Raw genomic sequence first — 144,179 nt, forward strand, 5'->3', positions numbered from 1 at the left:
AAAAGAGAAGTTAATAATCTCCACTATCACCACCATCATTTTAATCACCCCTGAGATAACCAATATTAGCAATATGGTGTACATTCTTCCTCACCAGACTGTCTTGTATAATGTAGGGGTTTGGGCATTGTTATAAAAATGAGATTATGCCATAACCATCTGTAACTTTTCTCATTGTCATCCCTTCAGGACAAGAGTTACAGACCTGGCTGAACTGTAGAATAAATAGTTCATGATGTGAATATACAATAAAGTGTTCAGTTGTTTCCCTATTGATATATATATATATATATATATATATATATATATGTATATATATATTCATATGGTTTCCAAATTTTAGCCTCCTTAAAAGTAGCACAATAAACATCATTGTACACAGATCCTTTATTTCTGTAAGATCGATTCCCCAAAATGGGATTGCTGGGTTAAAGTATGTTGCTAGGGCTTCCCTGGTGGCGCAGTGGTTGAGAGTCCGCCTGCCGATGCAGGGGACACGGGTTCGTGCCCCTATCCCGGAAGATCCCACATGCCGCGCAGCGGCTGGGCCCGCGAGCCATGGCCGCGGAGCCTGTGTGTCCGGAGCCTGTGCTCCGCAACGGGAGAGGCCACAGCAGTGAGAGGCCCGCGTACAGCAAAAAAAAAAAAAAAAAAAAAAAAAAAATAAAGTATGTTGCTATTAGCAGCATCATTATTATTGGTAATATATATTGCCAGATTACCCTCCCAGAACACAATAGCAATTCATACTAACACCACTAGTAAAATGCAGGTACCCATTTTCCCTTGTCTTGGTTAGCACTGGATAGCATTAATATTTGCCAGCTGATGTGTGGAAAATAATGTCTCTTTTTCTTTAACTTGCATTTCTTCTAACTACTGGGTGACTGAGCACTTTTCATGCTTATTGGCCATTTGGATTTCTACTGTGAATTTCCTGTGTATATTCATTGCTTATTTTTCTATTTTATCAGTTTTTTTGTTTTTATTAATGCATTTACTTGGACCATTTCTTAGGGGCATTAACCCTTTATCATACCGTACAGTTTTCTCCAGGTGTTTTTTTTGGTCCTTTGACTTTAAGAATCTTGATATATGAAAGTTGTTATGTAGTAAAAATGTCGTTTTAAAAAATTTCTGGGTTTCATGTCTTGCCATTAAGGGCTTTCTAATCCCCAAAGTTATATACATATTCTCCTAATTTTTTGAACATATTTTTTTGGACCTTTCACATTTACATTTCTAAACCATATGGAATGTATTTTTATATACAATGCAAAATAAGAATCTTGCTTTACTTTTTGCTGCAGAAGTAGCCAATTATGTCAGTGTTGTTCATTAAAAAAGCCACCCTTTTTATACTTTTGTTGTATATTGATTTCTGTACGTACCTGGGTTTATTTCTGGACTGTCCCTTCTCTGACACCTCTATTTTTGTGCCAATATTGTTCTGTTTTCTTTATGCCTGATTAGTGTAGTAAGTGTTAATATCTAGAAAAGTTAAGTCACTACTCAGTGCTTTGTGTGCTTTTCTTGCCCATTCTCAGACATGTATTTTTTTCTTCCATGTGATCTTTGGGTTGCTTTTGTTCCAAGATAAATCCCACTGGAAATCTGATAGAATTTACATTAAATATATATACATTAATTATGAAAAGATAGACATTTCTGTGATAGTAAATCTTCCTATCAGGGAAGCTAATGTGTATCTCTTTTTGGGTCTTTTAGGGTCTATTCCTTTCCTATTAACTTTCTAGTTATTTTATAAGGCTTATTTTTCTCTTGTGACTGAGGGGTATTTTCCTCATTTTTATTTTTATCTGGTTATTGCTAGGACTGAGAAAAGTTTTTGATAGATTTTTTTCCCTATAGATGATATATTTATCTAGCTCGCTGTCAAATTTTCTTGTTTTAGTAGTTTTTCTTAAACTTATATGTTTGTTTTCTTCCCTGCCATCAATGTGGATGCTCTATAATTGGTTATATTGATATATAAGTTTGAGTTTGTGCTTATTTTATTTGATGCATATCTCCTATCACAGAAGTATATCAGAGATAGATGTGCCCAAAAGTAGGAAAAGGAAAAAAAGATCTCAGGAGTTGGCAGAAATCTACACACTCAACAGGTTATGGCTGATCACTTATAAGATCAGAAGCCCAGGTGCTAACCCCTCATGGACTCTATTATTAGGGGAGTGAGACATTCACTCAGCATTACTGTGTGGTATTAGCATTACTGTAGAGTATTGTAGAGCATTGCTGTGGTTTATGAGGGTTCAGAGAAAGGGCTGCTCACCACGGGCACCAGAGTTATCACTCAGTGAGCATAATTAAATTCCAGCTCTTGCCCAGAATCTCACTAGAGTTGTTTATTTATTAGAAAGACTTTTTAAAAAAATTAATAAGCAGAAAGTACAGAGTTCTTATATACCCACTCCTCCCCCCAATTTCCACTAATATTAACATCTTACATTAGTGTGGTAGTGATGAGCCAATATTGATACATTATTTTTTTAAATATTTATTTATTTGGTTGCACTGGGTCTAAGTTGCGTCAGGCAGGCTCCTTAGTTGCAGCGCCTTAGTGGGCTCCTTAGTTGTGGCATGTGAACTCTTAGTTGCGGCATGCATGTGGGATCTGGTTCCCTGATACATTATTATTAACTAAAGTTTACATTAGGGTTCATTCACTCTTTGTGTTGTATATTCTGTGGGTTTTGACCAATGTACAATGACGTGTGTCTGTCTTTACTGTATCATACAGAATAGTTTTGCTAAAAAATCCCATGTGCTAAATCCCATGTCCTAAAAATCCCGTGTGCTCCACCTATTCATCCCCCTTCCCCCAAACCACTGTCCTTTTTTTTTTAACAACAGAAATTTATTCTTGCACAATTCTAGAGGCTAGACATCTGAAATTAAGGTGTCACCTGGACCTTTGTTATGGATAATAAAGCTACAACATAAGGAATGCTTAAGACAGAAGGTGACATGATAGAGTTGCCCTGGAGCTAGTGTCCTGGTGTCTGAATCCTAGCTCTGCCACTTACTAGCCCTGGGACCCTAGGCAAGTCACTACCTCTCTGTGCCTCAGCCTCCCCATCTCTAAAATGGGGATGATGATATAGTACCCACCTTGTAGAGTCAAACCACTGGGTTTTTACCATTCCCATAGTTTTGCCTTTTCCAGAATGTCATATAGTTGGAATTCAATTATAGTTATTAATTGACTGGGTTTGGCTTTTTTAACATTTATTTTTGTCTGTGTGAGCAGTCATACAAGGTTTGGTAATTTGTGGTTTTTAACGGATTAAGAGTTACTAAAATCTTTCTTCGGATTTCTGTGGAAAACTATCAGAGAACAGGAATCCAAACTATTCTTAATAACCAAAACATAGGTAATAGTTAAAACTCACAAGAACCTGTTTTTGGTGATTTTGAGCAGCGCTGTGTAATAATCCCTAAGGGATATTCTCGTTCCAGGGTGGAAGATGTCTATGGATGTGACATTTCTGGGGACAGGCGCAGCATACCCATCCCCAACCCGGGGTGCCTCTGCTCTGGTCCTTCGGTGTGAAGGCGAGTGCTGGCTCTTTGACTGTGGGGAGGGAACCCAGACGCAGCTTATGAAAAGCCAACTTAAAGCAGGTTAGTGTGCATTCAGCTCTCTCGTTAAGGCTGTCTCTTGTCCTGCTTCATTTTCTTGGCTCTCCTTGGGCCTTTTGCTTAGAAACAGCCCTGACAGTTGCACTCCATTTCAGTGCTGGAGCCCTGGCAATACTTGGAAGGTGCTGGGGTGTCTGGCCATACCCACTGAACTATCTTCCTTCCTTCCTTCCTTCCTTCCTTCCTTCCTTCCTTCCTTCCTTCCTTCTTCCTCCCTTCCTTGCCTCCTTCCCTCCTTCCCTCCTCCCTCCCTCCCTCCCTCCCTTCCTTCCTTATTTATGTATTTACTTTTGATTCTTCCTGTAAATGTTGAGAGCAAGGATTTCTATAGGCTTAGGGCATGGAGGATGGAGTGGGTTACGTCAGACATATTGAATAGACACTGCCCAAGCACAGGAACATACTTATTTCCAGCAGGAGATAGGTAGAAGTATCATGAGAGAATACAAAGGGTGGTAGGTGTTCTGGGGAGTGAAATGTTCTTTTCCACTTGGGGTCATCCTCAGAGAAGGCGACCTGTGAGTTGTTAGAGGAGGGGGAAGGGTGCCCTGGGCTGGGAGAAGAGGGGCGTCCCAGCCATAGGGAACAGAGTGGGCTTAGCACCAGGCAGACTGAAGAGGACAGTGTTCACCAGAGCCTTGGCCCAGAGTCAGGCAGACCAGGGTTCCGGTCCCAGCTGGGTCTCGGCTTATTACCTTAGCAGATCAGCCAGCTTAAGCTTTACTTTCCTCACCTTTAAAATGGGGTTAAAAACTCGGCTTAGAAGGGGTGTTGTGAGAATTGTATATAATAATCGCTTCTCTGTGTGGTTGTCTCCTTCTCATCAGTTCAATCTTAGCTCAAATGCTGTCTTCTCAAAGGCTGGACCTCTGGGGTTAAGTAATTTCTCCTCACCCCAGGCATTCTACTATTTTGTGCTACTTTTATTGACTTCTTAGCATCATCGATATCTAAAATTATGTTATTTAAATAGTTGTTTCTGTGGTCACTGTTTATTTCCCTGTACAATAAACTCAGTGATCACTTACATACCTAGTAGATGCCTAGTAATATCTGTTCAGTTAATGCATGAATAAGATGTTCAGCACTCAGTACAGTGCCTCTCACTTGTTAGGTCCTGATAAATGGTAGTTATTGAAATTCCTACCACTCATCACAGTACCTAGCATTTGATGACTAAAGGAAGTATAGTTCTATCATCCAAGGATTCTTGGTCTAGTGGTGAAAACTGACATGCAGACAGTCATGGTGTAATTTGATAAGTAAGGATAATGGAGGTGTTTTCTAACTACTTTTGAAGCACTAAGGAGGGGGACACTAACTGTACCTGTGTGTTCAGGGAAAGCAACCTAGAGATGGTAACAGTTGAGCTAGGATGTAAGAGATGAATAGAAGTTTCTCTGGGGAGAGAAGTAGGGATGGACCTTCAAGGAACAGACAACAAAGTGAGCAAGAGTGTCTAGGAGAGAAATGACATGTTTGGGGAATATTAAGCTATCCAGAACTTTGAGTACTTGGCTGGATAGATGAGAGATAAGAATGCTTAAGGAAGTAAGTAAGGGCAGACTATGAGGACTCCTGTGGTATTCTAAGGTATCTGGACCTTATTCTATTGGCAACAAGGAATCATTAAAAAATTTTAAGCCGAAAAAAAGAAAAATGTAAGCCGAGCAATGACATGGTCTGATTTGTGTTTTAGGACAGTTTTCCAGTGGCAAATATATTGGGAGAGAGAGATTGGCATCAGGAGACCAGTTCCAAGGCAGTGACATTCACCTGAGAGAGAGAGAAGATGAAGATGTTGAAGCAGGAAGTAGGGATAAGGATGAAGATGAGAGACTCAAAGAGATACTTATAGAGCCAACAGGAGGTGGTGACTGAGTAAATGTCTTGTCTGTGAAGAAGTGAAGAATTATTACAAGTTACAGGTGATGATGTCCCAGACCAAGATTGGGAGTTAGGAAAAGAGCTGTTGGAAGAAGGAACTAATGCACTTGGGACACGTGGCCTTGAGGTGTACACAGTTCAACCCTAATTATATACTGTCTTATGTTGAAACCCTGAGGTCAGAGCAGGTATTATGCTTTACTTCCCTTGGATCACACAGGGGTTCCTTTCATGAGAACATGCCTCCACATGCCAGAGTGGAGGCTGTAATATTTAACAGTTTAGAGAGTAGGGGTTAAGGTGGCAGGGTGATTAAAATAGAAACAAGTAACTGTTGTGTTAAGAGGTTTGGGTGTAGGGTAAGTCTTCACTGTTTATTTAGTACCTGTATCAGTTATCTAATGCTGCATAGCAGATTATAAATTTAGTGGGTTATTTGCATTTATTATCTCATAGTTTCTGTGGGTCAGGGAGTTCGGGCCTGGTTTAGCTGGATTCTCTGCTTCAGGGTCTCACTAGGCTGCAATCCAGGCCTTGGCCAGGTCTGCAGTCTCATCAGAGTCTCCACTAGGGGAAGAATCTGTTTTCAGTGCTCACTCAGGTTGTCGGCAGAATCCTTGTAGTTGTACGACTGAGGCTGCCTGTAGCAACTAGAGGCCTCCTATAGTTCCTCGTCATGGGGGTTTCTGCTTCAGGGTAGCTTGCTCGATTACTGCCAGCAAGGGAGAGAGACTCCAGAGCAAGTCTGCCAGCAAGATGGAGTCTTGTAAATGACATAATCGTATTGCATCCTTGTGCCATATTTTACTGGTTAGGAGTAAGTGCCCAGTCCCACCCACACTCAAGGAGAAGGAATTATAGAAGGATATGAACAGCAGGAGGCAGGGGCCATGGTGGTACCCATGCACCACCTTAACTCTATCTGCCACAATACCTTTCTCTAGTGTTTTATATTTTACAGCTTTTTAATATATTTTTTAAACAATTCACAAAGCTCGAGCTTTTTAAAATAAAAGTTGGGCAAAAAATAATAATAAAATAAAATCTAAGGGAACCTTTAGTTTACAAAATTTTTGTTGACTTAAGAAGAAATTTTCTGGCTTCAGAGAGGAGGGTGATATGGTAATCCCAGAACATTAGCTGAGACACTCTAGCGCTTCAGAAGCCCCTGTCTCAACCTGGAATGCAGCACCCTCAAAACATCTTGGTTTCTCTCAATAACCCAATATGGACCTATCACTGTTGGAGTCATTGAAGCCCTTTTAGCTTATACTACCTCCTGGGGTAATAATGTTTCATGGGTTTCATAAGGAAGTATTTTCTGTTTCTCTAGATACACTTCTTGCAAGTTTCCTTGGTCCTAATATGCAAGCATCTGATGAAAAAGTGTAGGTTTGCCATATCTATTTTTTTCATAATTTTAAAGAGTGAGCTTAGGCCTTTTTTCCCTCAAAAATGATTACAAAAAGTATTATAAAAGTATAATTTTAAAAATGATTATAATAATTATACATGCTCATTGTAAAAGTTCAAACAAAGCAGAAAAATATAAATAAGAAAAGCCTAAATCCCCCTCTCTTTGGTGAATTTTCTATACATGTAGATATGGTAATGGTGTACGTGTATGTGTGTGTGTGTTTGTGTATAATTTTGCATAAATGGAATCGAACTATACTTGGTGTGACCTGCTTTTTTTCAACTGAATATTACGTATGAATGATGTATTGCAGACATTTTCCTACGGCAGTAAATACCACTGCATTATCCCTTAGAGGATGCTTAGTATTCTACTCCTATATGGATGACATTTTCCCTGGTAACTTTCGTGATCTTAAGTGAAAGGGAACTCATGCATTTTTCTTTTTTCATTTGATAGCTTCCTCTTACCTTTGATAATTGTGGTTGCCATTCCTTCTCCCTCTGAAATCAACTTTCTTGAAAAATGAAATGTTTGTCTTCCCTGAAACTGTGATATCTGTGGGAAGTACCTTTTCTTACTTAATTTATCTCACTTGCTTTGAGTTCACAGATTGTTTTGGTGTTCAGTCTTGGCTGTGTTTTGCAGTAGATAGGGAGAGGCCCAGAAAGTCTGATTTGGCAGTTTTGAGGTCAGCATGAGACTCAACAACTGTTGTAGTTCTTTTGTCTCTTGAGTCCTCAGGTCACACTTGGGGGTGTGTTGGCAGCCCAGACAGCAGGAAGGGGGAAAGGAAAGGGTTCCAGAAGTCAAAAAACTGCAAAAGCGAGGACTAAAAAGAGAAAACAAAAAGGAGCATGTTGAGGAAACTTCTAGCGTGCCTCCTGGCGATTTTCAAGGTTCAAGATCAGCCTCTGCCCAGTCTATTCTCTGCCACAGGGCCCTGGCTTGGTGTAGTAACACTGGGAACACTCGCTTGGAGAACACTGTTACCTAGATGTCACAGGACAAATCCCATCACCATAAACTATTCCTGTTCTTTTATGGCATCGATAAACTGTTCCTGTTCTTTTATGGCATCGATAAACTGTTCCTGTTCTTTTATGGTATCAAATGTTTGAAATGGGTGGGCCATGAGCTAGGACTGGAAGCCACTGTTATACTAAAAATGTGTTAATTGTGATTGTTGCTTTTAAAAGGCCTTGTGGTGCATCTGAGAAAAATGTTGATGTGGCATCCTGCCACATACCAGGAGTAAATTCAGTTTACCAATGGCTAAATCAAGTTACAACCTAAGTCACTATGCACTGGAAAAGCCGTTGTATTAGTTCAGATTGAGAGAAAGGGAGGGGCCCACATGCCTTTCCATAGCACCATGGGGGATCTACCCTCTGAACTGCACTCTGCATCTATTGCCCACTTCCTCCCCCTCGGTTCTTCACCCCACTCCCTTTCCACCTCCCTCCTTCTCCCTCCTTCCTTTCCTCTCCCTCCCTCACCCCCCTTCCTTTTTCTCCTTCTTCAGCCTCACCCAGACAAGCAGGCTCTGGCTTGGTTAGTTAATCTCTGTCCAGTGTGGAGTCCTTAAAAGGCAATTTTGAATTCAGGCACTGGTCCAGTCCGTTGGAGCCAGGGGAACATTTTTATGCTGGAAGTACTGTTCATATTTGCTGTTCTCAGAGGGAGCAGTAGGGGGCAGTGTAACTGCCAAATGTTTTTAACACTTGTGGCCTATCTGGTAACTTATGTGAATCATTTTGGTATGCTTTTCCTTTTTTTTTTTTTTTTTTCCAGTAAGAGGATGTGTAGGAAAATACTCTTAAAACTGTAACAATGTGTAATTTGAGGATGTTTTATGAAAAAAAGTTGTATCTTATTAAAACCATCTAGTAAAATAATACCTATCTTTCTTGCTTCTAGAATCATGTAGAAGAATATAAAGAAATAAGTTTATGGTGATAAGTAGAACTTCTAAATTCATTTTATTGCTTTCTATGTAAGTTGTTATGCATGTTTCAAGTAGCTTTGTATGGGTTTTATTTCTGAAAAATTCCCAAATTTACTTCTCTGCCTCAATCAAAAGGGAGAATTACTAAGATCTTCATCACGCATCTTCATGGAGATCATTTCTTTGGCCTTCCTGGCCTCCTCTGCACAATCAGCCTGCAGAGTGGCTCCATGGTCACGAAACAGCCGATTGAAATCTATGGCCCTGCTGGGCTTCGGGACTTTATCTGGCAAACCATGGAACTTTCTCACACGGAGTTGGTCTTCCCTTATGTGGTCCATGAGCTGGTGCCTACAGCGGATCAGTGTCCTACAGAAGAACTGAAAGAATTTGTACACGTGAATAAAGCAGACCACCCTCCCAAAGACGGACAGGGAAGAACTATCCTGTTAGACTCAGAAGAAAACTCATACCTCCTGGTTGATGATGAACAGTTTGTTGTGAAAGCATTTCGCCTCTTTCATCGAATACCCTCCTTTGGATTTTCAGTTGTGGAGAAGAAACGCCCAGGTAAACTCAATGCACAGAAACTGAAAGATCTTGGTAAGTGTTTTTTTTCCTTTCTCGTCAGTCGAGTTGTTGTTAACCAGAGCAGTTAGAAGTGTCATAGAAACCTTCTTTTCTTGTCTCCCAGGCCAAAAACTGACATTTTCTCTACTTACTTCCTTTGCCCAAAGTTTGTTTATTAAGGGAAATTCTTGGGGCCAAAATATGCTATACAGAGCAAAAACCAAGTATCTATTTGAATTCTCTCTTCAGCTCCCTAGATGCACATTCTTGATCTGTCTTATCTTCAGCTTTTACTATCTTGGTTGGTGGAGTGGACCTGTTGTCTCAGGTCTAGGCTTTTATTTTTTCATGTCATCTTTTTTTTTTTTTTTTTTATGCAGTACGCGGGCCTCTCACTGTTGTGGCCTCTCCCACTGTGAGCACAGGCTCCAGACGCGCAGGCTCAGTGGCCATGGCTCACGGGCCCAGCCGCTCCGCGGCATGTGGGATCTTCCCGGACCGGGGCACGAACCCGCGTCCTCTGCATTGGCAGGTGGACTCTCAACCACTGTGCCACCAGGGAAGCCCTCATGTCATCTTTTTGAAATATGTTTTCAATGACATCTTTGGCCAGAGACTTTTTGCCATAGTTCTTAACCTTGCAACTCCGACCAACTGCTTTCTGGGTTTTCCTTCTTTATTGACTTTGCCTAGTCAATCAACCTTGATTAAGTTAATTTGGTGTTTAGAACACTGCCTTAACCAGTTTTATATACCTGGGTTCATCACGCTTGGAAGCAAGCATCCAGAGATTGGCTTGGGGCCCATCAAAGGCTTCATACGTCCTCCGTGCTAGGCCATCATGTGTGAGAGTTCTTCAGCGCCTCTCCCAAAGCAGTGTCCAGGTACATCATTCCTCCAGCATACCACCTTCCTTGGCATGGCTACAACAGAGCCTGTGAAAACATGGTGATGGTGCTGTTTTTTTGTGTGTCTTTTCTTTACTTATGCAATGTCTTTCTGTCCCAACTAAAACAAAATGCTAAGTAATGAGGAAAAGTGCCTTAGGCCAAAGGTATTTTTATTATCTAAAAACCTGTGAAAATACTGTTGTATTGGGAAACTTTAAACATGATCTGTGTTGGAATTAGTGAACACATTCTGTTTGTTTGTATGTGTTGCCCAGAGTGATGATCAGGTGTTATTCTCGATTAATATGAGATTTAAGCCTAGTTTGGTAAACATGGAACTGCCCCTATCTACAAAGAAGATTGATTATTTATAACTGCCTGAAATTCTGCTTGATCTTGTGATCCAGACAATCCCCTCTAACAGTTTTTTTTTATTATGTTAGTTTGTTGGTACCTTGTCATTTAAATGGGCTCTTTAATTTTACCCAAAGATGAGCTTATTAAATACGGCACTCTCAAATAATGTTATTCCCATGCACAGCAGAGAATCAAGGCTGTTATCTTGACTGTAATAAGGTTTTAGTGGGACTTAAGAGCTTAAAACTCATCTGACACGTGTGCTTGGAAATGTTTTAAGTACTCGGGCATTGCTAATATCAATAGCCAACAGTGAACTTTTAAAAATGTATAAATATTCCAGTTTTCCACAAGTAATAAAATATTTATAACAATCATGAAAAGAATTGGATGCCTTTTCCATTTGCTATTTGCTGTGCTGTTGAAACAGACTCCCTTAACAAGTCATAAATGCCATTCCCATGACATGATGTTATCTGCCTCTGTCGTTAGGTGTTCCGCCAGGTCCTGCCTATGGGAAGCTGAAAAATGGAATTTCTGTTGTTTTGGAAAACGGAGTTACAATTTCTCCCCAAGATGTCTTAAAGAAGCCTATTGTTGGAAGAAAAATCTGCATTTTGGGTGACTGTTCTGGGGTTGTGGATGATGGAGGAGTGAAGCTGTGCTTTGAAGCAGACCTGTTGATCCATGAAGCAACCCTGGATGACACCCAGATGGACAAAGCAAAAGAACACGGCCACAGCACGCCACACACGGCAGCAGCATTTGCAAAGCTGTGCCAAGCCAAGAGGCTCGTTCTGACTCACTTCAGTCAGAGGTACAAACCAGTTGCCTTGGCCAGAGAAGGAGAAACAGATGGGATCGTAGAGCTTAAAAAGCAAGCTGAATCAGTGTTAGATCTCCAAGAAGTGACTCTAGCAGAAGATTTTATGGTGATTGGCATTCCAATCAAGAAATGAAGCCAGCGTTCCTGAATGCGTTCCGGTGTGTCTGTGAATATGTTACTGAACCAACAGTCAAATTTGTTGTTGTTGTTTTTGTCGTCGTTTTGGTCTAAAATTATCTGGGTCCTAACAATCCTAACAAGGATGGAGCTGCGTTGCTGAACTAACTCAGCACTGAGAAGGGAGCAAGCTTTGTGATAATAGATCACTTTAAAAAGAGTAAAGCCAGAATCCTTCTTCAAGTCCACGCTTGACAAAACGATCGACTATTCAGGTGCACATGTTTCGTGGCTGCCGCCTCGGAGGGTGGCCGGTACGCCACGCAATCCTGGGCGTAGCTTCTGCCCGGCTTTATTGCTGTGGTTGGCAAAGCAGTAGCAGGGCTTGGCCCTCCTGGCTAAAAATGGTATTTTGGCAGTTTGTGTTGAATCTGTTCGTGTTATTAACAGAATAGAGAGAAATGTAATGAGACATTGGATATGAAGGATTGAAGCTGGCACGTTAAGTCTTGAATTCTTTGCTTGAATACTGAGTGCAGAGTCAGGCTAGGTGTTTATCCTCCAATTAATATTTTATTGAACTTTCCAGTTTGCTTTAAACCTGTGGTTCTCAGTTGGAGGTGATACTCTCCCTTAGATGGAGTTTTGAAATTGTGGGGATGTCTCTTGTCAAAACTAGCGGGGGTTACTACTGGTATTTAGTCAGTAGGGGCCAGGATGCTAGATCCTACCAAGTTTGGTCAGTCCTAAACAGTGAAGAATTATCTCATCCCAAGATGCATATTGCAGGCCTGTTGAGATACACAGCAAGTTAAAACTTAAACTCCCACTGTGAATATACTTTATAAAAATTAGTGACATACTGAGTTGAACTACGAGGTAAGTCAAATCCTACAACAAATCCTAAAAAGTTAGCTAAGTGAATATGTTGGAATTGGAACATCTTATCAAATATTATTTGTCATAAATGAGCTATGAGCTGGAGCTTATGAATCTGGAGGTTAAAAAATGATACCTGTCCAACTTGCGTTTACGCTTTCCAATAAATAATTCTTTGAGCACAATTTTAGTAAATGTTCTTTCTAGAATAGCTTTTCTTCCTGAGTTGCCTTCCACCTCCCTTCTGTCTTTCATGGGGTATCTCTGACTCATTTTCCCACAGTATTTCTCAAAATGTGTTAATGGAAAGGTAGTCTCAAGTACTGATTCAGTCAAAAGGATTCCCTAATCAAATCAGTTTGGGAAACCCTGTATGCTATGTGTCCCTCTGGCAGAGTTCTAGTTCCCATCGGTACATTAAAAACAGCACTGCTTCAGGGATCACCAGCCAGTCTTTGGTGCCAGAAGGACCTGATTTCAGAGTCCCATTCTTTACCTCATGATGGTGTGCTCTGGAGCAGATTACTTACTCTCTGAGCTTTAGCTTGCTCATCTCTAAAAATGGGAAAAATAGGAATAAGACAGTGAAAAATTATCACTGAAAAATAAGAGGGAAAAAATTAAATAAGACAGTGTATAAAAGGAGCATAGCACATTGCTTCAAGGCATAAAGTCCTGAAGTACAGAGGCCTGTCAACTCTATTGAACCCCTTTCTGAGTCATATTTCTCCGTATACTATCTACTAACATCTCAAGAACCTAAGAGTTTATTGTACACTTACTCAGAAATCCTGTCATGGTGAATACTGTTAAATTCCTTTCGGTCCTGGGGCTTTTCTAGTAAAAATTGACTCCTGGATGGGTCTGGAATCCCTAGAGTAGTGATAATCAAGATGGGTCTAGTTACTCAGTATCTCAGTCATTCTGAAGCAGTCTCCAGAATGGTCTGATTCAGCCCTACTCTAGGCTCCCGGCCTGCCAAAGTACCAAAGTTGACCAGACTTAAAGTGTATCTTGATTTCTGAACTCAATTCAAACAAGCATTTATTAGATACCAACAGTGTGCCAAAACCTGTACAAGAGGGAATGGCTACTACTAGTACCTCTAATGCCTGGAGCTCTTGTGGGTAAAGATTATATCTTAGTCACCTCTGCATTCTTGGAAATACCCACCCGTAGTATGCACTCAGAAATATTTACTGAATGAAATGAGGCCTTGATGTCATGAATGCACAGAATTTATGACCTAAAGTTTAGAACCTGTGCCTAGCCCATTTTATTACTGTATTTGTCCAAAAATTTTAGCTGCCTGATTGGTGGTACCCCATTCACTGTGTTGGGAGTACATAAATGAATATAAGACAGAATTTCAGGCTCACTGTCTAAGTGCTAAAGACTGATAGGTAGACCAAAGTAAATATGCAGTTCCTTCAAGTGTTTCTGATTTTATAGCGTACCACTCAATTTTGCTGTTCCTGAGCATTCCTTGAGAGCTGACTTGAGCTCTAGCCCTTAGAATCAGGCTCTATTGATAAGTGTGGGCTAAGCCCTCAGAGAACATGGGAATGTGGACGAATTGATACGTTGCATTAAGTGTAGGGTATCAGTTCATGGTGAGAGTTCTTTCTTGGACTCTCTTCCGGCCTAGAATTTGTTCTTAATGGTAGAACACATTCTAAGAATTTGTGGAGCTAGAATTAAGAGTGAATCTTAAATTGGATTTCCTAGAGCTTGTAATTTGTTCATGGTTAATGTGACTCCAGATGGGATTAGAATATGTGGTGTTCCCCAAATTTGTTTGATCACTGAATCCTCTTTTGCCAAGGAGCATCTTGAAACACTGAGAAATGCTGTTTCTTAATACTCTGAAAAGTATTATATTTATAATTTTTACCTGGACAATTGATTGAAGTAATAAGTTCCATATCTACACCGAGTATAGTATTTTCTTTGTCTTAAACTGACTTTCCAATTGTCAGGAATTCATAGGTTCTTGCTTATTTTAAATAAATATGCACTTTGTTTCTCTAAAGGTACTTAGACTTGCCCAAATACACCCCAAATCATCTCTGTTTTCAAATACCCATGCCTCATTAATATACTTTTAATAAACTTTTAAACATAAAAGCAGCATATGCTCAGTAGTTAACTTTTTTTAAAGATTCAAGAAAAGAAGATGATTACTCATAATTCCACCATCCAGAGAGCTACCGCTTTGGTCCAGTGATCCTCAAACTGATATGTAAGTCAGTATAACTCAAGGGAGTACATAGGTGGACAAGGGTGCATAGGTAGCCAGAGATCCTTGGGCTCTGATTCCAAAGACTCTGATTCAGTAGGTCTGGGGTGGAACCCAAGAATCTGCATTTTTAAAAAACCACCCCCAGGTGATTCTGAAGTATATGAGTGGTAGAACACATGAGGAGAAAAAGCTGTCTTTATTTATGCACTTTGAAAAATTGAGGTGTGTATAAATATTTTATGTATATTTAAACATGCTTATAGATCTATGTATATTACACACATGCATATTTGTACATGTAGGTTGACCTCAACTGTTTTTTCTCACTTAACATGAACATTTCCTCACAGTATTAACTGTTCTTTGAAAGCATGAATTTAATGATTTTATATTATTCCATTCTATAGAGGTAATATAATTTATCTGTTTTCCTACTTTTGGGGCATTGAGATTGTTTTCCATTATTATAAATAATACTATCATGAATATTCTTGGGCATAAATCTTTGTATCTCTGAGTATTTCCTTAGGATTGATTTCTCTGAAGGTCAAAACATCTGACTTACTGTTTTGGACTCTGGGTAAGAATCTCCCACTTGTTTTCTAGCTCAAACCGCAGCAGCATGAAGAGAGGCCTGTTTCACTACTCCATTGACAGATGATATTGAATGTCATCAATTAATGACTTTTTTAACACTTCTCTTGCAAGACATTTGTCTTATAAAGATTATTTTTGCCTTCTAGTGAAAATAACTTTATTATGTCTTTCAACCACCACATATAATTCAACTGTGATTTCCTTGAATATTCTTATGCCACCTTAAAATCTGACCGTTCTTTCTTAAAGGGGTAAAAATCCTTCCTGCTTCACATATGTTCATGACAGATGTAAGAGTGAAGGTAACTTTTGTCTTCACAAAGATGTAAATTTATGGTGAAATGTATTGATTCTGTCCTTACTGACCGATGGATTTTTTAGGTACTGAATGAGTCAAGAGTATTTTTTTTTTTTTATATGGGGAGAATAAAAAGGAAACGCTGGTGATGTTCACTCTTTGGCAGGATAAGAATAGAGTTTAAGGGGGGGTGCGGTGGGACATGGGGTAAGATTGAGAAATTCTTTTCTTCCATAGTACGAAGTAAAAACTAAAGAGTACTCTAACCGTATTATGTTTTTTTAAAAGGGGCAGGTGGCAGTAAGTACCGGGTGAATAAGAGTGGAGGATCCTTAGCGGAAGGTGCAAGGGATGTGGGGAGGGACAGGCAGAGGCCTGTTTTATATAAGCCTAAGAGCCCTAGTACTATTTGGTATTTGGAACTACTTATGTGTGTAAGTGTGTGTCATTTAGTTTAAAAATTACATTAAAACACATAAACATAGATAAGACCCTGCTCCAAATAATTATTTCCGTTGGTGTCTCCAGATGGGTGCCCCAGGCAGCTAACAGTTCCTTTCAAGACATTTTAACATTCCAATCCACTCTCCATACCACAGAGAGATTTTTTTTCAAAATGCAGATCTGAGCCTAGCGCGCAGATTTTAACGTTCTTGCCTTGCCCTCCCCTCCAAGCTAAGCTTACTGCACGGCGCCACTCGTTTGTGCAGCCCTAGCCACGTGGGCCTTTAGTCCTTTGTCAGAGGCTCCTGTTGTTGCACAGTCTTGGCATGGACGGCTCCCTGGGCCTGGACCCTGCTCCCTCAGCCTGGAGCGCTCTTCCTCCTCTCCCCAAGTTAACCCTTGCTGGGCCTTCTGCTCACGGCTCTGCAGTCGCATGCTCCTGGAAGCCTTCCCAGACTTCCCCACTAGGTCGCGTGTGACTCTCAACAGTACCGGCACCCCACATTCCTGTTGCCTGTCACTTCATATTTTCATTTTGTTCCTGTGAATATCCAGTTGATGTTTCTCTTTCGCACTAGCACTGTGAGCTTCACAAGAGCAGAACTGTGTCTGATTTTGTTTCCCTTTGTGCCCCAGAGCCTAGCTCAGCCCCTGGAACAAATTAGGCATTCAGTAAGTAGTGGTGACTGGTTCAATTTTCCTTGCCATCCTGTTACTCTATAAGATGCAATACCTTGTTCTCCTAGGGATTTTTCCTGATTAATATTAAAAGCAAAAATCCCTACCCTTAATCTCTGAACTAAAAATAGAGAGGAAGGGCTTCCCTGGTGGCTCAGTGGTTGAGAGTCTGCCTGCCGATGCAGGGGACACAAGTTCGTGCCCCGGTCCGGGAAGATGCCGCAGAGCGGCTGGGCCCGTGAGCCATGGCCGCTAAGCCTGTGCATCCAAGAGCCTGTGCTCTGCAACGGGAGAGGCCACAGCAGTGAGAGGCCCGCGTACCGCAAAAATAATAAATAAATAAATAAATAAATAAAAATAGGAAGAGAATGGTTGCCTATGACCTTAAAATGAGGCAAATCTTTATAAATACTAATTCTAAAGCTTTAGCTTGGTGTCCTAAGATACGCAGACAGATAACCTAGAGTCAGGGAAAGGGCTGGAAAAAGGAGTTTCCCTGCCCGAGAAAGTGGGATGTTGGCCTTCGCTCTGCATAGGAAACTCAGATCAAAGGTATAAAGAATGAGGGGAGAAGGCCAGCCCCATGCGGGAGTCTGGAGCCCCATGCAGGGTAGGGAAAGGGTGGAAGAACCTTAAGAACACAGGTCTGATGTTCAATTTTATGGTGGCTGCGTTACTTGAAAGTAAGTCCCTCCATTTCCTGCAGACTTTCTTTGAAGTCTGCTGGACACGTAGGATTTGGGGATCTCTCCTCAACACTTCACACCACCAAACTAGAACACGTTCTGAATTCCATGACTGGGTTGACCTGGGTGGGAAAAGGACAGCAGGAGTGAAAGAATGAGACAATCCCAAACTAACACGGTTCAGAAGCAGCAGAGTCAGAGGTGTGACCGCCAGAACCTTCTCCCAGGAATTTTCAGAAGATGGTAAGGAGGGCACTGACCTTTACATAACCCATGGAATGGGGAGGTAATAGAGGGTTGAGCCAATTTCACGTATACCTTAAAGGACAGGGTAACTCTAGCTGACACCTGGACGCAGATATTTAGGTGCCCTTGACAGACATTTTTTTTTTGCGGTACACGGGCCTCTCACTGTCGTGGCCTCTCCCGTTGCGGAGCACAGGCTCCGGACGCGCAGGCTCAGCGGCCATGGCTCACGGGCCCAGCTGCTCTGCGGCATGTGGGATCTTCCCGGACCGGGGCACGAACCCGTGTCCCCTGCATTGGCAGGAGGACTCTCAACCACTGCGCCACCAGGGAAGCCCGACAGACATATTTTTAAGGATTAAAAAGCTGTCATATCGAGGATAAGGAAGTTGAAGGGGGTGCCTAAGTTTATCCAAAGTAAAGAATATTTCTGCTCCTAAATAAAGCTAGCTGAGAAACACTGTTGCTCTGATGTCAGCATGCTAATCATATTCAGCAGACACAGCAGGTACAAAGATTAAATTCGCCCACAAAAAAGTAAAAGGGGAAAGGTGAAGGATCAAGTTGCCCAGCTATATAAATCCCCCTGTAACTGCCAGAAACTATTCAGGCATACTCAGGTAGAGCTAAGCAACACTGAGTTCAGTGTCACGAAATGTAACCAAGGCTATTTTGTCTAGGTTGTTCTCATTGTTGTGGCTTCCAGATCATAGGCTTGTCTGAATGACACCATATCTCCATCAAACATCCTGGACTGGAGTTGACCTTGTAGACATATCCATGTCTGGGGCATCTGGGGCAGCAATCCAAGTGTTGCTCTTAACTGGCTTACAAAGGGTCTTGCGTGGAACACATCTTCACACAGCTAGTAGCTACTGGAATGTGATCGATTTTCTCCCCCATACACCTACACTGAAAGGTAGTATAGCCTACTGCAAGTGGTCTTCAAACTAGGGTATCTGTACCCCTGGAGATATGCAAAAACTTTTCTAAGGGTATACAGGCATGCTTTCATATGAAATATTTCCTAAAATCAATCTTTCTGAGAACTAGCATAGGCAAAGTGTCTTACTGGGTCAATTGTACAATGTTCCAAGATACCAAAGAAGGAGATAATTGAATTATTGGTATTGGGGTGAAAACATGAATGACTGGGTAACAAATTCTTTTCAAGTTGGGTAGTTTCCAGTGTGTTGCTTTGAATAAAACTGAAGGAGATCTAACCAAGTTCAGATCAAGGAGTAGCTCATCTGTCCAATGATAGATTTTAATTGCTTTATTGAGATATAATTCACATACCATACAATTCAGTGGGTTTTCATATATTCATGGGGTCATGCAACTATCACCACTATCAATTTTAGAACCTTTCAGTTATCCCCAAAAGAAACTCTGTACCCTTTGGTAGTCACTCTCACTTTCTTCCCAAACCCCATGGCCCTAGGCTACTTTGTACCACTAATCTACTTTTACCTACTAATCTACTTTCTGTCTCAATAGATTTGTCTATTCTGGACATTTCATACAAGTTGAATCGTATAATATGTGGTCCTTTGTGACTGGCTTTTTTCACTTAGCTTAATGTTCTCAAGACGTAATCCATGTTGTAGCTTATATCACTACTTCATCCTTTTTATGGCCAAATAATATTTTATTGTGTAGACATACCACATTTTATTTATCCATTCATCAGTTGATCCAATGATAGATTATTAAAAGTATTTTTTACAATATACTTATATCAGGAATGCAAAATGAGACATGGCTACAGATCTTTTAATAAGTTAAAAGAAGATGATATAAATAACTTTAATTTTAAAGTAAATTACTAAAACAGCTTCCTTAAAAAACACCATTTGCTAGAACTGACACAAGAAAAAATATAGGACTATTCACTTTTCCATTTATTAAGGAAACTGAATTTGTGATTAAACCCTTCTTATAAAAAAACAAAACTCCAGGCCCAGATGGTTTCGCTAGTGAATCATTCTAAACACTTAAGGAAGAAACATACCTTTCTTCCACAGACACTTGCAGGAAACAGAAAAAGAGGGAACGTTTCCTAACTCATTTTCTAAGGTCAGGATAACCTTGATGCCACAACCTAAGGACATCAAAAGACAGGAAAATTACAGGCTAATTTCTCTCACAAAAACTCTTAAGAAAATAATTAGCTAATTGAATCCAGGGACATGTAAAAAGAATAAGACATTTGACAAAGGGAGTTTATTTAAGAATGGCAGTTTTGTTTAACATTTGAAAATCAACATTATTCACCACATTAACAAAAACTACTGGGCATATACCCATAATTCAAAAAGACACATGCACCCCAATGTTCACTGCAGCACTGTTTACAATAGCCAGAACGTGGAAGCAACCTAAATGTCCATTGACAGGCATGGATAAAGAAGATGTGGTGCATATATACAATGGAATATTACTCAGACATAAAAAGGAACGAAACTGGGTCATTTGTAGAGGTGTAGATGGACCTAGACACTCTCATACAGAGTGAAGTAAGTCAGAAAGAGAAAAACAAATATTGTATATTAACGCATATATGTGGAATCTAGAAAAATGGTACAGATGAACCTATTTGCAGGGCAGGAATAGAGACGCAGACGTAGAGGACAGACATGTGGACACGTGGGGTGGGAGGAAGGGGAGGTGGGATGAATTGGGAGATTAGGTTTGACATAAATACGCTACCATGTGTAAAATAGATAGCTACTGGGAACCTGCTGTGTAGCACAAGGAGCTCAGCTCAGTGCTCTCTGGTGACCCAGATGGGTAGGATGGGGTGGGGGAGAGGGAGGTCCAAGAGGGAGGGGATATAGATATACATATAGCTGATTCACTTCATTGTACAGAGAAACTAACACAACATTGTAAAGCAACTATACTCCCAATTTTAAAAAATGGGGGAAAGTGGTAAAATAATCTACATAGGTACAAAATTTTCTTTGGTAAAATTTAATACTCATGTATAATAAGAACTCTTAGCATTATTAAGAACAGGAGGGATTGTCTTAATCTGATAAATATTATCTGCAAAAAATACAGTAAATATTACATACGTTTAGTAATAAAATACTGAAAGCTTTTTCCATGGGATGGAAAACAGACTAGGAGGCTCCCTTAATACCACCTCTATACAATATTGTTTTGAAGGTCTTACCCAATGTATTAGGGCAAGAAAAAGGAATGAAGGGTCTAACAATTGGAAAGGAAGAAATAAAACTCTCATTGTTAGCATATGATATGATTATGTACATAGAAACTCCAAAAGGATGAGCAGATAACTTGTTAGAATTAGCAAGTGAATTTGCAAGGTTGCTGGATACTCAGTCAGTATAAAGAAAATCAGTTTTATTTCTATATTCCAACAATAAACAGATTGAAAATTTTTTTAATGACACCATTTATAGGAACATCAGAACCATCAAGAAGCTGGGAATAAATCTAATGAAAGGTATGCAAAACCCCTCCATTGAAAACTACAAAACATTGATATTTATTAAAGAAGACTAAAAAATGTAGAATGGTATATCATGTTAATAAATTTGGAAGATTCAGTACTGGAAAGATGTCATTTATCCCTAAATTTATCTGTAGCAATCCCAATCAAAAGCTCTGCAGCATTTTATGTGGATATACATATGATGAAATTGATAAGCTATTTCTGAAGTTTATATGCACATGCAAAGGATCAAAAATAGCCAGGAAAATCTTGAAAGAAGAAAAAAATTGGAAGACAACACTAGCAGATATTTTACTTAGTGTAAAATTGCAGTGATTAAGACAATGTGTTATTATTTTAAGAAGGACAAATCGACCAGTGGAGTAGGATAATGTCCAGAAAAAAACTTCGGTGGTGGTGCAGTGGTTGAGAGTCCGCCTGCCGATGCAGGGGACACGGGTTCTTGCCCCGGTCCGGGAGGATCCCACATGCCGCGGAGCGGCTGGGCCGGTGAGCCATGGCCGCTGAACCTGTGCGTCCGGAGCCTGTGCTCCGCAACGGGAGAGGCCACAACAGTGAGAGCCCCGCGTACCGCAAAAACAAAAAACAAAAAACTCTCATATATGGTCACTTTATTTATACAAATATGGAATTCCTATGCAATAGGGAAAGGATTGCCTTCTCAATATATGGTCAGTCAGATATCTATAATGAAAAATAGTTACCTTGATGCCTGCATTAAACGATGGTACACAAAAATCAGTTCCAAATGGATTTTATATGTAAATGTGAAGATAACATAGAATAGCTCCTTGACCTAGGAAAAGCAAAGATTTCTTGAAGAGAGTACAACCACTAACAAATAAAGGAAATGATTGTTAAATTGGATATTAAAATTAGGAACTTCTATTCACTAAAGATATTATCAAAAGAGTGAAAAGGCAAGCCACAGAGTTGTAGAACATACTTGATGATACCTATAGCTGATAAAGAATTTGGATCTAGGATTTAATAGTAGTTATGTGTTACTGCATAACAAATTACCCCAAAACATTGTTATTTATTATCTCACAGTTTGGTAGGTCAGGAATCAGTACAGCTTAGCAAGGTGCTTCTGATTCTAGATCTGTCATTAGGTTGTAGTCAAGCTGCCAGTTAGAGCTGTGGGTTCATCTAAAGACAACTGAGGGGGTCCACAGCTCCTACATAAGGAAGCTTATGTAGTTGTTGGCAGACCTTGGTCCCTTGCCTCATGGGCCTCTCCATGCGGCTGCCTCATAACATGGCAACTGGTTTCCTACGGGGCAAGAAACCCAAGGGAAAGTGAGCACTCAAGCCAGAAGCCACAGTCTTTTTACAACTTAACCTTGAAAGTGACATCCTATTACTTCTTCCATATTCTATTCATTAGAAGTAAATCAGTAAGTCCAGCTCACACTCAAGGGAAAGGCATTACACAAGGGCATAAATACCAGGAGGCAGGGGTCATCGTGGGAGACCATCTGAGAGGCTGCCTACCACAATAATACATTAAAAAAAACCTCTTAGGGCTTCCCTGGTGGCGCAGTGGTTGAGAGTCCGCCTGCCGATGCAGGGGACACGGGTTCGTGCCCCGGTCCGGGAGGATCCCACATGCCGTGGAGCGGCTGGGCCCGTGAGCCATGGCCGTTGAGCCTGCGCGTCCGGAGCCTGTGCTCCGCAACAGGAGAGGCCACAATAGTGAGAGGCCCGCGTACCGCAAAAAAAAAAAAAAAAAAAAACTCTTAAAAATCTTGACTTAGACGGCGGTTATATGGGTATATTCCTGGTGTGAAAATAATCGAGCTATTCAGCTGTGATTTGGGCATTTTTCTGTACGTAGGTTATACATCAATGAAAAGTTGACTTAAGAACATTTTTGAGTTATATGTCAACTATATCCAATAAAGCTGGTAAAAAAAGAACATTTTTGATGAAAAATTCAGGCAGAATTCTGAAGATTCTTATCTTCTGGCTATTCAGTTAAGCACTGTAAATGGATTTTGCAAATATAATTAAAGTCCCAAGTCAGTTGACTGCAAGATATGGAAATTATCTTCGTTGACCTGACCCAATCAGGGGTACTGTTTGAGAGCAGTACTGTTCTAGCCTGTTTCTCAGGCTAGAAGGAGAAGGATTCAGTTAGAGAGGTTTGAAGCATAAGGATTTGATAGTTTATTGCAGGCTGGAGGGGGGCACATTCAAGGACCTGAGAATGGCCTCTAGGAGCTGAGAGTGGTGCCCAGCCAACAGCCAGTGAGAAAACAGGACTTCAGTCCTACAGCTGCAAGGAGCTTAATTCTCCCAACAGCAAGAATGAAACATGCTTCCCCAGAGCCTCCAGATAAGAGCCAGCCCCTGTTAACACCTTAATTTTGGGATTGTGAGACCCTAAGCAGAAAACTCAGTCAACAACTACAAACCCCCTCCCTCACAACGGACTTCTCATCTACAGAATTGTGAGATAATAAATATATGGTATTTTAAGCTGCTAATTTTGTTGGTATTTTGTTATGCAACAATAGAAAACAAATATAGTCACTATGTAATTTTCAAACACGTTTTTTTTTTTTTTTTGCGGTACGCGGACCTCTCACTGTTGTGGCCTCTCCCGTTGCGGAGCACAGGCTCCGGACGCGCAGGCTCAGCAGCCATGGCTCACCGGCCTAACTGCTCCGCGGCATGTGATCCTCCCAGATCGGGGCACGAACCCGTGTCCCCTGCATCGGCAGGTGGACTCTCAACCACTGCGTCACCAGGGAAGCCCTCAAACACAATTTTATTGAGATATAATTTACATACCTCACAATTTATTCATTTCAAGTGTACAATTCAATGACTTTCAGTATATTCACAGAGTTGTACAACCATCACCATCATTAATTTTAGAACATTTTCATCACCCAGAAAAGAAACCCCTTACTCTTTAACTATCACCCCTCAGCTTCCCATCCCCCTAGCCCTAGGCAAGCACCAATTTACTTTCTGTCTCTGTGCATTTGCCTATTCTGGACATTTCATATAAATGGAATCATACAATACGTGATCTTCTGTGCCTGGTTTCTTTCACTTAGCATAATGTTTCAAGGTTCATCCAAGTTTATGTCCATGTATCAGAACTTCATTCCTTTTTATGGATGAATTATAAATAGTCTGTTGTGTGGATATACCATATTTTGTTTAGCTATTCATCAGTTGATGGATCAGGCTTGACTCTTTTTTTCTGTAATTGTGGTTAAAAAAAACCACAAGGAACCTGCATAATATAAATTTACCCTAACAATTTTCAAGTGTATATTACACTATTGTTAACTATATACATATTGTTGTACAATGGATCTCAAGTACTTTTTCATCTTGCATGACTGAAACTTTATACCCATTGAACAACAACCCCCTGCTTCCCCATCCCCCCAGCCTCTGGCAATCACCAATTGCTATGTAATTTTTGGTACACAATTTGGACATGGTTCGAAAACTTAAGTAACATTATTATTACAAAGTTATTTTCATCCCCATTTACTCACTTATAAAACAAGATTCTCAGGGCTCACATCTATAAAAATAAACACTAGAGATAGTATGGGTACTGAACCCGGTCATGCTTTAGTGTTAAGTAATATTTATCAATGGTCTTGGGCTGCACTCCACAGGCCTACAAGGCCTGTGCTTGCCCAGCTTCAAGACCAATAAAAGAGCCCAGAATCAGCAACAGAGACATCAATGGTTTAATGGATGGAGCTTACACGTCTGAAGCAAGGTCCTGGAGTGACACCCCATCGTGTGTGGCGGCCAGCAGTCAGGACACGGTGGCAGTCTTCGTCTCTGGGGGAAGGGGAGGTTACCAGTTATAGGGGAATTAATGTCAGGTGGACTCATTAGTTACCAGGGAAACCAGTACAGGGGCACACCCCTCACTGTCCCTTTGATAAGAACAATCACCAGCTGGGGCCTGGACCAAATACATAGGAAGGTCAGTCATGTGCATAGGGTTTTGGTAAAGCAGGCACTGATCTAGCAGGGGATGTACAACAGCCATCTTAAGTGGCCTGAACATAAAAATGGACACAGAACTGATTGTTAAAAAAGGAAAAAAAAAGACTCATTGATCTCACTTAAGAAATGTATTTCCGGGGCTTCCCTGGTGGTGCAGTGGTTAGGAATCCGCCTGCTAATGCAGGGGACACAGGTTTGAGCCCTGGTTCAGGAAGATCCCACATGCTGCAGAGCAGCTAGGCCCGTGTGCCACAACTACTGAGCCTGTGCTCTAGAGCCTGTGCACCCAGAGCCAAGACGAGAGAGGCCACTGCAATGAGAGGCCCGTGCACGGCAATGAAGAGTAGCCCCTGCTCACCACAACTAAAAAGAAAGCCCACACGCAGCAACGAAGACCCAACGCAGCCAAAAATAAATTAAAAAAAAAAAAAGAAATGTATTTCCAATAAAACTTAACTTTTCATATTAGTAACTTGTAATTAGGTTATTTTGATCAATTATAACTACTTATAATTTTAATGATAAGTCAATCCATAAGAAATTTTTTGGTCACAAGAAATATAAAAAAATTGTTTTCAATATATTCAGATTTTTGTTACAGAAAAATATGATAGAGTGATCAATAAAAATATGCAAAAAAGCATAAGAGGGCTTCCCTGGTGGCACAGTGGTTGAGAGTCTGCCTGCCGATGCAGGGGACACGGGTTCGTGCCCCAGTCCGGGAAGATCCCACATGCCGCGGAGCAGCTGGGCCCGTGAACCATGGCCACTGAGCCCGCGCGTCTGGAGCCTGTGCTTCGCAGCGGGAGAGGCCACAACAGTGAGAGGCCCACGTACCACAGAAAAAAACAAAAAGCATAAGAATACTATTAATAAAGGTAAGTAGAATGGAAAACAATCAAAAGGAGAACAGGAATGATGAAATATTTTACCAGGAGGACCACTGGTGTAGTAGATGGGAGCACAGACTCTGAAGTAAAACTGCAGTGTGGTCTTGAATAAATTATTTCATCTCTCTTTTGCCTTAGTTTCTTCATCTGTGAATCTGGAATGGTAATAGGACTGCCATGAATAAATTGTTATGAAGATTAAATGATTTAACATAGATAAACAATTAAAACTGAAACTACTATATACAAATTAGACATTACCATTGTCAAACCTCAGATCTGAGCCCGGGGTGTTCCCTCATCATTCACTTCAGCTTTAACTCCCATGGAGTTTGGAAACTGCCCTCAGAGTACTCCACCAGCCCAGAGGGTGGGTAGGGAGTACCTACAACCCTCCAGTTTAGGAAGGTTGGGTCCAGGACACATTGCTTTGAATCTGTTTAGGCCACTAGCCACATGTGCTACTGAGCACCTGAAATGTGACTAGTCCAAACCAAGATGTACTATAAGTGGAAAATATTCCCTGGATTTCAGACAATATGAGAAAAAGAATATAAAATATTTCAATCATTTTTTACATTGATTATGTGTTGAAATGATATTTTGGACATATTAGGTTAAATAAAATATATTATTAAAATTAATTTCACCTGTCACTTGACTTTTTTAGTGTGCCTACTAAACAATTTAAAATGACATATGTGGTTCTCCTTGTATTTCAACTGTACAGTTCTTTACACAGTCCGCCTCAAGGTCAGCAGTCAGAGTGATCCTTTAGAAAGATAATTAAGGTCACATCACTACTCTGCTCAAAATTCCCCAATAATATTGCATCTCACTCAAGAGTAAAGGTCAAAATCCCAACCAAGTTCTACCAGGTCCTAAGTGATCAGCCCTATCCACTGCCACCTCCAATCTCCCTGGTCTAGGGTGGGACCCAGATTTTGCCAAACCTGAGGCTTACACCATAGGTGAATAGGAGGGAAAGGAAAGAGGGATGTGGGTCCTTGCTAAGGAAAAGAATGCAAACTACAAATATAAAATTAGGTACAGAATTGATGTTAATTTAGAATTAGAAAATAAATCTTAACAATTTAATTCAGATCCCTTTCTTCTGATATCTCTTTAGGCAATTTATCAGATGTGCTTACACAGAAATTCTTCCAGATTGTAGCCTGGCTCCACCACCCCATCTAGAACTCTCCACAACTCCCCAAATTCCCCTTAGGAACAGAGGTCCGGGCAAGTGTCATTGGCTTCGTGGTAAATCTCACTCTGCTCCAAGCTCATCTCCTATCATCCTCTGCTCTTTCTGTCACCTTGCTGTTCCTCACACCAAGCGTGTGCCCACCTTAGGGCTTTTCTACTTACTGTTTCCTGAGCTTGAAACATTCCATCCCCAGCTACATTCATAGCTCGCCCGCTCATTTCCTTCAGGTCTCTGCTCAAATGTCATCTCATCAGAGCAGCCTGACCTAGATAGACACTCAAAAAAATCTGTTGAATGAACGAATGTATATAAACTGAATGACAGGGAGGCCCTATCATTTTTCAATATGAAATCATTTCTTCAGGGAAATAATTCACTCTGCACCCCCAGCCCATATCCTCATAGTAAATATGAAGTGAAGTCACAGGACATTCTATTCCTTTCTATCTGTGTCTTTCTAGAAGAGCAGTTTAGCATGGTGGCTAAGAGTGCGATGTTTGAAATCCTAGGTCTGTCAGTAGCACGTGACCTTGGGCAAAGTCACTTAGTTTCTGTGAGATTCAGTGTCTTCCTCTGTAAACTGGATAATATAACAGTATCTATCTCACAGGGGTATTGGGAGGATTAAACGGGTTAATATGAGTAAAATACTAAGAATAGTGCCTGGCATATAGTAAGTTCTCAAAAAATGTTGGTAAACAATAGCATATGTAAATTATATAGACTATAAACTCCTCAAAAGCAGGAGCCCTGCATTCTTTGTAGCTCAGCTAACATGTGGAGCCCACTCAAGACTTTTCTACTGGTTTGGCTCAGCGGTATTAATTTATTAGCACGTGCAGGCATTGTCTTGCTCGCTGGTTTCTCCATCTGCTCTAAATTTAGTACTAAATAAAGACAGTTGTGGGGTGGAGGAGATTTTAGAGATCTCTGGACCAAATCCATTGGGCTTTTGTTTTGTTCAAAAGCTGTAATCTAGACAGAATTTAGAAATATCTGCTGAAGACTGTTTTTAGGCATGTGTTGGAGAAATTTGTAGCATCTATTTACACTGTTATGTGTATCCATACTTTGAATCTTCAACCATTTGCATACGGTAATATCCTGATATTCCAAATTTGATGTTGCTCTGTATATGAGCCCGCATAATTCCTAACTCATTATAATGTATGGATATTAAATACATTGATTTATGAGAAGCGATCCACTTTTTCAATCTTAGAAGGAGGATAGTCACAATTCTACAATCCCAGGTTTAAATAAAGATGTCTAGGAGTAGGGTTCCATTATTCAACTTTACCTTTGTTTTAGTGCATAATAATACCTTATGTCTGTATACCTTGTTTCATGTTTACAATCACCCAGTGAGGTAGGCAGGTAGGGGAGTATCATGAATCTCATTTTATAGATGAAGAAATTAGAACCAAGAGGTGTTAACTGACTTGCCTCAGTTTACTAAGTGGTAATAAATGGCAGAGCCAAAACTATATTCAGTTTTCTGATTATTAGCCAGTGTCCTTTTCCACTCTCCGGGCAGAGGGAGACGTTAGGAATTCTTCCACCAAGTTTTACAGCCAGACTGTACCAAGCACCTGACAGTAACCTCCTTTGGTCAGTCCCAGTTTGCACTGCTATAGGCCCATCCCCTTGGCAATGAAGGTTTATACCAGGAAAATGTTGCAGATAACCGTGTTTAACTGCATCTGCCAGAGCTGAGAAACTCTGAGATTGAAAGATCAAAAACAGTCATTGAAGAAATAACTTGAAGAGTGGCGGGGAATCTTCCAGTCAAGTACTCAACCTCTTTGCTCCTTTCTTCAGGCTAAAGATGCCTATGAAACCCCACATAATGTGGCAGCAGAAGATATTTCTGTAGACGGAACTTTGAATAAAAGCAATCATAGTTTTGAAGAGTCTGTTTTCACTGGAAGAGAGCCACCACCCCAGAATTTCTTGTCACTAAATAGCTAGGAGGGAACAGGATCAGAAGTAGAAAGAGAAGTAGCCTGAACATATAGCTGATGGGGACGGACTCTACTTGGCTTATGATGTAAAGGAGTTAACGTGAGTGGTAGAGACAGATGACTAAAATCTCCATGCAGTTAGCATATATATTCTGATCAGATGAGTGTAAACTGGCATAGACAAGCAGGAAACATTTGATGTTGGACATAGAAAGGGGTGAAGAGAAAGCCAGACAATGTAAGGGATCTATTCCACATAACACCCCAGTATGATAGTTAGGAGCCTTTATATTTCAAGGACTGAATACTCATTTAATGAGCTTGAACAATAACAGAATTTATCGATTTCTTATAAGTCCAAAGAACAGGGATGGTACCAGCATCAGATGCAACTGGTTCCAGAGCTCAGAGGAATCAGGGTTTTCCCTCCCTCTCCTTCTAACTTTTAACCCTGCTCTCCTCTGTTTGTTATCCCCTTTGCTACTGCAGATGGGCTTCCTCCGTGTAGTCAGAGATGGTTGCCAGCAAAGGCAGGCCAATGATCCATCCTAGCATAGCAATCGCAGCACAAAGAAAAAGCATGGCTTCCATGTATAAATTCACAGAGAAGGATTGTGATTGGCCAATGTGAGCCATATGTCCACCCGTGGACCAGTCTCAAGCACTCAGGTGAGTTCCAGGATTCATCAATCCTTGGTCACGTCTCCACACACGAATCAAAGCAAGCAGGTGGGGTCTGTTACCAGAAAACTGGTGATGAGGAATTTGGCTGGGCTATCACAATCCACTATAGTAGTAGTTCCAAAATTTGTCTGAAGGTAAAAATCACCTGGACCTTTGTTAGAAAACAGATTCCTGGGCTTCCCACTCAGACCAATGGAATCAGAATTTACAGGGGAGAAGAATGGTAATTTGTATATTTAACAAATAACCCAGGTGTATTAGTTTACTACTGCTGCTGTAACTAATTACCAAAATCCTTAGTGACTTAAAACGACATAAATTTATTATGTTACAGCTCTGGAGATGAGAAGTCCAGAATCAGTTTCAATGGACGAATGTCAGAGTGTGGAAAGGACTGGTTTCTTCAGTAGACTCTGAGGGGAAAATAAATTTCTTGCCTTTTTCAGCTCCTAGTGGCTTTCTAACAGCAAGGCTTTTTTTTTTTTTTTTTTTCCTTTTTATCTTTGGCTGCATTGGGTCTTCGTTGCTGCACGTGGGCTTTCTCTAGCTGCGGCGAGCCGGGGCTACTCTTTCATTGTGGTGCACGGGCTTCTCATTGCGGTGGCTTCTCTTGTTGCGAAGCACAGACTCTAGGCACGTGGGCTTCAGTAGTTGTGGCATGGGGCTCAGCAGTTGTGGCTCACGTGGGCTCAGTAGTTGTGGCTCACAGGCTCCAGATCACAGGCTCAGTAGTTGTGGTGCACGGGCTTAGTTGCTCCGTGTCATGTGGGATCTTCCTGGACCAGGGCTCAAACCCGTGTCCCATGCCTTGGCAGGAGGATTCTTAACCACTGTGCCACCAGGGAAGCCCCACATACTTTCAATTCAAGTTCAGAACTATGTAGCCTCATCCATCTTACATGTATATCTCCTTTCTGCCATGTCAAAATCTCAGTTCTCAATGACACCAATATACTCATTTCCTTTATCCTTCTTTTCAACAAATTATTTTTTGATTTTGCTATTCATATTTATTGCTTTTCTTTCTTCTCCCCCACCATCATCAAATATCATTGATTTTTGCCCTTATCTTTATGGGCTTTTGCACTGAACGCTTAGCTCATTTGGTTTCAATGGGTTTTTTTTGTTTTTTTTGTTTTTTTTCCCGGTACGCGGGCCTCTCACTGTTGTGGCCTCTCCCGTTGTGAAGCACAGGCTCCGGACGCGCAGGCCCAGTGGCCATGGCTCACGGGCCCAGACGCTCTGCGGCACGTGGGATCTTCCCGGACCGGGGCACGAACCTGTGTCCCCTGCATCGGCAGGCGGACTCTCAACCACTGCGCCACCAGGGAAGCCCTCAATGTTTCTTGTTTGTTAAATAAGTGCATGTGGCACTATAAATCCCTTTTAAGGACTACCTTACATACACTTTGACACGTGGTGTTTCATTTTTTTTGTAACTTTCCTTATTTTAATTTCTTTATTCTAGTATTTTATAGTATTTTTTGCATTTTCAGATTTTTAGGAATTTTAAGCTATCCTTTTGTTATTGATTTCTAAATTTATTGCATTCTTCATTAGAGAACATGGGCTGTATGATGTTAACTCTTTGGAATTTATTGAGGTGTATGACTAGTACATGACTGATCTTTGAGACTATTCCATATATTCTTGGAAAGAATATATATCCTTTATTTGTTGAGTATAAAGCTCTCTATTAGACTGAGCTTACTAATTGAGTCAGTAAAATATGTTTTATAGGGGCTCCCCTGGTGGTGCAGTAGTTAAAAATCCACCTGCCAATGCAGGGGACATGGTTTCGAGCCCTGGTCCGGGAAGATCACACACGCCGTGGAGCAACTAAGCCTGTGCGCCACAACTACTGAGCTTGTGTTCTAAAACCCGCAAGCCACAACTACTGAGCCCGTGCGCCTAGAGCCAGTGCTCCGCAACAAGAGAAGCCACCGCAATGAGAAGCCAACGCACCACAACGAAGACCCAACGCAGACAAAAATAAATAAATAAAATAAATAAATTTATTGAAAATATATATTTTTTTATCTTCACTTAAAAAAGAACTATTTGATCTACCAGTTTCTAAGGTAATACACACAGTCCCTGACCTATGATGGTTCAGCTTAAGATTTTTCAAATATACGATGATGGGAAAGCTATACAGTTTCAGTAGAAACTGTACTTTTTTTTTTTTTTTTTTTTTTTTTTTTGCGGTACGCAGGCCTCTCTCACTGCCGTGGCCTCTCCTGTTGCGGAGCACAGACTCCGGACGCGCAGGCCCAGATGCTCCGCGGCATGTGGGATCCTCCCGGACCGGGGCACAAACCCGTGTCCCCTGCATTGGCAGGCGGACTCTCAACCAGTGCGCCACCAGGGAAGCCCTTGTACTTTGAATTTTGAACTTTGATCTTTTCCTGGGCTATCGACATGCAGTACAATACTCTCTCCTGATGCTGGGCAGTGGCAGTGAGTCATAGTTCCCAGTCAGCCACAAGATCACCAGGGTGAACAACTGATACATTTACAACCATTCTGTACCCATACAACCACTTTGTTTTTCACTTTCAGTATGGTATTCAATAAATTACATGAAATATTCAACACTTTATTATATAAAATAGGCTTTGTGTTAGATAATTTTACCCAACTGTTGGCTAATGTTAAGTGTTCTGAGCTTGCTTAAGGTAGTCTAGGCTAAGCTACGATAAATAGGTTAGGTGTATTAAACGTGTTTTCAACTTTTTATCAGGATATAACCCCATAGTAAGTTAAGGAAGATCTCTATATTAAATGTCCAATTACGGTTGTTGATTCTTCTATCAGTTGTTGCTTCATATTTTTTTGAAGTGATATTGTTAGGTGCATATAGTTTATAATCTTTATAGCTTCTCAGTCTATACTGCATATGAAGTCCTCTTTGTCCCTTATGATGTTTTCTACTTTAAGGTCTATATTGAGTGATAGTAAATGGAGTTCTTTTGGTTCATATTTACCCTGTATCTCTTTTTCCATCTCTTAATATTCAAATAATGATTCACTGGGCACTTCCCTAAGCAGTTTTGTATAATAGCATGGCAAGCATCAGGATGCCCCTGAGTCCAAGTTCAGCTCCTAAGGTTGCAATCCTGCACTGCACCCTGTGCATTTTCTTATTATTTTTCTCTCCCACGACTGTCTTGTTCATTATTATATCCCTATCTTGTAGCACTGTAGCTGACACCTAGTAGGCACTCAGTAAATATTTGTTCAATATGAATGCCCTCAAGAGCATACAGCCTTGTTAGGAAAATGAGATCCCTTCAAGAATAATTTATGGAACACTTACTACATGCTAAATCGTTCCCACACGTATTACCTCTTTGATCTTATCTCCAGCCTTGCTCCTCTCTCTTACCCTGTCCTATCTGCACTGATCCTACTGTTGTTACATTAACACACTAGGCTCATTTCTGCTTCACGATCTTTATACCTGCTTTCCCCAGATTTCTGCATAGCTCAGTCCTTTACACCTCAGGTCTGCTCAGATGTCACCTCTTCAGACAACCTTCCCTAATCACCCTATTTAAAATACTACTCCACCCTCTCTCCAAATCTAGTCATTCTCTATGATCTTTTTGAAAAAAAAATCAGTATTTAATATTATATTATTTGTTTGGCTACATGTTTATTGTCTGTAGAATGTAAGCGCTTTAAAGACAAAGAATTTGTCTCATACACCACTACATCCCCATCTAGAGAAGTGCCTGGCAAACAGTAGACACAATAAATTTTTGTTGGAGAGAATTTTCAGTTAATTCTCAGGGAAAAAGTGTTAAAGAAGTATGATGATACCTGTTTTTACAGATGAAGTAACTAAAGCTGAGAAGATTCAGTAACTTGCCTAGGAACACAGTGATGGAGAAGGATTTGAACATAGGCCCCTTTGACTCCAAAGCTCATCCATAATGCCCACTGCTATTTTATTGTCTCCTAATGAAGGAGAATGCACACACACAAGATGGTAGGAAATCAAGTGCCAGTTGGGGGCTTGTGGTTTTTTGGATGAGATCAGCTGAGACGAAATCACTGGTAGACAGAGGGTTGGGCTCTACGGATGACTGAGAGTTGGAAAGGTGGGGAAGGGAGGGAGGCAAACCCTAGGCCTGGCCTGTGATTGCCCACTGTGGCTTTTTCCTTTGCTGAAGCATCAGTTCTGATTTGCTCCCTGGGGGAGCAGTTAGGACGGAGGGCAGGCTGTAGGGGAGGAGGGCATGAGCCTGCCTTCCAGGGCCTTTTGGTCAAACCCTCTGACAAAGAACCCTATCCCAGGGGACTTTTGTGGACTGTGGTTAGGATAGGATTTAGGACCTGCATTCTAACTAACCGGCGTAGCCTCAGGCAAGTTCAGACCAGAAAGCTCCCCTGCAAAGCCATTTATCTATGTGCTGGGGAGGGCAGATCGGGTATCCAGGCTGGAGGAGGCTTCTGAGACAGGACATCTTTTTTAGAGAGGATAGGTGTTATTGTTGAACCAGGTAGGAGCTGACCTGATAACCAGCATCCCTGAAAAGGAGAGAGAGGAAACAGCTCTGACCACCAGTGGCCTCCAGGGCCTTCTCATTTCCTTGGCGATTAAAGATGCGTACATGGATATGCAGGTACCCAGCAATGGAGGAGTCTTGCTCGGCCTCAGAAAGGGCTGTGGCCCCCTTGCAACTTAGGAGCAGACCCTGGATCTGCAGTGCTTCTCCACCGGGTTCACCTTGCAGGCCAGGCTCCGGCAAGCTCTGGGTAGCCACAGGCAGGGAGGGAGCAGAGGGCAGGAAGTGTGGGGACAGTTAAAAGGTAGCAGCTGAGCTGCATGAGCTGCTTGTATATTTTGGAGAAAACCATAATTCAAAGAGTCATGTACCACAATGTTCATTGTAGCTCTACTTACAATAGCCAGGACATGGAAGCAACCTAAGTGTCCATCGACAGGTGAATGGATAAAGAAGATGTGGCACATATAGACAATGGAATATTACTCAGCCATAAAAGGAAACAAAATTGAGTTATTTGTAATGAGGTAGATGGACCTGGAGACTGTCATACAGAGTGAACTAGGTCAGAAAGAGAAAAACAAACACTGTACACTAACACATATATATGGAATCTAAAAAAAAAAAAAGGTTCTGAAGAACCTAGGGGCAGGACAGGAATAAAGATGCAGACGTAGAGAATGGACTTGAGGACACGGGGAGGGGGAAGGGTAAGCTGGGACGAAGTGAGAGAGTGGCATGGACATATATACACTATGAAACGTAAAATAGATAGCTAGTGGGAAGCAGCCGCATAGCACAGGGACATCAGCTTGGTGCTTTGTGACTACCTAGAGGGGCGGGATAGGGAGGGTGGGAGGAAGACACAAGAGCACGGGGATACGGAGATATATGTATATGTAAAGCTGATTCACTTTGTGATACAGCAGAAACTAACACACCGTTGTAAAGCAATTATACTCCAATAAAGAGGTTAAAAAAAAAAAAAAGCAGCAGCTGGGTGCAGCTTATCAGAAGTGCCAGGGAAGTGAAAGTCAGCCAGGCAAAGGAAAGGGGAAGAAGCAAAAGCAGAGAGGCAGCGGCTGCCACCGGGAAAAAGGGAAAGAAAACGCTCAGAGCAGTGGCAAGTGTTCTGGGAGCCTCAGAGAGGTGAGGGCTCTGCCGGCCTCCTTTTCTTGGAAGAGGGGGACTGAAAGGCTGAGTCTTGGAACCAGGTATCCTTACCCTTCACACGGCTCCTTCCTGAGGGTTAGATGTGGGGTATGTGCTGCTGAGATGCTCACAGCATCCTTCTCCTTCAAGTACCTCCCCTCTAAAAGGTGGCACTTGATTATCCTCAAATCTCTAAGAAAATAGTAACTGTAATTTTGGTTCAAGGTAAAGCTAATGATTTTCCTCAAGGTTGTCTCCCAGGAAAAATGCTTCGAAAATAAAAGATGTTGGTGATGTTAAGGTATAATAGTTTCCCCCTTAGAGCTGAAAGCTACAATCCCTTTGTACAAATATTCATTATAAAATTCTTACATCCCTAAAATGGTACCATAGCACAAATGCCAACTCTTTTTTTTTTGCTTGTTTTTGCTTTTGATGATATCATCATTTATAGCACTCCCTGCCTGCAATGTTCCCTCTTGTGCCTGTGACTTGAGGACATGGGGAGGGGGAAGGGTAAGCTGGGACGAAGTGAGAGAGTGGCATGGACATATATACACTACCAAACGTAAGGTAGATAGCTAGTGGGAAGCAGCTGCATAGCACAGGGAGATCAGCTCGGTGCTTTGTGAGACTGTTAGATGCCAAGTTCACTTGTTGGACTAAAAACTGTCTAGATTTAAGGCTGGTTTGGAGTCTCCTAGGGAAGGGGAAAGACTGGATAAATTATACCCCTTTCAGTTAATGCTCATCACTATTCAATTCCTTACTGTAAAGTATGGCATCCAGTAGGCTAACTCTGCATGTACACTGAATGAAAGGATGTTTGAAAAAAGAAAGCTGACCTTATGACTGAAAACCATTTGAAGTGCATAGAATCACAACTGTGGACTGTCTCCTAAATGTTCCTTACCATTATTCCCCTCCCCAATAAAATTTGCATTTTAGACCCTATAGTTCTGGGCCCTAGAGTCTAGGGCCTTGCCTCTGGAACTCTGATCCAGGGAGCAGCAGTATCAGCCTCATCTGGGAACTTGTTCGAAAGGTAGACACTCCAGCCCCACCTGGGATCCACTGAATCAGAATCTGCACTTTAACAAAATCCCCAAGTGATTTGTGTGCATGTTAAAAGTTGGAGAAACACTGCTCTAAGGCACCTGGGCCACCTCTTTCCTGAGGCACCTGGTCAGGAGGCCCTCTGAGGCCCTGGCTTCAGCTTATAACTATAAGGGTCACCGGGCAGCTCCATACGGTACAATGTGTGGCGGGCTGGAGGCTACAGAGGGTTCAAATTTCAGCTCTGCTGCTGAAGGAACTTTATCACATGGCAAGTGACTTAAAAAATTCAACTTACATGGGCTTCCCTGGTGGCGCAGTGGTTGAGAGTCCGCCTGCCGATGCAGGGGACACGGGTTCTTGCCCCGCTCCGGGAAGATCCCACATGCCACAGAGCGGCTGGGCCCGTGAGCCATGGCCTCTGAGCCTGCGCATCCACAGCCTGTGCTCCGCAACGGGAGAGGCCACAACAGTGAGAGGCCTGCGTACCGCCAAAAAAAAAAAAAAAAAAAATTCAACTTACAGAAAACTTGCAAGAATAATACAAAGAACTTCTGTATACCTTTATCCCTATTCACCAATTATAATATTAACATTTTGCCACATATGCTTTAATATTTTCTCTCTCTACCTATATAAATATTATTAATATTTCTGAACTCTTGGAGGGTTAGTTGCATACATTGGTATGCCTTTCCCCTTAATACTTCAGTGTGTACTTCCAAAGAACATGGACGTTCTCTTACATCATCACAAATCCAGGGCCAGATCCAGGGGGAGGCACGCAAGGCCTGGGAGTGAGTGATCCCAAGGGGGGCTTCCTTAAATTTTGCACCCTAGGAGCCTTGCTTGCCACACCTAGTCCTGGCCCTACACACTACAGTCATCAAAATCAGGAAATCTAACATTGATTCTGTTGCCCAGATTACAATTTTGTCAATTGTCCCAATAATGTCCTCGAGAGCAATTTTTTCTCCACACCCAATTCAGAATCATGTGTAGAGTTTAGTTGTCATGTCTATTGAGTCTCCTTCAATCTAGAACCGTTCTTTAGTCTGTCATGACATTGACATTTTTGAAAAATAAAGATCAGTTCTCTGGCTTCCCTGGTGGCGCAGTGGTTGAGAGTCCGCCTGCCGATGCAGGGGACACGGGTTCATGCCCCAGTCTGGGAAGATCCCACATGCCGCGGAGCGGCTGGGCCCGTGAGCCATGGCCGCTGAGCCTGCGCGTCCGGAGCCTGTGCTCCGCAACAGGAGAGGCCACAGCACTGAGAGGCCCGTGTACCGCAAAAAAAAAAAAAAAAAAAAAGATCAGTTCTCTTATAGAATGTCCCTCAACATGGGGACAAGTTTTTAAAATCTCCTGATGGTTCAGTTTAACCACCTGTAGATTGAGACTTGAGACAGGACAGGTGTGGGTGGATTAAAAAGTAGCTATTACTGATTAGGAGCTTGTTGGTACCATGCTAAGTGCTTTATATGCATTATCTCATTAAGTCCTCCCTAGAGCTCTGTGACAGAGGCTGTCTTTTTTTTTTTTTTTTTTTTTTTTGCGGTACGCGGGCCTCTCACTGTTGTGGCCTCTCCCATTGCGGACGCGCAGGCTCAGCGGCCGTGGCTCACGGGCCCAGCTGCTCCGCGGCCTGTGGGATCTTCCCGGACCGGGGCATGAACCCATGTCCCCTGCATCGGCAGGCGGACTCTCAACTACTGCGCCGCCAGGGAAGCCCCCAGAGGCTGTCTTTTTACCCCCGTTTCACAGAGGAAGAAACTGAGGCTTGGCATAATTTGTCCAATGTAAGGAGTGAAATGGGGACCTGAGCCAAGTCAGTCTGCCTCCAAGGACTATTTGCTTAGTAACCATGCTAGTGATGCTTACCTAAATTTATGTAACATAAAATTCACCATTTTGGGAATTCCCTGACTGTCCAGTGGTTAGGATTCAGTGCTTCCGCTGCTGGGGCCCCGGGTTCAATCCCTGGCGGGGGAACTAAGATCCCACAAGCTGCTCAGCGTGGCCAAAAAAAAAAAAAGAAAATTCACCATTTTATTTTCCCCTACATTTATTGAGATATAATTGATGTATAACATCATTTAAGTTTCAAGTGTCCAGAGTGATGATTTGATACGTGTATATGTCACAAAAGGATTAATAAATCTATCACCTCACATAATTACATTGTGTTTTCCTTTGTGGTGAGAACATGTAAGATCTACTGTCTTAGCAACGTTTAAGTATACAATACAGTATGGTTAACAATAGTCAGCGTATACTATTAGGTCCCCAGAACTTATTCATCTTATAATTAGAAACTGGTACTTTTGGCCAACATCTCCCTACTTCCCCTGCCCCCCAGCCCCTGTCAACCACCACTTTACTCTCTGTTTCTATGAGTTTTAATATTTTAAAGTGTACAATTCAGTGTCTTTTAGTACAGTCACAATTTTGTACAACCATCAGCACCATCTAATGCCAGAACATTTCCATCACCCCCAAAAGAAACCCTATAGCTCCCAATTCCCCTCTCTCCTATCCCCAGACAACCACTAATCTACTTTCCGTTTCTATGGATTTGCAAATACATACAATATAATACTACTGCACAGTAAAAAGGAACTAACTACTGATACACACAATAACATTTTGGATCTCAAAAACAACTGAGTGAAAGAATCCAGATACAAAAATCTGCATACTCTAAGATTTCATTTATATGAAATTCTAGAAAAACCAAAACCTTAGCAACAGGAGGCATGTCAGTGGTTACCTGGGGTCTGGAGTATGGAGGTGAGGACTGACTGCAGAGGAACAGAAGGGAACATTTTGGAGTGATGAAAGTGTTCTAAAACTGGATTGTGGTGGAGGTTATACGATGTATACATTTACCCAAATTCATCTCTACCTAAAAAAGTTTATAAATGTAAAATTATACCGCAATAAAACTGTAAAAAAAAAAAAAAAACCCAAACATACCTGTCTTCCATTGTTCAACTCATCAGCATGTCTTCCTTCGTAGGCTGGCCCCGAATCTATCTTCCTAGCCTCACCTCCCACCTCTCCCCTCCGTGCATTCACTCAACAAATACTCTAACATTCCATGCAAGGCCCAGTGTTAGGCACTCTGGAGGGAGTGAGAGAAGAGAACCTCTGTCCTCAGGGGAACTCACAGCCTAGTCTGGGAGCAGAAAGAAAGGGTGCTCAGCCTTGAAAAACATCAGGGGTCCTAGAGGATCACTGAGTCTTATAGGAGACGAAGAAGAAGATACGTTCCAGTTGCTTTGAATTTCAAGTTGCAAACAAGTTTCATTTTTTTTTTTTTTTTTGCGGTACGCGGGCCTCTCACTGCTGTGGCCTCTCCCGTTACGGAGCACAGGCTCCGGATGCGCAGGCTCAGCGGCCATGGCTCACGGGCCCAGCCGCTCCGCGGCATGTGGGATCCTCCCAGACCGGGGCACGAACCCGTGTCCCCTGCATCGGCAGGCGGACTCTCAACCACTGTGCCACCAGGGAAGCCCCCAAGTTTCACTTTAATTTTTTGAATAGGGAATACATTCACATGGTTCAAACATAAAAAAGTGTACAGTGAAAACTTTCCTCCCACCCATCCCCCATCTGCCCAGTTCCCACTCCATTCCACAAAACCACAGCTGTCATAAATATACATTACTTTTCCTCCTTCTTAACAGAAAAGATAGCATAATATACACATGGTCCTGGGCCCTGCTTTGTCATTTGGCAGTAAACCTTGGAGATCTTTCCATACAGGTACAGCAAAAAATTTTACTCTGACAGTTATATAGTGTTCCTTTGTATGGATGTGCCATAATTTATTTATCCATCCTCCTTTTGGTAAGCATTTGAGTTATTCCCAACAGCCTGTTACGGCAAACAATGCCACAGTAAGTAACCTCTTATAAGTAGTATATTATGTTTTGTTTTGTATATGGCCAAATATATCTGTGGCTACATACTGAAATTTTTAAAAATCATTTACAAACACATCAACCACTTCCACATCTCTAGGCTGTTTTCTCTGCCTTGAAAGTCCCCGCTCAATCCCTTTCTACTGGCAAACTCCTGCTTTACCTCAAGATCTAGCTCAAATGTCACTGTCTTGTGAAGACTTCTGAACTCCCTCAGGCAAGATGGGGTTGCTCTTTCTCTTGTCCCTCACATATTCCATCCCCACATCACCAGAATTATCTACTAACACTTCGCTCTTCCCCCACTTGACTGGGAGGTACTCAAGGGCATGTGCTATAGTAGATGTATCTCAGAATCCCTTAGAACCCGGTACCTGGTAGATACTGAATAAAACGTTCATCGCATGAATGGTTAGGACTGACAAAGAGGGCTCGTGTTGCTCCTGTCCCTCACTTTCAGCTGCCTCCCAGCCTCTGTTCATACTTAGAGGACTGCCACCAGACAAAGGTGGGCCGTGATTTCCCTTCCCCTCCCACCTAATTCCTTCCTTCCTGCCTTCACCCCTTTCCCCCCTCGGGAATCTGTCCACAGCTGCCCTTGTGGCCCTTGCTGGATCTAGCTATTACGGCGGTTTAGGAAGGAAGGAAGGAAGGAAGGAAGGAAGGAAGGAAGGAAGGAAGGAAGGAAGGGGAGAAAGAAAAGAAAGCAAAAGAAAAGAAAGAGAGAGAAAAGAAAAGAAAAGAAAAGAAAGAAAGAGCAAGCAAGCAAGAAAGGAACTGGAGCCTTGGCTCCACCCATCTTCTCTCTTCCTCATCAAGTCTGGCTTTGGCCGCCTCTAAAGCTAAAACAACAAATCACCTGATAGTCAAATGCACATCAGTCACCCTCAAGCATAACCTCCTACGCTTTAAGCCAGAGGAGATGACCGAGTTTACTATAGTGCTTTTAGGAATGTGGGAAACACAGTGTTCAGGTAAATCAATGTTAAGTGATCTTCAAAGGCAACATGGATAATTGTAAAAAAAAAAACCCCAAAACACTGGGTTAACCCCAAAATATTCATGTACTAACTCTTGCCTGGAGCTGTTAATTGCTATGTCATTTCCACAAGAATACTGTATATTATTCTATTCCTTCCTAGGTGGGCAGTACAGGAGGTGAGAGCTCTCTGTCTCCATCTCTGGGATGAAAAGGTTAAAACTCTGTATTCTCCTCACCCTGGGGAAGCTCCAGTTCACAGGAGGTGGAGCCATCAGAGAAAACAAAAGGGAAAGAAAGCTTTCAAGCCTTTGCCTGCCCAGGACAGAGATGGATCTGGGAATTGAGACGTTTCACCCAGGGAGGTCTCAGGAAAGGTGGTAGCTTAGATCCTTTGGGGGCTGTGGTCTTCAAAATTTCTTGCTTACCTCCTAAAAGAAATTTGACAAACTATGTTTCTTCCTGTATTTTTAGAGGTCATATGTAAAATGTTTCATCTTAAGTTTAAATAATGGCAAAGTTTTTTATTTTTGGCATATTATAGGTACTGGCATTTCAAAATAAGATTGTTACATCATTCTTTAAGTGTATCCAAGGGAATCTAAATATCACGATGCATCTATCATCCATTTAAAAAATACATAAAAAGCATTTCTTTAAAAGAAGTTTAACATCATTCTTTATCTCTTTATCTTATATTTCCATTCCACTTGCCCTGGAACATTTTAATGTGATATTTTAGGCTGGAAAGTCTTTTGTTGATCAGCCTATTTTATTTCCCTATAAAAATTAAAAAAAAAACTTTGAGCCTCTAAGTTTAAAACATTTATCTCAATTGTATTACCAATATAATTGCGTTATTCATTTGGTTCAATTTTGAATATCTAATTTATCTAAATTACATACTATGAATTTTGATCAACCATTAAAGTGTAGAATATTTTTGCCAGAGTAAAATAGGGTTCAGAGTCAACTCTATTTCTCATTTCCACTTGTATGGACAGAAGCATGAAACACCTTGTTCATTCATTCAACAAATATTTATTGAGCTCCTCCTATATGTCAATAGGAACTCTAGGCACTTGGGATAACTTAGTAAACACTATAGATAAATCCCTCCTCTTGTGGAGCTTTCACTCTAGGGGGAGATGATAGACAATAAGCACTAAGCATAACACATAAGTAAATAAGACAGTATGTTAGAAGATAAGAGCTATGGGAAAAGATAGAGCAGGGTAAGGGTGATCTGGGGTGTAGAATGAGGGTTCAGAATAGGCTGTGATTTCAAAAAGGTCAGGGTGGGCCTCACTGAGAAGATGACATTTGACTAAAGTAAGTGAGGGAATTAGCAATGCAGATATCTGGGGAAACCTGTTCCAGGCAGAGGAAAGAGCTAATGCAAAGGTCCTACCTTGGGAACCTGGCTGGTGTCTTCTAGGGTCAGCTAGGAGGTCAGTAAGTCTACAGCAGAGTCATCCAGGAGAAGAGTAACAGGAGATGCGATTAGAGAGGTAATGATCAGAAGTGTGCTGATGGTGTAGATCTCATAGAACCCTGTAGACTATTTTAAGGATACAGACTTTTACTCTGAGTGAAATGAGGAGCCATTGCAGGGATTTAAGCAGAGGAATGATATGATCTGACTTGTATTTTAGGAGGATCACTCTGGCCGTTATGTTGAGAATAGACTCTAAGGGGCAAGCAGGAAAGCAGGGAGAGCTTTTAGAAGACTAACCCAAGCATGAGATGATGGTGGAACAGACCAGGGGCAGCAGTGGAGGTGGTCAGGAATATTCTGACTCTGGACTAGACATGGGATGAATAAGAAAGCGGGAAGTCCAGCACGACTCCAGGGCTTTTTTTTTTTTTAATTTTTTTTATTTTTTACTTTTGGCCGTGTTGGGTCTCCGCCGCTGCGCACGGGCCCTCTCCAGTTGCGGTGAGCCGGGGCCTCCCTTCACTGTGGTGTGCCTCCCTTCACTGTGGTGTGCAGCCCCCCCCCCCCGCCGCAGAGCACGGGCTCCAGGCACACAGGCTCAGCAGTTGCGGCACGTGGGCTCAGCAGCTGTGGCGCATGGGCCCAGCCGCCCCGCGGCATGCGGGATCCTCCCGGGCCAGGGCTCGAACCCGCATTCCCCGCACTAGCAGGCGGACTCCCAACCACCGCGCCACCAGGGAAGCCCCCTCCAGGGCTTTTGATCTGAGCAACTTGAAGGGTGGACTTGTCATCAGCTGAGACAGGGAGGTTGTTGGGCTGAACAGATTTGAGGGAGGAGATGTGCAGTAGGCTGCTGGGTATCATAATCTGGAATTTAAATGAGAGGTCTGAGCTGAAGATATAAATTTGGGAGTTGTCATCATATATGATGATCTCATGTATCTTAGATGGTACTGAAAGTCAGGAGGCTTGATTAGATCACCAATGAAATGTGAGTAGAGATAGAAAAGAGAAGAAATCCAAGGAATGAGCCCTGGGTCATTACAAGGTCTGGGAGAAGAGATGGAATCAACAAAGAAGAAAGAAGTAAGGGAATGAGGGATCTGATGAAGTGATGAGGAGGAAAACCAAGCGGGTGTAGTTAAAAAAAAAAAAAAGGTGAATAAAATGGTTAGCTGTATCAGTTGTTACAAAGAGGTCAATTTAAGATGATAATTGAGGGCTTCCCTGGTGGCGCAGTGGTTGAGAGTCCGCCTGCCGATGCAGAGGACACGGGTTTGTGCCCCGGTCCGGGAAGATCCCACGTCCCACATGCCATGGAGCGGCTGGGCCCGTGAGCCATGGCCGCTGTGCCTGCGTGTCCGGAGCCTGTGCTCCGCAACGGGAGAGGCCACGACAGTGAGAGGCCCGCGTACCGCAAAAAAAAAAAAAAAAGATGATAATTGAGAATAGGTCATTGGACTTAGGCAATGTGAAGTTCATTGTTGACCTCGACAAGAACAGTTTTGACAAAGTGATAAGGATGAAAGCATGAATGGAGTGGGTTTAAGAGAGGGTGGGAGACCCTCTCAGCTGAAGACCTAAAATATGCCACATATGTAATCTCATGTGGGTTGTTACGATTCTATTACCTATGTATGTAGTCTTAACATATACATCATATTTGGCATGTTTTTCAACTTTATATTAAATGCATCATATGCTATGTATTCTGTTGCTCTAGAGTGGGAGAAGAACTAGAGACAGCACAGAAAACTCTTTTAGGAGTTTTGTTGCAAAGGAAGCAGAGAAATGGGGCAGTTACTGCCAGTGGAAGTGGGTCAAAGAGAAGATTTCGTAGGACTGGAGAAATAACAGCTGCTTATAAAAGTTTATGGGAATCACCCAGTAGAGAGGGAAACATTGATAAGAGAGAGGAGGGAGGATAACTGGTGGAGTGATGGTGACACCCTTGATTGAGCAAGATGATACTGGGGTCTCTTGCCTTAGCAGAGGGACTGGCTTTAGCTAGCAGCATGGAAAATTCACCTACGTAATGGAAGGGAAGGTGGAGAAGAGGTTACAGATGCTGGTATGTGGGTATGGGTAGATGAGATGGCGAGATTCTGTGTAAGTTTTCGTGTCATTGTTTCAACTTTCTCACTGGAATAGGAAACAAGGTTATGAATCAAAAAAAGGATGAGAGGGAAGGAGGTACACGTTGGAGGACAGAGAGGTAGGACATCCAGAAGAATGGAGAACGGAAGTAGATTTCCTGGGCAGCACTAAGGACCCACGTGAAGTTCCAGGTGATGAAATTAAAGTGAAACTAGTCAGCGTGATGGTGTTTTTCTTTAGCCACATTCAGAGGCACGGGGGCTGGTGTGAAGTAGATGGAGAGCTGGCTTGAATCAGGATTGTGGTTTTGCCCAGTAAGCGCGGCAAAGGGGGAAGAGGAAAGGGGGTTGAGGGTGTGTGCCAGGGAGTGATTGTAATGACTGGCCAGGAGTGTAAGCTGGGTAAGGATGGGAGAGAGGATAAGTGGATTGCAGAGTTGTTGGAGTTCGAGTGCTACAGGGAAGTATGGAAATAGGAGGGGCTGTTCAGAGTGTGAGGTGTTTGAAACTGTGAAGAAGTTATTGAGTTTGATGAGGCTCTCGTGGTTATGCCAAAGGAATAAGTGGCTGAGTTAGGGTAGGACAAGATCCTTGGAGGAGACATCAAGGAAATGAGAGGGCAGGGAATGGGGATGATCATCGGGTATAGATTATAACCGTTTAGGATTAAGACTGAAATGGTACTGGAGTGACTGACAAGAGCAAATGATGAAAAAATGAAGAGGAATGAGAGCAATGATGAGGGATACTGAATGACAAGATTTAAAGCTGCAGGTGAATGGGGAGGAGAGAGGGGGATGGTCTGGAAGCATTGTGGAGGAGCAAGCAGGAGGCCTACCTCACCTCCAGGCCCAGTCTATGAGGCTTATGGTTGAAAATACAGGACCTACGACTTGAGAGGGGGAGGGGAAGCAGTGCCCCAGGGGAAAGTCAGGTTTCCCTTAAACAAGGAGGCAACGGAACCTGAAGAAATTCTGAGGAGGTTGAGCTTATAGGAATTGTCCTTTGAATAAATAAATAGAGACTCTAATGTGGCCCCATATGATCCCACCTCCAGGTGTTCATGTCCTGTGTGGTCTCCTTCCCCTGAGTGGGGGTGGGACTTGTGATTTGCTTCTGGCCAACAAAGTATGGCAAAGGTGACAAGATGCAAGTGTATAGATAATTGCTAGAGATAGGAATGGAAGAAGTTCAGATATAGCAATGTTACTCAATTCTTTTAACTCCTTCTGAGGTATACTGCCAAGAATCACATGTTGATCTATTATCAAATCACATAGTTAGGTTTTCCTTCAATTTTGTTGATAGCAAATAACTGAAAACCACCTGACTTGCAAGATAACTTATAACCATTCGCTTTGAGTCATTCACTTTCTCAGCACAGTCACCAGTTTCTGACTTGTTCCTCTGAATTGTCCTGGAGGTTTTTTACATCTTGGATCGATGTGCCTTAGTAATGGGTGAGAGTTTTTACTTTGGTTGGACGCCGGGAGTAGAACAGTTTTGAAAGGGGATGCTGTGTCTTCAGGTGCTTTCTCAAGCTGAGCAATTTTTTTTTTTTTTTCTAAATCTTTGCCCGCATGCGGCAGGCGGGATCTCAGTTCCCCCACCAGGGATCGAACCCGTGCCCCTTGCATTGGGAGCATGGAGTGTTAACAACTGGACCGCCAGGGAAGTCCCAAGTTGAGCAATTTTAGACTATAGTACACATTGCAGTGAGGCACCTGGAAATGAATTCCCTTAAAACTAGTCTTGGAAAGTCTTCATAAACCCCAGGGAACACCAGTTTGAAGACGACAGTATTAGAGACTGTCGTGCAAAAGAGGAAAGAGCCCAAGCTGTGAAAGAGAGGACAGCATGGGATTAGGGAACTGGGTGTAAAACATAGGTGGGGGAATAGACAGTTTCTGGGCGACAAGATTTAAGACATGACTTTAGAGCCTTCCGACAGTAATTAGTCTTGGTGGGACCCCAACAGAAATATTTCCTGGTTGGTGAAAAAATATATATGTAATTAGTTTGTGTTTTCTGAAACTTTAAAAATATCAAGTAAATGCATTCATCCTGTCAAATTTTCAAATAAAAGAAGTATAAAGTCAAGAGCAGGGTTTACACCTTTCCCTACCCAGCAGGTAACCTAGTTAACAGGTGTCTTGTAGGACCTTGAAAGTCCCTTCCAACTCCGAGGTCTGACTAAATCTCTTCCAACAGGAACCACTGACTTTCCATAACACCTGTCCAGGCTTTCAAATCTATGGTTCCATGATTGGCCTGCGCACCTTTTCAACCTAAGAAGGCATCTCAAGAGTTTAAACACCTTTGGATCTAGTGACCCAGGGCTGCAGTCATCCTAGTCTCTTTCCAAAGTACTAAACCGCTACAACTACCTTCTCCCCAGAGCAAGGTATTAAAGTCTAATTTTTGTGCCCACGCTGGTCCTCATAAACGAGGCCCGCTTGATCGCTATTTATAAACTTACTGGACACCCACCACACGCCGAGTTCTCCCGCGCTGCTTGGGTACTTTTTGGCAAAGGGACGCCCATTTGTCTGATGACCACTCCCTCCAAGCAGCCTTTTCCCCGACCTTTGCGGGAAGCGCCCTCGGCCAGGGCGATCCCAGGTTGGGACTCGGGGCTCCCCGCCGAATGTGCTGCCCCGCAGGCGCCTGCGCAGAACGACCCTCGTCACTCCGGCTGGAGGCGGGGGCAGCCAAGAGAAAGGAAAGCTGCGGGGGAAAAGGGCCAAACCCTGAAATTACCCGGATGTGGTCTCTGCGCGCGCATGCTCAGTGTCCTCTCGACAAGTTGGCAGCAACAACACGGCCCTGGTCGTCGTCGCCGCTGCGGTAACGGAGCGGCTCGGGTGGCGGAGCCCGCGTTCGCGGCTGCCCTCTCTCCTCCGGAGGCCCTTCCCGCCCTCCGCTCGGCTCCACGGCCGCCCAGGGGGCGGGAGCGGGTGAGGGGAGCCGGGCGCCCCGCGAGAGGGGCCCCCTGCCGCGGGGCGGCCCGGGAGCTCGAGGCGGCCCGGCCCGCGCGGGCAGCGGCGCGGCGCCGAGTAAGGGCGGCCTGGCCCGGACGCCTCAGCGCGGGGGCCGAGGAGCGCTCCGGGCCGCCGGGGGAGGGACGGGCCTGGCGCCCCCGCGGACGAGCCGCCGCGTGAGAGCGGACGCCCCTCGCCGTCGCCTGAGCCCAGGTAACGCGCCATGTCCCCTCCCCTTCTCCCGACCGGGCCCGCGCACCCCGCCCGCGGCTTCCCCGCCCCGGGGCGGGCTCCCCGCGGTGGCGACGGCGTGGAGCGCGCGGGAGGCCGGCGGGCCGGCCCGGAGAACCAGCGCGGCCGCCTGACGGGCCGGCGGCCCCGGCGCGGGTCGTACCGAGCCCATGGTGCCTCGCGAGGTCCGTCGGTCTCCGGGGTCGGTCCTCCGGCCCCGAACTCCCTTCGCAGTTTGTTGCGGAATCAAGTTGAACTCGGGCTGGGAGTCCTACAGCGGCCGCCGCTGCTCTTTGTTGTTCTGAGTAGTTTCAGTGTCCCTCCTGGCCGAGCGAGTCGGGTCGGAGTGTACTGCCTTAGGTCTAAATGAAAGTTGTAAATGGTTTGTCTTAATTTCTTTTCTCAAGCAAATTTTTGTTTCCTCTTTGTCCCTTATTTTCTCCTCCTGGTTGAGTCATTCCAGTTGTTTCTGGCTTTGGTTTGTTTACTTATTTTTTGAGTGTTGTGGGTGATGGCGGTATGCAGGAAACATTCTTAGCAGCTAACTGACACCCGCCCCCCGCACTCCTAATGAAAAATAAAAGACATAGTTTATCTTATTGCTAGGACTACAAGTACTGAGCGTGAAATTGGTGTGGGGTGTGTAGGGCGGTGGCTCCATCACATGCCCCAAACTGCTGTTACGATTTCTTAAGCTAGATTTTAAAAGATTTTCGAAGAAATTGGTGTGTTTTGTTAACTTGAACGGGTTTTTTTTTGGGGGGGGGAATAGAGAGGTTTTAAAAAAAAACTATTGAAAATTGATAGTTATTCCCCCGCCCCGAAAACCCTAGTAAAATTTAAAATATATATTTGCCTATTTTCCAATAGTTTATTTTGAATTTAGTTTCTTAACGCCTTTAGTTTTTGGACTGTAGTTTAAGGTGAAACTGCCAGTTATTTAGGAATAATAAATATAAGATAATGGAGAATCATTTTAATTAGTCTCAGTTGACTTTGTAAAAGCATGTTGTCTTGGCTGATTTTTAACATTTGAGTTTTGCAAGAATTAGCATCCTTTTAGTCCCAGTAGCAGTTTGACTATTCGGGTGTTAAAGTAATTAGATTCAGAACGTTGCACTTGAATAGTTTTTATTGTAGTTTTCATAAATTGTCTTTGCTAAGTTGTACTTATAGACTGTATTTCAGCTGAAATATAGCCTGGGGAGTTCTAATGTGCAATTTTTCTTTTTCTGCTAAAGATTTATTTTCTCTTTTGCAAAGTTCTGATATGGTTAGTACGTGACATTTCAAGTTGTAAATGATTGATATAATTAACATCTTAAAATATGATTTTTTAGTTACAGTGTTTCTCCCATAATGTTATGATTTTGAGTTTGTTACAGTACAAGTGTAATACAGGTAGGCCAAGCGTTTAAAATTTGGAGTATCTTTAGGTCTAAGGGTGGTGATGAATTATGTAGGTATAAGTTGTTGGAATTAAAACTAAGAGTTCTAGAGAAAATTTATATAACATTTTGTGAGTCTATTAATAGAAGTGACTTTTTCTTTGCTTTCCAGGTTTTTGGGTGAGGTTGCTTTAAGGAGGTATTGCATCTTAATTTTTTAATTTTTGAAGTGGGAGCGCCTAAGTAGAAACTTCTATGTTTAGCCGAGTTTCTTCCTTGTATATCTTGAGCGGAGAAAAAACTGCAAACCCGTTTCAGATTTAATGAAAACTTGTGCTGAGAAAGTCACTTTGAAATTTTTCGGAGTAAGTTTTGTAGGCATCATTGACCTTTTCCGACGTCTTTGCTGCTCGAAGCACTTCTCCTTATGCTAGGAAGCAGCAAATCTTATTTCTAAAAACCTATACTTCACTTTCTTAAGCTACATTTTAGTTGAGCTGTTTCACCATTTGTGTGTGAATTAATTTTTCTGCATTCCCCTTCAGATTTTCCCCCCCCAAATTAAAGAGCAAGTATTAAACTAATTTATGCTGTCCAGCCACACTCCAGCTCTCTGGCTTTGAAGCTGTTTTTTCTGATTGAGCCGGTGTTATAGTAACATCATTAGACACTATTCTAATTGAGCTGTGAATTGCTGAGGCCTCTACTAGGGCAGTTAACCCTACAGGATCTGCCTCACTCATTACATTTAAAATGCATATTTAGTCTCATGTACAATTTTGTCTATTTTGGTGAGAACATACATTATTTTTCTTATGTTTAAGCTTTACTTATTTCAGTTCTGTTGTGTCGCCTTCTAGCTTATGCCTAACTTTTTTTTCATTTTTTTACTCAGTGATTTTAGAGTGAATGGTTCTTTAAACATGTTAGCCGTTTCCCTGCTCGTTGTATATGTTTGGATTTCCTTTTTTTCTCCTAGAAGATAGTGTAGTTAGGCAGAAATTTTTGTTTTGTTTCAGTGATGATTAAAGGTGAGGTGACAATCATGTATAAAACTAATTGTCTGAAATGAGTTTGATTGATTTCATTATTTTCTACACTAAAGTTAAAGGAGTTAGATCAGCATAACACAGGATTTAATACCACTTTGTTAAATTATCAAATTTTGGGTTTTTTGTTCCACAATTGATGAAGATTCAATTGTTTAAAAAGAGAAATTCAAACAGTTGACAAATATGTCTAGATATTATTCATTTGAGCAACTTTTAGTATGGTACTGTTAGCATCATAATATGCCAAAACATACGCTTAATAATGAGTCAGATTTAGAATTTTTTTTCTCATCCTAATATGTGTAATTTTGGTGATAGGAAATGTGGCTAAATTCCAGTTTCTCAGGAACAAGATATTTTAGGTTGTGTCACCTTGACACTATTACGTGGTGTACTTGGCATCCAGGAAAATTTGTTTTAACCATGACAGTGGATAAAAACTAGGGTAGTACTTATTTATGTAAAACTAAGATGATAGGTCATCAGAATCTTATAAGTTAAGTCTTGATTATTTACTACTGCAGATTATAGGTCAGATAGCTACTAGAGATTGTAAAGAGTGCCTATTTTTTTTTTTTAATTTATTTTTTCTGTGTTGGGTCTTCCGTTTCTGTGCGAGGGCTATCTCTAGTTGTGGCAAGCGGGGGCCACTCTTCATCGCGATGCGTGGGCCTCTCACTATCGCGGCCTCTCTTGTTGCCGAGCACAGGCTCCAGACGCGCAGGCTCAGTAGCGGCATGTGGGATCCTCCCAGACCAGAGCTCGAACCCGTGTCCCCTGCATTAGCAGGCAGATTCTCAACCACTGCGCCACCAGGGAAGCCCCAAGAGTGCCTCTTTTTATATCTTAATTTAAAGTTGGTGATAATTGTAAATACCTTTAAGCTTAAAGACTGTACTTCATTATTTACATTTTAAATGAGAATTGTTTGCCGTTTGGAAAACTTGTAACTGTATCGGGTTCCTCTTTTTATTGCTTTTTCACTCCCAAGGTTTAGAGCAGTGGTTCTCAACCTTGGCTACATTTTGAAATCTCTTGGGGAGCTTTACAAAATACCGATGGCTGGAACCCACCTCCAGAAATTGTGACTCAAATGGCTTGGGGTGCAGCCAGATCAGAGTTCCGAAATTGTTGAGCTATTAGGGTCCTCTAACTTCTTTTTTTTTTTTTTTAACTGTTTCATTTGTGTTAGCTTTACATTCTTTAATACAGTGATATACACATGCGTGATATAATTATCTCACTTCTAGCTTAACGGGTTCCTTGAAGGTATTGCCACATTTGTTTTGCTTCCAAATCTGTCCCTCTGTCTCTCTCCTCTTTGAATCTCTTTCTTCATTTTTCAATTAATTTGAATTGTCTGGTGGCAAGTTATAGGAAGCTATATTTCCCCTGATGAGAAGTTGGTTTATCACTGCTATCCTAAATAGGAAGTTGATATTTTGACATATTCTAAAATGCTTACTTGGGTTCTTTTTAGAGACTAATGACTTTGTTTAGGTGCCAAACTTTGCATCTAAACTCCCAGTGGGAATTTGATCTTCCTAGAGGTTAATCTGCTTGGAAACCATCACATTTTCTAGGCATCAATTAACTGGTCACTTTGCTGGTTCCTGAGAAGCAAGTTGCATTGATTTAGGTTTTACTATCAGAGGTTAACTTACACACTGTGAGACAGTTGCTCAACAAGCCCAACTAGTTAGCAGTTCTTTAGAGATCATCTAGGGGGGGCATGTTCAGTTCTCCATTTATCAATATATTACTTGAAGTAGTTCGTAAGTGCTGGTCTACAAGTAGTTGCATCTGCGTCTCTGGAAGAGCTATTTAAAAAAAATAGAACAAAATACTCTTTGTCCCTTCCCAAAACACACAGATTCAGGATGAGAATGGAGTGCAGGAGGCATGGGAATCTGTATTGTTAAAAAAAAGACCTCTTGATTTTAAAACCTTTGGATATTTTAGTGTGCTTATCTTTATTGCTTCATTTGTTTTCATATAGTACAAGCTTTACTTTACAGTCATTGGTGCACTGGAGTAATTTACTTAAAATTCATTGGGGTTTATCAAACCCCAATCTGCATGTTTAGAATGCAAATCTTATTTATGATGTCAAAAAAAAGACTTCTACTGAATATTTTGTCTTTGGTATGTAGTAAGGTATGATTTTTGTATCTTAATGTAGATGAATGTATGTAATTCAGGTCTTTTTCAAGTCAAAATGTGTTTCTAAACGTTAAGACTGGATTAAGGTTATTTATCAGCGGTATTCACTAGTGAATTCTGGAGCATTTGATATCAGTATGTGGCCAGTCATTGAATCATCTGGTGAAAGGATTACTCTACATAAGCACACTAGGTACATCTGTGTCATAGAGGTCTCCTACCAAAACTAGTTGAATGAAGAATTTTATGTGTATAGATGTTGAAATTAAGCAGCTGGCTAATAGTAAGAAAAATGGCATAACTTCTGTGTAATTAATCTTTTAAATTAGTTTCATATATTCTTGACATTGCAATTTGTTTCACTATCTTTTTGGTAATTCGTAAAATGAAGCATGTGGAATAGCATAGACTACGTCAGTGCTTTGTAAAACTGACAACAACTCAGACTCCCAGGGTGCTTTTTAAAGGTAGGGCCCCACTCAGTATATATTTAGTAGGCCTGAGCCTACTGCAGGGGGAAGTCTGATACAGCCCCTTTTGAAAGAATAAGCTAGATGACTTGATAGTCTCCTTCATTTAGAAGGTTTTATGAAATGTATTTTTCAGTTATATCAGTTATTAAAATTCATCCTACTTCACAATCTTTTAAAACGGTATTTTCCAAAGTGTGGTCCACAGACTCTTGGGGGTCCCTATGACCCTTATCTTCTAGGGGTTCATGAAATCAAAATTATTCTCATAATAAAATTGAGACATTCTGTGCCCTTTTACTGTGTTGACATTTGCACTGATGGTAGGGAAGCAGTGGTGGGTAAACTGCTGGCACCTTAGCTTGAGTCAAGGCAGTGGCACCAAACACACGTTAAGCATTTGAAAAAATGCCAGTTTCAGGGGCTTCCCTGGTGGCGCAGTGGTTGAGGGTCCGCCTGCCAACGCGGGGGACGCGGGTTTGTGCCCCGGTCTGGGGGGATCCCGCATGCCGCGGAGTGGCTGGGCCCGTGAGCCATGGCCGCTGAGCCTGCGCGTCGGAGCCTGCGCTCCGCGGCGGGAGAGGCCGCGACGGGGAGAGGCCCGCGTACCGCAAAAAAAAAAAAAAAAAAAAAGCCAGTTTCACTTAAGAATATCTTTGGTGAAGCAGTAAAAAGTTTTAATTTTTAAAATATCTACCCTGGAGTGCATGTCTTTTCAGTATTCGGTGTGATTAAATGGAAGTGTGCATGAAGTTCTTCTGCACATCAGCGTACAAGGTTCATCTCTAGGAAAAGCACTTGTGTGATTGAGCTGCACGCTAAACTATCTGCTTTTTTATTTTTACTTAAAAGAATGACTGATAGGTAAACTGTAGTTACTTAGACTTGGATATTTGGCAGGCATTTCCTTGAAAATAAGTGAAGTGAGCCTGTCACTCAAGGAAAATAACTATTTGTTGCCAATGATAAAAATACGATCTTTCAAGTGAAAATTAGATTTTTGGAAAACTTGTATCTGCCACCATGGGCTTGCCAGGTTCCCAGTACTTAAAGATTTTTCTGATGAGACTGGTGATGAAATTTAGCAATGTGATTTTTAAAAATACATTGTGTAAGGAAATGTATCAACATTGGGAAGGTCCGTATAAATCATTGAACCAGTGTTTTTCCAGATGACCAATGCATGATGTTACAAATCATGCATGGGTAGGAGATCCATTCAAAGCACAATATGGACCAATGAATTTTTATATAGCAGAGCCAAGAAGTTCACTGATACAGTTTCAGATTCCACATTGCAACTAACCTTTAGGAATTGCCATTTGTTGCATTTTGGTGTTGAATGAAAGAAGAATATCCATCATTATCTAAAAGGGACATTAAAATAGTCTTCTCTTTTCCAGTTATCTGTGTGAGGCATATTTTCTTTTTTTTTTTTTTTTTTTTTTTGCGGTACGCGGGCCTCTCACCGTTGTGGCCTCTCCCGTTGCGGAGCACAGGCTCCGGACGCGCAGGCTCAGCGGCCATGGCTCACGGGCCCAGCCGCTCCGCGGCATGCGGGATCCTCCCAGACCGGGGCACGAACCCGTGTCCCCTGCATCGGCAGGCGGACTCCCAACCACTGCGCCATCAGGGAAGCCCCATATTTTCTTCATAAGCGTTAACCAAAACAACATATCACAATAGATTGAATGCAGAAGCAGATATGAGAATTTAGCTGGCTTCTCTTAAGCTGGACATTAAAGAAATTTGCCAAAATGGAAAACAGTGTCACTCTGAATACTGACTTTTAAAAATTTATTTATTTATTTTATTTTTGGCTGTGTTGGGTCTTTGCTGCTGCGCGCGGGCTTTCTCTAGTTGCGGTGAGCGGGAGCTACTCTTCGTTGTGGTACGCGGGCTTCTCATTGCGGTGGCCTCTCCTGTTGCAGAGCACGGGCTCTAGGCGCGCGGGCTTCAGTAGTTGTGGCACGTGGGCTCAGTAGTTGTGACTCACGTGGGCTCAGTAGTTGTGGCTCACAGGCTCTAGAGCGCAGGCTCAGTAGTTGTGGTGCACAGGCTTAGTTGCTTTGCGGCATGTGGGATCTTCCCGGACCAGGGCTCGAACCCATGTCCCCCGCATTGGCAGCTGGATTCTTAACCACTGTGCCACCAGCGAAGCCCCTGAATACGGACCTTTTTGTTTGTTTTCGAAAATAGTTATTTTTCATAAAATTTATTAATATGTAAATGGTTTATTATTTTAAATTAATTTAGTAGAGTAAATAAACATTTGTTTTAATTTGTGATATGATAAATATTAATAGATGTAGCACATATAAACAAAGGCTATTTGGAATTCTCAATAATTAAGAATGTAGGTAAGTGGACTGGAGACCAGGGAGTTTGGCAACTGCTATTTTAAAGTAACTTGTTATCTGTATTATTGACAAGATTACAGGTTGGTTCCATTGTTTATATATGTGGTTTGTATTATATTGCTGCTGTTTCTGAGAATATTAACTCAGTTTTTAAAAAATTGAAGTATATGGTTGATTTACAATGTATTAGTTTCAGGTGTGCAGCACAGTGATTCAGATATGTATATATGGATGTAGATATATAGATAATATATATATTCTTTTTCAGATTTTTTTTCCCTTATAGGTTATTACAAAATGTTGAGTGTAGTTCCTTGTGCTATACTGTAGGTCCTTGATTAGCTCAATTTTTGTTCAGTTATGTACTGGGAAATATGTAGCAGTCAAGTTAAGTAAAAAGGGAATTAATTCATTGGCTTCATCTGGAATCAGAGCTGGCCTCAGAGTGCTGGATCCAGCGTCACAAGAAGCCAGTATCATCAGGATTCTACCTCTTGGCTTTGCTTTCCTTTCTGTTAAAGTCTCAGGTGGGTTCCAGACTAACTTCTCTCAGCTTCAAGTTCAACCCAGCAAAGAGCTTCCCCCGCCCCCCGCTCTGTAGTTCCAACAAAAGTCCTGGAGCTGTGTTATTAGCATGACTTGGGTCCTCTCCCATCTTTGAAACAGCTAATGTACCTAAGAGGTAGCTCTGGTTAGTCAGGATTGGGATTGTCCCACCTGTCCAGATGGGGAGATTCTCCTTGGGAAATCAGAGTACTGTTATAGAAGGGGAATTATATGCTGGCAGACAAAAAACAGATGTCAACTAGAGGACTTTGTTCATTCTTCTTTTAACAACCTTTAATTTATTCATTCAGAAAAATGTTAATTTTTAAATAAGATTATTTAAGGTGAAATTGGTGTACCAGTATGACATTTAAATCTAATCCCAATAGGTAAACAAGAAGCACATCTCTAAATTTGTCCCTGTAGTTCATCTTAAAAGTTACCACCAAAAAAAAGTTCTTTTTTTTCTTTGTGTTATTCCCATCTCAGATCTTTATAGTCATTAATACCTGCACAGGTAATTCTTTATGCTCTTGGAGGTTCTCCTCCAATTGCACTTATTTTGGCAAAGCTCAGTCTAGGCTGTAACTTGTACTGCAGGCAGTTGAACTAATCCTGTGCACCGACCCCTGCCCCCTGCCCCAGCTTGTAAGCCTATGCTTAAATTTCTTTCTAGTGATACTCTTCACCAGGCCAGGCTTTTTTTTTTCCTTGTTAAGCACTTTCTCAAATATTCCCATATTTGATCCTTGACCAAAGTATCTATAACTTCTAGAAAATATACCTGTTTGTTTCACATAGTGTAGTCAATAATCCAAAAGTAAACAGACATCCAAGAAATAAAAAAATGTCAACATTCATTACAGTTTATGAATTTCTGTGAGAGCCTCTCAGGTCAGTACTCAGCCTTTTTAATTTTAGAGAGTATTTTAATTATTTTGGCTTTTGTAATCCATGGAGTTGCTTTTAGACCTATGGTCAACTTCAGGTGACAGCTTATGTTTAACAGCAAGGCTAGAGACAAAACACAAAATAGGTAGATAGAAGAACAAACCTCTGTCCGTTTTGCTGACTTCCTGCCTCCCGTTACCCCATCGCTGTGGGATGGCTTGTTCTATTATAGCGATTTTATCTAATACCTGTGTGTTGGAGACTTTCAAGTAGCCTTAACTTCTCTAATGAGCTCTTCAAACTCAGCATATTTAAAGCTGAATTTGTTACTTAATCTCTTTTAAATCTTTTCTTCTTTCTTTATCGTTCAGTTAACCTATCTAGGAAATAGGCCGTCTTTTGACTGTCTCCTTTTTACTCCTTATACTTAGTTGACTAAAAAATCTAGTCGGTTCTACCTAGAAACGTCTTACTGGTTCCCCTTTTGTTTCCATTGCCCGTGCCCCTAATCTAGGCCCTGTCACTCTTCTGATCACTGTCTCTTGACTGGTTTTCTGTTCCTCTTTGCAAAGCTCTTCTCCGTGCTCTCACTATAGTTTTCTTTCCAATGCAGATCTAATGCTGTTATTCCTCCCCCTCTCTACCAGAAACCTGCTCTAGACAAAACATCTGCACTCTTGTCCCTCTGCTTTTTCCTATAATTTTCCTTCAGCCTGGCAAATTCTTATTCACATGTGGTAGTTGTAAGTACTCTCCCGTCCATATTCTGATGGCTCTCTTCTGGCACATGGTTAATATTTACTTCTCTGTCTCCCTCCCCCACCTTGAAATTAGGCATGGTCCTGGGTTCTCAGCTTGGGCACTAGTGACATTTGGGGCCAGATCATCCTTTGTTGGAGGGGCTGTCCTGTGTGTTGTAGGATGTTTAGCAGCAGCCCTGGCCTCCACCCACTAGATGCCAGTGTACTGCTCTGCCTTCCACCTCCCCCTTCCAGTTGTGGCAGTCAGCATTGTCTCTAGACATTGCCAGATGTCCCTGGAGGGACAGAGTTGCCCTGGTTGAAAACCACTGGCATGGCCATATGACTTGGTCCATCCAGTGTGAGCAGAAGTGATAGTCAACGTTTAAAAGCCAGTGCATGAGTTACCTATCTTTTCCCCTGTCATTTAAGGACATATGTAGAAATGGAGACTTTGTTAGCCTAATCCATGAGAGATGTCAATGAGCAGTGATGGACACTGCTGTTATGGGCATGTATCTGTGATTGACGTATAGTTTATGCAGAAAACAAACCTTTGTTTTAAGCTACTGATATTTGGGAATTGGTTGTCACTGTGACATAGACTAGCTTAGCCTGACTGATACATCATGCTGAGACTTAGCTTACCTGTGGATTTTCCATGCATTCCTATTTCCAGATCACTTTAATTCCTACCTCTTTTAGGCATCTGTTACTTAGTGTAATGATATGTTGGATCATCTGGATCAGTGGTTCTCAGTGGAGTAAGTACTGCCTCTTTAAGAGATGTTGTGGAAGTTACTGGGAGGGGCTTTGGTGCACGGGGTGGGGGTGGGGCTAGGGATGCCATCCTGCAAGTGAGAGACTGTGAAGAATTTTTTGCATCCCACAACACTTTTAAATGCCCAGAATATTCATGTAGGAGGAAAATGTATAATTAGCCTAGAACCTAACTCCATGTTAATATATATTCAGTTTTTGGGAATTAAGTTTCTCTTAATTCATTTCTTTTTTTATTTGTTTTTTAATTAATTTTTATTGGAGTATAGGTGATTTACAATGTTGTATTTCTGCTGTACAGCAAAGTGAATCAGTTATACATATACATATATCCACTCTTTTTTAGATTCTTTTCCCATATACGTCATTACAGAGTACTGAATAGAGTTCCCTGTGCTATACAGTAGGTTCTTATTAGTTATCTATTTTATATATGTATAGTAGTGTGTACATGTCAATCCCATTAATTCAGTTTAATTGAAGTTGTTTTGTTTGGAACTTTATTGACAGTTAACTATTTTGGAAAATCCACCTCACCAACTGCAATGCCATTGTGCCAAAACAACACACCTGTCTTGGAAGGTCTGAATTTGTAGTTGTCATGTTTATGGTGATTTGCTATATCAGTTCAGGCATCTAACCTCTTTATTATACTTTCTGATTTTGTTGATATGCCTGAGCATTTTTATTGAAATACACACTTCATTATATATTAATCTTTTCCCCCTTTATATTATAATTAGGGCATTGTTAAATTTTTTAAAAAGCATAAGTAGGTTAGAACTTTGTTTCAGGAGAGCTAATGGGGTGATATAAATTATTTGTTACAAAAAGGGGGTGTTCTCAAAAGCAGGTGTCCCCAACCCCCTGGGCCGCACAGCAGGAGGTAAGTGTCAGGTGAGGGAGGGTAGCTTCATCTGCTGCTCTCCATCGCTCGCATTACAGCCTGAACCATTCCCTCCCCTCCCCCGTGCATGGAAAAATTGTCTTCCACGAAACCGGCCCCTGGTGCCAAAAAGGTTGGGGACGGCTGCTGGGTAGAGTTGAGAACCACTTTCTGATTATGTGCTACTTGTTTTTTTTATCTGTAGTGCTTTGCTCCTAGTGGATACAGTGTTTGCTGAATTGGCCAATTTATGGTCCCCAGATTGCTTTTATATCCTGTTGCATTTGATTACCATAGCCAGTCTATAAACTTGGCAAGGCAGATATTGTTTCCATTTTATAGATAAGAGAATTGAAAGAGATGTTAACTTGCCCAATGATGCTGCTAGAGCTTTGATTAAAATATATAATTTTGTTTATACCAGTCCAGTGCCCTTGTCTACTGTCATTCCATACCACTCTTTACAAAATTATAATCTAGAGCTACTTAATGTAGAACAACACCTATATACCCCTGCTGGTATCATTTTTTATACAAGGAACTTTTAAATTATGTTTCAGGCACTTGTGGTCATAGGAATATTTCCACTAGTGTTCAAAGAAATGTGCAATTAAAACAGTTTCTGAGAAACTGTTAGGGCCAAAAATAGCTTAAATTTTAGAGATGATAACATCCAACAGGGAGATTATGATGAAACAGTTACACTTTAATTACATTATAAATTGGAACAAATCTTTTGGAATATAATATCAGAAAATGATTTCAACGACATAAGTATTTGCATTCTTCAAAATTTGTTGCAAGGAAATGGCACCAAATAAAAAAGCTGTAGTCAACTTGCAAGCATTTGCCTGGTGTATGAAAGGAACTGTGCACTGTACTAGGGGTTTTTAAGATGGGAAGGTGTTGATGTTTTCTTCTAAACTTACAGCAACAGGGTGTGAAACAAATACATAATCAAATAACTATAATATAATGTGCTGTAATTGGGGTGTATTTTTAATTTGATGGAGGCATCAGGTAATATACTAAGGCACACAGTAAACCCACCACGGAAGTAATTCTCCTTCAGGATTGTGGGGAGAGGAGACAGTGTGTTAGGGGAAACTCTTGGAGAAATTGAGATATTTAAGCTGCACTTTGAAGAATGGCTAGGACTTCACCAAGTAGATAAAATAGGACTGGATATTTTAGGCAAAAGAAATAGCCTGAGCATGAATCTGAAAGCACATGCAGAAATGCATTCATTTAACAATAAGAAACGGTTATATGTTCTAGGAATTGGGCCTATAATGATGACTAAGACGAGTACAGTCCCTGTCCCTGAAAGCTTTGGAAGTCTAGAAATTATAATTTTGAGGTTGGCATTCTGAGATTTCAAACTGGTGATTCTCTTGGGCCAGATGTGAGTTTGAAGGTGTGTTTGGTTTGGCATACGCAGTGGTTGCTCTTTCTCCTTCCTTCCTTCCCTTTCCTTGCAGGTGTGTTGCCAATACTTATTTTTGACATATAAATAGGCATTGAAGATGTGGCAGCTCAAATGCCACTTCTGCCGGAAGTGAGTAGCAGCTATTCACTTTATTTATTTATTTGGCTGTGTCGGGTCTTAGTTGTGGCATTCGGGATCTTTTTTAGTTGTGGCATGTGGGATCTAGTTCCCCTGACCAGGGATCGAACCCGGCCGGGCCCCCTGCATTGAGCGCATGGAGTCTTAACCACTGGACCACCAGGGAGGTCCCACAGCTACTCACTTTAGATGGACATGCACTTGTCCTCCTCAGTACTTTTCTTTACACCTGGCACATTTTATTCGTTTGTATAATTTGCCTGGCTCCTGTATGCCTTTGTGTTGTGAGTCCTGGAGGGGTGGTTTACTACCGTTCCTGCCCTTCTAAATTTTCTTTGACAAATTTTAATAGGAGAAAATGCAGAAAAATACATAATGTGTTTTAGGAAAATCTCTTTTTAAAACAATTAAAATAAACATTTTAGTATTCAGAGAGTAGCTGCTTTTTACTAAACATTAATATAGATTTTTCACTTTGTATGCTCTCCTTTTAATCCATGTTCAGAGAGAATTTAAGTAACTTAATTTGTCCCACTACTTAGTGTGAGAGCTGAGATTCTAATCCAGATCTCTAACTCCAAAACCTACCAGGCAGGTAATCTTTGGTTATCTGGAAAGTGTACCCTCAGCATGTGGGCAACTGGTTACGTATTCAAAGGTATAAGAAAAACTGCTTTTTCTCTGCCTAGGGCAGGCGTTTATGTAAAACAGATAACAATAGACCGGAACACGTGTTAAATAGCAAGTGATATAAATTTAAAGGAAGCCCCAAACTACAGCAGTGTCTGGTAGAATAGAAGTTGATAGAAATGACTAAGATAAAGAATCATGTAACTTTGTGAGAGAATGTAGGGGGTAGTCAAAGAAAGAGGTAGGTCAAAGATGATTTACCAAGCTTTCCAACGCTGGGTAATTGAGTGGAGTTTAAGCTGTCCAAGTAAAGGTCGTCAGAAAAGGAACAGGTTTTGGTAGGGACTGATGAGTTAGTTTTATTATTTTGGTCGTGGAGGGTAGGCTTTTAAAATTCAGGTAAATAGCCGAAGAAAATAAAAGCAAAATAAGCATGGAATGCAACACCATCAACAAACAAATGAAAAACAACCTGGCATAAGTACAGCCTCCACTCCTGCTTTATCTCATTTATTCTTAGGCTGATGGCCTTTTCTTATTCCATGTGAGATTTTGAGGTTAGATAAGTTAGTTTGTGTTATGAATGTTGAATGGATTTTTAATTAATATTCATTTTCTATATTTTAATTTTTTGAAAATAATTTACCCTGTTGCTTTTATGGGTAAAATCTTTTGGGGAATTTAGTGGTCTCTCTTTTTTAAAAATAATAACTTTATTGATATATAATTCACATACTATAAACTTCACTCTTTTAAAGTGTATGATTTGATGGTTTTCACTATAGTGACAGAGTTGTACAACCATCAATTTTAGAACATTTTCATCACTCCCAAAAGAAACTCCATGCCCATTAGCAGTCACTCCTCCTCTCCCCGCCCCAGCCATTGGCAACCACTAATCTACTTTTTGTTTTGGTCATTTGCCTGTTCTGAATATTTTATATAAATGGGATTATACAACACGTGACCTTTTGTGACTGGCTTCTTTCACCTAACATGTTTTCCAGGTTCATCCACGTTGAAGCAAGTATCAGTACTTCATTCCTTTTTATGACTGGATAATATTGCATTATATAGACATACTCATTTATACATCTGTCACTTGAGGGGCAATTGGGTTATATTTACTTTTTGGCTATTCTAAGATACTGCTATGAACATAGGTTTCTGGTAATTTTGGATGGAATTACTAAGGGTGGGATGCTGGGTTGTATGGTAACTCCGTGTTTAACATTTCGAGGAATTGTCAGACTACTTTCCAAGGTGGCTGTACCATTTTGCAGTCCCACCAGCAACATATGAGGGTTCCATTTTCTCCGCTTTCTGGCCAACACATTTAAAAAAAAAAAAAATTTATTTATTTATTTATTTATTTATTTATTGGCTGCATTGGGTCTTAGTTGCGGCACGCGGGATCTTTCGTTGCAGTGAGTGGGCTTTTCGTTGTGGCGTGCCGGCTTCTCTCTAGCTGTGACGCGGGCTCCGGAGCGTGTGGTCTCTGTAGTTGTGGCACTCGAGCTCTCTAGTTGTGGCGTGCATGCTTAGTTGCCCTGCAGCATGTGGGATCTTAGTTCCCCGACCAGGGATCAAACCGGTGTCCCCTGCATTGCAAGACGGATTCTTAACCACTGGACCCCCCAGGGAAGTCCCTCGCCAATACTTTTTGTCTATTCTTTTGATTTATCCAACCTAGTGGATGTGAAGTGGTAACTCTTTGTAGTTTCGATTTGCAGTTCAGTAATGACTAATGATACTGAGTACCTTTCATGTGCTTATTGGCCATTCTTCTTTGGAGAAATGAGTATTAGAATCCTTTGCCCATTTAAAAATTATTCATCTTTTTATTGTTGTCAGTGGTCTCTTATAACAAAGTTGTGTGTTAACTGATAAACAGCATTTGGTACCAGGTGATGGTGAATTTTTCATGTGTAGTGATAGACTTTTAGGTTTAGCTAGTTGTTGATCAAGAATATTTTAAAGTGCTGGTCTTCATAAGTAATCTTTTTAAGTTGTGTTAAGTTTTTACTTTAGGGTGTAGTACAGTCGACAAGACTTGATTGAACATATCTCTATAATAATGAGAAGGCCTAACTTTAACATTTCGGGAATGTCAAAAACAGCAACATTTAGGGCTTCCCTGGTGGTGTGCGGCGGAGCGGCTCGGCCCGTGGGCCACGGCCGCTGGGCCTGCGCGTCAGGGGCTTGTGCTCCGCAGCGGGAGAGGCCACAACAGTGAGAGGCCCGTGTACCGCAAAAAAAAAAAAAAAAAAAAAAAGCAACATTTTAATTAAGTCATTTAAAATGCTAAGCACCACATTTTAATTACGTCCATTCAGTCTTTGACTTAACTGGAACAATTCCATCTTTTCCCAAGAAATTGAATCTAGTTTGTGAAATGTGTTCTAATATCTGTCTCCTTTTCTTTTCTTTTTTTTTTTTAGGTTATCCTGAATACCACATGTCTAATAATTTTCATTGCAACGCTAACCGTTGTTTTTCACTGCCTCCAAAAGATCAAAATTGCTCCGGAAATTGGAAACATATTTGATTTAAAAGAAATAACTAACAAATGGACAATATGTCTATTACGAATACACCAACAAGTAATGATGCCTGTCTGAGCATTGTACATAGTTTGATGTGCCATAGACAAGGTGGAGAGAGTGAAACATTTGCAAAAAGAGCAATTGAAAGTTTGGTAAAGAAACTGAAGGAGAAAAAAGATGAATTGGATTCTTTAATAACAGCTATAACTACAAATGGAGCTCATCCTAGCAAATGTGTTACCATACAGAGAACATTGGATGGAAGGCTTCAGGTTAGTCTTGTTCTAGAGGCTTTTCTGTATCTTCGGTAGTGGCAGATTTTTACAAATTCTTGTTTTCTCTTAAGTTACTATGGTAAATCTAATGCTTGCTCCGTCTCTTTGGATATCATAGTACATCCCGTACCAGTACATATTATGGGAATATATGGAAGAATGTGTCTTCCATACAACAGAGATATAGCTTAAAAGTTTTAAAATGTTTTGACTAAAAAAAAATGTTCTGTGTAGAAAATTTGGAAAATAAAACTCAGAAGAAAAGCCTCATCTTTAGTAACTTGGTATTCATCCTTGTATCCTTTTTTTTTTTTTTTTTGGTATTATATGCACATTTTGAAAACTGAGTTATACTCAGTTCTTTCATAATTTAGAAATCTGATATTGTATGTTTGGTACTTTTCATATGAAAAACAATCCAGAAGAATTCAAGCATACTTTTTTTAACACTTGTGGAGTTAAAAACTTACATTTACAAATTTTCTTTACCTTTTATTTTCACTGATCAGATTTTTCATATAGAACTACATAATACATCTCCTGTATTTAATACTTTTAAAGAAACGTATAGAAAGTTTATATTGTTAGATTTAAAATGTTTATTTCTAGATTTTAGGCATGGTTTCTTTTTCAAACTCGTACCTTTTTTTTGCATTTTTAAAACCTGAGCATAAGCCTTGAAATCATACCTAAGTTTATTGCTTTGTGACCATGGCCAAGTAAGTTATTTTGAGCTTTAGTTTTTCTCATTAAGGAAATGGGGATTTAATACTGACTCTGTAGGACTGTAAGGATGAGAACATATAAAGTGCCTTGTATAACATGTGCTGTATAACTGATGCTCAATAAATGGTCATTTATTTTTCTTAGGTGGCTGGTCGGAAAGGATTTCCTCATGTGATCTATGCCCGTCTCTGGAGGTGGCCTGATCTTCACAAAAACGAATTAAAACATGTTAAATATTGTCAGTATGCATTTGACTTAAAATGTGATAGTGTCTGTGTGAATCCATATCACTATGAACGAGTTGTATCACCTGGAATTGGTAAGTAGACTTTGCTTTTATGCTTAGAAGCACAAAGGGAGAAGATCTCAATAGTGTTTTAATTTTTCTAAGTTAAATTACAAATTTGGAGATAGCCCAGGACGTCAACTAAGGTTAAAGAATCAGACGTTTTTAATGAAATACAAATATTTAAATTTGAATTCAGAACAAACTTGTATTTTGACTGCTAAAACTAAGTATGCATAGTTGGTATTTTGCCCATTTAGAACATTATTTTTGAAAAATAAGATGGAAAGCATTTATGCATTGTTAGATAGCATTTATACTACTATTCTTGAATGGAAATGGTTCATGGAAGTTTTGAATCGCTGGCTTAAATTTACATTATGTTATTTTAAATATAATGGAAATTATTTTCATGCTAATGATTAATGTTTTATTTTCTTTTCTTTTATATTTCTTTTCCCCTTTAAAAATTTAAGATCTCTCAGGATTAACACTGCAGAGTAATGGTAGGTAATTCGTTTCTTGTAACTTTCTCTTTTCTTTTACCCCATCCCCTTTATTCTTTATTGACCCAGAACTAGTTTTCGTGGGTGCTGGTAACATTGACAAGAAAAAAAACTTACTGCTTTGGAAATGTAGATTTGGGGAGGGGCATGCATCAGCATTTAAAACTGGATTTAAATAGGCTGTTGGCTCTTTGGCTTTGAACTGCTGTTTATGACCGAAAGTAGTCTAAAAAATATGATAGGGGAACATAAAACCTACAAAAGAAGAATAGTTTTTGAATTGGTAAAAACTGGCTATTTTGGAAGAAAATCTCACAGAGCCAGTTTATTTTTTTATTTTTATTTTTTTGAAAATCCTCAAAGTATTTATTTTAATTTAAATGGGTATAAATAACCTCTGTTAATTTAGAATATGTATAATATAGTTTAAAAACACCAAAATTCTCATTTTTCTTCATTTCAGCCTAACTTATTTTTATGAATGGTAATTTTATGAAGGACTTAAAACTGTGTACTATATTAATTCTTTTCAGTCTTGTTACATTTTGAGTAAATAAAACAAGGCTACTTTAAAGTATCTGCCAATCACAGATGTTCTAATCCTATTTTTAAAAGGAGAGAGTGTTTTGAGGCAGGGAAATGTAACATATGGGAGGTGTTTTTTGTGTGTAACATTTGAGAACCAGAGGTCTGTTAAAACTTTAGCTCTGTTTCTTGGAACATGTTAATGAACTGAAGTTTCTGTAAGAACTAATTAATTTGCAGAGAAATTCTGATAAAAGAGCCACTGTCATCTTACTAAGGTGTGCCATTGTTTGAAGGCAAATTAGTGGCTCAGCACCTCTTTTGTTGCAGAATCTTAAGAGATGGGTCAGAAATATCATCTGATACTAAAACTTAGGAAGAGCATAGAAGTCTACTTGTTTTTATTCTCCACTTCTCTTCCATGTCAGTAATAATAAAGGAAGACTCTAGTGCCTTTTCATACTTGTTAAGGGTTAGTTGGTTTCTGAGAACAGTGGGCTGATAAGGGAAGCTGTTGTGGTGGTCTGAGAAGGGTAGCTTTAAGATTGATTGGGTAAAGCCCAGTCTCTTCACCACACAGATGTTGATATCATATCACCTCTTTTTGAAAGTAAACACCCTTCAGATCTTAACCATTCTTCATCTGTGTTTTTGGAGAATGAAAGCTTTTAGCTCAGTGGGTGTTAGGGGTTGGGCAGCTGTAGTGATAACTATATCAGAATCTTCCTAGGGGCGTGGTTGTGAGGAGATCTGATTCTGAAGACTCATTACACTGCTTCCTGTCCTAAAATACTGCTGTTAGGAGTACCTGTTACTGATGGGCTTGTGTGGGTTGATAGCCTCTTTTAGTTGCTCTATCCCTATATTCAGCCTTATGGATCCCCCTAGTGGTGGCTATGTAAAGGCTGGCTTCAGTGGCTTCTTTCCTCAGAAAACAACAGGTGTTTCTCACAGGGCCTTTTAGATTTGGACAAAGAAATAATATAAGGCCAGGTAGTTAAAAGTTAAGCAAATGGGATAATTCCTTCACTTTTGAGTTGGGATCTTGGTGGTAATCATTTCCAGCCTGTCTCATCTCTCTCGTGAAACTTTCCATGACCACATTGACTTGTGTGTTGATTTTAACAAATATTTAATGGGCATGTATTGCCTGGTACTGTGTTAGGTTCCAGGGATGATAAGATAAATAAGGTATGTTTTTTCCACTTGAGGGAGCTCATAGTCTAGTGGAGGAAAGAAAAGGTAAATAAGACAGTGACAGTACCATCAGACAAGCTGTGACCTGCTTGCTGGTGGTAATAAAGAGCAGAGACCTAGGATGAGCTCAGTGTCTTCAGCTTTTCTGTCTGCTATGTGTTCTTTACTCCTCACAGAACATTTTACAATCTCTATATACATGTATGACCGCTCTAAGGGTATGGTTAAATCATAATAGCTAACACTTTGTAAGTATTTATTTTGTGTCAAAATAATTTACAAATATTGTGTCATCATTCATAATACTCCTACATGGTAGGTGGCATTATTTACATTTTATCAGATGTAGAGACTGGTGCCTGGAGAGGTCAAGGAACTTGCCCAAGATTAGACAGCTAAGAGGGGCTGGAGTAATGTGCGCTCACTATTAGATATTTAAACAATAGAAAAATATCATAAAAGACTGTAAGCTCTGTGAGGGCAGTGATCTTTCTTTTGTTTACTGTTGTATCCCAAGTGCTAGGACAGTACCTGGAACATAGGTGCTCAATAAATATTGTTTCAGTGAATTAATTTGTTGAATGCTGGTCCATAAAGAGAAATACTTAATAGTTTGGTGTCTGTTTCCTGGACTTAAAAAATATATACTATATGTTTTTTTAATCTTATTTTTTTGAATAGGCAATACATGGTCCATAAATCAAAATACTATAAAAAGGTATACAGTGAAAAGAAGTGCTCCCACCCCTGTCCCCATTCCCCCCTACCTCAGGTAATCACTTTTATTAGTTTCTGGTGTTTCCTTCTAGGGTTTCTTTGTGCAAAAATACATGTATTATTTCCCTTCTTTCTTACACAAAAAGCATATTGTGCACTGTACTGGACCTTGCTTTTTCACTTATGTGATTTTTTAAACATGAGTATGATCATAGTGTACAGTAGTGTTTTATAACCTACCTTTTTTCTCTTGGCAAAAGTATATTGCAGACATCTATCCTTGTTGATACCCAGTTTACCTAAGAAACTTACGTTTTAAGTTATTTGATTAAAGAGACCTGTAGACTGGTAGACGTCCCAAACTTACACTTGGGAAGGTTTAACCAACGTATTAGGCAAGAAAAAGTTATGAGGCATAACTGTTTAAAAGCGGAATTCAGTTGTTATTTTCGAATCTTTCTTTTTTTTTTTTTTTTTTGAGGGGGGGTGCTGCGTCATGCGGCTTGTGGGATCTTAGTTCCTGACCAGGGATCGATTGAACCCGGGCCACAGCAGTGAAAGCACCGAGTCCTAACCACTGGACCACCAGGGAATGCCCAGAATTCAGTTGTTATGATTGCCCATTAAGCCAAAGCGTCAACTGAAAAGCAGAAATAATGAGTATCAAGTTGACCGGCTATATCCTCAAATCAATAACTTTCTCCTTATGTACTAACAATACCAGTATCTTGGTAAAAAGATCCCAGTCACTATAAACAGCAAAGAACCCTAAAATTTCCAAGAATTTAATAGAGATGTCAGGCTCTATATGCAGAAAATCATAGGACTTTGTTGAAGAGTATAATTTTTAAGAAATTGAATAAATACAGTTATACCCACTTTATGTCTCAAATGATTTTCCTTTGCATTTTTATAATTTGGCCAACATTAGTGGTGAGTGGTTAGATCCACTTTTTTTACTGACATATAATGATATGTTAAGCTCCTTTTGGTTATCTCTTTGTTTCCATAGAATTTTCTAAAGAGAAACTCTTTGTAGTGGAATTTATGGGTCTTAAAAATATCAGCATCTTCATTACTTTTGATGGATGAAAAAGCCCTTTAAGAGACTGTATGTGGAAGTCTGAACAACAGATTATTCTGACCTCTTTGAAATATTCTCAGTTTAATAAAAAAGTAGCTGTGTAACTAGTTAGTATTTATGTGTAATGGTTTTTTTCAAAGATTAACATAGAGAAAGATAAGGAGCATTATATGCTGATTCTCAATGGAAAAGAGAATGTCTTCTTGTAGACTGTTAACTGCTCTAAGAAAAGAACCTAGTGTTAGAGTTCAACAGATTATAAAATTCTAGGGTAGTGTTCAGATGCAGTAAGGCGTTGTTTGCTAAAGATAAAAAGCAAATCCCCAAACTATAGCCTAAAAAGAAATGGGGAGGTTCTGGGCAGAGAACCATTGATTATGATAAATGCAGTTCCAATTTTCCTTGTTTTCCTCACAACAAAGCCAACTAATTATTCCCTGGTTTGTTCAAGAAAAGGTGTTACATCAGCTAGAGCCTAGCTTTGCTTATTAAGGTGTAACCACGTAGGTAAAAGATGTTGTTCATGGAGTTTTTTCACACTACATACTTACCCAACATCATTATTTGGATTGGGTATCTAGAAGGAAGTTCCAGTTTGACTTACCATTTGGGATTTTTCTGCTCATCCTAATCTTTCAGGGGACATTCAGTGCACTTCACTGTCAAAGCATATGTTACTTCACAGTAATTCTAGATCTGGAATCGGATAGCTGTCAGATCCCACTCATACTTTTACACCGTGAAATCAAAGTAATTAGTTGATCTCAACTTGGCCGTTGTAACTAGGTAAATATTTTCCCCAGCCACTTGATTTTTTGTCTACTTTATTCTGTGTATTTAAGGTGATTATTACTTTTAGATTATTACTCAAGAAACTAAAAATACCTCTTTAGGACCATTGCTGGAGGTTGTTGGAATATAGTCTACCTTCAGATTTCAAGGAGTCAGTCCGATTGATCGGATGCCACTACCTCTAAATAAATAGCTTTTGCTGACAGAACAGTATGCTTGAAAAATAGCACGAGAAAATTCTGAGTTAGACTGAAATACACTATAGTTGATTTTAGGTGTTGTTATATTATAAGATTTTTTCTTCTGGGAATAGAAACTTATAAGATTTTAAAATATGTTTGCTTTTCTGTATAGCTCCACCTAGTATGTTGGTGAAGGATGAATATGTGCATGACTTTGAGGGACAGCCATCATTATCCACTGAAGGGCATTCAATTCAAACCATCCAGCATCCACCAAGTAATCGTGCATCGACGGAGACCTACAGCACCCCAGCTCTCTTAGCCCCATCTGAGTCTAATGCTACCAGCACCACCAACTTTCCCAACATTCCTGTGGCTTCCACAAGTGAGTTGTAGAGTCAGATGTAGTCAGCAAGATGAATTTTCCTAACCATTAAACATTTATAGGTAGCCACTTGGAGGAAACCTCCAAGGAAGTGAAAATTAAAAGTACTATGGTATCTTTCATAGGTAAACAAGCATTAAATAGGTTTTTGAGTTGTCCTGGAAAAAAAAGGTGTTTGTAATTTATTTAAATGTTCTTATGTTGATGTGTAGTCACTTGGAATTTAAGTAATAATTTAAATTAATGGTGTAATTTGTACTTTATTACATGCAGAAGTAAGAAGTCTCGTAAGCTTTCAGATCTATTTTAGAGAAATATTTAAATTACCAACAAGTAGTTTTGAACCAAGAGGTTTATAAAAATCTTTGTTAATGGAATTGCAAGCTTTCCTGTAATCAGTATTTTTATTTTGCTTTATCTGGCAGAATATTACTTTATAATAGTCATCTCAGCCTCCAGTTGTGCAAACTTAGAAAAAGGAATCTTGACAAATTCGTTTGTAACAAACATATAACCCTCAAGATAGATGTTAAGTATTTTAGTCAACTTTGAAATAAAGCTAAATTCTGAGTATCTAACTTTATTTTATTTTTTTTCTAACAAGTCTATTTTCAAAAGATTCTTACCGTTAAAGAGGTACTCACCTTCTCTGCCATGTCATGGACGCAGAGTGCTATTAGGTTCAAATTTTCTTGGGGCCTGGTCAAGGAAATAATGACCTTATTTTCATAGCCACCAAAGGTTGGACAGTTTTCAACTTGGCAAGTTGAGTGGCCCTTTTTTTGTTTTTAAATTAATCACAGAACAGGGTCTTGGCATTTGTATTGTGTTATTTGTACCTGCTTGCTAAGGAGATTGTATCTAAGCCCACATCAGCAGTGAATTGTTGATAGATCTGGACTGATACTTTGTTAGTTGATATCAAAGGAAGCATTATTCTGTTTACTTTAATATCAGATCAGATTCAACATAGAAAGTTGATCTTTGGAATAAATGGAGGACTGATTTCTACAATTGAGTTTCAAATAAAGTATACCAAATTTCCCCCTCTTTAATTCACTTTACCTCTTCAAACAATATCTTTTGGATTTGCTACATGAGATGACAGTTTCACTATAGACAGCATATTCCAAGTGGGCCATATAGGTTAAACACACACTTGAGAACGTGAATCTTTAACCACTTGGTGCTTCTGTTATCTGTCTACTCTTTTTTGTTTTGTTTTTTTTTTTTTTTGCGGTATGTGGGCCTCTCACTGCTGTGGCCCCTCCCGTTGCGGAGCACAGGCTCCGGACGCGCAGGCCCAACGGCCATGGCTCACGGGCCCAGCCGCTCCGCGGCACGCGGGATCCCCCCAGACCGGGGCACGAGCCCACGCCCCCTGCATCGGCAGGCGGACTCTCAACCACTGCGCCACCAGGGAAGCCCGTCTGTCTACTCTTTATTCACCAATTTGGGAATATAGTTGACAAACAGTGGGTAGGGAAGGAGAATAAAAGAAGGTACATTACAGCCACTTGAGCGTAGATTAGTGCCGCTTACCTCTGTTGATACTACCTGGAGGTTGAATTTGCATGCCTTTATTGATGCTTGCTGAAGTGACTTCATTTTAACTGTGACATTCCCTGGGGCCCAGTCCTATTCAAGACCAAATAAAGTGATATGAATGAAATGTGGATAATTTTGTCTTGGTGTAGTTTGGATATATTTTCGCCATGAGTAATGATTACCATAAGTTTTAGAATTTGTTGCAGAATGTTTCCTTAGATCTCAAAAAGTGTATTGATAGGGCTTCCCTGGTGGCGCAGTGGTTGAGAGTCCGCCTGCTGATGCAGGGGACACGGGTTCGTGCCCCGGTCTGGGAAGATCCCACATGCCGCAGAGCGGCTAGGCCCGTGAGCCATGGCCGCTGAGCCTGTGCGTCCGGAGCCTGTGCTCCGCAAGGGGAGAGGCCACAACAGTGAGAGGCCCGCCTACCGCAAAAAAAAAAAAAAAAAAAAAAAAAAAAAAAAAGTGTATTGATAAAATTAGAAGAAAGAAAAGAAATTGGACTAAAATAGGGGAATTGGAAGACTACATGAGCTGATTTAGTTGTTTAATTTCATTTTATGTACTTGGAATTGTGTAATGGAAATACTCAGTACAGATAACTGTAGTGGGCTTTATGTTCATTTGGTACCTGAATATCTTCAGGGTTTCTTTCTAAATATCTGTAGTAAATTAAAATAATTTAATTTCTTCTGCATAGTGACAGTTTTTATAAGATAGCTAAGAGTATGCAAAACATGTACAGTCGTTAAAAAGCAAGAGTAAAAATGTAATTAACCTTTAAAGATGCAAAAATTTGAGGGGGATGAATAGGATGGGAGGTAGCTGAAAACATCCTCTTAAAAAAAAATAGAGAGTATTGAAGTAGTCTCTTTAGCTTTTAATTTTATAATCTTAGCCTTAAGGAAATGTGAGTTGTAGAGAGGAGAAAGATGTTCCTTTTTCTTGATACTTTGAGCTGTTCATTGCATATTCGAGCAATGGTGTCATTTACTCTCTTCTATCTGATTATACTCCCATATAGATGAGAAAAGATTGAGGTAATGCCAGTAACAAATAACAATTATGGAATTTCATTGCTTTCCAAGTGAGATGCACAGTCAATTAAGTATTGACTTAATTAATACTTGCTTGAAGAAATTAAGCTTTTTCTGTACAAAAAATAAAGCCTTAAAAATGTAAGCAATTTCTTAGAATGGTTTTGAATACAGTAGTTCTCCTGGTATATTACATACAGAGAGAGCAACTAATTTCTTGTGAATCCAGGAGTATGATAGTGTTCTTAGAGGCAATTCTTGATTTTTAAAAGCACATGAAAAAATTTCAAAATAGACTGATTTTTTGTTTTGTTTTAACTAGCAGATGCTGTGTTGATTGGACAGTGGAGCTTACCTTTTTTTTTTTTTAACCTTCTCACCTTACCCATCACATTCCATTAAAAATATTTGCCTGCTCTCCTTTTCTTTGATCACCCTATAGCATTCTGCCATTACCAGTACCAGTGCTGATAATAATGAACTTCCCAGTTTTCAACATTTTCTTGAGCCTGGACTTTTGGAGTCCTAGTCAGAAAGGTCCAGAGCTAGATGGAGTGGCTGGGAGTGAGCTGATGTGCTTCTGAAGAAGTTATTATGATAGGCTAGACCTGTAGTGGGGTTTTGCTGGCATTTGAAGAATATTTGTGAAGAAATGGGCCAATAAAATTAGCTAGATATTACTTAAAGATAGAATAATTTCGAACTTCTTCAAGTTAAGGTTTGCCTTTATAGATGACTGTAGGGTTTTTTTTATTACATAGGCCATGGGTGAGTTCCACTTTTTGCTCATCTTTATAATTGTGACCATCAGATATCATTGATCCTTCATTCACTGTATAAAACCATAGGATTGCCTCTATAAATGTACCATATTAATGTCTTCTTGTTCCTCTAGGTCAGCCTGCCAGTATACTGGCAGGCAGCCATAGTGAAGGATTGTTGCAGATAGCTTCAGGGCCTCAGCCAGGACAGCAGCAGAATGGATTTACTGGTCAGCCAGCTACTTACCATCATAGTATGTATATGCTTTTTAAAATCTTCTAAGTAGTTGAGAAAAAATAGGCAGAGTTTATAAAAGCATATTAATCCATGTGGGCCTTAATTTTTAGACAGCACTACCACCTGGACTGGAAGTAGAACTGCACCATACACACCTAATTTGCCTCACCATCAAAACGGCCATCTTCAGCACCACCCGCCTATGCCGCCCCATCCCGGACATTACTGTAAGCTCTTGTTTTTGTTGTAAGGGCCTTTTCTTTTTGAGAACTTTGTTTTCTTTCTATTTTTTAAAAAATGTTTTTACATCTTTTATTCATCTTACAGTTTAGTTTCATTAAATGATTAGTGCTTTTCAGTATTTTTTGTGAACAGTTTTATTTTTCATAGTTAGGTTATCATACCTTTGTTTTAGAGGATTGATATTTACAAAATACTTTTATTTCTTTGTTGCTGATATTTCATTAACACCACATTGATTGCCATTCATTTGTTTGTTTGTTTTGTGTATGTTCTTAGATCTCATGTGTACCTGTATATCCACCCTAAGTAGACTGAAGCTCCTTGAGTGTCAAGATCTCAAGGTTTCTCTCACCACAGAGTTCAGCATACCATAGACACTCGGATGTTGAATCTGTCATTCCTCTACTCTGTGCAGGCTTGATCGGGAGGGCTACCCTACTGATAACCATAGCTTGTAGTTTCAGGCAGAATAGGCACATTGTTCATTTGGCCTAGTAAAATCAAGAGTATAAATCTTTCATATATATTAAATCCCTTTTCCTCCATTATAAGATTAATAATACCAAAGAAAACTTGGAAAATACACAGAGGAGTAAGTAAGAAAATAAAAATTATCCAGAATCCTGCTACCCAGAGATATCTACTTCTAATATTTTGTCACATTTTTCCTTCCAGTCATATAGTCGGGTATATATATAAATTTGGGGGGAGGAGGATATCGGACTGTGACTATGTTGTTGTACCCTGCTTTTTTACAGTTATGTTACTATTTTTCCATGTCTTAAGAGAATGTAGTTTTTAATGGCTGCCTGGGCCAGCATAGTTGTTAAGGGTGCTGAGTTTGGACCCTTAACTGGCTCTGTGACCACTGGCAAGTTATTTAACCTCCCTAAGACTTAAGGGTAGTAATAGTAGTATCTGTCTCAAGGGATGTTGTAAGAAGTAAATGTAATAATTCATGTGAGGTGTTTAGCACAATGTCTTAACACATAATAATGTCAGTTATGTTAGCTACTGTGCCATCTTGTAAATATGCTTAATTTAATAAACAATAAACACTTGTTTTAAAATGGACCTAACAATTTGAATTATTATTATATATTACATTATGAATTGTACTGTATTGCATGGATAATTTATAATTACATTAAATTTTGCATGTACAACTATCATAAATTGTTTAACAGTTGGCATACAAGCTCTAAAATGTTGGCTATTAAATAGCTACAAAAGTAATTCAAGAGTATTTGCTTATTATAATTATAAAGTAAACTAAGCTTTTACGTTCTTAGACATTGCATAAGCTTGATCTAAACAATTCCTAAGGTATGATAGTTATATTTAAGGTTTATTAAAAGTTTCAGCATTGGAAAACTTTTAATAAATGAAAATGGGATTTTTATTGTCTTTTCTTTAGGGCCACCAGTTCACAATGAGCTTGCATTCCAGCCTCCCATTTCTAACCATCCTGGTAAGTGTATTTCAAAATTAATTCCCTACATTTAGCTTTTCTTTATGACAATTGAAACACAGAGAGATTTTAATATAACTGCAGAGTAACTTAACTTTTCAGATAAGTACAATACTCATGGCATTAGTTAATCAACAGTTTATGAGTAACCAATATAAGCACACATAAACTGTCCATATTTGATTCTTTTTAACCGTCTCTGAAAGAAAAGACAAGAACTGCATTTTCGGCTAAAATATAAAGTACCAAAATACCGGTTTTAAGATGCGTGTAATACATAAATATGCAGTAGAAGAAACTAGGTTTCAAAATAGAACAGCTGTAAAACTAGCTTAAAAAGCCAGGAAGAATCTGAAGTAGATGCTGAACAGAAAAATAATTCACTGTATCTGTCTTAGAAGGTAGATTCAGGAATCTCTGGTTAACTGGAATTTAGAAACTATTTGCACTAAATTATGTTCAGAAGAGTAGATGAAATAGCTAAGTAAACTATAGAAGTAATAAAACAGAAAGTTTGGAAGTAAAAGAAAATATTGAAGGCTTCTTAACATAAACAGTGGGTTTTGATTTGCTTTTCTTCCCTCCATTCTATCCTATCTGTTTTTCTTAGCTTAGAAAGATGCAGCTATATAATTTCAGTTCATCACCTTAATTTTCCCCCTAGTTTTACAAAAATTTTATTATGGAGAATTTCAACATATATCAAATACAAGTATAGAAAATCCTCCTCATTGTACTCATTCCTCAGTTTCAGCTATTATCAACTAATGGCCAATCTTGTTTCATTTATACCCTCACCTACTTTTCATATCCTTACCTATTATTTTGATGGAAATACTATATAATTATTAGATACATAAATATTTCAGTATATATTTCCATTGAAGATTTTTTAAAGATATAACTACAGTAACCATAATGGTCAATTTAAAAAGTAACTTATAGTTCCTCAAATAGATACATAATTTTCTTAAACAGTGTTCTGCTATTATGTTGGTTCTAACTTTTCTTCTAGTTGTTAAAGAAAAAAAAAACATTGAGGGTAAGATCTTTATGCTTATAATTCTTCTCATATTTCAGTTTCGGGAATTTGAAGAATTTCTGGATCAAAAGGCCACATTGCTTTAGTGATCACATCAGAGTATGAGAACCAGTTTTATCATGCTCACCAGCAGTAGATGTGATACTTCAATTAACTTTTACTGATTTGGGAGGCAAATATTTGTTTTGATAAGGAGAAAAATGCTGCTGGTGGGACAGAAATATTTTTTAACGATACATATTTACTAGTTACATGTTTATATTTTTAACATATTTTTTAATCATACATATTACTAGTTAAATTATCCTTTTAAGTGGATTTTCTGTATGTTATTTGCATATTTTGTGGTTTTAAACATTTTTTGTGGGTCAAGGGGTCTTGCCTTTCTATAAACGTTTTTATTAAGAAATGTAATAAACAGAACGTACATAAAACCAGTATACATACGGTCTGATGAATAACATTAAAGCCAACACGTGTGTAACCAACACCTAGACTGAAAATTAAAACATTGCAGCTCCCCCAGAAATTTTCCCTCCCCATGCATTTTGTCTCAGTCAAAAACTTTTCATCTCCTCCTGCAGAGATAACCACTATCCTGCTTCTTATGGATTTTATTTTTCTGCTCTTGGAAAACGAATGCATCCCTAAACAATCCAGTAGTTTGGTTTTACTGCTTTTTGAAATTATATAAATGAAATCATTGTATCAGAATCTTAATTCATGTTAATAAATATATTGTGATAAAAGGGGGAAATCTAGAGTCTTAAGAATGAGAATTTTGCTGGCTTCAAGGCAGCATCATTGAGAATGTGTAGTGACCCCTGGCATATTGGGGGGTGTGGTCCTCAATGTTCATATGGCTTGGCAGAAGGTGGTCCACAGGAGTAGGGATAATCAGGGCTCTGAAGAAAGATCTACCGTGGATGAATAGTGGAGTGGGGTTGGAAATGGTGGCATTTAGCTAGTTATTTGGACTCCATTTTGGATTAAGCAATTGCTTTGGCCTCTTTTTTTTTTTTTTTTTTCTGTACGCGGGCCTCTCACTGTTGTGGCCTCTCCCGTTGCGGAGCACAGGCTCCGGACGCGCAGGCTCAGCGGCCATGGCTCACAGGCCCAGCCGCTCCACGGCACGTGGGATCTTCCCGGACCAGGGCACGAACCTGTGTCCCCTGCATCGGCAGGCGGACTCTCAACCACTGCGCCACCAGGGAAGCCCGCTTTGGCCTCTTGATGGATTTACTTCATCCTCACGGTGGAACTCATGTTGAGGCCTAACAGCTCCTGGCGGTTAGGGAATAGCATTCACTAGTTTTGAGGATATGCATCTGTAGGACTCTGCACTGGCATTAAAGCCTCTGTTTTTGAGTAGAACGGGAAGTGACTTAATGGCGAGGATTATACTGAAAGGTCTTTGTCCACGTGGTTGCGGGAGGGGTCAGCTCTGCGCCTGTACCATTAATGGAGTCAGCATGTTGGAACCCAGCTGGCTGTGAACTCTCTGACTGTGAATACGGATGGGCCCCAGAAGAGTTCTACCTCACAGCTGTTCTTCATTTCTCCTCTTGCACTGGTAAGAGAATATGCTGACTGGTCTCCCTAATGGGACAGCTTCCAGTCATAGTGCCCTCCTCCCTACCATTTAATCTCTACTGCTACTCAGTATTTCTTTTAAAATTTGAGTCTAGTTATGTTATTTCTCTGTTGAAGAACTTGCACTGACTTCCCTACTTATTGCTTAGCCTACAGGATGAAGTCCAAATTCCTTAGCTGGGCAGAAAAGAATCTCTGATCCGGGACCTTGCATACTTCTCTAGCTTCATCTCTTCATACTTTAACCATCCTGAACTGCTTACCCAAGCTTGCTTGACTATATCATCCCTCTGTACTCTTTTTGTGCATGGTGTTCTTTGCCAGATATGTTATATACTCTGTATTAGTTGTCTGTTGTTTGCTCTGGCTGATATTCTCTTGAGCTTGCAGTCAAGTTGTTGGCTCAGGCTGCCACCATGTGAAAGCTTTTCTGGGGTTGGAGAATTCACTTTCAGGGTGGCTTACCACATATCTGGCAAGTTAGTGGTTTTGTGGGCAGGAAGCTCCAGTTTCTTTCTGCATGGACCTCTCTGTAGAGTTTCTTGAGTGTCTTCACGTGGCAGCTTGCTTTCTCCAAAGTTGAGTGATCAAGAGAAAGCAAGACAGAACCTCAGGGTCTTTTAAGACTTAACCTCATAAATCACATCTTCATTTTTGTAAGATCCTATTTTGTGGAGAGGGGACTATACAAGAATGTGAATATCAGGAGGTGAGAATCATTGGGGCCATCTTGATGCCCATACCTCACACCCCTACCCTCTTAAGTGTGGTGACCTCTTTTAAAGTCACACCACTGTTGTGAAGAAGCATTCCCTAATCCCTTGTGTCCCCTGCTATCTAGTACTTTGTAAATCCTAGCTAGTAGTTTACAAGATCTGCTATCCTTGTTTCATGAACAAATAGAAGAGGAAACCAAAGTAAAAATATTTTGTATTAGGTGTATGGTTAATGCAGCCCTTTAAGGTTTGATTAAGAAATGCTAAAATATTCTACCACTGACTTAGGACTGTATAGATGGGAAATATGCATATCTCTGAATACATAAAATATTTTTAATAATTAAAAATCATCAATAATATATAGTATATCTGTTTTGAGAAAGTGTTTTTGAATATAATTACATGTATGTCTTAGGAAATATAAGTAATATAAATTGTTGAAAGTGAAAAAAATTAGTATTGGTCTTTACCTTGGTATAAAAGATTTCAGACAGGACATATACTTGGTGATTTCTAGGCTTTGATAACTAAGTTGAAAAATATTTTTGGAAAAATTAATCATTTCATTTTTAATCATTTCTTTTTATGGACTAACAGTCTTACTTTTTTGTAAAGCTGAGATATATTCATTAAATTAAATATTGATTGCAAATTAAAGCAAAGAGTTTCCTCAGCGTCTTTGAGGTTGTTTTGCTCACTGATAAATGAATACGGAATTCACAGATTTTCAAATTCAGGTTGTGTTCTAGTACTTTGGAACTAACTACCATTTAAGAGAGTACCTTTATGTGTTCGTGAAAGATTCTCATAGGACATCTCATTCAGATATAAATAATAAAAGGAATAATTCATAATGAGTCATTTAGGTGCTTCAGCCAGATTTCTAACTTTTTCTTGAATGACTCTTGTTTCAGAAATTAAAGATAATGCCTTGGAGACTTACATTTTCTATTATAATTGAATAACAATTTTTTGATAAAGCTGCGCTTTGTAATACATTTTCTCGTTACAAAAAATATTTAGCTGAGTTTTTATATTAAAAAAATTCATGTTCCTTTTTTTTTTTTTAAGGAAGACGTTGGGGGTAGGAGTTTATTAATTTATTTATTTTTGCTGTGGTGGGTCTTTGTTTCTGTGCAAGGGCTTTCTCTAATTGTGGCAAGAGGGGGCGACTCTTCATCGCAGTGCGCGGGCCTCTCACTGTCGCGACCTCTCTTGTTGTGGAGCACAGGCTCCAGACGCGCAGGCTCAGTAGTTGTGGCTCATGGGCCCAGCCGCTCCGCGGCATGTGGGATCCTCCCAGACCAGGGCTCGAACCGTGTCCCCTGCATTAGCAGGCAGATTCTCAACCACTGCGCCACCAGGGAAGCCCCCAAATTCATGTTCTTAACTCGTCTTTCAAAACCTTTCCTCTGGTCAGTGATGAGCAAGCAGCCCATAGACTTCATGGGACCAGTTCAACCTCACTAACTTAAGGAACAAGAAACTAAAAATAGCACCGTCAGCAAGCACATAACAATCCCACTCCCTTTCAAGTGAGTTGGGACGTTAAGAAAGCTCTCTTGGAAATGAGTAAATTCTGTCTTGCTGTTGATACTAGTTTTGAGAGGCTGCAGACTTGTCAGTTATGTGACATTTGGTCCTTGGAGCAAAAGAGCACAGAGAGATCTAGAAAGGCTTAATGAGGGTTTCCTGTTACCTTCTCCTGTTTTAAAAATAAGAATGTTCCCTCCTGGTTGTATAACAAATTTAGAGTGGACTCTAAACCTTTAGAACCATTTCTAAACCTTTAGAAAAGGTTTTCACATGGTATTTTGTATCCCAACACCACTAACTTCTCTGGGTTACCTATTAGGTTACCTCTAGCCCTGTCTCTCCTCACAGATAGTAACCCCCTTCCTCCTGCTTTCCTGGGCCTTAATAATCCTTTTAATTAGATGGTCATTTTTCGTCCCTGGTCCGTGGTGCAACTCTGATGTCACTTTCTTTTTAGACTCAGAGCTTGCCGAATGCAGCTTTATGTAACCATCATTGTTGTACGGTGTCTGAAATATTAGGCAAACAGAAACCCCTTTGGTGACTGGGAAATAATAACATAATGTTTAAGTGTAGTTGCAGATGTTGCAATTTATGATGATAAAAGTTATTTTTCTTATTTAAACATGGAGATTATACAGCTCCCCGTTTCCCCCTCAGTTGACTCTTGGAAAAAAGATTGCTTGCCATGGAACTTTACTTGTAAATAGTATTCTTCAGTATGAACTAGGAAATGCATGTACTTGGATCTCATTTTTTTAACCAGCGTTGAAAACATTCGTGACTTCAGGATATTATTTGTAACAAAATTTACTGTTTGGGCTGATTGTTAAAGACCTTATTAAAGTGCTGTTACTGTTTATTGCTGGCAAAACATTGGGTAATTCTTATCTTGTCTTAAACAACCTCTTTAGTTTTAGCTTCAACCAGTATACCTGCCTGTTATGTCGGCTGAAGCTTCTTGTCCATAGCATAATGTGATGCCTTTAATAAAGAATTTTACTATAAGGAACAGCTTCATAAATATTTCAAAACTAGCTTTTTAAGAAGGCACTTCAGTATATCGCTAGTTTTCATGTTCTCATGATAATAATATTTAAAGGAGTGTTTGTGATTAGTTGGTCGTTCTGTATGGCAAAACATTTGAATTATTAAGTTTTTGAATCACCCAGTTTTCATGTGGTCTCTTTTATTAATGCTTCATTGGAAAGTACTTTTTTCCTTGACAACATTTTGAAAAGCAATTAGATACATAGACTTTACAGGATTTTTGTTCTTAATATATTTTAAGCATTAATCATACTTCATTTTAACATCTTTTGGGAGGTTTGAAGAAATGTATTTCTTTTGTCATTCTGAGTACCTTTTTATACTGTTGAAAATTCTGGGTGAGCCAGAGTTCATAAATGGCACAGTGAGATGCAGATAAATAATTGGTTTATCATAGAAAACTTTCAATCTCTAATAAATGGCACTGGCCTTTTTTCCCCCCTTATGTCAGACCCCTTTCTGCTCTAGGGCTTTTGCATTTGCTTTCCTCTTGAGCTGTTCATTCACAGTCTCCACATAGATACATGGTCTTTCAGGTCTGACTTTTTCAGATAGGATGTGCCCCTACTGTCTAGTCTGAAGTACCTTTCCACTCATCTTCTGTCCCATACCCTGTTTTATTTTCTTCACAGTGTTTATCATTACCTGAGTTATCTTATTCATTTATTTGATTACTTGTCTCCCTCTGCACCTCCATGAAAATAGGACAATAGCTGCCTTGTTTACTGCTGTGTGTGCCTACAGTGATTCTTATGTACCCCATAAATACCTGTTATTTACAAAAGGAAAATCAAATAATTTGCGTGTATGTGGGCTCTATGTAATAACTGTATTCAAACAAAAATTAGAAATATCTTGATCAGCGATATTTGCAAACCAAACCTAGTAGTGGCTCTCTTTTCCCCAGTAATTTAAAATCATTTATTGTAGTTCAAGTGAATACATTAAACACATTTTCAGAGTTAAAATTGTAGTAGTTTGAGTTATTTGTAGTGAGGTGGATGGACCTAGAGACTATCATACAGAGTGAAGTAAGTCAGAAAGGGAAAAACAAATACCGTATGCTAACACATATGTATATGGAATCTTAAAAGAAAAGGTTCTGAAGAAGATAGGGGCAGGACAGGAATAAAGACACAGACATAGAGAATGGACTTGAGGACACGGGGAGGGGGAAGGGTAAGTTGGGACGAAGTGAGAGAGTGGTATGGACATACATATACTACCAAACGTAAAATAGATAGCTAGTGGGAAGCAGCTGCATAGCACAGGGAGATCAGCTCGGTGCTTTGTGACCACCTAGAGGGGTGGGATAGGGAGGGTAGGAGGGAGACACAAGAGAGAGGAGATATGGGGATGTATGTATATGTATAGCTGGTTCACTTTGTTATACAGCAGAAACTAACACACCATTGTAAAGCAATTATACTCCAATAAAGAGGTTTAAAAACCAATTGTAGAGAGGGCAGACAGCAGAAGCAAGAAGAACTACAGTCCTGCAGCCTGTGGAACTAAAACCACATTCACAGAAAGACAGCCCTCTGCCCTTTCATCTCGTCTATGTACCAGATGAAGGAATAAAATAAAACCCCAGAAAAACAACTAAATGAAGTGGAGTTAGGCAACCTTCCAGAAAAGGAGTTCAGAATAATGATAGTGAAGATGATCCAGGACCTCGGAAAAAGAATGGAGGCAAAGATTGAGAAGATGTAAGAAATGTTTAACAAAGACCTAGAAGAATTAAAGAACAAACAAGCAGAGATGAACAATACAGTAACTGAAGTGAAAAATACAGTAGAAGGAATCAGTAGCAGAATAACTGAGGCAGAAAAACGGATAAGTGACCTGGAAGACAGAATGTGGAATTTACAGCTGCAGAACAGAATTAAAAAGAATGAAAAGAAATGAAGGCAGCCTAAGAGACCTCTGTGACAACATTAAACGCAACCAACATTTGCATTATAGGGGTCCCAGAGGAAAGAGAGAGAAAAGGACCTGAGAAAATATTTGAAGAGATTGTATTTGAAAACTTCCCTAACACAGGAAAGGAAATAGCCACCCAAGTCCAGGAACCGCAGAGAGTCCCATACAGGATAAACCCAAGGAGAAACACACCAAAACACATAGTAATCAAATTGGCAAAAATTAAAGACAAAGAAAAATTATTGAAAGCAGCAAGGGAAAAATGACAAATAACATACAAGGGAACTCCCATAAGGTTAACAGCTGATTTCTCAGCAGAAACTCTACAAGCCAGAAGGGAGTGGCATGACATATTTACAGTGATGAAAGGGAAGAACCTACAACCAAGATTACACTACCCAGCAAAGATCTCATTCAGATTTGATGGAGAAATCAGAAGCTTTACAGACAAGCAAAAGCTATGGAGAAATCAAAAGCTTTACAGACAAGCAAAAGCTAAGAGAATTCAGCACCACCAAACGAGCTCTACAACAAATGCTAAAGGAACTTCTCTAAGTGGGAAACACGAGAGGAAAACGACCTACAAAAACAAACCCAAAACAATTAAGAAAATGGTATTAGGAACATACATATCTATAATTACCTTAAACGTGAATGGATTAAATGCTCAAATCAAAAGACACAGGCTCGCTGAATGGATACAAAAACAAGACCCATCTATATGCTGTCTACAAGAGACCCACTTCAGACCTAGGGACACATACAGACTGAAAGTGAGGGGATGGAAAAAGATATTCCATGAAAATGGAAATGAAAGCTGGAGTAGCAATACTCATATCAGATAAAATGGACTTTAAAGTACAGAAGGTTACAGGAGACAAGGAAGGACACTGCAGAATGATCAAAGGGTCAATCCAAGAAGAAGATATAACAGTTATATATGCACCCAACATAGGAGCACCTCAATACCTAAGGCAACTGCTAACAGCTCTAAAAGAGGAAATCGACAGTAACACAATAATAGTGGGGGACTTTAACACGTCACTTACACCAATGGACAGATCATCCAAACAGAAAATTAATAAGGAAACACAAGCTTTAAATGACACAACAGACTAGATAGATTTAATTGATATTTATAGAACATTCCTTCCCAAAACAGCAGATTACGGTTTCTTCTCAAGTGCACACAGAACGTTCTCCAGGATAGATCACATCTTGGGTCACAAATCACGCCTCAGTAAATTTAAGAAAATTGAAATCATATCGAGCATCTTTTCTGACCACAACGCTATGAGATTAGAAATCAGTTACAGGGAAAAAAACGTAAAAAACAAACACATGGAGGCTAAACAATACATTACTAAATAACCAAGAGATCACTGAAGAAATCAAAGAGAAAATCAGAAAATACCTAGAGACAAATGACAATGAAAACACGACGATCCAAAACCTATGGGATGCAGCAAAAGCAGTTCTAAGAGGGAAGTTTATAGCAATACAATCCTACCTCAAGAAACAACAAACGTCTCAAATAAACAATCTAACCTTACACCTAAAGGAACTAGAGAAAGAAGAACAAACAAAACCCAAAGTTAGTAGAAGGAAAGAAATCATAAAGATCAGAGCAGAAATAAATGAAATAGAAACAAAACAGTAGCAAAAATCAATAAAGCTAAAAGCTGGTTCTTTGAGAAGATAACAAAATTGATAAACCATTAGCCAGACTCATCAAGAAGAAGAGGGGGAGGACTCACATCAATAAAATTAGAAAGGAAAAAGGAGAAGTTACAACACACACTGCAGAAATACAAAGCATCCTAAGGGACTACTACAAGCAACTCTATGCTAATAAAATGATGACCTGGAAGAAATGGACAAATTCTTAGAAAGGTATAACCTTCCAAGACTGAAACAGGAAGAAATAGAAAATATGAACAGACCATTCGCAAGCAATGAAATTGAAACTGTGATTAAAAATCTCCCAACAAACAAAAGTCCAGGACCAGATGGCTTCACAAGTGAATTCTATCAAACATTTAGAGAAGAGCTAACACACATCCTTCTTAAAACTCTTCCAAAAAATTGCTGAGGAAGGAACACTCCCAAACTCATTCTGTGAGGCCACCATCACCCTGACACCAAAACCAGACAAAGATAATACAAAAAAAGAAAATTACAGACCAATATCACTGATGAATATAGATTCAGAAACCCTAAAGAAAATACTAGCAAACAGAATCCAACAACACATTAAAAGGATCATACACCATGATCAAGTGGGATTTATCCCAGGGATTCAAGCATTCTTCAATATATGCAAATCAATCAATGTGATAACACCATATTAACAAATTGAATAAAAACCATATGATCATCTCAATAGATGCAGAAGAAGCTTTTGACAAAATTCAACACCTATTTATGATAAAAACTCTCCAGAAAATGGGCATAGAGGGAACCTACCTCAACAAAATAAAGGCCATATACGACAAACCCACAACAAACATTCTCAGTGGTGAAAAAGTGAATGCATTTCCTCTAAGATCAGGAACAAGACAAGGATGTCCACTCTCACCACTATTATTCAACATAGTTTTGGAAGTTGTAGCCACAGCAATCAGAGAAGAAAAAGAAATAAAAGGAATACAAATCAGAAAAGAAGTAGAGCTGTCACTGTTTGCAGATGACATGATACTATACATAGAGAATCCTAAAGATGCCACCAGAAAACTGCTAGAGCTAATCAATGAATTTGGTAAAGTTGCAGGATACAAAATTAATATACAGAAATCTCTTGCATTCCTATACAGTAATGATGAAAAATCTGAAAGAGAAATTAAGGAAACACTCCCATTTACCATTGCAACAAAAAGAATAAAATACCTAGGAATAAACCTACCTAGGGAGACAAAAGACCTGTATACAGAAAACTGTAAGACACTGATGAAAGAAATGAAAGATGATACCAACAGATGGAGAGATAGACCATGTTCTTGGATTGGAAGAATCAATATTGTGAAAATGACTCTACTACCCAAAGCAATCTACAGATTCAGTGCAATCCCTATCAAATTACCAATGGCATTTTTTGCAGAACTAGAACAAAAAATCTTAAAATTTGTATGGAATCACAAAAGACCCCAAATAGCCAAAGGAGTCTTGAGGGAAAAAAACGGAGCTGGAGGAATCAGACTCCCTGACTTCGGGCTGTACTACAAAGTGACAGTAATCAAGACAATATGGTACTGGCACAAAAACAGAAACATAGATCAATGGAACAAGATAGAAAGCCCAGAGATAAACCCATGCACCTATGCTCAACTGATCTGTGACAAAGGAGGCAAGGATATACAATGGAGAAAAGAGAGTCTCTTCAATAAGTGGTGCTGGGAAAGCTGGACAGCTACATGTAAAAGAATGAAATTAGAACACTCCCTAACACCATACACAAAAATAAACTCAAAATGCATTAGAGACCTAAATGTAAGACCAGACACTATAAAACTCTTAGAGGAAAACATAGGAAGCACACTCTTTGACATACGTTACAGCAAGATCTGTTTTGATCTACCTCCTAGAGTAACGGCAATAAAAACAAAAATAAACAGTTGGGACCTAATGTAACTTAAAACTTTTTGCACAGCAAAGGAAACTACAAAGAAGACAAAAAGCCCTCAGAATGGGAGAAAATATTTGCAAATGAATCAACGGACAAAGGATTAATCTCCAAAATATATAAACAGCTCATGCAGCTCAATATTAAAAAAAAAAAAAACCAATCCAAAAATGGGCAGAAGACGTAAATAGACATTTCTCCAAAGAAGACATACAGATGGCCAAGAAGCACATGAAAAGCTGCTCAACATCACTAATTATTAGAGAAATGCAAATCAAAGCTACAATGAAGTATCACCTCGCACCAGTTAGAATGGGCATCATCAGAAAATCTACAATCAATAAATGCTGGAGGGGATTTGGAGAAAAGGAAACCCTCTTGCACTGTTGGTGGGAATGTAAATTGATACAGCCACTATGGAGAACAGTATGAAGGTTCCTTAAAAAACTAAAAATAGAACTACCGTATGACCTAGCAATCCCACTACTGGGCATATACCCAGAGAAAACCATAATTCAAAAAGACACATGCACCCCAATGTTCATTGCAGCACTATTTACAATAGCCAGGACATGGAAGCAACCTAAATGCCCATCGACAGACGAATGGATAAATAAGATGTGGTACATATATACCATGGAATATTGCTCAGCTATAAAAAGGAACGAATTGGGTCATTTGTCGAAATGTGGATGGATCTAGAGACTCTCATACAGAGTGAAGTATGTCAGAAAGAGAAGAACAAATATCGTATATTTAACGCATATACGTGGAACCTAGAAAAATGGTACAGATGAACCAGTTAGCAGGGCAGAAATTGAGACACAGATGCAGAGAACAGACGTATGGACACCAAGGGGGGAAAGTGGCGGGGGGGCGGAAAGTGGTGTGATGAATTGGGAGATTGGAATTGACATGTAGACACTGATGTATATAAAATGGATGATTAATAAGAACCTGCTCTGCAAAAAAATAATAAAAAAATTGTAGTAGTTAACATGAATGGACTTCACTAAAAATACATATGGGACAAATGACCTTTCATCCAAGAGACAATTGAAAAATCCTGCTCATAGAAACTGTGTAGTTGGAGCGTAATTAACCTTGACTCTTGTCTGTGATGTCTGACTTGGTTATGCCCTCTCTCTCATTTAAGGATCTATAAATATATACCATAGATGGATGTTATTCAAGAACACTTCTCTGAAATACGTATTAGAATCAGTGTTTTTTTAAAAAAAATAAAAGTTCAGACTACATAGAAGATATTATGTGCAGTCAGATGAAACATCATGGTAAAAAATTTATGATTCTAATTATTTCCGGTCTTTAAATTCCCTGTTGACTGGGTACTTTCAGGTAAGAACCAAATTCCAGATTTTAAAAATGACTTTTTTTAATTTTCAAGAATGTTAGATACTAAGCTGAGAAGTAGAAGACATGGCAGTGCCTACTTTATAATGCATTATAAATTATTTTGGGTGCTCTCCCCTTCCTTCACCCTTTAAGAAAAGCTTTGTCATATGGAGTGAAAGTGAAAGCCTTAAATCTTTCTCACATGATTGGCTCTTCTCTCCCATTTATCTCCTATAGCTCCTGAGTATTGGTGTTCCATTGCTTACTTTGAAATGGATGTCCAAGTAGGAGAGACGTTTAAGGTTCCTTCAAGCTGTCCTGTAGTTACTGTTGATGGTTATGTAGACCCTTCTGGAGGAGATCGCTTTTGCTTGGGTCAACTCTCCAATGTCCACAGGACAGAAGCCATTGAGAGAGCAAGGTATTGATTGTATAGTTAGATAGTTAATTTTAAAAATTGAACATAGTACATTGTCTTTTATTCAGAGATATCTTTCCATGTAAATTATGTTTTCGAATATAGATAAAAGAATAAAGATCGCCTTGAAAATTCAGAATTTGTAAGCATTTCGTTTTAATTGTAGATGTTTGTTATTTAAAAGATGATAAAATACAGTCTTTTTTTAAAAGTTAGTGAGGTTTCTGTGTTTTGAATAGTAACTAGACCTTTTGGAACCCGGTTTGAAAACTAGTTTTTATTTCCTCTGATTGAAATTTATACATATTTATTGAGAGGAAATAACATAAAATGAAGACATGTTTCCACAAGTGTTATTTATAATGGAAGACTGATAATAAAAGGTAAATGGTTAAGTAAATTTTAATACACTTTCATTTTTATGCAGTCATTAAAATATAACAAGTTTACATAATCAAATGTAAATACTTAAGATGAAACATTACAGGAAAACATACACAATTTTAGGTATTGTGTGATCTCAACTCTTTAAGGAAATGTGTGTGTGCATAAGCACATAATCTTGGCTCTATCCCTAGCTGTGTGATTTTGGCAAATTATCTACTCTCTAAGCCAGTGCTGTCTAATAGAATTTTCTGTAATGAAGGAAATGGTTTATATCTGTGCTGTCCAGTATAGTAACTTCTAGCCACATGTAGCTGTTGAGCAGTTAAAATTTGGCTCATGTGATTAACTGAATTTTTAAATTAATTTTAATTGAATTGTGAAGGTTAAGTGAGAATTTATATTGAATGTTCCTGACACATAATAAGCATTATGTGAATGTTCATCATTATTACATATGAATAGGATACTAAAAAAAACAAAGAAACATACAGAAATGTTAACAGTGGCTATCTTTTGGTTATGGTGTTATATAATGTCCTTTATTCTTTAAAATTTTTCAGTATTGGGTATGCTATATAATCTGAACTAAAATTTATTTTTAAATATTTACCAAAATGAAATGTGATTCACTTTTTCTTCCTAAGGTTGCACATAGGCAAAGGTGTGCAGTTGGAATGTAAAGGTGAAGGTGATGTTTGGGTCAGGTGCCTTAGTGACCACGCAGTCTTTGTACAGAGCTACTACTTAGACAGAGAAGCTGGGCGTGCACCTGGAGACGCTGTTCATAAGATCTACCCAAGTGCATATATAAAGGTTAGTTGCAATTTTATTCAAATATTTTAGACTTGGAAAGCTCTGTTGTTTAAAGAATTGAGATGGAGGTGGGAGGAGTGTAAAAATGTCTCTTTATGTATTAAATAATCAGAAATTATGTTTGTATATAAAACACATTTCCTGGGGACTTTCATTGATATGATTGGTTATCTAGTTTTGTGGATGCATTCATGCCCTGTTGTTTTATTAGCAAATTTGTTAAATGTTTTAGCGTAATACACAGGCTCTTGAAAATACTGAGTGAAACCTCTAAATTTCCTTTGATATAAAATATGTAAAACTCAGACTCTGAAATTGCATCTTAGCCAAGCTTTAGGATTTTATGGAAGGGAATTCTAAAAGTATAGCTTTTCAGATTAAGAACTGAGAAATGAAAAATTCTTCAGTACCACTTTTTTTAAGGTTAGTTTTTTTGTGCATTAAATAGTTTTATTTACTATATTATTTTGCAAATTAAGCCTGAGGTGTTTTTCATTATTACATATTCACCCTATTTTAATTTTAATTTATAACATAACGCTGTTTTTGAAATCGGAAGATGGTAATTAGATACCCTAAATATAGTTCTAATTTCAGATTTTTCACCGTCATCCTCAGTATGTTTAAGATTAGCTGTTGTAAGGTAGTGGAATTAACTCTGCCTCATCACTTAGTCCTAGGAAATTGCTTATTAGCGCACAGAATTATCTTTGTGTTTTCTAATTTTTCCACGGGGAATTTTGCTTATTTGTGCTTTGTTATTATTTTTAAGTGGTGCTGTGTTTCCTCGTATGCTTTGTAGTCTACTTAATATTTGTTGGCAAGTTTGTCTCAGAGATTTTATTTTTTATTTTTTCCTTCCTGTCATTGCTTCTCCCTGTAGGGCAGTTTTGCCTTAGTCTGGCACCCTGGGATCCACATCTCAGGACCAATTCTTTTTTCTGTTTTTTTTTTTTTTTTTTCTGTACACGGGCCTCTCACTGTTGTGGCCTCTCCCGTTGCGGAGCACAGGCTCCGGACGCGCAGGCTCAGCGGCCATGGCTTACGGGCCCAGCCGCTCTGCGGCATGTGGGATCCTCCCGGACCAGGGCATGAACCTGTGTCCCCTGCATCGGCAGGCAGACTCTCAACCACTGCGCCACCAGGGAAGCCCAGGACAAATTTTTATATTTAGAAGGTAGAGGAATTTTTGTCCCTTGAGGGAATTGAGTTCCAATCCCTAGGTATGCTCAGGGCCTAATTCCTGTTGCATAGATTTCTCTGATGCTTACCTATGCCATGGACAAGAATTTTATTCCTAGTTGCATTTCTGAATTAACTGTCAAACTGTTTTATCAGCACTTGATTTATGGGCAGGTGCCCAGTTGTAGCCCTCGGAGAGCCTGTTTTCTCGTTCCATATCACTCTGAGAAGTCAAATTCCTGTCCTCTACACCTGTTTGGTGCTGGTACCCCAAGTACCTTCTGTCTTTCGTCCTTGCTCTCCACTGTGGATTTTGTTTATCCATGATAAGTTAATGGACATGAGTTGTGTCTACTTTTTGGCTATTATGAATAATGCTGCTATGAATAGTCATGTATAAGTTTTTAGGTAGATGTCTTTTCATTTTCTTGGATATATGCCTAGGAGTGGAGTTGCTGGATCATAAGATAACTCTATGTCTGACTTTCTGAGGGACTGCCAGACTGTTCTCCAGAATGGTAGTGCTGTTTTACATTTCCACCAGCAATGTGTATGGAGGGTTTCTGTTTCTCTATATTCTCACCAACACTTGTTATTATCTGCCTTTTTTATTTTAGCCATCCTAGTGGATATGAAGTGGTATCTGCCTCATTGTGGTTTTGATTTGCATTTCCTTAATGGCTAATAATGTTGAACTTCTTTTTGTGTGTTTATTGGCCATTTGTGTATCTTCTTTGGAGAAATGTCTGTTCAGATCTTTTCCCATTTTTTAATTGGGTTTTTTAGTCTTTTTATTATTGTTGTAAGCTTTCTTTATATATTCTGGGTATCAGTCCTTTATCAGATACATGATTTGCAAATATTTTCTTCCATTCTTTGGCTCATCTTTCACTTTTTGCATGATAATGATTTGCAGCACAAAAGTTTTAAAATTTAGTATCTTTCACTTTTTGCATGATAATGATTTGCAGGACAAAAGTTTTAAAATTTAGTATAGTCTATCTATTCTTTGGTTGCTTGTGCTTTTGGTGTCATATCTAAGAAACCATTGCCTAAGGCAAGGTCATGAAGATTTATGCCTATGTTTTCTTCTAAGTGTTTTATACTTTTAGGCCTTACATTTAGGTCTATGATCCATTTTGAGTGAATTTTTGTGTATGGTGTAGGGAAAGGATCCCACTTCGTTCTTTTGTATGAGAACCAGTTGTTGCAGCAACCATTTGTTCAAAAGACTGTTCTTTCCCTTATTGAATTATCTTGACACCCTGTTGAAAACTCAATTGACCTTAAGTGATAAGGGTTTTTTTTCTGGGCCATCAGTTCTATTTCGTTGCTGTATATATCTATCCTTGTGACAGTACTACCCTTTCTTGATTGCTATAGCTTTGTCGGAAGTTTTGAAATTGGGGAGTGTGAGCTCTCCAACTTTGTTATTTTTCAGGATTATTTTGGCTATTGCCAGCCCCTTGGATTTCCACATGAATTTTATGATTGGCTTGGAAGATATCTATTTTTATAGTTTTTCTAGCCTTTGTATATGTTTGGAGCAGAGAGAGAAGGTGATTATGCATAACTGTGCATCCATCTTGACTACAAGTCTCTGGATTACTTGTGCAGTTAGAAGTGAATGGACAGAGACTACACTGTTGACTATCTACTTTGTGCCAGACAGTAGTTATGAACTTAACGGATATGAGGTAGTGTTTAAAACATTTAAGTTTAAAAAATGTGGAATCTTGTATAATTAATTTCTAGGATTGTCAAATAATGTAGTCTCTCTATTTTGGTACAAACGGTCTTTGAAAAGCCACCCAGGTATGAGACGTGTCATCACTTGATAAACCACTGTCATGGATAGATTGTTATAGCAATCTCAGATTTTTGCCTTGAACAATAAATAACTCTCTTGTGATACATTTTAGTGGAGTAAAAAATATCCATTTTTGTTGTATTAACTAAGATTTAAAAATAGTTATTTCTGTTTACTAAGTATATTGTTCTTCAGAAGAGTCTTCTTATTAGCCAGAAAGAGATGCAAGTTTATCCTAAATCTAACCATTGGCCTTTTCTTCATTTACTAATTTTTTGGGCCGCAGTAACTAAAGTTTAGGTTGTCAGGTAGATTTTCACCAGAGATCATGTTACTGGGGTGAATTGCATACAGATACATGAACCCTTGGAAGGAGTGCCCTTACATTGGGGAGTCCACATGGGGGAATCCATCCCTACCCCCAATACACAGACATACACACAAACACATTTTTTTCTTTTTAGTTAAAATGAGGAAAACATAGGTTTGAAGAACCATTCTTTCATTTTATAAACCAAGAAGCTAGGACTAAATTGTATTTTTTTTTTCTCCTAAGATGTTGATTTTTTTTCCTGCTTCTCTCATGATATAGCAGTCACCTTGTATTTTTGAAAACCTGATGTAACAACATGGTATTTTACAAGCTTTAAATGGAGCAAATGTTTGAATTCTCTTTAAGTGGCATTGCTCTTTTGCTTTCAAAAGTAAGATCTGTTTTGTTTGTGTTGCTTAAGCAGTAGACACTCAGGTTTTTTAAGAGCTTTATTGAGATACTGAGATAATTCACATACCATATAAGTCACCCATTAAAAGAGTACAATTGAGTGATTTTTAGTGTATTCACAGAGTTGTGCAACCATCACCACAATCAATTTTAGAACATTTTCTTCACCCCAGAAAGAAACCTTGTACCCTTTAGCTGTTACCTCCCAACACCCCATTTCCCCCAGCTCTAGACAACCACTTTTTCTCTATATAGATTTGCCTACTCTGAACAATTTTTATAAATGGAATCGTATAATGTGGTCTTCTGTGACTTCTTTCACTAAGCATAATGTTTTCAAGCTTCATCCATGTAACATATATCTGTACTTCATTCCTTTTAGGGCTGAATAATTCATATACCACATTTTGTTTATCCATTCATCAGTTGAGGGACATACGAGTTTCTACTTTTTGGCTATATTATGAATAATACCGCTATGAACATTCATGTACAGATTTTTGTGGGAACATTGTCTTCATCTCTCTTGCATATACCAAGGAGTGGAATTGCTGGATCATAAAGTAACTCTGTGTAACTTTTTAAGGGACTGCCAAACCGTTTTCCAAAGTGGCTGTAGCATTTTATATTTACAGCAGCAGTGTATGAAGTTTCTGATTTCTCTACACTCTCACGAATACTTGTTGTTATCTGTCTTTTTGATTTTAGCCATTCTAGAGGGTGTGAAGTGGTATCTCGTTGTGGTGGTTTTTGATATGCATTTCTCTTATGATGATGAGTCAGGTTTGTTTTTGAACACATATATGTTAGGGACAGGGGGCAGGCTGTGTTTCTAAACCACGGCTGGACTAGGTTGAAGGTTATTATGATCCCACTTAAATTTATTCCCAGTTACTATATATCATGATTCTTACTCCAGGTCAGATTACTTAGCGAGTCCTTAAAGCAGTCTTATATTCAGATGCCCAGTATACCACCAACACAATTATCTGTTTCTCTTTCTGGATTACTATTTCTTGGTGTTGATTTCAACAGAGTACTGTAATTGAGCCTTATAAAGAAGAATGCCAAAATTTGACTCCTGGTTGAAAGAGAATATCCTGAAGATGTTGACAGTGATCTTTATAAGACACTCACCTTTGTTAAATAATAAGTTTGTAATAAACTTATATGAGAGTAACCACAGGAAATGTGTTTAAATAAATGAAATCAGAGGTAAATTGTTGATTAGCCCAGGGGTGGTGATCAGAAATATGTTTTGGGTCTGAGCCAAAAAGAATATTTAAAACCTTTGGTTACTTTGAATTGTTTTTATCAACAACTCAGTCAAATTTTGAAAGGAAGATGGTTGCATTTCAATGAAAGCCTTAATTTTACTATCCAGTACAACAGGTGAAACCTATTATGGTATAGACAGAGTATACAGTGAGGAGGCTGCCTGAGTCTTAGTTAGCAGTGTAGCCAATAATTATGTCTTTTGGTGTGGGTGCTGTAATTACATTAATAACCCATGTGGAAAGAAGGTTTGCTGAGGTGCTTAATGAATCATTTTTACTACATCTGCAGATAAAAGTTTTAAAATTTCATCTTTGTGGTTAATATGTGCTCCTGGTGTTAGCATAGATTTAGATTAAGACAATCGTAATTATGATTGTTTATAACATATTGTAAAGAACCTATGTGTGAATATCTCTTGGTTATTTTTAATAACTCATGGTGGAGGTAGGGATATGTTGAGAACATATTTGAACCCTGGGAATTTATAAGTAAGCTGTATTCCCTCCTCCCGGGCCATACTAGGTTAATGATGGTTAAAAAAAATTTTTTAAGTGGTTGTAAAGACCTAAATGTAAAAAATAAACCTCTTAGAGGATAACATAGGAGATGACCTTGGGTATGGCAATGACTTTTTAGATACAACATCAAAGGCAGGATCCATGAAAGAAACAGCTGATAGGCTGGACTTCATTAAAATTAAAAATGTCTGCTCTACGAAGGACAGTGTCAAGAGAATGAGATGATTAGCCACAGACTGGGAGAATATATTTGCAAAAGACACATCTGATAAAGGACTGTTATCGAAAATATAGAAAACACTTAAAACTCAACAGTAAGAAAACAACCTGATTAAAAAATGGGCAAAAGACCTGAATAGATGCTTCAGTGAAGAGGATACGTTGATAGCAAGTAAACATATGAATAATGTTCAAGTTCATATGTCATTAGGGAATTGTGAATTAAAACAACAGTGAGATACCACTACATACTAGTAGAATGGCTAAAATCCAAAACACTGACACAACCAAATGCTGACCAGGATGTGGAGCAACAGGAACTCTCATTCATTACTGGTGGAAATGCAAAATGGTACAGCTACTTTGGAAGACAGTTTGGTAGTCTCTTACACAGCTAAATGTATTCTAACCATATGATCCATCCGTCACACTCCTTAATATCTACCCAAATGATCTGAAAACATATGTCCACACGAAAACCTACACATGGATGTTTACAGCAGCTTTCTTCACAGCTGCCAAAAACTTAGAAGCAACCAACATGTCCTTCAGTAGGTGAATGGGTAAATAAACTGTGGTACATCCACAGAGTGGAATGTTATTCAGCATTAAAAAGAAATGAGCTATCAAGTCATGAAAAGACATGGAGGAACCTAAAATGCATATTACTGAGTGAAAGAAGCCAATCTGAAAAGGCTACATACATGTTGTATGACTCCAACTCTGTGACATTCTGGAAAAGGTGAAACTATGGAGACGGTAAGAAGATGAGTGGTTTCCAGGGTTAGAGAGGAGGGAAGAACTCATTGGCAGTGCACAGAGGAGTTTTAGGGCAGTGAAAGTACTCTGTATGGCACTGCAGCGTTGGATACGTGTCGTTATACATTTGTCTAAACCCATAGAATTATAAAACCAAGAGTGAACCCTGATGTAGCCTGTGATTTGGGGTGATAACGGTGTGTCAGAGTCGGTTCATCGATGTGGCAGGGGCACCACTGTAGTGCGGGGCGTTGACGGTGGGGGAGGCTGTGCTTGAGTAGGGGGGCAGAGCTCGCTTTACTTCTTACCCAGTTTTACCGTGAGCCTAAAACTGCTCTAAAAAAACAAGGTTTGTTAGTTTCTTTCTTTAAAAAAAAGTGGTTGTAGAGCTATTTGGCGTTTCAAATATTTGAGTCCCACTTTGTACTGTGCTCGGTGATGCCTTCTAAGAGGTCAGAGAGCCCAGTGGAAAATTTCAGAATCTAATGGGCTCTTGGGAATCTTGAAAAAACAGTGGGTTTTGTTCTGGGCATTGCGGGATTTCTGATTTCCAGACCTGACTTTGTCATGCTTTCTGTTCTGAAGCCTTTTAGGACTGATAGTTTGGTCAGGTAATAAATACATCTATATGTGACAGATTTCTATCTCCTCAGAGAATGGGATAGTCTAAGTTTTGTCCGTCATTGATGCTGGAAGATTGGCACTGAGTAGAGAAGTAATAGGAATGTGGTTTGCTGTTTGGAGAGGGTTCTCTTGTTTATTGTTGTTGTATGCTCTTATGTTTCATGTAAATATCATGGCTAAAGACAGAATTTTTTCAGGCATCTGAAAACTGATGGTTTCGGTTCCAAACCTGTTGTTTATCTGATAAAGTACTATGTTATGCATTCTTTGATTTCTTTTATTGTCAAGGATAATTATGCTTGCTTATATTTGGGTTTTGTGCATACTAGAAGGATTTTTTTAATGTAATTTACTCTTGACAAAGGAATATAGTCACATGGTTCAGAAATTAAAATGATATAAAAAAAGTGCATTGAGCAGTCTTGCTTCTACTCCGTCCTTGTCTTGCAACTTCTAAGATGATCACTCTGCTTGTGTAATCTTCCAGTGCTTTAAAAAATGCCAGCCCTTGGCATGGCTGATAAAGAACATTGAAATTACTTATGAACTCCTTAACTTATCCTGAAAGGTCAGTGGCTACATGGGAGGCCAAAAATAAAATAAAATATAATAAGTAACATTTATTGACAGCTTACTGTATACTATGCCAAGTTTATAACAACCTTATTAAAAAGCATGTACACTTAGCATTCCCATTTTATAAATAAGAAAATTGAGGCCTCAGAGAGGTTAAGAAGTTTAACCCATGTAGGTAGCAGGTATCAGTGATAGGATTGAAAGCTAAGCATTTTTTTTTTAATCACGAGCATACAGAAAGTAATGAGAAACTAATTAATGAAATCCCATGTATCTATCACTGAGATTCAGTAGTTGTTAAAATTTTACATTTACTTGATCTATTCTTTTTCCTCTGTTTCTAAAGTATTTTAAAACAAGTCCTAAGTATCATGTTATTTTGCTCCTATGGATTAAATTAAAGTGTGCATCTCTGAGAAATGTAGTTGTTTTCTTATATAGTGACAGTGCCTTTTGTTCACTCCTCCAAATAGTTAGAATGATAAAGAAAAGAAGTTGGCCATATGACCTAGGCCATCGATTCAGCCTAAAGAAAACTCTCAGCAATTTGGTTATGAAAGGGAGGGATGATTTCTTAACTGTTCATTTTACACAGTGGTGTGGTTTTTCACAAGGACAATAATGGCTGCCCCACACTGAACTCTAGATACAGGATACAGAGAGCTGTGGCAGCCAAAGCTGTCCTCATAGTGAAGTGTGCCTTTTGGTGAGCTTCAAGTCACCTTTCCTAAGAACTACATATACATAAAAATTAAAATTTTGAATTCTTTAATTCTGAGAGTTAAATCAAGCTATGAGGTTTAAATAAATTGTGCATTGGTTTTTGATGTGTGGAATATTTTCTGCTGGACTCATGGCATGAGACTTATACTTTTTTTTAAGGTCTTTGATTTGCGTCAGTGTCATCGTCAGATGCAACAACAGGCAGCTACTGCACAAGCTGCAGCAGCTGCCCAGGCAGCAGCCGTGGCAGGAAACATCCCTGGCCCGGGATCAGTAGGTGGAATAGCCCCAGCTATCAGTAAGTATACTTTTGATTTTTTTTTTTTAAAGTGTAATAGTTGGCGTTTTATCTCGATTGACTCAGTTGATTAGTTACTTTAAGCAATAATAGAAATTAAAGTTCTTTTTACTGGGATAACATTTTTGAATTTGTAAACAAAAAAAAGAGAAGTGTTCTTCTGTAATAGTTGCCCTTTGTCTAGGACCCTGTGTTCATTCTTTTTGTATCAAAAAAGGGAGTATGGGATAAAGGAGAAAGGGGGTTATTATATTATATTGATCAGTCTCCCCTTTTTTTTTGCTGATGCTTTTAATTCTTGCCTCACCAGCCAGGGTGGGTTGAGATCACTGACATGCTTTGCTTTATTCTAGAAGGAAAGCATATTTCAGTTTCAGAGTTAGGCACCTCTCCAGTTTTTTCTTAAGTATGCTAAGCATGGAGAGAAAACTAAGTGAGGGTGGTATTTTGGTAACTTGTAGACTTTTTTTTAATTTTAGGGTAAAATTGAACTGTGTGCCAGGTTTCACACTGATGGGGAATTTTTTACTGCAGAGTTAAACTCCTGACTATAGACTTTTATGATGGAAACACGTGGCACCCATCTTCCACGTCTGAAGGCATAACTAGTGATTCATTCAACCCCTGTTCTTAACCTCTTCAGTGTGGTAAGCAAATCACACTGGCTAAGAAAACTGCAGTGGCCCTGCAGGTTTCTCTACAGTACATAACAAATTCCTCCCATTAGTTTCATTGTAATATTGATGAATGCAGATTGACTATATGACTGTATGTTCTGACTGGAAAATTAGATGCAGAGTCTCCGTTGTGACTTATGTTCAGGAGTTTACAATTTAGAGGTAGATAAGGCATACTCATTTAGAAAATTTTATTTTTTTAAAGATGTGGGCATCTAAACCATTAATTTGCTAGTTTTGATGTTATAAACATGCTTTTACTAAAGAATCCAGAACTATTATTAAATTTTTCATTCTCATCTACTGCCCCCTGTTGAGTAATTACATATTATCTCTGTTACATTGTGAAACTGAGAGACAGACATCATCTGGGTCATCCAAGAAGTCTTAGTGGAACCAGGACTGTTAACTGTCTCATTATTAGTCATGTCGTACTCTGAACTAGACTGTTTAGACAGACAGTAAGGTTCTTAGAACCAACCTGTAGACATGCACTACCTCTTAAAAACAAGTTGTTTTTTATTCCTTCACCTCCACTTCTAAAGAGAAAAACAGGTGGGGTGTTGGTGGATTGTGGTAATTCATAATTGATGGTAGCTAGAAGACCCATGTGGAATGTAGATGGTCTTTACCAAAAGTTTTCAGTCCCTGTTGATAAAGTATAGATCTACACTTACTTTTTGGCACCTTGACAGAGAAGTTATATGCTGGGGAGAATGAAGTAAAGAAAGCTGATCACCTTATTAATGTAAGATTTAGGGAGGATGGGAAGAGATCAGCTGTCCCTCTGACGTCATCCAAATCTTTTCTGTTAGGTTTGTCAGCTGCTGCTGGAATCGGTGTTGATGACCTTCGTCGTTTATGCATACTCAGGATGAGTTTTGTGAAAGGCTGGGGGCCTGATTACCCAAGACAGAGCATCAAGGAAACACCTTGCTGGATTGAGATTCACTTGCACCGGGCCCTCCAGCTCCTAGATGAAGTACTTCACACCATGCCTATTGCCGACCCACAGCCTTTAGACTGAGGTCTTTTAACTTAATGTTGGGGCCCTTAACATTATCAGGATGGTGGACTATAAAATGCAATCCTGTTTATAATCTGAAGATATATTTCACTTTTGTTCTGCTTTATCTTTTCATAAGGGGTTGAAAAATGTGTTTGCTGCCTTGCTCCTAGCAGACAGAAACTGGATTAAAACAATTTTTTTTTCCTATTTAGAACTTTTCAGGCATGGCTCAGAGCTTGAAGATCAGGAAAAACACATTCTTATTAAATCTTCACCAGTTATGTATGAAGGAATCATTCCAATGCTGGAAAATTTAGCCCTTTAAAATGTTTTAGAGCCTTTTATATGCAGAACATTGATATGTGTGTTATTCTACAGAATAAATTCAATATTGCTGATTTTAAAGGCAGAGAAGTTCTCAAAGTTAACTCACCTGTGTTATCTTGTGTGTGAGCTGTTATTGTTGAACATACTTTACTCCAAAATATTGTGCCATGTGGGTGAGTTAATTTTACCAAGAGCAACTTTACTCTGTGTTTAAAAAAGAAGATAGTAATGTATTATAACCTTTTATGCAAATGTTTTTTTCACGTTAAACTAGTGAAGATGATTTCAATTCAGATTGTCTTGCGACTTCAATTTTTCTTTTGCCAAGGCAAAACACTAATCTCTGTATATTGAGAATTCCTTAAAATTACCAAAGGAATATCATTTAAAAATACATTTGTTATCTTTGTTGGATAACTATTTATCATGAAATCTACTTTAGCCCTGTTAAACAGTAGGTGTACTCTATATTTCTAGGCACAGGGTTGGTTACTAAGAAGCCTAGAGGAGGAATTTCTTTCCTTCATTAACATAGGGAAAGGTTTTGTATTTTTAAAAACACTAAAAGCAGTGTCACTCCATCTAATATCTTACCGTTCTGCAAAGGTGGCAGTGCTTAAACTAAATAATGAATATTTTGGAAACTGCTAAATTCTGTGTTAAATACAGTGCAGAATAAGGGAAACATTACCGTTCATAATAGGTAGTTTGGATATTTTTGTACTTGATTTGATGTGTGACTTTTTTTTCGTATACTGTTTAAATCATGTATGTTATGACATTGTTTAAAATTCAGTTTTTGTATCTTGGGGCAAGACTGCAAACTTTTTTATACCTTTTGGTTATTCTAAGCCCTTTGCCATCAATGATCATATCAACTGGCAGTGACTTTGTATAGAGGATTTAAGTAGAAAAGTTGCAAATGTATTGACTGTACCACAGATACAATATGTATGCTTTTTACTTAGCTAGTAGCATAAATAAAACTGAATCTCAACATGCAAAGTTGAATTCTAGGTTTGATTTTTAAGTTTTTTTTCTTTTGCACTTTTGAGTCCAACCTTAGTGGCGAGACACCTTCTACTAAATGACAGGCAAACAAGCCAGTACTATTGGGCAGCTTTGGTTTTTTTCTCCCACTCTACCAGGACTTCCCTATGGACATTGTGTATCAAGTGTAGGGTTGGTTATTTTTTTAACTTTTATTTTACTGTAGCAAAACTAGGCCTGATTGTCTATAAGATAAGTAGGTTGTCTACAGGATAAATAGTGTGAAATAAATCAAGGATTATCTTTCAGATGTTTTTGCTTTCTTCATGGAGGGCCTTTCTAAGTGTAATAAGATTATTTCAGGTGTGTTACAAGTTTGAGACATGAGAAACACTTAATGCATGATAGTCATCCTTGTATCAACTTAAATCAACAAATCTTCTACTTCTTTGCTTAGGTCTTCTTAGTAAGACTATCCTAGAAACCACTGAGTTTGCTTATTGCTGTGATTTAAACATATCTTGATCCAAGCTGCTTGTATTTTGTTTTTTAAAATAACATTTCTACCAACTCATTTATACTCTTGAGTACTTACAGATACTTCTGTTAAAGACCTAATCTTAATCTGTAAAGTTTGGTGATTTTACGTTTTATTGGCAAATTTTTTAAAAGGTATCTTCATTCTCTAGAAATTTTTTACTTAGATCTGTTTTATTGTGAATGAAGAATAGGAGCAAGAGGAGAGAGTTTTAGGATAACAGATTTTAAAAATAGAGGTTATTAGATTAGAACCGTAAGCATGCTATGATATAATCCGTTGCCCCTATTCTATCTACTTTAAAGAAGGTTTACATGTTTAATCATCTAGGGAAAGTATTGTGGAAAATATTTGCTAAGTAGTTTGTCTTTCAGGCCAAGCCACCCACTTTGGTTTCCTTTTGCAAAGAGCCATAAAAGTACGACAAGTACATAGAAGTACTTCTAGTTATTAATTGCTTTATACTTGTGCCTAGGTTCAGTCACATGCTTTTGAGAAAACATCTAGTATATTATAATCAGTTATTTCTGAGGGCTTAGTTGTTGAACAGTATTTACGTTTCTTAGAGGTAGTCATCTTTGATGAGTAAGACTAAAAGAATCACAGTGTTTAAGATTTTATGGCAATTTTAAGAGTAGAATAGTGTCCACAGTTCTTGGAATCTGATTGCTCTGAGTATATGGTTCTGGGTGGGTTTTCTCTAGCTAGTTCATATCTCAGAGACTCTCAGAATATTGAGTTTCAGTGGAAGCTGAGAGAGAGGTGAACCAGGTTTGTACCTTTATAATCAATCCAGTATGAGGCCCATTCCACTTTTGTCTAGTGCCTTTCAGTGCATTATCAAAGGGAAATCCTTAAATCCAAAATGGTGTTGCCTTTATTTTCCAGGGAGTAGATTCTTTTTGTGGGATACAGTCTGTCATTTTTTATAGTATACTACCCCTGGTATACAAAGATAATGATAATAAATCACTGCCATATAACCTTGTTTTTCTAGAAGCATGGCTCGTTTGTATTGACCTAACAGGCAAATAGGTTGCCTGTCCCATTCCTCCTGTAAACATTGTAGGTTTACAGGTTGAGTGACCTGGCTTAGGGATAACCATATTCAGAATACCCAAATAAAATGAACACACATGAGCTGTGTTGTATTTCAAAGTTAAAAATCCACTTTCGTGTGGAAGGGTGTAGTGTAGAGAGGGGGTATTTGTAATAGAACATTGAAGGCAAGATAAAATGTCCTGTCTTCCAGATGATAAATATCTTAGGGGGTATTTGTAATAGAACATTGAAGGCAAGATAAAATGTCCTGTCTTCCAGATGATAAATATCTTATTTCAAAAGTTTATTGCAGTTGTCTTTTTGACTATGCCCGTCTGAAGAAGGGAAATTTTACATGTTCCATGGTGCTCCTTAAGTATATGTGGAGGTTAAAGAATATATGGTGAAGTATTTTGATTCCTGGTTTGGTGGTAACTAGTTAGTAGTTACTAGCTGTTATGCAAAATCAGGTTAGTTCAGAACCTCTTTCAGAGCCTTTTGGAAGAAGAAGTTTTATTCTCAGTAAGGCAGAATAATCCTTTTTGTTGATAGTTTCTATAGGTTGCTCCCTCCATCACTGAGTCATTTTACTGGCATTTAATAATAGCAGATTGGGAAAATGGTGAATTTTAGGTTACTGGGGTAAATGAGTATATGAAAGCAATTACCTGTATGTAAAGTCAGTTAACAACTCTTGTGGATGGGGTTTGTCCAAGACTAGCAGATAGAGGAAATGCTTTTTTTTTTCCTTCCTAAAGGCAGAACCCATTGTTGCGGATAGCTGTCTATAAATAATCACCTAAGTCCTCCTTTGCAAGATCATTGAAGATGGGGTATGAGAATCTCGTGTGCAACCTTTCTATTTTTTCCTCACAACTAGATAATTTCTTTTCTCCTAAGATATATCAGGAAGGATGTAAAAAGTTAGTGGCCTTATTCATAGCATCCTCAGGCCCAGCCTTGTCTGTAAGCACTTGTCCCAGTGTTGCTAGGTTGTTTATCTTATTTATCTGGTATCACTGTGGAATGGAATTTTCTGCATAATCCAAACTTGCCTTATTTAAGCGGTAAAACTTTTTTTACTTTGGCCATTTTTTTGGGTGGAGTTATTTGATATGTATATTAGAGAACATACTAGATACAGTGTTTCTTTGTGCCTCCTGTCTTGTAGACTTTAGAGGCTGCTAAGACATGCGGGACATTTAGTTTTACCTGCACGAAATGGTCGCAGACTCCTATGGTTTGGAATGTTTGGTTTTGTTATACTCCCCCCCCCTCCCCCTTTAATGACAGCAACCACTTGCTGTGTGTTACTAGTATACCTCCCCTTAGTTCCTTCTTCCCTTTCTGATTCATTTTCCCGACTGGGCAAGGAAGCCAGATAACCATACTTAATAGAACTTTCTTTAAAACACCAGGGCAAACTGGGACAGGACCCAAGGAAGTTTCCTGTAAAGTATTGAAAAGAACTTCACTGCTTTGGCATTTGATATCAGTTTGACTGCTTAGTGTGCTTCCTGATTCTTGCTGAGTTTCAGGTAGTTCAGATAGAGAGAAATGAGTCATATTCATAATTTTCCCCTTTGAAAGGTTTTGTTGCTTCCACTTGAATGCTGCTCAAACAAAAACTGGGGTTACAAGGGTTGGTTACTAAGTTAGCATCAATAGCCAGAGGCAATACCATTGCCTAGAGGACACCAGCAAAAAAAAAAAAAAAAAAAAAAGCAAAAAAACCCCAAAAACCTTGGAAAATGAGGGGGTCATTTTTGTTTTGTTTCGGTGTCCCCTTTTTGAGTCCTATCTTCTGGCCTTCCTCCTCTATAGATATTTTTGACCTTTAGGTGCCTTTATGAGAATTGAGGGTCTGATACCCTGCCCCAAAGAGTAGCTAAAGTGATTGCTGATGTTTTCAGGGATTTTAACATCAGACTTGAATGAGTGAATGAACCTTTTTTTCTTTTACTTTCATCATCTTTTTTTTTTTTTTAATGTAGGAAGAACTAAGGAGAAAACTCCAGTGAAGACAATCATTTCTCTCTATTGATGCGGATAATTTTCAGTTTATTTCAGATGCTTTCTCAATAGGTCTCAGAACTAGTGTTCTTGTTCAACCTGAAACTAGTAGTGGCTCTGGGCTGGGGCCAGACAGTTGCACTCTCTAGTTTGCGCTCTGCCACTAATTTGATGTATGACCTTGGGCAAGTCATTTACCTTCTTTGGGCCTCAGTTGCCTCATCTGTAAAATGAGGGAGTTGGACTAGATGAGTTCTTCCAGCTCTGAAGTTTAAGTGACCTTGCCTACCTTGCAGCAGTTTTTGATTTCTTCCTTACCTTTGGTCTGCTGTCTGAGGGGGCTTTTTACTTATTTCCACATTATTCAAATGAGACTAGGCTTGATATTTTATTACTGTTCTGTGGACAAGAAGTTACATAATATGTCCTTAAAACTTAAATTCAACCAAAGGCCTAGCACCGCCTTGGGGGCTGCAATAAATACTTAAAAAAAAAATGGAGAAAAGCCTTTATTTCATTTTCCCATCATCTCTATTCAAGGTGTATTAAGGCTTTTTTTGGAGTCATGATACTCTACCTTTTGGGTTGGTATGTGTGTGACACCATCCTCTTAAGTACTGTGTGCTGGTAATTTTTTTTTAAACTAAAATGGATTGAAAACTTACTGTAAATGCCTAATGGTTATCAGAGGTCATTGCTTTGGGTCTTTGGTTTCTTAACTCTTCTATTCTCAAAACAGGGAAATTCCCTTGAACTGTGTCAATTAAAATGGTTTATATGACTCAAGAAGTCAATACCAGTGGATGATTATTCACTTTATTTTTGGCTCTTTTTAGGTCCATTTTGATTAGAAGACTTTTGGCTGGAGCATTCCTTTCAGAGTTCTCTTCCAGCCTATCCTTGGATGAGTATAATTAATGGACTTGGCTTTTTCAAGGACCTTGAGAACCTTCCTTGGGGGGTGGGTCAAGGGTAGGGGATTGGGGAGTCCTGGTAGAGGCCACCTCTGTGGTAGCTGGAAAGGAAGGACTGAAACCAGCTGCTGTTGCTGTGGCTGCTTGTCATTGATAGAAGGACTCATGGGCTTGGATTGGTTAAAAGGCCAAACATGGAGTCAGCAAACTTCTTCCAAGTATGGGTTCTGGCCGATGCCTTGGACATGTGATTTAAGGGAAAAGTATGAAAGCTCCTGGATAATGAAAACCTGGTGAGCTGCAGAACCATTTGGAGGAGGTGACTAGGATTTGGGAACAGATTTGGTGATAGTATTTCCCAACTCTGTCTCCTTCTCTGAAGTCAGAGGAATGCAGCTATGCCAAAACTCACAGAAGAGCCACATTTAACTTCTGCTTTTGGGAAAGCTGGTTAGCTAAGGCTGGTAGTTCCTTTGTGGCTTTTTGTATACTTTTTCCTGGTTGAAGTCTGTGGCTAAAAAATAGTTGAACCTTTCCTGAGAACTCTGTAACAAAGTATGTTTTTGATTAAAAGAGAAAGCCAATTAAATCATTATGTGCTCATTCTTTTTCTTAAAGCCTGTGGATGTTACAGATCTAGAAAGAATTTCTAATCACGTAGCGAATTCTCAGACTTGAGGACATTTTCCTTCATTGCTTTGTGACCATTGAAATGGGAACTACAGCATTTCAAATATGACCATGGGAGAACAGTCCCCATTCTTTTCTCATTTCTAAAAGGAGAGAGTGGAATGATGGTGGTTGAAGAGGTGGGTACTAGGGAATTATGAGAACCAAGATGCTTAAAGGAGAGACAGAAATTGGAAATTGGAGACCAACCCTATCATTGCCCATCTAAGGATAAAGAAAGCTATTCCCCCCCAGCTGCCTCCTTTATGAAATGAGGGGTCAGTGTGGGGCAGGGGGTGGTCAGGTAAGGTGATTCTTTGGCAATGGCTTGTAAAAAAAAAAAAAAAAAACACACTACCAAATCAGAATTTTCTTTCTGGTCTTGCTGATGTGAGTTCCAGAGACATTTATCAGGCCAAGAGACTCGTTCTCACCTGACCTAAAATTTACAGTATTTTAAGCTGAACTTGAAGAAGGTTGTCGATTGGCATTCTGTTGAGGGGAAAAAAACAAAAAACACAAAAAACATTCCTTTCTGGAACTCTTCAGGAGTAAGGGCAGTTTCATGTATTCTTCATCTCTCTCTGCCCTCTGCTTTTGACCCTTGATTCTTTGTGCTTTATTCCATCTCCTGCCTTATAACAGCTCCCACAAATGACAACCTGAAACGTCCCAACTCCTCTTCAAACCCTTCTCACCCTGTCTTCTCACTGTGATAAATTGTAGTGCCCTTTACCCTCAGCCCTTTCTGTTCTAAAAGAGCAATTCTTTTAGTTCTGGCCCTACTTTGGGCATGGCATTCTTTATTTTGATGTAGTCCTTTTGGGCCAGACAGATGGACAGGATGGGTTCAGGGAATTTGTCACCAGCAGACCTACCCTAAAAGAATGGTTAAAGGAGTTTCTCTAAACAGAAAGGAAATGATAAGAAAGGTAATATCAAGAAGAAATTAAAAATATGGTAAGCAAAATAATACATATATATGGTAAGCAAAAAATGTGTTAATACATAAATCTCATCTTGAGTTTTCTAAATTATGTTTGCTAGTTGAAGCAAAAATTGCAACACTATATAAGGTGATTCTAAATGTATACAGAGTAAATATTTAAAACTATGAAAAAGCTAACCAAAGAGATAAACTCAAATACTATAGATATAAATCAAAATGGAATTCTAAAACATGTTCAGGTAACTCACAATGAGGCAGGGGGAAAAGAAAACAAGCAAAGAAACAACAAAGAGAAAATGTTTTTTAAAATGTCAGACTTATTATCTAACATATTAATGATTATATTCAATGTAAATGGTTTAAATATACTAATTAAAAGACAGATATTGGTAGACTGTATTAAGAAACATGACCCAACTATATACTTTCTACAAGAAACTTCAAATATAACAATATAGGCAATCTGAAAGAAGAAGGTTTATAGGAAAATATATATTAGGTAAACAATCAAAGAAAAGCAGGATTGGCTATGTTAATATCAGATAAAGTAGATTTAAGAGCAAAGAAAAATGCCAGAGATAGAGAGGGACAGTATGTAATGATAAAGAGTTAATTCATCAAGACAGAGTTAATCCTAAGTGTGTATACACCAAGCAACAGAGCAAAATATGGGAAGCAAAAAATGATAGAAATGAATGGAGAAATATATCCACAACCATAGTTGGGGACTTAAACGTAGCTTTTTTTTTTTTTTTTTTGCGATACGCGGGCCTCTCACTGCTGTGGCCTCTCCCGTTGCGGAGCACAGGCTCCGGACGTGCAGGCTCAGCGGCCATGGCTCACGGGTCCAGTCGCTCTGCGGCATGTGGGATCCTCCCGGACAGGGGCACGAACCCGCATCCCCTGCATCGGCAGGCGGACTCTGAACCACTGCGCCATCAGAGAAGCCCCAACATAGCTTTTTAAACAGTTGATAGAATAGTTAAAATCATCAAGGATATAGAAGAACTCAACACCACCATCAACCAATATGATCTAACTGACATAGAACAAGTCATCCAACAACAGCAAAATGCCATGCTTTTCAAGTGCAAACAACATATACTAAGATAGACTCAAAACTTAACAAATTTAAAAGAATTGAAATCGTATAACGTGTTTGCCAACCACAGTGGAATCAAACTAGAAATCAGTAAAAGATAACAGGAAAATCTCCAAGCACTTAGAAACTAAACAGTATATTTCTAAACCATGGGTTAAAGAGGAAGTCTCAAGGGAAATTTTTTAAAAATACACTGAACTGAATGAGAAATGAAAACATCAACATCTGTGTGATTCAGTTAAAGCAGTGTTGAAAGGGAAATTTATAGCACTAAATGCAAACATTAGAGAAAAAGAAAAAAATCTCAAATCAGTACTTTAAAGCTTCCACTTCAAACACTTAGAAAAACCCAAAGCAAGCAGAAGGAAGGAAATAAAGTTGGAGCAGAAATCAGTACAACTGAAACAAAACCAACAGAGAAAATCAGTGAAACAACAGGTTCTTTGGAAAGATCAGTAATATCAACAAACCTCTACAAAGACTGACAGAAAAAGACAAGACAAATTACCAATATGGGGAATAAAATGGGGTATCACTACAGCCACTATAGACATCAAAAGGATAAGAAGGGAATACTACAGATAACTTTACACACATAAGTTTGACAACTTAGATGAAATTGACCAATTTGTTGAAAAACACAAATTACCAGAACTCACCCAACATGAAATCGATTATTTGAATAGCCTTATAGCTATTAAGGAAAGAAATAATTTTTAAATCCCTGAAAAGAAATCTCCAGTCCCCAGATGGTTTCACTGAAGATTCTACCAAAGAAGAATGAATACCAATTATACAATATTATCCAGAAAATTGAAGAGAATGTTTCCCCGTTCATTTTATGAAGCTAGTATTACCCTGATACAAAACCTGACGAAGACGATACAAAAAAAAAAAAAAAAACCAATATCCCTCATGAATATATATGCAAAAATCCTTAACAAAATATTAACAAATAGAATTCAGCAACATACAAAAAATTATACACCATGACTAAATGGAGTTTATTTTAGGAATCCCACCCTGGTTCAATATTTGAAAATCAATCAATCTACCACATTATCAGGCTAAAGAAGAAAAATATCACCCTACACCCATTCATGATAAAAACTCAGAATATAGGAGCACAGGGGAAATTCCTCATTTTAATAAAGCACATCTACAAAAAAACCTACAGCTAACATAATACTAAATGGTGAGACACTAAATGCTTTCCACCAAGGATCGGGAACAAATCAAGCATGTCTACTCTCACAACTCATTCAGCACAGTGCTGGAAGTTTTAGCCAGTGTAATAAAAGGAAAAGGCATACAGATTGGAAAGGAAGAAGTAAAACAATCCCCATTTGTAGATGACATGATTGTCTACATAGAAATTTCCCAAGGAATGTATTTAAAAACTAGAACTAATGAGTGAGTCTACTGAGGTCACTGAATACTAGATTTATGTACAAAAGTCAACTGTAGTTTTATCATAAGCAATGACCATGTGGGTGCTGAAATTAAAATACAATACTGTTTACAATCACTTGAAAAAGAAAGGTGTAATCTAACAAAACATGTATAGGACTTGTATGCTGAAAACTACAAATGCTGATGAAATAAATTGAAGAACGTCTAAATAAATGGAGAAACATGCTGTGTGTTCATGGATTGGAACACTCAATATAGTACATATGTCAATTCTCCCTAGATTGATACACAGGTTTAATGCAATTGCTGTCAAAATCCCAGCAAGATTTTTTTTCATAGATACAGACAAGATTATTCTAAAATATACATGGAAAGGCAAACCAGAAGGTAAGACAATTTTGATAAAAGAATAAAGTAGGAAGAGTTAGTTTACTCGAATTCAAGACATTATAAGTATAGCATATGTGTGTGTGTATACTGAATATGTGTGTGTGTGTGTATATATATATATATATATATATATGATTACTGTTTATTGATTACTGTAGTAGAGACTGTGGTATTGGAGGGACAGACACACAAATCAATAGGATGGCATAGAGAACCCAGAAATAGACCCACAGAAATATGCACAACTGACTTTTGACAAAGGTACAAAAGCAATTCAATGGAGAAATGATAGTTTTTTCACCAAATGGTGATGGAGGAGCTGGACACACATAGACAAGGAAACGGACCTTGACCCAAGTTTTATACTTTATATGTAAATTAACTAAAAATGAATCACAGACTTAACATGTAAAACCTAAAATTATAAAACTTTTAGAAAAAAAATCTTTAGGATCTAGGATTAAGCAAGAAGTTCTTAGACTTGACACCAAAATCAAGATCCATAAATGGAAAATTTGATAAATTGGATTCTGTCAAAATTTAAAATATTTGCTCTGTGAAAGACCCTGTTAAGAGAATGAAATGACAATATCTAGAATATATAAATTCTCAAAACTCAACAATAAAAAAACCAAATAATCCCATTAGAAAATGGGCATAAGACATGAGACATTTCACTGAAGAGGATATACAGGTGGCATATAAGTACATGAAAAGATACTCAACATCACCAGCCATTAGAGAAATGCAAATTAAAACCACAATGAGATATCGTTATACACCTATAATGGGTAAAATAAAAAATATGTCATATGCTAATGGGGATGCAGAGAAAGTGGACCACACATACATTGCTGGTGGGGATGTAAAATGTTACAACCGCTCTGGAAAACACTTGGGCAGTTTCTTTTTAAAAAACCGAACATGCAACTAATCACAAAGTCCACCAACTGCACTCCTGGGCACTTATCCCAGAGAACTGAAAATTCATGTTCACACAAAAAACCTGTACCTGAATGTTTATAGCAGCGTTATTTGTAATAGCTGAAAACTGGAAACAACCCAGATGTTCTTCAACAGACAAATGGTTAAACAAACTGTGATACATCTACACCATGGAATACTACTCAGCAATAAAAAGGAAAAAACGATGCATGCACATCTAGATGGATCTCCAGAGTATGCTGCTGAGTAAAAAAAGACAATTCCTCCAAATTACAAATTATTCCAATTAGAGAACATTCTTGAAATGACAAAAGTACAGAAATGAGCAGATTAGTGGTTGCTAGAGGCCAAGTTTGGAGGTCAGTGGGTATACAGCAGAAAGGTAACAGAGGGATCCTTGTAGTGATGAAAATGTGTATCTTGACTGTACAGTTGACCTTGGACAACCCGGGGGGCAAGGGGTGCCGACCCTTTAGCAGTGGAAAATTTGTGTATCACTTTACTGTCCCCACAACCCTCATCCCTCTCTCCTCCCATTCCTGTTTCTTAGCTCTTTTTCTGGGTTTACCTCCATCTTTCTAAATCGCATACGTGCATTGCCATTTCTTGGTTAAAAAAAAATTTTTTTTAGACATCCACTGACTTCCTACTCTGAGAAATGCGGATTTGGCCTTCTCACACTCACTACCACCATTATTTCCCATTCACTGATAGAATGAATTCATAACTTTGATTAATTCAGTATTCATAGCTGAGCCACTTGGTGTGTATTTTCTTTCTTGGATAATTTTTTATGGCTTTTGCTTTTTTCCTGGAAATTAATTGCCTCAATATTTTAATGCGCACATTTGCTTAGTCTATGTGTCTCTTACTTTAGCCTCCAACTTTGCAAAAGAACGATGAAATTCCTTTTATTATGGTCAGGCACATCAGATAACCTTTTAGTTCCATTAATTAGTCACTTTTCTGGAGGTGGCCTGTTTCACTGCTCCAGTGTGTGGATGAGGCCTGACTACTACTTGTCATCCATGGATATCTTTTCACTGTTCGTGATAGGATTCTTGAGGATTACTTGGAACCAGAAGGTGAAGGTAGGAGGAGGGGGATATGACACTGTAGTGAGTTGCTGGTGAAAACCCTAGAGAAGTGTGCAAAGCTGAGGTCACCTGTCACACAGACGCTTAACAGAATATGCAGGATGGGATTTAGAATAGGTCAGGCAGCCACACAGCTAGCTGCTGGGACCGGGATGCAAGGGTTCCAGTAGGAATGGAATCCATCCCACTGGTCCTGGCAGCAGTGACAGCTGGCATCATCAGCTTGGAATCAGAGCAGCCTGGTATGGCCTCTTATCCAGCCTCAAACCGGAAGTCAGGATTGCCACCCGTGCACGGTCCATGGCACGCTGTCCAGTGCTTTCTAGTCGTGTGCTTCCCACGATACCTTAGAACTTTGCAAACATCCCCATTTGCTATAGTTCTTGGCAGTAAAACTTTTAAGTAAATTAAAGCAGTACCGTGTACTATTCAATCAATGAAAAGGAATGAACATAATGTACAAGATACATGGAGTATAATGAGAAAATGAACACCCACAAACTCACTCCCCACATTCAGAACTAGCACAGTTGTGTCGGGGACAACCTTTTACAAATCTCATATGAGTTTGGGTGCCCAGGGCTGCTGGGACCTTGGGGAAAACTTTAGTTGAGGCAAAACTTGCAGGATTGCCATGGCACACAGCCGGCTGCCACAGCTGCCATCTCAGGCGGCTCGGGTCACAGAAACAGGACGAGGGCAGGGCTGGGGCACCTGTGACTGCTGCCGTCCCCTCTGGTGCTCCCATAGGACACAGCCCGAGGAAGCCCACCTTGGCTGTGAAGCAGACCTCCCGTTTGCTAGAGGGGACTGTCCTCAGGTGAGCCGGAGGTCTCTCCAGCCACACTGGGTTCTCACACTTTACGCTTCGTGTTCCACACACAAAATCTAGCCCTTGGCTGTATGTTTTAGGTGCTCAGTGAGATGTGTTGATTGGTGGACTGCCAATCATAAGGGATAAGGGATAAGCTGGGATAAGCTGCATCCCTCTCAGTTCTGTGCTGCTTTCATTCGAAGCTGAGCTCCAGGAACTAGAACTTGCTCCTGTGGGGCTGTTCTCCCTGAATGATGTTCTCAGCAGGTTCTTCAGGACACTCTAGAACTGCTTGGGGAGTGAGCCCTGAGAAGCTGTCCTCCAAGTCCACCGCAGCTCATCACGGTGCTGCCCGGAGGCTCTGGCTCTGAAGAGAAAGGGATGCTCTGATACGTTCCTCCAGACCGTGAGCAATCCTGGGCAACAGGGTGTCCCGGGGCCTGCAGGTCTCACAGCCCTGTGGCTATGGGGCGGGGCACCCCTCACCTCCTACCTTTATGATGGCTCTTCCATGCTAAGCCTCTCTTCTGAAAATCCCTCAATCACTGAGCGATCCCCCTCGTTCTGAGCCTCTAGCTTATTCTATCCAGTTTAACACTTGTGTAATACTATCTTCTTTGTTCCCTCTTGTTTCAGGGAATCTGTGTAAGCATCTTGTCTAGAGTGTGAATTCCTTAAGGACCTGGTTTATCTATAAGTAAGCAAAGAAACCCACTCTGGTTAATTTAAGCGGAAAGGGATTTTGTTAAAAGGATCCGGCTTGGGAATTAGAATCCTAACTAGAGCAGGAGATGTGGGCTTGAAATCCACAGAGCCAGGCACTGCCTGAGTCACATTGCAGAACTTGTCTGCTGGGCCCTGAAACAGCAGCGAGCTTTGACTTCACTGCCCATGCTGGCCTGATGTCGTTGCTGCCTCTGCATCCTGGAGGGAACTGCCTCTGCAGTTCCAGCCACCCTTGCCAGCACGGATTCTGCACCGTCCCCAGGTCTTCTGTCGGTAGCCTACCAAGTGAAGTCTGAGTCAAGAACACATAATTGGAGAGCCTAAATTATCGGGTCCACATCTTGACTGCAGGAGAGGCTGGGAGAGCAAGTATTTGGCAGGTTCTCCTTTTATAACGGGAGGTGAGCTCTGCCTGACAGGCGGGCATTCCTTAAGACTAGAGAGCTCAGAGGCTAAGGCAGGGACCATGACTTGCACTGCTTTCTGTGCTCTGTAGTGCCTAGTATGGTACCCATCATACGTAATCAGTAGGTTGTTCCCAACTTGTGATTGGGGCATGACTTGGCTAAAATCTTGCCCAGGAATGAGCCACAGTAATAGAGGGTTCATGCATTTATCACTATTTCTGGTTTTCAATTTAATTGGTTCTTTACTGAACCAGCACACCTGGAGGCATTTCAGAATGTCAGAAACCTAATATCTTGGCAAAACGTCACGGATGTTTTACGTTTTCCCTGTTATGCCTCAGGCTGCTATGAACATTAATGTACAAGTTTTTGGATGGATATCTGTTTTTATTTCTCTTGAGTAAACACCTAAGAGTGAAACTGCTTGCTTGTATGCACATATTTTAAGAAAGTACCAAACTCTTTTTCAAAGTGTTTACATCATTTTACTTAACTACTAGAAAAGTGTGAAAATTTCAGTTCTCCACATCCTCACCAACACTTGGTATTGTGAGTCTTTTTAATTTTACCCATGCTAGTGAGTATGTAGTGGTATCTCATTGTGGTTTTAGTTTGCATTTCCTTGATGACTAATGATGTTGAGCATTTTTTCATGTGCTTATTGTCCATTTATATATTTTTCTGTGAGTCTGTTTAAATCTTTTGCCATTTAAAAAATCAGATTGTTTGCCTCCTGATTGAACTGTAAGATTTTTTTTTTTTTTTTGGTACGCGGGCCTCTCACTGTTGTGGCCTCTCCCGTTGCGGAGCACAGTCTCCGGACGCGCAGGCTCAGCGGCCATGGCTCACGGGCCCAGCCGCTCCGCGGCATGTGGGATCTTCCCGGACCGGGGGCACGAACCTGTGTCCCCTGCATCGGCAGGCGGACTCTCAACCACTGCGCCACCAGGGAAGCCCAGTTTCTGCTGTTTTAAGCCATCTGGTTTGCGGCCCTTTGTTACCACAGCTCTAGGAAATTAACACAACATTCATTCCTTGATTCTTGAAACAGGTAAGGCATGCCCACTGAACTGGGCTGTGCTGGAGGCCTCGGGCGGCTCTCGGAGGGGTGAGATGGTGGCAGCACAGGACGAGTGGGAAGTGGTGCCTTCCTGCCCTGGCAGGTTGGATTCTCCATGGAGAAGTTAGTTTGAGGCCAGCCCAGGCCATGTTGCAGTGTCCCTAGGGGGACCTTCTGAGAACCAGAGCCTCAGTCTGGAGGACAAAGGCTGAGAAGCAGAAGCGGTGGGATGAGAGTATGTCTGTGATTCTCCCAGGACAGGGTTAGGGCTGGGGGGCCTGCTGATCATCTCCTGGGGCTCCGGAGGCGCCTTTCCTTGGTACATTGATGATCGGCAAATAAGAGCAGTCAGAAGGAGGGTGGTGACGTGCAAAATCTACCACCGAGGGTGAAAACACTACTGCAGCGGTACCCTGTGCACCCGTGACTGGCAGACACCTGGAGACTGGGGAGGTAGTGGTTCGAGTGTCTCGGCATCATCAGACCCGCCCGCGGTTACTCATTGTTGCACTTTCGGCAACTTCTCTAACTTCTTTAAGCTTCAGTCTCTTTATCTGTAAAGCACTGACAGGCACACTTAAGGTCTTAGGTTTGATGTAAGGATAAATTGAGAAAAATGTATGTGAAGTACTTAACAATGTGCCTGCTGCCAGGAAGGGGTTGATAGAGCTTAGCAGCCATCATCTTCACCATCATCATCACCATCATCACCATCACCATCTTCACCATCATCATCATCACCATCATCATCACCATCATCACCATCTTCACCATCATCATCATCATCACCATCATCATCATCAGTATCATCAGAGCCTTAATGGAAAACTGGTGTGTTTGGGGGCTGCCCCCCTCACCATTGAAATGTACGGGCCTATCAACGTGCCCGGGGAAGGCGGGCTGTTGGGAGTCCTCATTAGGCACCTGAGGACTCCCGCCCCCCCGCCCCAGGCACGCCCCGTCACCTCTGGGGTGTCCGGAGGCCGACCGGTAGCCGGGTATAGGCATGGGGGGGAAGCGGACTGCAGTCCGGGGTGTGGCGAGTCGGGGCCTGCAGGCCGCTGGGATCCGGGCCGGGAGGGGCGGAGGGAGCGGGGCGTGGGTCCCTGGGGAAGGTGGGGCCGACGCGGGGCGAAGCCGCGGGAAGCCGCGGGGGCCCAGGGCGAGGGGTCGGGAGGTGCAACAGGGCTTTCCGCTTCCCGCGACGACCGCTAGGGGTCGCCAACGCCCCGCGCAGCGCCCTCCTCGGTGCCGCCTCCCCTCAGCCCCGCTCCTCCCGGCTCCTCCCAGGTGAGTCGCCGGCCTGCGAGGAGGACGCGCCCGTTCCAGCCCCGAGCCGCTCGCCTGGTACCCGAGCCCGAGGGCGGAGCCGGGAACCGGACTAACACCGGTGGTCCTGCCCCTAGATTTCGGGTATTAGGGTTCTAAAGATGTCGCAAGGACTCTGGGAGACAGCCTAGGACGGCTGTCGTTTTCGTCCACAAAGAGCCTCGATCTTGCGGAGGAAATAAGCCAGGCCCTCGTTTGCTCAGAATCTGGGGTCTGAGGCTGAAGGTCGGCCGGCGTCCTGAGCCCCTTCCCTTCCTGGACCTGAATGGAAGCCTCCCCCTTGATGCAAATAGCTTGGCGCTCAAAGCATCGGAAGGATGGTTGGTACCCATCAGGCCCCCAAAGTGCTCCCGTTACTGAAATGTTGGGGGAACACCCCCGCGTCCCCGGCCTGAGCCCGGGGAGCCACAGGCCAAAGAGGAAGTTCTAGGGCCAGGCCCCGGAGGCACGAACTTAACAACAACAGTAATAATAGCAACAGCTAACGCTGAGTCAGCACTACCATGTGCCAGGCACCGTTCTGAACTCGTTAACTGTAGTTACTCACTTAATCCTCACACACATATTCCGAGGGAATATTATCACTGTCTCACAGATGAGGAAAGTGAGGCATAGAGATCTGAAATCTCTCTGGGTCTCAGTTTCCTGAAAATTCAACGCCTTTGAAGGAAAGTAACCCACCAGGTTAGTCATCAATTATTTTACTGAACTAGCAGCCAATCATGGTAAGTGGAAAAGTGTACGGGTGAGACCAGAAAAATGTGTTTTCTGGATGCGCTGCTGCGGGACAATCGCGTTAAAAAAAAAATTGCTGAAGAGCCTAGAGGAGAAACGGCTGCTAAAGGAGCTGCCCGTGAATTTTTCTCTTAAGGCGCCCCCTGGTGGGAAGGACAGTCAAGGCGGCCGCCTTAGCAAAGTCCCTTGGAGGTCAGCCTTGGAAGGGATGTGTTCCCAGCCTGATGAGGGAAATACCAGTTTGGCCCTAAGTGTGAGAGCCTCTCGGTGTGGGCAAGAGGCAGGGTGACATGAAGCTGGAGGGGACAGTCATTGAGTCACCTTCCCGACTGAGGGCCCATTGAGAGGCCACTAAACAGAGGACTGTGTGGGCATTTGTGGCATGTGAACCACGTGGCACAGCCGATGTCGGGCGGAGGTGGAACTGGAGGGGCAGGTAAGCAGTGGCTTGAAGCAGTCCCAGGACTGCTAACGGTGTCAGAAACTCCATCACCAGAGAGAAGAGGACGTGGCCCAAGGCTGGGTCCCAATTTTGCCCCCCTCTGAACGTAGAAAATTCTTCCCGGTGCTGAGACAAGCCCTGCCTCTCAGTAAGTTCCTTCCAGGCCCAGAGCCCTGGTTCCCCCAGGGAGGGCATCAAATGCCCCAGGATGAATGAGCTCATCAGATACTTACCAGTGTGTGGGTGGGGGGATCCCTGGGGCCGCTGGAGGAGGGTGCTGGCCCTGTTTCAGAGCTGCCTTTGCAGTTGGAGCTCAAACCACCACCATGGCTGTGGGAGCACTGTCACAAGAGTCCTCACACCACCTTTTTGGGTCAGCAAATAGCTGTTGGGTCCATTTGTCCTTGAGAATGATGTACCCCCATAGTAGGAGGAAGGGGCATTCAGGGCTATTGTTACAGAAGAGCCTGGCCCCCCAGTACGATTGCCAGCTCCAGGGCACAAGTATCCTGTCTCATGCTGCTGCTCTAAGGGTTGGGGTCTGTACTCAGCCTACCTGGTGTGGTTCTCACCCACCACGTGTTGACTTCAGCTTCTTCCCAAAGAAAGAAGCTGCCCTTGTTTGGGCCCAGTCCCCGCCCTCCATGCTAGCCATAAACAATGCAGTGTCAAGCACTGGGTGGTGTTTTATAATGTTTATTTAATAACGTAGTAGAAAGAACAAGAGCTTTGAAGTCAGACCCGCTTGTAAATATCTCACTGTTTATCAGCTAAAATATCAGGGCAGGGCTTCCCTGGTGGCGCAGTGGTTGAGTGTCCGCCTGCCGATGCAGGAGATGTGGGTTCGTGCCCCGGTCTGGGAGGATCCCACGTGCCGCGGAGCGGCTGGGCCCGTGAGCCATGGCCGCTGAGCCTGTGCGTCCAGAGCCTGTGCTCCACAACGGGAGAGGCCACAACAGTGAGAGGCCCGCGTACCACAAAAAAAAAAAAAAAAAAAAAAATCAGGGCAAGTTTCCTCATCTATAAATAGTGGTGGTGGTGATGGTGGGGAATGAAAACTGTATTATGGGACATTGAGAAGATGAAAAGAACACCCATGGTGGGACTTCACCAACGGGAGACAGAGGCAACCCAGGCCCCTGATTCTTCAGTGGCGGTGTCTCCAGCAGGATTTCAGATTCTGCCCCGTAACAGCCCCCCTGCCCCAGGGCCTTTTCTTGGCCTCGGAAACACTCTTGTGACGTGCCATTCCCCACTGCTGCAGGCGTTTGCCTGAGCTGGTCCCAGAAGGAAAGCCCTCAGCTCTATGGGATTACATGAGGGACAATGTGGGAAGTAATTTAGAGAGAAAAGAAAATTTTAAAGTAACAGCAGCTAATACTTTGGAGGGGAGTCTAAAAAGTCAGATGATTAAGTCTGGGAAGGAAAAGACTAAAAAGAACTGAAGAAAGAGACTGAGACTAAGAATTCAGGTCAGAAAGGGGAGAATTTCCAGCAGAGGGAAGCGTGGGTGTGGGGAGCTCGAGGGGCTCAGGAGTGGTCTTCAGCGAGAACTCTGCAGCCAGACGGCTCGGGTCTCATCCCAGCTCTTGCACTTACAAGCTTGGCCTTCGTCCATCTGTGCCTCACTTTCCTCATCTGTAGAATCACACCCCTCGGAGGGCTGTTACAAGGATGAAATGAATTCGCACGTATGCATCACTCAGCATAGGGCCTGACTGGTGGTGAGTGCTCTCTGAGCGCTAGCTAGTGTTATTTTTCCTTTGAAATGAAAACTTAGAGAACTGGGGAACATGAGTGAGGGCTGGAGGGCTCCATAGGGACACCTAGTCTAGCCATTTCTTTTACAGGTGAGAACTTTGAGCCCAGAGAGCTGCTCTCCGCATAGCCTCTCACGGATGCTCCAGACTTGTGCCCATCACCGGCTCCTTCTTTGCTGAGTTGTCAGACTGCTTCTGCAGCGCTCTTGGGGGTCTGGGTCTTGCTGAAGCACAGCACCTCGGCAGGGTCACCATGGCCTGTCTGTGCATCAGTCAGGGTGCTTGGGATGGGCAATCCAACTCAAAATAGTTCAGGGAAAAGAAAAAAGAGGTAACTGCTCATGTACTAGGAAGTCTGGGGCACCTTTGAGGCACAGGTGGATCCGGGGCCTGAAATGATCCTATCAGGACACTGTCTTGCCTTTGTGTTTCTGTAGGTGGGCTTCATCCTCAGGTGGGCTCTCCTCGTGGCGGGTAAGGGTGACCACCTGCAACTCTAAATGCACATTGTCCTCATGTTTTAAAACGTAGGGTTTATTATTAGATATGGGAAGGCAGACAATTGCCTTCCCATGATCAGGAGACAATTGCCATTGAAAAGATACTTTGTTTCTCACGGTTGCCAAGGGCTCACCGTGCAGGGCCACACGGGGAAGCATCACGGTGGGTCAGGAGGCAGAGGGCCCAGCAGGAAAACAAATGTGGGCAAGAGCCTCTACAGTGCTTGTGGGAAGGAATGGGCGAGCAGGGTAAGCAGGATTGGCTAGTTTGAATAATTTCAACGGACTCAGAGGTAGAGGGGCTGCCCCTGGATGTCTGACACCTGTCCCTGGGGTGATTAGGGGAGGGAGAGCGCGGCCCCCGAAATGTAAGAGCCAATGAAGGAGGCGGTTGGGGGGTGTGGGCTCTGACTGGTTAGTTTGCATATGAAAGGCACACTGGTTTACCATCTCTAGGAACTGGCTAGCCCTGGGAGGGGCAGTCTCATCAGGGTCAGCAAGTCCTCAGATGTCAAAGCATCAGAAATACAGAAAATTAAAAAACACGTAATGAATACGACTGACAACTAGCAACCCCATAAAGAACTTGCCTCTCTCACCATCACCTACTGACATCCGGGAGGGGTTCTGATTGGCCCACGCTTGTGAGACGCTCAAAGTCGCATGCTGGCGAGAGGACATGGAAAAACTGGATCTCTCATCCCTTGTTGATGGGAATGTAAAATGGTACAGATGCTCTGAAAATGGTTTGGCAGTTTCTTAAAAAACTAAGCTTTTAGCCTAAGACCCAGCAATGTCACATTTATCCCAGAGAAATAAAAGCTTATGTCCACACACAAACACGTACACGAGTGTTCATAACAGTTTATTTGGAATAGTCCCCCAAAGGCCAATCTCAAATATTACACACTGTATGATTCCATTTATACAACATTCTTTTTTTTTTTTTTTGCGGTATGCGGGCCTCTCACTGTTGTGGCCTCTCCCGTTGCGGAGCACAGGCTCCTGACGCGCAGGCTCAGCAGCCATGGCTCATGGGCCCAGCAGCTCCGCGGTACGTGGGATCCTCCCAGACTGGGGCACGAACCTGTGTCCCCTGCGTCGGCAGGCGGACTCTCAACCACTGCGCCACCAGGGAAGCCCTATACAACATTCTTGAATGACAAAATTAGGGAGATGGAGAAGAGATTCCTGGAGAGATGGAGAAGAGAAGATATTATTAGCCCGGGGTTAGGAATGAGGGTGGGGTGGGGGAGCAGCACAAGGGAAACCTTTGCGGTGCTGGCCTGGTTATCTTGAAGGGGGTGTTGGTTACAGGAACCTGTCCATGTGGTGAATGGCATCGCACTGCATACATATTGTCTCAGTGTCAATTTCCTGGCTTTGACATATTTGATCTCCTATGGTAGACATCACCATTGTGGGGAACTGGGTGAAGAGTACCTGGGACTTCTCTGTCCTAGTTTTGCAACTTCCTGTGAGTCTATAATTGTTTCAAAATAAAGAGTAAACAAATCTTAAAGAACTCTTAGCTCTGAGAGGAAATAAAAGCCTTCGTGGGGTCGCTGGTCGTGTTAGGTCAATGAAGAATCATAGTTGCCTTGTTGGGGAGGCATGGGTCTGGGCTGTGTTTTTCTGCCTGCGTCCTGGGAGTAGAAAGTCTCCGTTTTGCGCTCCCATCAACCCCAGTTGCAGCCATGATTGTGCTGAGTGAGGAGATTCAGAGCTAATCAACATGTCGAGCTTTAGAAATAAAGAAATAAAGACCCTGGTAGGTCTTTAGAAGCAACAAAAGTGATGGAATTTTCTGTATCCAGCCCAAATGAATCCTACCTGGCAACCTGGAAAACACTGATGATGTACAGTGAAACAATTAGGGGGCAATTTTATGTGTCCTGTGATTGTATCCATATGTAAAACATGAAAGCATGTGGCTAAATCAGGAAGAAAATAGGCACAAATGAATGCATCTGTGCTTTGATGGCAGTAGAATTAAGGGTATGTGTCCTTCATCTGCTTTTTAAACTCTTTAGAAGTTGTTTGTGGTGTTTTTATTTTAGATTTTATTTTATTTTATATATTTTTAAATTTATTTATTTTATTTATTTTTGGCTGTGTTGGGTCTTCGTTGCTGCGTGAGGGCTTTCTCTAGTTGTGGTGAGCGGGAGCTACTCTTCGCTGCGGTGCGTGGGCTTCTCTTTGCGGTGGTTTCTCTTGTTGCGGAGTGCAGACTTCCGTAGTTGTGGTTCGCGGTCTCTGGAGTGCAGGCTCAGTAGTTGTGGTGCACGGGCTTAGTTGCTCCTCGGCATGTGGGATCTTCCCAGACCAGGGCTCGAACCCATGTCCCCTGCATTGGCAGGCAGATTCTTAACCACTGCTCCACCAAGGAAGTCCCTAGATTTCATTTTATTTTTTAAATGTATGCTTTGAGATGTATTTCTTCTCCTTGTCCCCTAGTAACCACTTTTGTTTGCTTCTTGTGTATCCTTCCATATTTTCCTGATGTAAATCCAAGCAAGCCTGAGTAATATTGTTACTTTTCTTTACTCTACTGTAAAAGTAGAGTACTAAATGCATTGTTTCTGCTCCTTTTTTCACTTAGCAATGTTTCCGAATCCCTGCGTGAGACTTTTTTCCTAAACAAAGGGGAAAAACCAAAGAAGCAAATAGAAGTGTAAATGCCATGACTGCCAACATAGCAAGCAAACTCGGATCCTGCACTTAGAGGACCACCTGGTTGGCAGAGCTCAGGCCACCTTCCTCCACTCCCCATCTTTCTCCCCGCCTCATTTCCTAGTGAAATGAAGGACTCACAGCCTTTGCCTGCCAAGCAGTGCTCCCCCGTCCAGGCGGTTGGGCAAGTATCTGCTTCCATATTGGTTCATCAGGTTTGGGAACAGAAGTAAATGGGCTCTGCCAGCTGCTGGGGCATCTACCTGCTGCGCACTTGTCACTTACTGTCTTGCCCCCACCCCCAAAGTAAATAATTTTGAACCATACAAGCAGCCTTAATTATAACTAGAACTCACTTCCCTCCCTTCTCCTCCCCTACTGGGGCAGCCTGCCCTCTCCTGTCTGTCCATTTGGCTACAGGAGACAATCCTAATCCATGGGTCTCCTGGGACGAGTAAGGACTTCCAAGCCCTTCAGTCGGGGAGCTGAGAGGCACCCCTGGCCCCGGGGCTGCCCCGTTCCCGTCAGGGTGCCAACCCCACAGGGAAGGCTTCATCTGGACGACGTTCTGAAAGCTGGGGGAGTCTGGGTGTGGCTGGACCCATACCCTGGAAGATAGGACTGGGCTCCAGAACCCAAGGGTAGGATGCCATCAGGGATGGAGGGAGGATGACCTGATATCGGGAAAAGCAGCAGAAATGCCAGCGGTGATGGCCCTTTCTGTGGTTTCCTGCCCTTAGCATGACTGTGTCTTTCTCCTTCCTGTACCTGCATGTGGCTCTTGGGAAGAGCCCTCGGGAGGCTGACTGTATAGAAGTTTGCCCCCCAGGGGTACTTTATCTGTCCTTGGGACAGAAGCACTTGCAGCCCTGGCCAACAAATCCAGGTGACTTGGCCCTGGAATGTAGGTGAACTGGAAAGAAGCCCCAGACCAGAGGACACCCTGGAGCCAGCTCCTTGTACTTAGTGGATGGCGCCTCTGTTTTCTCCTGGAAAATGTGTAAAATGGCTGCCTTCCACTGGACAACAAGCCCAGTGTCACCAGATCTAATTTTTTAGGAGAAGTTGGAACCCAAATTTCTCTTGATGTTCCCTAAAGTTGGAACGTTGGCCAATGATTAAAAAAAATTGTCAAACATCGCAGGCCAGTCAAAACAGGTCTGAGGGACAGATTTAGGCCTCAGGCTGCCAGTTCGTTGACCTCAGACCCAGACCTCTTCAGGCCCTGTGCTGTGTGCTGGCAGGCTCCCAGCCGCCTTCCCCAGCAGCAGGTAAAGGTCTGCAGCCTTGCCCGCCCCACTTTGAGCTGTCATTCAGCTCTGAGACACTGAAATACAGCATTGTACTTATTTATTATGACCTTTTATTTTTTTGTTGTAGTTGCTGTACAAAATTATATAAGTTGCAGGTGTGCAATATAGTGACTCACAAGTTTTAAAGGTTATACTCCATTTATAGTTATTATAAAATATTGGCTATATTCCCTGTGCTGTGCAATACATCCTTGTAGCTTATTTTATACCTAATAGTTTGTACCTCTTAATCCCCAACCCCTATATTACCCGTCCCCCACTTCCATCTGCCTACTGGTAAACCACTGGTCTGTTCTCTATATCTGTGGGTCTGCTTCTTTTCTGTTATATTCACTAGTTTGTTGTATTTTTAGATTCCACATATAAGTGATATCAAACAGTATTTTTCTTTCTTTGACTTAGGAAATGCTGCATTTTGAGGCCTGCGTGTATGAAAGATTTTCTGGAAGTCTGGTACCCATCTTTCCCACTGTTTTGCAGGAGCAACTTGAAACGGCTCATGTGCTCTGCAGTGACACTTGGTGACCTCGAGCCAGGCCTGTCACTTCTCTCTAGGCCTCAGTTGCATCATCTGTAAAATGAAGGAGTCCAGCTAGACACACATCCAGATCAAACTTTTGTTGGTTTTAAGACCAGTTTTTTGGAGGGGGTGGGGGAGGAGAAGGAGTTTTCATACCATCGGATTAAAATGAAACAATTTCACTCATGGTTTTAGCCAAGTCCTTAAGGCAGCACCGCCCGATGGAAATATGATGTGAACCCCGGATATAATTTTACGCTTTCTAATAGCCACATTAAAAAATTAAAAAGAAAGAGTTGAAATTAATTTTAATAATACATTTTATTTAATGCAGTATAAAAATATTATCAGTTCAATGTGTAATCAATCTAGAACACTTTAAAAATTTTATTGATTTATTTTATTTATTTATTTTGGTTGCTCCAGGTCTTAGTTACATGTGGCTCGTGTGCCACATGGGGATGTTCTTTCTGGCTGAGACCCCCCCAGTGCTCGCCCCAGCAGGGCCTGGGCTCCCCGACTTTTTTGGGTGGCTTTATGACATAGTAGCTTCTTATGACAGACACCCAGATGGATGCTCCTGAAGCGCAGAGGCCCTTGGGGCACAGGGGGACAACCTCTGTGAAGATACTGAGCGCAGCAGAGACCATTAGTCACCAAGGGGCATTTGACATTTTGAAATGAACTCATGGTCTCCCATAAATAAGCTGAAACACTGAATCATGCCTGGGGCAGGGAGGCCATGGCTGGGGGTCGGCTGAAGTGCTGTGGGACGCTTGGTAAAACGTCTAAATGTGTGTAAATGTCTAAATATGCGTAAAGTGAGCAGCCTGGTGCGTCAAGGTCTCTCCATTTGGAGCCTCTGTCCCTGAAACCCACACCTGGGGACTCCGTGGGCCTCTCCGCCTCTGCGCGTTTGACTTTTGTTCCTCAGTGTAATAGCTAATACTTTGTGAAGACTTCCTGAGTGTTAGGCATTGTCCAGTGCTTGTGCGAATTACTTCATCTGCACAGCAATGCTGTGGGGAGGGGATTATCATTTCCCTGCTGTGTAGATGACCAACAGGAGCTCCCAGAGGTTTCTGCTGAGTGACTTGCCCAAGGACACACAGGGAAGGCCACCACTGTGGGATTCCCTCCCCCTCACCCCGCCCCCGGGGAGCATCAGGAAACCGGGCTCATTACCTCATTACGTAGACAAACCAAAAAGTCCTGGATGCCTGGGAAGGCTCTGGGGTGGGGCTCCCAGCTGAGGGCCTGGAAGAGTCCAGCAGCATTATGTTTCTTACGGGACGTTCCAATACCTGCCTGGTGACATGTGGGCCCTGCCAAGCAGGGGTTCTTGGGTTACCTGGGAGAAGAACTGATTAAGAATAACTTGCAATGAGGTCAAATGTTTCTTTCAAAGTGCGAGAGAATGGTTTTCTGGGCCAACCCTTCCCTTTGCCCAGCCCAGGTGGCCACACCCTTTGTTTGCTTAGCAAATCCTTCCTCCGGTGGCCCTGCAGAGGCCACCAGAGACGTGAGCTAAGAACATCTAACGCTTTTGAGTTTACGAAGTGCTTTCCTGACACCATCCTGCTTCTCTCTCCATAATACAGCAGCAGGCCTTTCAGACCTGCTGGAGAGATTAGGAAGCAAAGCCTATGGTGGCCAGATCTACTGCCTGGCAGCTCAGCCAGGACTCAAACCACAAATTCAAAATCAGATCTCCCCCCCCCACCAAAAAAAAAGGAAAGGGAAAAGAGGTGTCAAACTGATGGGATTTTGTACAACCACCCTGTGTGTCTTAAGGATTTCTCTCAAGCCCAGTTCCTCTGTGCTTTCTTGTCAAGCGCATACCCCTTCCCTTTCTCTTCCCAGGTCTTCTTGCTGATGAGTAAACAAAATCCTTTATTGTCAGTCACCTTGGAAAATGAGGGCAGCATTAGAACTGGACTCATCAGACTGTGCAAGCATCCATCTGGATGAGCAGGCTTCTGGGTCCAGATTTCAATAAAGGCAGACAATGCCAGGCTGGATGATGATTTAGGACTAATTAAACTGGAATTTTCTTGGACTACTTAGATCCATCCCAGGGATATAGAATTTATTGCGGCCTCCTTCCTTAAAGGTGGGGGAAGGTCTAAGTGGGGAGGCGGGTGGAGTGTGGCAAGGGTGTGACTTGCCAGCCACAAGACCATCTTGTCCCCGCATGGCCAACGGGAGCCCAGGGCAATAAGAAGTCCACTTTTGAGAGGTGGGAAGCCCTGCCTGCTCCTGTCTGGTTTCTTGGAGTTCTCCTGTGGGTTCTTTTGCCTTTTTTCTCTGCCTTTGCTATGTCTCCTTGGTCTCTGCCGCCTCCCTTGCCCACCACCAGCCTGCTCCGAAACTTAGCTCTCCTAACCCAGAGGCCTATAAAGCTTTCCAAGAGCTTCAGTGCAAGCCTCAAAAGCTTCCTTTGCCAACTTGCTGACGAGGACATTGTCCCCTCTTTGGCCAGTTGGAGTTCTACTTGACTCCTGAGTCTTTGTAGCTTCTTTTCCATCCCGTATGACAAAATGCTCCAGGCTCATCATGTACAATTCTTGTCCCAGACATTTCTCCACGAAGCACTGGGAAATGGAACACTACTGTCAAAATTTGGTTAATGAAGACAGTTAAAAAGATGACTTTGTGTGTATATTCTCACCCCATTCTACCTCCTCCTCTTCTTTTATGGAGCACATAGTTAATACATATTATACTCATGCTTTATTTTCTCCTTTTTATTTTTAAAGTCCGTAAAAGTCTAGTAAATTCTATTTTACTAGAATATGTCTTCATATTGGTTATTTAAGGTCAATTAAGTGGTGTAGCCTTTTCATTCCTTTCAGACTTTTTGTTTGTTTTCTCCAAATTTATGGGAGAAATATGTCACTACCTCCTAACTATAGTTATAGTTTAGGATTTGCCTATTTTTTCTTTTACCTGTCAACATTTTGCTTTCTACATTTCGAGGCTATTTTATCATGCACATACAAATTTAGATTTGCTAGATATTTGTGGTGAATTGATCTTTTTATTATTATGAAACACCACTTCCAGTAAAGTTTCTCAATTTTAAATCTATTTTTTCTAGTATTAATATGGTTACTCTGACTTTCTTTAGATTTTTGATTGCCATATCTTTTTCAATACTTAACTTTAACATTTCTGTATCTTTTTACTTTAGGTGTGCTTCTTATATGCAACTTATAGCTAGGTTTTGTTTTTATCAAGTCACACTATCTTTTTTTGTGTGTGTGTGGTACACAGGCCTCTCACTGTTGTGGCCTCTCCCGCTGTGGAGCACAGGCTCCGGATGCGCAGGCTCAGCGGCCACGGCTCAGGGGCCCAGCCGCTTTCTGGCATGTGGGGTCCTCCCAGACTGGGGCACGAACCCATGTCCCCTGCATCGGCAGGCGGACTCTCAACCACTGTGCCACCAGGGCAGCCCCAGACTATCTTTTAATTGGAGGATTTAGTCCATTTACATTTAATATAATTACTGATTCACTTGGGCTTAAATGTTATTATTTGCTCTCTCTTTGTCCCAATTAGTCTATGTTTCCTTTTTCTTTCTTGCCTTCTTTAGTTCTTTTAAAATTATTTCATTTTTTTCCTTTCTTAGTTTGGTAGTTATCCTTTTTTTTAAATATGATTTTTAGTGGTCAAACTTAGAGATTACAGTTGTTTTTTTGAGTTACCAAATTCTAAAAGAAATTAGTACCTTTACCTCTTCTTAGACAATATGAGTACCTTAGAAAAACCTTAATTCCATTTATTCCATTTCTGATATATATGCTATTTTTGTGGATCCTTGCTCTGCAGCACATAAGCTTTGAAAAGCTATGCTCAGTCTCTCAGCTGCTCTTTGTGGCTCAGCAAATGCACCCAGACTCTGGACACCTGCCTTACCTACCTGAGTTTCTGCTCTCTGTGAGGTCTTGGCCCAGTAATTTTTCACTCTTATGTTAGCTCTTCCTTCAGTGATTTTTATATTTAGTCCAGCTTTTCTAGTTGTCCTTGGTCAAACAATTGGTCTGATTTACCTATTCTGTCATTGATGACAGTGGAGTATTAGCTATACTCTACTTGAAGAAGACTCACTGAGCAGGTATAGGGGCAAGTATTGCTGCTAATAGGGCAGTCTAAATCCCAGAGCTCTTTAGCATCTGTGGTGTCTGGGAAAGGTGATTCACAGACCTAGCCGGTGATGCTGTTCTGGGGCGGGGGTGTGTATCAGCCAGTCCTAGGAGCTGCACATATTTCTTATCTACCTGAATAAACACAATCCAACAGGGCACCTGAGGTGGCCTGTGCTGTCCGGAGCAGATTTGGGATCAGTGCCCAGGGCCCGGTGCCATGGGGGTCTCCCCAACGTCTATAGGTCAGTATGAAAATAGAGTCCGTTCCACTTTCACAAAGATGGATACAGCAAGCGCTCAGTGCATGTTCAAAGACCTGGGTCAGAATCAAGGGTCAGAATCAGTCCATCCTTGCCAGGGGCCAAGGAAGGGTGAGAGACAGGCCATTCCTGGAGCTAATGCATCATCTTCTTGTGACTGTGAATGAAGCTGCCATTGCAGGTCGGGGCTCTTCATGACCCTCACTGGCAAGGGCACAGCTCAAGTCTGACTCCACACCCCACACAAGGCCATTTTCTTGGTGTTATGAATTGAATGGTGTCCCTCTAAAATTCATATGTCGAAGCCCTAACCCCTGATACCTCAGAATGTGACTGTATTTGGAGATAGAGCCTTTAAAGAAGTAATAAGTAAATGAGGTCATATGGGTGGTCCCTAATCCAATGGGACTGGTGTCCTTATAAGAAGAGGGAGAGACACCAGAGATGCAAACACACAGAGGAAAGACTGTGTGAGGACACACAAGCAGACGGCCACCTGCAAGCCAAGGAGAGGGGCCTCAGGAGAACCAAACCTGCCGACACCTTGATCTTGGATTTCCAGCCTCTAGGACTGTGAGAAAATGAAGTCCTGTTGTTTAAGCCCCCAGTCTGTGGTACTTTGATACGGCAGCCCTAGCAAACGAGTACACTTGGGATCAAACCCTCTCTTGGCTGATGGGAAGGTGATGGTGAGAACCTCTGTCCTCCTGGGAAACACCCACCCACCCCACCTGGTCCAGAGGTATCAGGCTTCGTTCCCTCTATTTGTGTCTGGGTCTGTTTGCCAGGCTTATTTCAACCTCCTTTACCAACCAGCCCCTTCCCAGTGAGGAGATTCTAGCAGGTTCCCGTCTCAGAGGCCAAGAGCCCAGATTTCTGGGGTTTCTGTCCCCAGGGGACAGGGCACCTGAGTTCCTGGCTGTACAGGGAGCACCAGCAGGACCGTTGGCTGGACTTGCTCCCGGGGTCCTCACACCGCAGGGGCAGTGACACTTAGCTGCCTCGTGGGCTCGTTCACAAACTACTGTTTTGGACTCCACACCCCCATGCACCGCTGCGTTTCTTGTTTTGCTCTTGTGGACGCTGGGGCTCTTGGGAAGCCTGAGAATGACCTGAACAAAGCTGCGGCCCTTGCCCCCCTGACCGTGACAACCCAGACCTGACCCGGTGACCCTCAACCCAGCAGTGGGTGGGGGAGGCGGGTGAGCCCTTGAAGCTTCAGTCCCCGGGGAGGAGGCGAGGCGCCGGCTTCACCCCCAGGGTGGTGACCTCACCTGCCTACAGCTGCTCTTGGGAGATCATGAGTGTTCAAATTGCAACTCATGTGCTTCATTAGGCAACAACACATACATGAAATTCACTTTTTACTCATTGACCACAAAGCACTAGAAACTAAGATTTCAGGCCTGAGTAATGAGGCTGGTAATAAACAGCCCCTGCTTAAACCCAGCTCCCAGGAAACATACAAGTGATAACATACCTCCCACAGGCTGGTTCTCTTGGTTGGTCCTAAACCCTAAGAGGCTGTTCTGTAATTCTCCCAGCATAAACCCTCATTCAAGGTAATTCTGGATATCTGATTCAAACACCAAAGTGGTGATTTTTAAATCTGAGTCATGTACAAACCTCTTTTAAACAAAGGAAACCAGAAGTCTTATGCCCCCCAGGGCTGATTTAAATGATTTTACTTATAATATTACTTAAATAAGTCTGGACACAAAATTATTTAAACTCTGTATCTTTAATAGCTCTTACATGACTCTAAAACCCAAGCCAGTGTACAACTGAAATACAGAAAATCCCTATGATGTCGCTGAAACTCCACTTAGCTCACTTACTTTAATGGGACCTCATGGCACTTTTCTGAACCCAAACACTGAATGTTGTGCTTGGTGACACCACCCGAGTGGTGTGATGACCAGCTTCCTCCCTGTCTTACCGCCGACTGGAGAAACTGCACACCTTTCCCTTGTATTGGACACCGTGATGTTCATGAGTGAAAGCTTCTCCTCCATTCTTTTTACAAACACTGTTGGGCTCTGAAATCTCCATAAACACTTAGATGATCTTTCATGTGATATGAAACATGTTTACATTAACTTTTAAGATTTTCATTCAAATGGAAGTTAAAATTCTCATAGGGGGGTCACGGACCCCCTGAATGGGCCAGGTGCTTTTCGGGGTGTTTGCAGACCCCAGTTTTAAAATTCCTGGGTTTGAGGTTCTGGATGTCATGTGAGAAGCTCTCTCACTATTGTCTCCAGCTACTCTCATCCCTGTGGGCCCAGATTCCCCCTAAGGCGCAGGGCCCGGCTTGTTTTTGTTTCGCCTTTCCTGGGTAGAGCCAGGCGTGCTGCACATCTGCAATTCAACCAAAACACAAATGGCTCTTTAACTGCCTTGAGATGGGTTCCTGCTCCACGGGGCCCCCAGCTGTCCCTGGAGTGTCCCCAGGTCTCTGGGAGGGGCTTTTGCCGCACAACTGACCCTGCCAGGGCTGGAGGTAGGGGCCTGGCTGCTAACTTTGCCCCCCACCCCCCCCCCCGAGGAAAAAACTAGCCACTCACACGACTGGAATAGCAACTGGAGACGGATCTAAAAACAGAAACACCTGCCTCCGAATGTTGACAGGAAACGAGATTTCAGAAATGCCACAATGAGGCCGGGGGAGGCAGCCACCGCCCCCCCCCCCCCACATCTCCCCTGCTTTGGGCTGCCGGCTGGGCCTGTCCCCCGGGAAAGCGGTGGCTGCCCAGGCTGGTGCTGTCCAGTAGCGGGTCCTGCCGGGCTGGCCCCGGGGAGACTCCTGGGTCTAGGGTGGTAACAGGGAGCTGGTCCCGGAGGGAAGGGGACATGTGACCCTGAGGTCACCCTGCCCGACCTTCCCTTGGCGTCCTGGGCAGCTCCTGGCAGGCCCTCTTGACCGATGACGCCTCTTTAGGGGCTTTTAGGGGAAGTGGAGAGGCCTGCTGTGTTCAGTCTGGGGTCTCCAAAGTGGGGTACGCGCACCCCCAGAGGGTGTGGAAGATGATCCGTGGGTTTGAGAAGGGAAAATAATAGTCCATCTATCTAGATTAATGGTTTACTTCAAAAATGAAAGAGAAAGCTGTGCAACATTATTAAGGCTGAGTGCCACGGACTCTGGCCTCCTGGATTGTCCCGCGGGCAGGGGCGTGGGGGGGTGTGGGAAGGGGCCCCTGGGGGAGGGAGGAGGATTGTGGAGGGGGGAGGGGTATCTTAGCACATTGTAATTTACATGTGCCCACTGAGGGGAACTGAGAGATTCTGTTACCTCTTTTGGAGTAAACGAACTCTCGCGGGAAGGGCAAGTGGCTTTAAAACATCGTTGAAAGGAACCTTGGACCGGAGCCGACACTAACATGGAAATCACGGTGAGCGGCCCCAGGTGGCACAGCTGGCGCTTCCCCGAGCCCTGGTAGGAGCTCGCTGTCAGCCACGTGCTTTAAGCAGATCTGACAAAGAGTTGGTCAGAATTGAAATTGTCCAGAACACTACACGACTTTACATCCTTAATCATTCATGGTGAATGTTGCCTCCAGTGGATACTGTGCCATGAGAGAATAACAAGACATTAAAAAATATTCTTAATTTCATCTTTATCTTGTCCTTCAGAATCTTCTTTTTTGGATGCTTTACTTTGTACATAATATGATAATATTATGATTTTTTGTACATAATATGATAATAGTACCTAGATAAAACAAGATCATCAGAACTTGTGTGGAAGTGTGAACAGCTTTTTTGCCCCCGGGGAAGAGTGGGTCACACAGAAGCTTGAGGATGGCTGACCTCAGACATCACGAGCCTCAGAATCACGGGAGGCTTGTAAAGACACAGGTCGCTGGGTCCACCCCAGGGGGTCTGGTTCAGGAGGTCTGGGATGGGATGTGAGAATTTGCAGGTTCCCAGGCGATGTTGCTGGTCTGGGGAGCCTCTGGACTGTAAAAATGACCACAGCCTGAGGGAACGCACTCTGAAGGTGAGTGAGACCCACCTCTGCCATGTCACCTTCCTCGCAGTGAAGACAAGTGTCCCCCTGAACGCCAGTGACACCCCCAGCCTGCCACGCTGCCCTGACGTCGCCCTCAGAGGTGGATCCCTTCGCCTGAGGTTTCGCAAGCACCTCTAGAAAGGGAGGATCTGGAAACAGCACTCAGGACTGCCTGGCTGCCTGGGGCAGGGAGCGGGGAGCAGGGCCCTGTAGCCTATCTAGTGGCCTTGCCCTGAGGACACGGGACTGGGTAGCTCAGGCTCTGATGGCTGACAGACCTGATAGATTGCCTGCGTGGCCACACACTAGCTTTTGACCTCAAATCTTCCAGAAGATAATATAGGTGCAACAGGACCAAAAAGTCTCCTTCTCTTGCTGCCTTCTAAGAAGGGTGTGTCTTGCTGGGTGAAGGCTCCTGTTGCCGGGTCAGTGAAGCAGTGGGTCCGTGAGGGTGGAGGGGCTGAGCTGACCTGCGAGGGAAGGGGGGGCCGCGGCAGGAGCTGAGCGGCCAGGAGGGTGCTGGGAGAGGGAGGGTGGAGGAAGCTGTGGCCAGTGCAGGGGAGATGCGAGAAGGGAGCTGGGAGCCCTGGGTTGGGGGGGGGGCGCACGCTGCTCCTCCGTCCCCGCCACCCCCTCAGCATTAAGCGCAGGGGCTGGAGGCTGAATCCAGCGCCCAGCTCTGCTGGCAAGCCTGGCACAGCATGGAGCCTTCCCAGCTCCCTCTGCCCCGAGGCTCCCTCCCACACAGCGTCACATCCAGCTTTTTTTTTTTTCACACCTATTTTTCTAGGGGATGCTTGAAATCCGGAAGCAGTAACACATCAAGGGATGCAGTTTCAATGGCAGGATTTCTAGCACAGGTTGGGCCATAGAGTCAGTGTCTTATATTGGACCCCAGTCATATCCACGTACATACAGGCTGTGTGCTGCTGAGGGAAGGTCCACTGTACTTTTCCGCACCTGCCTACATTGGCTGCCAGTGAAAAGTATTAAGATTCCAGCCCCGGGCTTCCCTGGTGGCGCAGTGGTTGAGAGTCCGCCTGCCGATGCAGGGGACACGGGTTTGTGCCCCGGTCCGGGAGGATCCCACATGCTGCGGAGCGGCTGGGCCCGTGAGCCATGGCAGCTGAGCCTGCGCGTCCGGAGCCTGTGCTCCGCAACAGGAGGGGCCACAACAGTGAGAGGCCCGAGTACCACAAAAAAAAAAAAAAAAAAAAAGATTCCAGCCCCGAGCACGCAGCCTACGGGGAGAAGGGAACAGGCTGCCCTGGGCTCCTTCCCAGTCCCCGGTTCACCTGGGCTGGTGCTGCTCTGGTGGAGGAAATGGGAGCCCTGGGCTCCTTCCTTCTCTAGCCCTCTTCCTCGAGGGGCCCGAGGTTTAGGGTGAATTAAGGAGCCTCCTTTTCCTACAACTTGGTGCCCAGAAGGGACCAGTGTGGAGACAGCCAGGGGGACGTGGGTCCAGATCCTCAGGCCCTGCACTGAGCCTCAGTTCCTTGATCCGTGAAATGGGGTGATGAGGGTGCTCAGTGCAGATGGTCACGAGGATGAAGCGAATGTGTGTGAAGTGCTGGAAATTTTGGCTGCTCCCTTGTATTCTTATTATGCGCTGATCCAATTTGACTAAATTCCAAAAAACCCCTGTGGGTCATTCCACTGAGGTAGGTAATCACGGAGAATCCTATCCTGGTGTTCCTGGGGGCATCTGAAGGTAAGAGGCGTTAACTCATTCACTCATCCACACAAATAAATATCGAGTGCCGATTGCATGTCGGACAATAAACTAATAAACATATAAGAAAAAATGGTGATAAAAGCTTCTCTGGAAGGGTTATTCATGCAGAAGGGCCTTGGGGCTCCCGTGGGTCTCCATGGAGACTGCACTGCTGGGTGGGGTGAGGACGGGGCACATAGTGGACACTGTAGGTAGATGGAAGCCTATTTCCACCCCCAGGCAAAGAGTGGAAGAACCACAGAGGGGTTGCCAGGCCTAAGGGCCCAAGTGAGACAGGGAGGCTGGGGCTGGAGGGGCTGGTCCAGTCTCTTCCTTGCTCTGGGTGGGGGTGAGAGGCTGCTGGTCTGCACACATCCCTCCTGGAGTCACCCTGGAAACCTAGTCAGGGTTTTGGACTCAGACCTGGATGCAAACCCTGCTCCCCTGCTCTGCTTGGGGAAAGTCAGTTTAGTGCTCTGAGCCTCAGTTTTTCCATCTGTAAAATGGTGATAATTATATCTCCTTATTCACTCCACTCAGGAGAACCAAATGAGATTGTAAGAGGAAGCGCTTTCAGGATGACAGCGTCATATACCCCATGTCTACCACGTGGCAGGTCAAAGTGTGAGCCCATAGCAGCGATCTCCTCCTCCGTTGGGCTTTTATATTTAAAGAACAACAAAGCAATAACAAAAGCCCTCAAAGGGAACAGCAACATGGAGGAATCTGACCTTTCAGCCTCCTCATGGTGGGGCATGGAGCCTACAGATGGATGTGGGGAGAAGAAAAATCTGAATATCGGTGTAGCTGTGCGCCAGAAAGGGGAACAGTCACCTCCCCCTCAGCTGGCCAGCAAACACCGGCATTAAAGCCACAGCTCTCATGAGGTCCCAATGGCTCCAGCGGTGATCCAGATGCAGAGGCTGCTCCGATGGCAGCCCGGTGGGCAGCTGCCCCCTTCTAGACGGGCCCAGGGGACAGTGCTGAGACTGCAGTGGCCAGACTGCAGACAGCAGCGACCTGTCTGCATTCCCCACTCACTGCCTGGGGCACTAGGTGGTCTCCTGCTCACTCTTTCCGCCCCTGCTCCTCCTTTCTGCAGAGCTTTGACCCACAAAGCACAGCCCTGACCGGGGACACCTTAGAGCAAGGGTCTGGCTCTACTTAGCTTATGAGCTAAGAATGGTGAAAATGCTTCTCAAAAGAAGAATAATATTCTGTGATATGTGATAATATGAAATTCAAATGTCAGTGTCCATAAGTCGTAATTTGTTCATCTGTTATGTAGTCTACAGCTGCTTTCCATGCTACTATGGCAGAGTTGAGTAGTTGTGACTGAGACTGTGTGGCCTGCAAAACCTAAAATATTTATTATCTGGCCCTTTACAGAAAGAATTTGATGATCTCTGAGAAACTTTCCTTCCGGGAGCATTTGCACTTTAATTCACGCTCATGTCTTAAGCAAAAGAGATGAAGCTCTAACGGTGGAATTTAGGCATCTATCTATGACAGGTGGCTTTCTTTGACTGAACTATCCAGCGGAGGGTGTCGAGTGTGGGGGTGGTGGTGGAATAGAGCCAGGTAACAAAGAGGCAGAGGCAGAGGAAGCGGGATGTCGAAGACTGGAGTTTCTAGTCCCAACTTCAACTAACTAACAATTATGTGATTTTGAGCAAAAAGGCTTTTCACATCCTGGTGCTTTTCTCATCCATCCAAGATCTGCCCTCTTGACCTCAAACAGGAAGGTAATAGCTGTGAAGTGTTTTGAGACCCAAAGCATCACTCCAACACAAAGATCGGCCGATTCCGGTACCTCCCGAGAAGGTACATTTCTTCCTTCCAAGGCAAGGGAAAAGAGGGTGTCTGCAGGTGTAGCCACCCTGTTCTCAGCCCAAATCAAGACCCTTGGTTTGAGCACAAGACTATTATAGATCCTTGGCATTTGTACAATTGGCATTTTAGCCATTCCCAGAAGGTCCTTGACGGGTGTATTTTCCATTTCGTAGGGGCACAGATCTGCGTTACTCACCTGCTACTGAGTGAACCTAGTGGATGGTCCAGCACCCTCATCCAAGATGGCTTACTGTTCTCTTGTTATAACAGACATAGTAACTAATTAAGTGATTAAAAAGTCCTTTGTAAATAAGTGATCTGTATTCATGACATTGGCCTTCTCAAAAGTCTCAGGAGAGACTATGCATGAGGGACGTGGGTCTCCAGTAAAGTGTTTATTTGCAATCAGGAGACTGGCCTGTGACAGCCATCTCCAGAATCTGTCCAACATGCCTTGAAGAACAGCCCCAGGAAGTGGCTTCCTTTTATGCCCGACTTAGTTTCCGGTTCCTAGAAACAGCTGATTCCAACGGCACCCGATGACTACACATCACCTGAGGGGGCCTGAGGCCAGGAGTGGATGACAACCACTGTTTACTTGGACACCAAAGCATGTTGCAGTCTGAATTGCAACCACGCCCTGCAATGGTCCCAGAGCCTGCAGCAGAATTTGCACCTGGTTTATTTCCATTCCACCCAGGGAACATGTGCTCTTAAAAATGCGCACCACACCCGAGTCCACGCCAAAGACAGCTGCAACAAATTGCACCACCTGGATTTTTTGGTTTGTAATAGCTAGCCTATGTTGGCAGTGCAAGTTGGCCAGTGGTGTGCTATTTTAAACCCTTCCTACTCCTTTTCTCGTTTGTGCCAAGGGCACACAAAGCTGCCCAGAGGAAGGAATTTAGTCAGCATTAGAAGAATGCACTGAAGTCCTGTTTCCTAAACTCTAGGGGAGATCTGAGTGGGAAGGGAAGACCTGGCTAGCAGGACAGAACCTGTTTTCTGTCTTTTTTCCCCAGGCCAGTAGCTGGGCCCAGCTGACACATGTTAGTGGGAGGGGCGTGGGCAGGGGAAGGGAGTGGAAGCGCTTTTCCTGAGGATTCATCCTGGCCCAGGGTTTTCAGCTGCCACCCTTGCAAGCCTCATCCCTCTGCCTGGACAGGTCCAATGGGCCCAGGCAGAATGGGCTGCAGGTGAGAACAGTCATCCCCCTGCCCTCACCAGAAGCCCCAGCCCGGGCCAGAAACCTGATGGAACCTAGCTGCTCTCTTTATTTGACCCTCCAGTCAAGTATCTGGACTGCTGGGCCGAAGGTCATTTTTTTTTTTTTTTTTTTTTTTGCGGTACGCGGGCCTCTCACTGTTGTGGCCTCTTCCGTTGTGGAGCACAGGCTCCGGACGCGCAGGCTCAGTGGCCATGGCTCACAGGCCCAGCCGCTCCGTGGCATGTGGGATCTTCCCGGACCGGGGCACGAACCCGTGTCCCCTGCTTTAGCAGGCAGATTCTCAACCACTGCGCCACCAGGGAAGCCCCTCTTGTTCCTCTTTTACCTGTGCAGCCTATGAAGCCCTCAAGAACCCAGCCGTGGGGAAGTCTAGGCACTTTCAAATGAGGAAGGGGCTCCCAGAAGCCCAAGGAAGGCGGCCAACAGCTGTAAGTTTCTCTCATGACACAGCTTCGCAGACAGTGAGAGCGTGAAGGTGTCTCAAAGACCTGGATCCCACCTGCCTCAAATGAAAGTATGTGATATGTGATAAATAGCTTCCAGGCTCATCGATTTTACTCTTGGAAGTGTGTGGGGGAAGTTTAGTAATTTAAGGTATTTTAATATCATATATGGATGTTTGGAAAATGCAGCTTGTTCATGGATCAAGAGTAAACACAAAGGGACTTCCCTGGGGGCCCAGTGGGTAAGACTCCACGCTCCCAGTGCAGGGGGCCTGGGTTTGATCCCTGGTCAGGGAGCTAGATCCCACATGCCACAACTAAGACCTGGCGCAGTCAAATAAACAAATAAATATTAAAAAAAAAAAAAGATGAACCACAAGGCTTCAAAGAAATTTCGGGCTTGCAGCTTAACAAGGCCAGCTTGGGAGAGTGTAATGCCCTCATCCTCACCCCCTCCACACAGCCTCGCCTGGCCCACCCTCACCAGCTGAATCAGGACCTCAAGGGTGAGGTCCAGCACCAGTGTGTCTAAAGAGGGTCCCAGGTGACTCTCATGTTCAGGTAGAATTAGCAGCGCCAGCTCAAGAGTGTTCGCTCTTAGGTGGAAAGGTCTGGAAGGCACTCCCTCATCGATGGTTTCTGGTCTCTTCGTAGATGAGCTAGTGATTTCTTCAAGATCTAAGTGATACAGTGACAAATCTATTGGGGAGCTTTGCTGGATCAAACCAGTGTTAATATCATGCCCTAGAGCATGAGGATGTCCCAGGGTTAGCTCCAGATGACCTCGGCAGTGCACAGCGCACCCAAGAGGCTGGGTACAGATCTGCCAAAGAGGAACAAGATCTCACACTTAGGTGGCTTTTTCCATCTTTTTTTTTTTGTGTGTGGTACGCGGGCCTCTCACTGTTGTGGCCTCCCCCATTGCGGAGCACAGGCTCCGGACGCGCAGGCTCAGCGGCCATGGCTCACAGGCCCAGCCGCTCCGCGGCATATGGGATCCTCCTGGACCGGGGCACGAACCCATGTCCCCTGCATCGGCAGACGGACTCTCAACCACTGTGCCACCAGGGAAGCCTGGCTTTTTCCATCTTTTGATAATGGGGAGCAAATGCATCTAAGGATGTCTCTCAAAGCCCTGTAAAGGTAAGACAGCACCCTCCAACCTCTCCTGAGGCCTGCAAGTGATGTTTCCTTCCTGGAACCAGGGTCAGATGGGAAAACCACAGAAAAATGAGACTACCCAGAGGGCTGCAGATGTCCTAAGTTTTCAGATAAATTCTTGGCACCCGGAACATGGATTCTTAGGCAGCTTAGTTCTTCATCATTTGTTCCACAAACAACATAGTATCTTTCACCAGATAGATTCTGAGGCAACTTGATGGAGCTGCCAGGTTTATGGACAGTGTGTCCTTGGTGGCAAGTGCACTAGAGGGAGGGCCTGGATAGCTATAAAGCCTGTCCTTGGAGAAGAGTGGTCTGGGGCCTGGCAGCAGAGAGACCTCTAGAGGACCTGGGAAGTGGGGCCTGAGGCTCAGGAATACTGACTGTGGCATCTCTGTTAGAATGTAAGCTACCGGTGGGCAAGGAATCAGTACAGAGCAGGGGTGAAGAACGTAGGTGCCAGAATCCCACCAACTGGGCTGAATGCCAGTTCTGCCCCTTACTGTGTGACCCTGGCAAGTTCATTCATCCGAGGTGGTCTTCTTACCTGTGAGACGGGGTGCTACTTCCCCCACAGAGTTTTAAGTATTAAATGCGACTGTAGGTAAAACATTTAGCAGCATGCTTAACTCGAGTACTCATAGACGGTTATTTTAGCCATTTAAAAGTGTTTTTCTGTCACTTGCCCATAGAATGTCTAGTATGTCCAACTTGCTCAAGTTGACTGGCTAAGCGAGGGCTTGGTCAAATGTTTATCTAATAAACTCAAATGTTCTTCTAAAGCGGTGGTTCTCACTTTGTTGTAGACCTGAAACTAATACATTGTAAATCAACTATACTACAGTAAAATTAAAATATTTTTACAAAAGCAGTGGTTCTCCAAAAAACTAATACTAAAGTTTCTTTGGGTTATTTGTATGGAAATATGTTAATATAAGTGTTTCAGACATTACATGAAATTCCTAAAAATCTTATATGTTCTGGTATAATGTTATAAGTCATAATTCTAGTTATTACTTTAAAATGTATATCTCAGAAATAGCTAAATTTCCTTGCCAATTGCATTATTATGAACTTTCATCAAATCTTTAACCGTGGTCATTTTTAAGTCTTTTGTCATTTGCAGACAGTTCTGGGTGTACTCTGATGCTTTTGCAAAAATGTTCCTGTAAAAGGGTTTCATCGTGGAAAAGACTCTGACAAGTACAGGTTTCTGGTAACTGACTATACTGCTGAACTGAATGAATAAGCATTTTCAGAACTCTAATGGAAAACTGATGAATTCATAAAAGTGCTAACAAAAGGTCAAGATGAAAAAAAATTAATTACATGGGACTGAGTGAACTGATGAGGATGATTATAATTTTTGTGACTTTCTGTTTGAATAAAAAAAATGTTATTAAAAAAAAAAGCAGTGATTCTCAATCAGGGGCAATTTTGCCCCCCAGGGTACAACTGGCAATGTGTCAAGGCATCTTGGATTGTCACAACTGTGTGTGTGTGTGTGTGTGTGTGTGTGTGTGTGTGTACAACTGATGTCTGGTAGGCGGAGCACAGGGACAATGCACAGGACTGTGCCCCCTCCCCCGTTATTCAGCCCCAAATGTCAACAGTGCTGAGGTTGAAAGTCCCTGATGTAAAGGGAGAAGCTAAGGTTAGCCCACTCAGACGAGGGGAGGTGGGGAAGCAAATGGGATCCCCAGGTCTGGGATCTGGCAGCAAATGAAATTTCCTGCACACGTCCCTGGAAGAGCAACCCTCTTCTCAATTAGGATACCTTTAGCAGTTATCACTCACAGGGTTAAGTTACAGAAACTGGATTCAGAGTTAAGACTCATAAGGTCAGTGGACTGATTTAAATAGTCTTTTTGGTAAGATGAGAAAAAGCAATAGAAATTAGAGAGTCAGAACGGGAAAGCAGCTGGGGGCTGAAATGCAGTCCAGGAAAAAGAAAGGGCATCACATAGTAATAAAATAGATGAGGCCTGTCTCCCATTTTTTATTTTCTTTCTAGGATAAAGCAAATTACATACTAAGAGACTACAAGTAAAGGAAAGTTTCCATGATTCTGGAAAGACTAATTCCTCAAAAAGTCAACAGTAATCTGGCTGGGCCAATATCTGCTCATGCTTTGGTCTCAAAGAAGAAATTAAAAACCTAAGTAAAACTCCTGGTTCAACCACAGTTTCAGCCAATTTTGATGTTCCGTTTGTTGGTCAGAGCACTTTAGTGCCCAATTTGAGTCCACAAATCAATTTTGAAAGAAGACGTGGTGCCTTAATCTAGCCCGAGTCCTTCACGGTCATGACAGTTCGAGAATAAAAATGAACTGTATTATATTAGGAAATGCTGCTGAAATCTTTTGATTGGCATGCCCAGGAATTAGAGGACCACTGCGTTAAATGAAAAATGCTCACACCACAGTTGTCAGCAACTCATGAAACGTTTTGCACGAAATCTTCCTGAAAATGCTTTAGATTTGGGGATTTTTATCTTTACCTTAAGCTAGCTACTTGGACTCTTAAGCCTCAGCTTTTTTTTTTTTTTTTTTTTTGTCTCTGCAAAATGGAGGTAATAGTCCCTACACCTGTAGGGCTGTGGTAAAGATTAAATAAGATTACTTACCTGAGTTCACTTTGTACAAACTGGGTCACCCAACTAAAGGTAGAGCTCTAAAATCCAAAGGCTTTTTACTTTTACTTCACATTGCTCTCAGCAGCACCTCAACATTTTCTTTCAGGGTCATGCTGGGTTTTACAAAGAGCCAGAACAAGAGGGAGGCTGCCAAGGAGGGCAAATTATTTCACAGTATCTCTAGGTCTTAGTTTCTTACTTGAATTTCATGTAGGTAATCATTTCCATTTACAGATAAGGAAAATGATATTCAAAGAACATAATCTGCAAAGCATGGCATTAGATGCCCTTTACTGAAACCAGAAAATAAGGGAACTTGAACTGAAATAGAGTCCAAAGCTAGAAAATAAGCTTTTGTCAGCCTAGCCCAGGAGCAGTTTCCAAATGACCAGGAAAGCATGGGAAATGACTGAAAATCAGATGTGCTCTAAAAGGTGGCACCCAATTCCCTTCAGTGCTTTAAGTGGATTTAAAGACCTCAGAGAGAGACTTGGAGTCCAACTGAGTCCATGTTTTACCTGGAAGGGTTTACCTACAGGTGCCCAAATGGTGGTACGGTGGAAGGGATCACAGAAGATGCTGCTATTCCTGGGGAAAGTTAAAAAAGATAGGGGCAAGAGTTGAAGGGAGGTTACTGAAAAGGTTGAGGAAATGGAATAGAACATTTAGAAAGACTTGTCTACTAGTAAAGAAGGTAAAAGTAAAGGAACCATTTCTGTAATCCTTGACCACAAATAGAATCTTTGATATGAGGGTGTATTTTCCAAAAAGTACTAGGCATCACTTGCTTGGGAAGAGAAAACATAACATATGATCCTGAGGCAAGAGTCCCCACCACAAGCACATGAGAATAAGATCTCAGTGGTTTTCATGTTGCTCAAGAAAAGC

At 41.3% G+C, this 144,179-nt stretch overlaps 3 protein-coding genes across 5 annotated transcripts in view; 2 read left to right on the plus strand and 1 right to left on the minus strand.

The window, feature by feature from the left end:
- The window catches only part of ELAC1 (elaC ribonuclease Z 1), a 19,317-nt gene extending 2,830 nt beyond the window's left edge, over positions 1-16,487 (plus strand). The window contains exons 2-4 of one of the 2 annotated variants that reach the window (XM_081253069.1): positions 3,467-3,648; positions 9,054-9,521; positions 11,228-16,487. In XM_081253069.1, the coding sequence (XP_081109195.1) occupies positions 3,492-3,648; positions 9,054-9,521; positions 11,228-11,694 (1,092 nt within the window). In that variant the 5' untranslated portion in view covers positions 3,467-3,491 and the 3' untranslated portion in view covers positions 11,695-16,487. The remainder of the gene's footprint in view (positions 1-3,466; positions 3,649-9,053; positions 9,522-11,227) is intronic. The other variant, XM_081253068.1, reaches the window with a different exon arrangement.
- Positions 16,488-24,512: 8,025 nt separating this feature from the next.
- Positions 24,513-58,623, minus strand: LOC308626739 (uncharacterized protein; the record flags this gene model as incomplete). Its single annotated transcript, XM_081252144.1, has 4 exons — positions 24,513-25,054; positions 26,158-26,270; positions 47,895-48,647; positions 58,605-58,623. The coding sequence occupies 4 exons, from the start codon at positions 58,621-58,623 to the stop codon at positions 24,950-24,952; spliced, it is 990 nt and encodes a 329-aa protein (XP_081108270.1). The 3' UTR covers positions 24,513-24,949.
- Positions 48,215-107,603, plus strand: SMAD4 (SMAD family member 4). Of its 2 annotated transcripts, none has more exons than XM_081252572.1 (12): positions 48,215-48,328; positions 64,261-64,637; positions 65,511-65,685; positions 66,129-66,158; positions 70,828-71,040; positions 74,521-74,640; positions 74,735-74,851; positions 76,285-76,338; positions 89,414-89,597; positions 90,626-90,794; positions 99,367-99,505; positions 100,040-100,147. In XM_081252572.1, the coding sequence occupies exons 2-12, from the start codon at positions 64,389-64,391 to the stop codon at positions 100,051-100,053; spliced, it is 1,464 nt and encodes a 487-aa protein (XP_081108698.1). In that variant the 5' UTR covers positions 48,215-48,328; positions 64,261-64,388; the 3' UTR covers positions 100,054-100,147. The 2 variants fall into 2 exon arrangements, with proteins under 2 accessions (XP_081108698.1, XP_081108697.1); XM_081252571.1 differs by lacking the exon at positions 100,040-100,147 and adding an exon at positions 100,998-107,603 and having other exon boundaries at positions 48,216-48,328.
- Positions 107,604-144,179: the final 36,576 nt, after the last annotated feature.

The sequence above is a fragment of the Mesoplodon bidens genome, assembly GCF_964165515.1.
Source record: "Mesoplodon bidens genome assembly, chromosome: 13".
NCBI classification, from domain to species: domain Eukaryota; kingdom Metazoa; phylum Chordata; class Mammalia; order Artiodactyla; family Ziphiidae; genus Mesoplodon; species Mesoplodon bidens.

Coding starts and splice junctions, on each gene's coding strand:
- SMAD4 (XM_081252571.1), top strand. CDS start 64,389: ATGGACAATATGTCTATTACGAATACACCAACAAGTAATGATGCCTGT. Junction 74,641..74,734: donor GCCAGCTACTTACCATCATA/GTATGTATATGC, acceptor CTTAATTTTTAG/ACAGCACTACCACCTGGACT. Junction 90,795..99,366: donor ACCCAAGTGCATATATAAAG/GTTAGTTGCAAT, acceptor CTTTTTTTTAAG/GTCTTTGATTTGCGTCAGTG.